This window comes from Clarias gariepinus, chromosome 3, assembly GCF_024256425.1.
Source record: "Clarias gariepinus isolate MV-2021 ecotype Netherlands chromosome 3, CGAR_prim_01v2, whole genome shotgun sequence".
Taxonomy (NCBI): domain Eukaryota; kingdom Metazoa; phylum Chordata; class Actinopteri; order Siluriformes; family Clariidae; genus Clarias; species Clarias gariepinus.
The window spans coordinates 2,508,099-2,629,994 of record NC_071102.1 but is presented as its reverse complement, the minus strand read 5'-3'; the positions used below and the strand labels follow the sequence as shown (position 1 = coordinate 2,629,994).

Here is a 121,896-nt window from a genome sequence, read left to right as displayed (position 1 = left end):
GAGAACGGGTCATTTCTCCAAGTTATTGCAAACTCCTGCCAAGGGTGGCACAACCAGTTACTAGGTTTAGGGGAAAATTACCAAAAGGCCAGGTCGGATTGGACAGCTTTTTTTCATTTAATAAATGAAATCATTATATAAAACCTGAATTTTGTATTTACTTGGGTGATCTTTGTGTAATATTGAAATAGTTTGATCTAAATTATTTAAGTGTGACAGTTATAAAAAAACTAAAACGCAAGAAGGGGGCACATACTTCTTACACCCATTTCAAAATTTAAATTTTCACATCAAAATGAGAGAAATTCGACTTTTTTTTTTACTTTGACTGTAATATCATTGCAGGCGAGTTCGAGCATTTCCAAGACTGGAGTTTTCACTGATGACTATAATGACATAGAGTTTTGTGTATAACAAAAAAATCATCCAGTGTTTTTTTTTTTTTATTGTTAAAGAGCTGGGTCAGAGGAGAAAGCAAGCTCAACTAACACTTCTTCATCTTTTCCCCAAATCTTTAGTTGTCCAAATCATGTGAGTCTGTGTCCACTATAGCCCCGTATTCTTGTTCTTGGATAGTACGAGTGTAATCTCCTGTTAGGCCATGTGCTCCATGGGTCAACATGTTGTGGGAAACTTTTCTGCACAGCACTGTTGTAAAGAATGATTATTTTAGTTACTATTAATACATAACTGTATTGTCAACTTGAAATCAGTCTGGCAATGTTTTCTGGCCCTTCAATTGGTTGCCATTTTTAGGAATACTGCTCTAACAAATTAATGAGTTAATCAATAAAAGAAAAACCTGACCTCACTGTTTGTATACTAGGTGATTATACAGTACGCACTTGATGAACAGCATATTTGATAAAGTTCATACTGATTTCCAATATCCAAATACTGATGAGATAAATGTCTTAATGCTTACACAGTTACAATCATCCTTTAATATTAATGATAAAAAAAAGAGTAAATTATGAACTTATTTAAATATGATATAGGGCAATTAGTTCAATGCTGTACATGTTTGCATCAACCACAAAGTTCATGAGAAATGGATTCTGGGCTCTGGGGGCAGAAACGACTTCACAGAGGTGTTCTCCACATTTAAAATTTAATACAATAGATGTGTCGTACAGTCCAATTATATAACCATGCATCTTTATCTTTTGATTAAATGATAATGATGATGACCAAAGTCACTCACAGCAATGCGAGCTTAGCCAATGCAATGCTAAAAAATTATTAGCTAGAAAAAGTTAGAATAGTGAGCTAGAGTTATGACTGGTTGAGGAAACTAACCAGTATGATATCTTAAAAAAATCTGTTCATTCAGATGTAGAAGGAGGATGAGGGCTGAGGCAAAAATATTTATATATTTTATAAAGGCTGTGAAAGATGCCATGTGATTGGGATCACACTATCAGTATAAAGGACAAACCAGTAGGCCGCTTATAATGCAGGCTTTACAGGACGCTTAAATGTATAAGTTCCACTGATCTTAAACGTTTAATGTGTTGTTTTGTTTCCAGGATCAAATGTACTGCGGATCTTCATTAGGGTATTCGGTAACATTCTGGGTGTCGAGACTGACATCATAAATCGGCTGAAAAGCCGTCTTCCTCTTCATGAAGTGTCTTCAGAGGAGGAGTGTGACGTTATCATTGCTTTTGTCCCTATTGTGTCTCGGGCTGGAACGGACATCGAGGCTGCTCTTAAAAGGATTCAGAGTAAAGATTGCGGTTCAATATTACTTTTTAATATATTAGTGACATTATTCAAATGGTGTATAATCCTGAACACATCCTGACTCAGGAGGAAGAAAAAACAAACACTCTCTTGATGTACCAAAGCTGCTGAGGGTCACCCCGCTCATTTGTTCTCTCTCTTTTGTCTCTTTCTTCCAGCGGGTCGTCCTGTGGTTCTCGTGGTTCTCCACCATACGTTTGACACAGACTACTTTGCACCTAATAGCAAATATTCTGTAAACAGAGAAGGTGTTCTTGCTGTCGACCTCCTTTTTTTTGAAGATATAGGAGTGCTCAGAAACGTGCGCAATGACGAGGCTCTGAAATTGATCACTGAGTATCTGATGTCTAAGACCACTTCAACTGATCTCCCGGTAGGTGTTAAACAGCTCACAAAGAAAACCACTTCTAATATTAGCCATTGTTTAGTTCACTTTTTTAACTATGATACAATAAGATCAGTTTCAAAGTAGATTAAACTAATTCACTTTTTTTGTCAACAGCATGATTCAACAAACAGGTCCAGACCATGTCCCTGGTGGTTCTGGTCTGTCATTGCAATCGTCTTGGTAATTTTTCTTGCTGCAATTACTTCCCTTTTTGTATTGCATTATTATCTTGGTAAACTGTAACTATGCAGCAACCTGCTCTGACCTTAAACCATATAAAATAACATACCAATGAAGAGTATAATTAAGGTCACATTACAATAAACAACAACAACAACAACAACAAAAAAGTAAAACTAAATGGAAAAGCTAAAGAGTTCATTAGTAACTTAGCATCAAATATTCTGTATGCAACTATTAGCTAACTAGCCAGTGTGATATACAGTAACTTTAAGTACCATAAACAGCCCAAATAAAAGAATTTGAAATAAAATAAGAAATTTGAACAGGTTACTTATCAGGCCTCATTATAAAAAGAAATTCTTCTCATCATAATTTCATCATCATCATCATAATTTAAACAAACTAAATGTTTAGCTTTCCATCTTTGAATTATTTAGTGCACATAAGCCCTCAATAAACATATTTGGCAACTTACAAGAGCTATTATCAGTATGTCAAGACAAAACAAATTTGATGAAAATAATTTTTGAAAAATCTTTAGCATTGTTTTACATTGCAAAACAAATCTGCAAAAAACATGAAATTAGACAGTCTGTGCAGACTTTTGATTGTATATATAAATTATCACTTAAAAAGTAGGGAGTTAACATAAAATGACATAAAAACAACAACAAAAAAACAATGGTGAAATATTTCAGTGGGTATGCTGTATGGGTTGAATATACATTTTGTTAAAAGACACGGTTAAAAGTGACGGAGAATTAATCAAACAATAAAAATTAATGAAACCTAATTAACCTAATAATAATTAACCTAAATAATTGTGTGGGTATATGTTTTTTCTCATATAATTTTTTTTTATGCACTTACTGTAAAGTGTTATTTGTGAATATGATTAATGAGATACATAACTTATATTTATGTATACTTTTGATTGGCTGTATGCATATCTGTGTTAACATTTTATGACATATCATGCTAGCAAAAGTTTCATGTTGTACAATAAAAAATGTCCTTTTTATTTACATTATTATGAGAAAAATAAAAAAATTACTTTCCATGGATGAATTTGCATGAAATGATTATTATTATCATTATTTATTTTTATGACAACATAAATGACCTTAGTGAAATATGTCCAGCTGGGGATTATAATGAACATACCATTAGTTTGAAGCCTAAACATTTTTTTCTCCACAAAACCGAGAACAGGTAAATCATGTTTATGTAGACGTCCTGAACAATGAGAGGTGTGATTGCGTTCCTATGCAAAGATCAAACACAAATACAGCTCTTTAGCACAACATTAAACTGTGTTCATCTAAAGGAAGTGCACTACTGTTGTTGCGTTTGCTCCGCTTGGCTCTGACACCATCAACTTGTTGCTTTTGCTGATGTGGAAATAAAAAGGAAACTTGACTGCTTGACGCTCCTCAGTCAGAAACACAGGAAAGCTGTTGAGCACTGAGTTGCTCGAGACTCATCTCCCTTCAAAATGGATCAAGGTTTGTGAATATATTTTTTTAAATGTTATAATAAACAACAACTTTTAGATCTTTGTTGCAAAAAAGCATTTCAGGATGTTTTCTTAACATGGAACATATCAAGGGTTAACAGTTAATATATAATTATATTTATTATATTAATGACCTTATCTACACAAGATTCACATGAGGTGGTTTAGGCTAAAAAGGAATTAACTCTTAAATATTATTGTGCACTATTATTACAGTAGTCTAAACCATTAGAAATAAATGAATAAATAAATAAAGACAAAAAACAAACAAACAAACAAATAAACAAAAAACTTCCTAACATATTTTCTAATATATTTCCATGCAGTCATGTATCAGTTACTCTTGTGGAATATGATCAGGAAATTAAGTTTTTACATTTTTATTAAACAAAGTAATAGAGTCACCTGATCTATTTAATTAACTAGACAGATTTTAATTTTTTTTCGACGTTAGACTCCTATTTTAGACAGAGTGTAATATTATCACATACTGTATAACTGATTATGATCACATAAAGTAGGTGATTAAGACTTTAAGGTGGATGTCTAAATGCAAATTCTTTTCACAAACAAAACTGACAACAGGTAAAACATGCTTCTTCAGGTTACACAGGTTGTGTGAGGTGTGCACGCTATCGACTCTACTGAACTCAACGTAGTTACGTTTTCTGACTGTCTATGACATAGATGTATAACAATCTGAATTTATACGTGAAAAGGTGAAAAATATAGAAATTGACTATAAGTGGAGTAAATGCAAATGTGTGCAGCTGTATGTGCAGTACAGTGCTGTGCAACATAAGCCTGTGGTAGGTTTCATGAAACAGCTAACATACACAATAACTATGCATAAATACTGTACTATACAGAAGTTTTAAAAGGAATTCTGAGGGTGTGGATGTTGTGCAAACAAATCCAAAGTCTAGTCCTAGGTGTTCTGGTTGCTGGAACAAGTTCCTCCTACAAGTTCTCTCTCTCTCTGTGCGTGCATTGTTTGGATACCATTTCTTGAAAAATGCATTTAGGATAGCCATGATTTTCAAATAAAAACGTACAGGATATACAGCTGTGACCAAAGGTATTGAGAATGACACAAAGGCTTACAAAGTCTGTTGTTTTAGCGCTTTTAGATCTTCTTGAAAGATGTTCCTTTGGTGTATTGAAGTGATGAGCGCTACCATGAGTCCTGTGTCGTTCTAACAGTATATGTAAGATTCAAGATTCAAAGAACTTTATTAATCCCAGAAGGAAGTTGCTTGCATCATGTGTGGTGTCGCTTCTCAGCCAAGGGACTGGGCAAACTCACAATTTTGACTAAGAACACAACTATGAATAAATGACGGTACAAAAACATCCTCCGAAAGCAACTTCTCCCAAACAACCAAGAACAGTTTGGTGATAAACAATGCCCTTTCCAGCATGATGGAGCACCTCACCCCATAAGGTAGAAGTCATATTTAAGTGGCTTGGGGAACAAAACAAAAAAAATTTGGGTCTATGGCCAGGAAACTCCCCAGACCTTCATCCCATTGAGAACTTGTGGTTGATCCTCAAGAGGTGGGTGGAGAAACAAAAACCCACAAATTCTGACAAACTCCAAGCATCAATTATGCAAGAATGGGCTGCGCCATCAGTCAGGGTTTGGCCCAGGAGTTGATTAACAGCATGCCAGAGAGAATTGCAAAAGGTCTTGAAAAAGAAGGATCAGTGCTGCAAATATCGACTCTTTACATAAACCTAATGCAATTGTCAATAAAGGTCATTATACATTGAGGCACAAAAGCAGCAGACTTTTTTTTAAACATTAATTAATGTTTAATTTACGTTATTCTTAAAACTTTTGGTCACGGCTGTATATTGGTGGAAATCTTAATATAGTGCAACTCACGATAGTCGTATTAGTAATGTATACAGTATATGTAAATAAATATCTAACAAGGCTATGAGCAATGAATAGCTTTGTTCATACACGTACCTTCAGCTGTGTTGTCGTAACATTATTCCTGGTGGTTATTATAGTTATTCTCTCAGAAACAATAAAAATTTTTTTGAAACAGGAATTCAGTGGTGACGTATTTGCTATTGTGTCTCAGGAACCTTCTGAACTTCCTAATTCTTTAAAACGCTGCACCCTTGATATTCTTAGACATCATGACTTTTAAACAAAATCACATGAATATTCAAGGCATGCAAAAAATATATATATTCCAAGAATGCAAAAGAAAAAAAAAAAACTCAGGGGTGTACGGGCCCAAAAAATTATATATAAAATGGGTTGTGGAAGCAAGGGAGTGGGATAGCACACTGGCAGGAAGCAATGTGGAACCTGATAAAAAAAAAAAAATCAGTTTCAGACTCGGTTCTTACTCGGTTTACTGAGCTGCTTTGCTTTTCATTTAGTGCTGCTAAACCACAAGCAGTCTGCATCATAGAAAAGATCCGTAAACATAAAAAGCAACGGACAAAAGCTCCTCAATAGTTGATATCTATCTAAACTACGGTTAGGAAAGTTGTCAGGTTCAAACCCCACAACCACACTTGGGCCCTTGAGCAAGACCCTTAACCTTCAACTGCCCAGGTTTATAAGTAGATAAGTGTAAGTCACTCTGGATAAGGGTGTGTGTTGTGAATGTTAATAGCCCTCAGAAAAAAGCCTGCTGTGCTATACTAGAAGTAGCACTATATTTTGATAATTCCTTCGCAAAGAAACAGATTTTTCTGAATATCTATCTGATTTATTGATACTTAACCATACTTTAAGGCATTTTAAGCACGATTGAATCTCATGCTGTTGATACCATAAACATGCAAGTCTTACATATATTAACAGAGACAAGATTTGACATTGGTTGAACAAATGGTAGGTAGCATTTTAAGCTTCTTTTGTTACTTCAGTAGCTCAGCTCGATAGTTGATACCGTTGCTACTCTGTGTAATGCCCAAGTGTAATTACAAGTAGTAATTGCCCAAGCAATTATAAATGGGCGTACTGCACACACACAGAATACAATAATATTAAAGGACACACCAAAACATTATAATTATGGGCTTGTTATAAAAAAAATTACATTGTTATTGGTGTGAAACACAAACCAAATGTGTAAGCATTCACACAGTATGCTAGCTTGTTCGCTAGATCGCTTCTAATCTTACTTAGGCAATCAAACCCATTTGTATTAGTAAGTAAAAGTAAAAGCAAAATGCTTGAGATACAGATACACAAAAAAACATTACTTCAATATAGTAACAGAGTAGTTGGACTTCATTACTTTCCACCTCTTTAAACCAGAGATCGCTGTCTGTGATTGCAAATGCTTTGTGTAACAGCTTTCACTTTTGAGCAAAAATACTAAAGTCAGGTGGATTAAAATTGCTATCATAAATAAATATATAAGTAACAATACAGTAAATATTGTGCAACATGGCTAGGCAGTGAGTATATGCAGGAACAACAGAATAGGTTAAGATATTATGTGGAAAGGGGGATGTATGCAAAAATATTGCAGGTAATGTCCATAAAAGTTGGCAGGATATGTGTGTGTGTGTGTGTGTAGATATAACTATATATCTGTGTATATTGAATATATGGACATAAAATAAAAAAAAGTAGCAGCGCAGTATTTTTGGGCAATGTACATAAAGATAAATTGTGTATATATTAAGAGAGTTTATACAGAATATGTGTAGTGGGGACAGGTGATGATATTAGACGTGTTTATATTATAACTGATTTAATAAAATGTGATGTGATTTATGTACCAGAGTAACTTTAGGTTAAGTTTTCAAACCATAGCTATCATTCAGTAAATGCTACACAAACACTTTGTAATTAACTTTGATCTTTTAGAACAAACATTCTCAATTCTGTACATAATTGACAGTATAGTGTGTTCCATGTGTACTTCAATGATTAAAACATGAAAAATACACTTTAATAAAAGCAATTTGTTAAAATACTTTGTGTTAGTGTTGTAAAATTCAGCAGTTAATATTAAAACGCTTTACTGTAGAGTTTACTTGGAGGCTTACACTTTTAAACTGAACTGAGAATTGAATTGCAACTGTGTGCTGCTTGTTTTCAGAATCAAAACCACTAGCGTTCCACCAGATATTATGCGGGCAAACTTTGAATTTCCATCAGGAGTTTCTAAAGCGTCTAAGGCGACGTCTACAGCTCACCGAAGCTAGTGCAGTAGATCACTGTGATTTCATCATTGCTTTTGTGCCTCTTGTGTCTCGAGCGGGAACGGACATCCAGGCTGCTCTTCAGAAGATCCCAAGTAAGGAGTGATCTTTTTATTTAAATATGACTGTATAATTACTGTATTTGTTTATACAGTTTGTATCTGTGCTATTTCTTTGCCTCTGTGACCCCATTTCTAAATGTTTCTGCTCAGTCATGTTTGTATAGTTGGTTAAAGTGAAATACAGTAAAAGTCAGTACATCATATTGCCTAGGTTGTGCTGAAAAAAGGATATCACTCTATACTGCGCAATCCTGAGCCCTGTATTTGTTTATTACAAAAAAAAAAAAACCAGCAAGACAAAAAATGGCTAAAATATCTGAGCTTAAACGGCTACAGTTACAAAATTTTATAAACCAAAGCAAACCCTGTTTCCCTTTTGCATGTATTTCAACTAAAGTAAATTCTAGCATGAATTTAACCCTTTATAGGACACTCATTGAAATACTTGGAAATGGAACATTCCAAAAATGTTTCTAAGCCTTTTTTTTTTTTTTACTTTGATGATTAAAAAAATCTTAGTTCAAGAAAATCAAGAAGTTACAAAATATGGTTCCTCCCCTGCCTGGGGTAATATTTCTTCCCAGAAGGTGTATGTATATGAAAATGTGTACATACTATACATATTATACTGTAGCCTCACCATTTAAACAGCAGGTGCCTTCGGTGACCCCTCCACCCATCCACAACAGGATTAAGTTATGAAAAAAAATTATTCTGCATTTGGTGCAGGAGCACATAGTAGCTTATCTGCAATATATATTTTCTTTTTTATTAAAATCATGCTTTGTTTGTGAGGTTTGTGCATCTTTAGGCAGACTGACTTGTCTGAATTTTCAGCAACAATTAAAAGATCACGGAAAGCAATTTTCTTTTAAGTAAAATATCTGTATTATCAATGTAGAAACTACAAAACTAAACTTGTAAACTAATTTGTAGAAAAAAAAGATAATAATCACCTTTAAACAATGAACCAACATTTTTCTTTTTTATAAACACATAAATGCTCTATTAGAGGTGGTTTTTAGATGCATCAATAATCTTCTGTTATTAACACAATGTAACCCTGTTTATCTCCCATTCTCCCAGCGGGTAAGCCAGTAGTTCTCGTCGCGCTCCACTTCACATTTGACGAGAATTACGTTGCTCCAGAGAGCCGTTGGAATGTAAACAGGGATGACGTGCTTGCTGTGGACGTGCTCTGTTACGAAGACAAGGGACTGCTCAGATGCCTTCGCAATGACCAGGCCCTGAAAACCGTCACTGACCATCTGATCTCTATTGGAGGTTCACCCAGTTTCGAGGTAGACAGGAACAACAGCATTTATTTACCAATGATCCATTACCCATCACCTTGTCATTCTTTTTTTCAACCAGAGCACAAGTCAGTATTCATGTTTAACTCTTGTGTGTCTCATTGTCTTTTCTTTCCAGCCTTTTGAAACACCCAGACCACAGAAATCATGGGGTTACCTGTCATTCATCATCTTAATCTTTTTTATTTTTCTTATAACAATAGCGATAGCTGTTGCTGCTTCCATTTACGTAAGGACATGGGAAAATCACATTGCATCTACAAAGCCGCCTTACACTACCAACATTACTGCAAACAATACATCTAATTGATTTCTGTACATTTGCGGGTAAATAAATTTAAAACTGTCTCCTATGGGACTAGTCTGAAATGTAATGTGCAATAATGAAATAATTTTATATATTAACAGACAACTTTCTTGTACACACTTCTTGTTCATTGTTGTTCTTAGCTTTATAGACATGGTTAAACGTAATGTAAGGGAGAGTGGGGACAACTGCAACACTTTTTATATTTCCTTCAGTTACTCACCATCATTTTGCAAATTCTTTATAATAATTATTTTTGGTTATTTTTATACCTTCCTCTTGCTTACCTCTTTGGTGACCTTAGACTAGCAGTTTTAGGTATTCTCCATCCATCTAGGACCCTCTGTAGTCCAACTATGGACCGTGGAGTCCAGTGGTGACCATTGTATTTATTCCCATTTGTATGACCATGGTAGGTCCTCTGGTCAACATTCTCACGCACATCCACACACTAAGCTAATCTGCATGTCTTTGGACTGTGGGAGGAAACCAGAAAACCCAGAGAAAACCCACTATGCACAGAAAGAACATGCAAACTCTATAAACACAGACCTGACGCAGGACTCGAACCCAGGACCTAGAGGTGCAAGGCGACAGTGCTAACCACTGAGCCACAGTGCCACCTTTACGTATTCTGCAAGGCTCTTTTTACGTTGTTCAGGGACGAGTCAGTCAGTCAGTCTAGCTTCTCTCTCTTTGTTGTGTGGCAAACTGCAAAAATCTCAGCCACTAGCCATACTGTCCTTCCATTATCCTATCTGTTTTTCATTTCCACTTTCATGGCAGAAGCCGTTATAGCTGCAAGGGCGGGGCCGACTCCATATTGAAGTATATGTGTATTTAAATACAAGGTCATTCCAGATACGGCCAAATACTTTTGTCCATGTAGTGTATATAAGATTGTAGCTGTATATAATGGCCTTATGATTTATGTTTTTGTCTTTAATCAGCAATATTTTATACACAAATGCTCAAATGAATTGTGCACTTTGGAACTGTATTCATGTAATCAAAATATTTAATAAAATGTATATAATATTGTCAGCATCTCTGCGTAAACAGGTAATTCTCAAAATACGAATGAGAAAATATTACTGGATTTTTCTTTTGTAGTAAGTCACATTGTTATTTGCATATCTGCTACTGGCTTAGAATACAAAAATACAGTTGGTAGTAATATAGACGTACAGAGCTTTTCTGGTGACATTCGTGTAAAAAAAATTTTCAATTTATTTTATATATACATAGAAATCCCATTAAATCTCTGCACATTTTGTGAGTAGTATTGTTTTCTAATAAAAATGAATAAAGTGTCGCCACCAGTTGCACAAGCACATGCACTGCCCTTCTCTTCATTCCTCTGTTCAGTAACACTGCCTCAGTTTGAAAAGAGTTAATCACATCCTGCCAGACTCACATCAACTAAGCACCTATAATGTATTTTTATTATTATTTCATCTTCTAAGTAACATTGCCCCAGTTGGAAAACATCACTGTCCCTCTCTCTCATATGTCAGAAATGATGAAATATCAATGTAATGGAGGTGGGTCACTTTGGTATGTGTCCTACTAACAGGGAACATGGATCAAAATGTAACAGGCACAAACATCTTATAAGCACTATGTTTGTTTACAAACAAGCACAAGCATGTTAGTAGGAGGAGACAACAGATGGTTTAAATGGGCTAAAATTTTGTGCTCACAATAGAAAAACACATAGTTTAATGAAAATCATGTATAATTCCTAACCTACAGTAGGGCAAGACAGCTTTGAGAGGATCACATACAGTAGTGGTAAAATGATGATGAACACATCTGCTCATCTTACATTCTTTGACCAGTAGGGGGGTTTGTGTACAAACTAAGCCTCAAGAAATGAACCCTTTTGTGAACTAATTAACTGGAAGCCTTCAGAGATTCATGAAGCTTCCTCTCGCCATCACTACCTACATGATCGCACGAGGCGCGCGCGGGTATCAGGGCCCTTAAATAAACATCCCGCCAGGTGCACCTCGTCCGCTCTGATTGGCCTTGCGGATCCGTTGCCTGGCAACCGCGTGTCTGTGTGACCACGCCTCTGCCCGTTCAGAACTCCGCGGGGTAGCAGCCTGTGGATCTGCCTGTTCAGAACTCCACAGAGTCCTGCTGCGCCTGCGTTCCATTCCGTAGTGCACTTCACAGGGTGCTCCCTACTCCCTGTTCCGTTTGGAGGAAATGTCGGTGGAGGGAAGTGTCCTCGACAGAACTCCACTATTCGGAACCCCCTGAGAAGTCGGGAGCACCTCGGGTACCTGTCGCTGCTGCTGTGGAAATGTCACACTACGGACATTAAACACTGAATATTTATTGAGACAAAAACTGATACCATTATAAACCATACTACTGAAACATGTATAACTTATAAATAATTTATTGATAATAATAATAATAATAATAATAATAATTGACTTATTATGTGCCCCCCGGCACACACAGCTTACTAGGCTATATAATACTAAAGATTTTTTGATTTAATTAAAATGTTAACTTTTGGGTCCTTTTATGATGCCATCCCCGGTAATAATAATGATAATAAATAAATATTCCCACCCTGGGTCTTTGTGCATGTTCTCTCCGTCCTTGGTGGGTGCCCATAACCATTAGTATAAATTAATAATTACCTTTATTATCTCAGTGGAACAGACAAAGTACAGAGAACAGTAGAGTGCCCCAGGTAAGTACAGTTAGATCTTATACTGTTATACTACAGTTTTTCGTTCCCACATGTTATTAAGTCGTGGTCACTAAATCCCGTTCCCACGCCTCAGTAAATCGTGGCCGCTGAATATTTTTCCCGAATGTCATCAGAGGGGCTCCGTACTATTAGTGCACAGCAACGCCATATTCCCCGAAAGAGTCGATTCCCTTTTAGACACTGAAAACTTGTGTTGAATAGAATACTGTGCAGAAGGAGTTGATGAGTCGTTTGTGAGTGAGTCGGCTCTTTGATTCGGATCTTTTTAGGAGAGCATTGGGAGCCGATTCTTGGAAAACAGAAGAGAAATAGCGGTTACAACAACCTTTGATGTTTGAATGATACATTATAAAGCGTTAGGATCATATTGTGATCACGCGCCCAGCACTACATTTTGATGTGAAATTCAAATGTAGCGGAATTAAGTGAGAATGAAGAGAGTAAACGGTCCTGCTGCGTCACGTGATTCGGAAAAGTGTAATATCGAAAGTGGACAAACTACAGGACAAATAACAAATCTGGACTGTACAGGTTGCTTTGGTCAAGATGCTGCAAGGTTTGTCAATCTGTTTGTTTGTTTTTTTCTATTCATTATAAAAGATCAAAGCTAAATACAGCGCAGTGCTTACTGCGACACACAGGGATCTGTTTATTAATAATCACCCCCTCACAGCTGTAACCTAATCTCTGTTTAAATATAAATCACATGTTACACACACTAATATCCTGCATGCATATGTTATGTAAATCATATTCTCTGTTGTGTGTATTATTATTATTATTATCATTAACGGGAAAAGAGTTTGTCGAAATAGTTAAAGGTGTAAAGCCAAAAATAATCTGCTTTAATGTAACCAGGAATGTTATGATTTCAGGTTGAAGCCCACTCTCTGCAGCAAATATTAACCACTTAATTGTTTTATTTGTAAGTTCACAAAATTGTGTTTGGCGAGACATTATATGAACATTAGTAGTCTTTACTGGATTGGTGGCTAAATATTAGAAAATTGAACAAAATGGCCCAGTTTAAGGCAAACTTTTAAATCCTCTGTCATGTCATCTTCTCGAAAAAAGGAAAAAAAAGTTGATGTTACGGCTTTTTTACACTTAGTTGTCCTTTTATCGTCAGCCAAATACACTCCCTGTTCGGAGAGTGAATCACAGATGAGAAGATGAAGTTTTGTTTTAAAACAACTCCAGCACGTTAAAATTCACTTACATTACTAAAAATATTAAGTTTGGCTTTTCTAATTAATATCTGTTGGTGCAGGTGTTTGTTTACATTGAGCAAGTAGTGCATTATTAGACTAATTTAAAAGTACATTATTAAATCCAGCAAATAACTGTTCATAACATTGCTTTAACATTTTCATTTCACTTACGGTGCAGATTAAACTTTAGTATCTAAGTACTGCAAAAGTTTCATTAAATTCTTTCAGCGGTCGATTTAAGATGCATCCACAGTTTGACGCATGAACAGTACACTGTGAAAACTTGCAGTTCACAATCTGCCTGATAACTGCTTATAACTTAAAACAGGTTTGACAAATTTTGGCAGAATGGACATACTGAATGGACATACTGATTTTTTTCTGAGACTCGTTTTGAGTCACCCAGTTTATGAAATGTTAAAAAGCTTTTAATATTAATATATAATTTAAGGATTAGATTATTCCTATAATTTCTTTTTTTTACCTGAGTAGCTTTATGCAGCACATTAGTACAGTCCATCTCAAAAAATTAGAATATTGTGTAAAAAGTGTTGTGAAAAAGTTGTAAGCTTCAATACTTGAAACAAAAGGCTTAAAAGATTTCACTTTACATGCAACAAATCTGAAATATATAATTTAAATTAGAATCCAAAAGAAAAATATAGTTGCAAGCAACAATGAGCGGGCACAAGCACCCTGCGTGCGCTATTGCCATCTGGGCATACCAGAAGGACAGAGGGCACAGTGGGCACATGCATTTAAAGGGGATATCCCAATACCATTATGACATAATTTTAGAAAAGGGGAAATTTTATGTTTCGACCTCCAAAAAGCCCCAGATGCTGGAAAAGAAGCACTACACTATGATGACTGTCTGCCAATTTTTAACCAGTTTTTGACCATGGCAAGACCCGCAAAAAGCCTAAAATTTTGGGAAAAAAAACCCCTTAGGATAGGGCTCTTCACACACTATGACGACATAGGGCTGACATCATAGTGCTTGGGCCCTAAATAACTTTTTTAACAATATACTAATTTCTTGTAATGCACTGTATATGAGGAAGAAGGAGTGAAAGTCATGTGCATCAAGTTTACCATTGCATTTCATGACCAATCCCAGCCCCAAGTAGATGATTTACATGAAATGTACAGATGGTGTAATAAAACATATCTTAAATAAAATAGATTCCTGATCAAATTCAAGTCTAGTTCTCTATTCTAACCCTCAGTTCCATCGGGTCTGCAATGCTCTGGGTTAAAAAATACAAGTCATTGTACGAGTAGTGACTGTTGTGTGAATGGTCATGAACTTTAGCTCACATTTGAAGACAGAAAGCATTTGAATCTGTTCAGACAACCAAGATAAGGTTACTTTCTTCATTTTCCTTCCTGCATGGAGTTTGCATGTTCTCCCGCAGTCCAAAGACATGTAGGTTAAGTTAATTGGCGTTCTCAAATTGCCTGTAGTGTGTGAATGAGTGTGTCAGTGTGTGAGTGTGTGCCCTGCGATGGATTGGCGCCCTGTCCAGGGCGTACCCCACCTCATGCCCTAAGACGCCTGGAATAGGCTCCAGGCCCCGCCGCGACCCTGAGTACAGGATTAAGCGGTAATAGCGATGAGTGAGTGAGTTCTCATGAGAGTAATTGTTCTTCATGGTAAAGAAGTTGCCAGCTGTCTGAGACACACCCAAGACATTTATTTTAAAAGGCATTTGTGTGTTTTATCAGGGAGGTGACAAGGTGTTAAATAAACAGTCAGTTCTTATTGGAATTACAGTAGCTGATAACAGCATGTGGCATTTTGCTGGTGGTTGTAATAGCGGGGGTGATAGTTGATATCCTGACCTTCATACAGTCAGGTGTGTGTGTGTGTGTGTGTGTGTGAGGATAAGGTTCAGCTAAATGAGGGGCTGAGTGTAAGCAAAAGTGAAATCGTGTATGTTAGCAGTCTGTAGGGAAGGTCAGATGGAAGTGAGCAGTGCAAACACCACAGCGATACTGAAAGGCTCGTAATCAGTCTGTCTCCAAGATGTTTCAAGGTTTGTTCATTTGACAGTTTTTTGTTTTCCAGGATCAAAAACACGTGTGTTTCTATTCAACGAAAGCGGTAAAACACACAAATGCCTTTTAAAATAAATGTCTTGGGTGTGTCCGCTGAACACACTTCCTGAAGGGAAAGGCGTTTTTTCAGCCGCTCCACAATCTCTTTTTGGGCATCTCGGAATTTACCGCTTTCGTTTGTTCGTTTGTTCATTTGCTTCTTTCATCCAGCACTCCAGATAAGCTTAATTCGTTATTTTTTAACTAATAGGAACCATATGTTCAGAATTATTTATAGATATGTAAAGTTGTATGCAATAATTCTTTATATCTTTGAATTTTTAACTTTTAATGTAAAGCCAAACAAAACTGGGCTGGATGTGGTTTGATGATGAATGATTTCAGTTCATCTGAAGTACAGTTTATCTTCATTCAGACCACAAAGCAAAACTACAAAAATGAAGAAATTCATAGACAGCATTTCAGCAACATTCACGTGCTGGACCAATGGACATTGCGGTGTTACTTACTGTAAACCCTCAGTTCATGATTTAGGATGAGAAATTCTATTTGTGGTAAAATCAACTGTGTGATCGCAAAAAAGTTTATAAAGGTCAAACTGAAAAGGAAGATTTTTTTTTATTATTAAGAACTGTCCGATGTGTTAGTATCCTGAGAAACTGTCAGCATTACAGAAGGTATGCGGTCGTGAAAGTCATGAATGAGCATGATTAAAAAAAAATTGGTGAAGTCAAAATATAGTAGAAATATGGAACTGTGTATATTAGTGCACGTAGAAGCATTTCCACACACACACACACACACACACAATGTGAGAGAAGTCACAGGATTGGGACTAAACAGCTGTGTGTTCATAAGAAAACCACTTGTTTTTAAGACTAATTAAAAAAAGGATCAGTTTGCTAGGAAGCACAAAGTCTTTGGAGCGATGGTAGAAGGTCATGTGGTCTAATGAGTCCACACTGACGCTATTTCAGAGCGATGGCGCGTCAGGATAAAGAAGTGACGCATCCAGTGTTATGATCTGCGGTTGTTCAGTTGCTCAGGTCCAGACTCAGCAACGACCTGAATGACCAGAGAATCACATCTATGGAGTTTTTAAAAATGTAATCTGAACTTGAAGAACTGAATTTGAAATGAATTGTTTAATTTAATAATAATAAATTATACCAGATTATTATAAAATTATTTACCACCTTGTACCTGAAATCAAGGCATGAAATGTAATTTTTATTCTGATATTTCTAATATTTCTGTAATGCATTGTATGAGCTGACAGTTTTTTGTTTTCCAGGATCAAAAACACGTGTGTTTCTATTCAACGAAAGCGGTAAATTCCCAGATGCCCAAAAGGACATTGTGGAGCGGCTGAAAAAACGCCTTTCCCTTCAGGAAGTGCGTTCAGCGGATGAGTGCGATGTCGTCATCTCCTTCGTTCCTATTGTGTCTCGGGCTGGAACAGACATCGAAGCTGCTCTTCAAAAAATCCCAAGTAGGAGATTTCCTTCAGTTAATTAAAACCATGTCCAAAATGATTAACTAGTGTTTTATAAATATAGCAGACAAAATAGAAAGCCACCCTACAGTATGTTTGTATATTCAGGTGACATTCTGTGATATTATCCAGTTCTGTAGTATTCAGTTTGTGACGTACTGTAGTTATAGTTATAGTTATATATTATTATGCAGTGTGAGAGTGAGCAGTCATGAAGGCAGTAAAACAATCGTACATGTGATTTGTGATTGCTTTCTGTGCTGATTTAAATAGCAAATATTGTTTCTATAAAAAGAGCATGAATTTTGGATAACTGCCACAAGAAATGTCATTTCTTTTTTAGTTGTAGTCATTTAACTTAATTTTTATTTTAAATCCTAAATATCACACATTTTGCATTCTGCATACTTCCAGATTCCTATTAATGTGTGAGACAAGTTAGTAATATTGATCTGATGGATTTGATTCAGAAACCTGTGGAATCCCTGCCTGCTGGAGTGCACGTTAAATAAAAAAGAGTAACCAAATACTAAGACATTCTGTAATTCATGTAAATACAGTAAGCTCCAAAATATACAGTACTGAAATGAAAAGACGAACAATATTACCTTGGTGTCATCTGTGAGTTTATTTCTCCTGAAAGAAGCTAACACACACACACACACACACACACACACACACACACACACACACACTATCAGAGTGCTGATTTACCACGGTATGTGTAATTTAAGTGTTGCAAGTGTGTGTGTATATGTGTGTGTGTGTGTGTGTGTGTGTGTGCAGCGCCTCACTGTAGACAGTGTTCTCATTATTCACACAGATTCTCAACCTTGATTTCCGGAACAAAGGTCACTGCTGCAGACTCCTGTAAGTGTAGACGATTATCTGCCGTAATGCAGGAACAGTTCTTGGCGGATCTTCACAGTTGAACACACTCTCCTTTAACGTTCCCCACAAGCAGGTATCAGGTGGTAGAAGATCGGGGGAATGAAACCAGGAAGGAATTGTTCTGCCACCTTTTTCAAACTTTTCCACAACCACTTCTGTATGAGCGGAAATAATAATATTGAAACTTTTTCCGCTGTCAAGAAAATCATTTCCAACAACAACTGCACAACAAAACTTCCTTTTCACTCCCGGGAACACGTGCAGCTGGAGCCACGCCCTGTCGACAAATGTACATGCGTGTCTGAGATGTGCGAGTTTCAGTACTGTATATTTTGGGGCATACCGTACTTTAAAGATTCTACTTTTTACCCAAATTATTGTAATTAATGTAATTTGCATTTGTGATTTTGGACTCCATGGTGTTTTTAAATACTTGCAGTAAAGCAACATCCAGAAGAAGTACAGTAGACTATTTACTATTTAGTATCAACTCCTGTCACTGTCTCCGTTTATCACCTGTAATAGAGTTTGATATATTGTAGAGAGATATATTGTATCAACACATTATTCTCCCTCTCTCTTTTTCTCTCTCTCCCTCTATTTCTCTCTCTTTCTTTCTCTCTCTCCCTCCCAGCAAATCACCCCGCTGTCCTCGTGGTGTTCCACCACACATTTGATGAGAACTACATCGCTCCACAGAGCCAAAGGTGTGTGACGAGAGATGATGTGTTTGCTGCAGACTTCCTCTGTTATGAAGATGTTGGACTGCTAAACGGCTTAACCAATGAGGAGGCCCTGAAATCCATCACTGATCATTTGATCTCTATTGCACCCAGTACCCCGGTAGGTATTGGAGCGGTAACACATATGATCGTTTCCAAGAATATTCAGTAACTGGGATAATGTTTTGGGACAGGGTTACAGTCGTGTCTCTGTTTCATTGTACTTTTCTTTTTCCTCCAACAGCTTATACCAGTTCATCCACGACCACAGAGACGTTTAAAGAAATGTGTGTGTGTGTCTGTTTTGATTGCTGTTTGTTTTGCGGTACTTATTTACCTTATTGTTTGGGCGAGTCAGTCACAAGGTGCCATTCCTACTACAGTGAGCCCTGTAACTACAGAAGGGCCCTACACCAATGTAACCACACTGGGGCCCAAAACCAATCTAACCATACAGGGGCCAACATCAATGTAACCACACAGGGGGCCAACACCAATGGAACACATAGGGGCTTAACAAGGGGGTTTGGACAGAAGTGACATTTCACCAACTTTACATGAGAGCCAAAAGAGAGAAATAAAGAAACAAACATAAAGATCATAGTTTCACATGATTTTATACAGTAATTTCAGTCTTTAATTAAAAAAAACTTTATAAACACATAGTTGTACTTAATGAACAATATTTTCCTAGTTATTAAGAAAATATATATTTCTCTTATATTATTATGTTACTAGATTAGATGTCAGAACTGCTCTCTTCAACACTTACTCGTTCTAATATGAGAATCATATTTTCTTTCTCTTTATTTTCTTTGCTTTCTCTGCCTTTTTGTTCTTGGGTTAACCGTTTCGTGTGCCCGCTCCTCTGCATTATCTGCGTCCTGTGCCTGCTTTATGGTTTGTCCTCGTCCTTTGACCTTGTGTAGTCTGTCTCTTGAGCCTGATCCACTGCAGTTTCTGTTTCCTGTCACTTATAATATGTATAATTAAATCCTCGCATTTTTAGTACATAATGCTTCTCATAATTTTCCAGGTAAAACAACTTTAGCACATCACTATAATAACAACCGTAGAAACCAGGTGGGAGAGTATCACTTAATGCTTCTTAGGTTTTCTCAAAACTAGTGTAACTGTGTGTTCTAACGGTTAATATTACCTCCAGTTACTGTAATTAATGTTTATAAAAGCTACAAGACTGTATCAGTATGTAAAGATTACATGATTATTTGTTTTTTGTTTATAGTGCAAAAAATAATGCTCTTTGTGTAAATGAAATTAATAAAATGAAATGAAAATCATTTTATGATTGTGTGTGTTCACAAGAATATTCTGGAAATACACAGTAGGAATAAATTCTTAAGTAAAATATCTTAATGAGTTTTTTTCATGCAGTAAAACTTGGACACCACACAAGACTAAACCATTTTTACACATTGCACATCTACACTTTTATGCATATTTGCACACACCCTGAAACTGACTTTATAGTGTAAGAAAGTTTTTGTGATACATGATTAGATATGTTACTGTACTCTGAGAGGGAATTTAAAATTAGGTTGTGCATTGTGTCAATATACAGTGGAACCTTGGAATACGAGCATAATTCATTCCGGAAGTGGGCTCGTATTCCAAAACACTCGTAGACCAAAGCGAATTTTCCCATAAGAAATAATGGAAACTCAAAGTATTCGTTCCACCGCCCCCAAAAATAAATACACGCAGGCTCTCTTTGTGTGTGTTTGTGTGTGTGTGAAGCTAAAGCAAGAGGAGAGGAGGAACCAGACCCCCCCCTCCCTCTTCTCGTCTAACATGGTAACTCCTCCTCTCTCTCATTTAAGTTTCACACACACACACACACACACACACACAAACACTACTTGACACAAACACACACACAGACCTTAACGGAAAGACTGTTTTATCTGAAAAATTAACTAAGAACATTGCTAAAACTCGCGTGAGCGCACACTAATGGAATCACTGCTGTAAAGTAAAAATATAAAACAAATGAACCTGCACTTTACCTTTGAAAAGAAATGTGACAGAGCAGTGTTTCATTAGAGAGAAAGAACGAGAGAGAGTGTCTGTATGACGGCGAGAGGAGGATGGGTGTGTGTGAGGGCAAAAGGAGGATGAATGTGTGTGTGAAGAAGCAGGGTGTCCAATGATGCGCGTGCACACACACATAATGACAGGCTGATACAGAGAAAAAAAATTAATCTTTAACCTCTCTAATAAGACTTGCTTTTGCTTTACACGCGTGCTGTACACACAGGCATACAAACACAAAATAAAATCTTTTACACACACACACGTGGTCACAGTGTTATAGTAAACAGTACACGCCTGCATGGATGTTGATTATACCAGTAAGAGACGAGCACTAAGACATTCACTCAGTTGTGATCACGTGAAACAAGAAGCGCATGCGTGATACATGATACTCGGTACTCGTAAACCAAAGACTTGCTCGTTTTTCAAGTCAAATTTGATTAAAAATCTTTGCTCGTCTTGTGGAACACATGCAAACCACATTACTCGCAATCCAACTGTATTTTTTTAAGACTTTAAATTCCATTTCAAATTCACTGCTTTATTTGAATTTATCTCCTCATGTAGAACCAGAAGATATGAGCACATCACACCTATCTTATCGTCACTGCATTGGCTCCCTGTGAAATTTCGCATTGATTTTAAAATACTACTTTTGACATATAAAGCATTAAATGGTCTCGCACCGCAGTATCTGAGCGAACTGCTAGTGTCTTACGAACCGCCACGCCTACTTCGATCAAAGGATGCAGGCTGCCTGTCAGTACCGCGTATTATGATAACTACAGCTGGGGGCAGAGCTTTTTCTTACAAAGCCCCCAAATTATGGAATAGTCTTCCAAATAGTGTTTGGGACTCAGACACAGTCTCAGTGTTTAAGTCCAGGCTAAAAACCTATTTATTTAGCCAAGCATTTTTATAAATTGATTTGCCCTAGATAAAGGAGCAGATCTGGGGGACTCATGGACGTAGAGTATTATACTCCAACCAGAAGCAGGACCAGGATGGGTCAGAGGGAGTCTGGATGAGTGGCAGCTCAGGAATGACATGTGTAGCCCGACAGAGAGAGGGAAAGAAAGAGAGATGAGGGGAGAGCAGAAAAGGAGAGATAATAGTTAGGTATGTTCGCAGTCACATAATGTATAATGTGAATGTTTATTAAGTGTAGAGTGCATTATATGACGAATAAAACAACAGCAACATGACGTTGTATAAAAAAAATCTATATTGGGATGTAACTATATGGCTGCTGAATTACACCATCGTGCTACTGATTCGTTTCTTATAATTGAAAGACATGGAGTGTTTAATTCCTTACATGTACAGTAGTGACATTTTTGTATTTCACTTTTATCAGGAGGGTAAATAAGGCATGTAGAAATCTGACCTCATGTACTGTACAGTACGATAAGGTGATGAGAATCTGTCCTTTCAGCTCATATTAAGAATTTAAAGACTGTATAAAATCTGTTGGAAGTTTACTTTCAGTTTGGTTTTCCTATAAGTGGATGATTTAACAGAGAGCTCTAAGAAAGTGAAAGCGAACATTTACAGCAGTGCAATAATGTTGTGTACATGTGGTGAACCGTGACAATAGGCGTGCATGCCAGACATATCAATATCATATTATCCTATCACATACCTATAATTAAATACTGGTTTCTTCAGTGCAGTCTTTATGTACCGTAATACGAATCTTTGCAAACCATTGTTTTGCAATCTTCATTTAATATCCTACAGAGATTAGAACTTATAGTTGATTTCCTTTTTGCTCTCTGATGTCGCTTGATTTTTCTGCAGCAATCATTTGTAATAAGACATTACATTCTACATATATTTCAGAATATAAAACTTAACTACAAATTGTAAAAATTGTAAAGTATAAAACTAATTAAACCCTCCCAGACATGCTGGTATAGAAAAATAAAATCTTTTAAAACTTTGACTGAACACAGGGTGAAAGTGAAAGTTCACGTAACCCCCCCATCTCTGTCTCTCTCTCTCTCTGCTTCAAACTGATCCTGAACAAAGCACAAAACAAACCTGGACTTCAACCTGACTTTTAAATGTCTCCTGATATGTATAACGAAGGTGTAAACTTGCGGTTTATGATCTGGCTGATGACTGCTCATAATTTCACTTTTACTAAACATTTTGATTTCATTTGGTGCAGGTCTAACAAAAGTTTGAGAAATTCTGGCAGGACGGACATACTGATAGACTAATTCTACTGATAGACAAATTTTTCTGAGACTGGTTTTGAGTCACCCAGTTTATGAAATGTAAAAGCTTTCTTTTATTTATATAAATTGTGAATGCTAAAGCAAATGCTATAGATACACAACAATAACCTGATCATTTTAGTTTAAATATTAATATTAAATTTAGGGATTCGAATATTTCTATATTTTTCTTTATTTTAATAAATAGTAGATTTATGCAGCAAATTAGATCTCAAAAAAATGTGAATATTGTGTAAAAGGTGAAAAATATAGTTGCAAATAACGATGAGTGGGCCCAAGCACCCTGCACCACCGCCATCCGGGCATACCAGAAAGACAGAGGGCACAGTTGGCACATGCATTTAAAGGGGATATTCCAATACCATTATGACATAATTTCAGAAAAGTGTGAATTTTATGTTTCGACCTCCAAAAACCCCCAGATGCTGGAAAAAAAAGCATCACACTATGATGTCACTGAATATGATGTCTACAGAAAGTTATTAACCACATTTCAGCAAATTAAAATTTTATTTGTCACATACACAGTCATACACAGTAGGATATGCAATGAAATGCTTGGAGCATTAGTTGAAGGCATCGTCACGGCTGACCCGACCCCAAGTTCCTTCAGGTGCATTTTTGCCAAGGGCACAAAATGACTGAATTCCTGTTGAGTTGAGCCCATGACATGCAATGTAAAAGTTGTTTAGCTCAATAGGCTCTAAATGTGTACTGCTCTAAACATGCAATGTTTTGAAAAATGTAATCTGAACTTAATGCAGAACTGAATTTTAATTTGATAAAAAAATTACACCTGATTCTTATAAAATTCTCCTCATTTACAATATTATTTCTAATATTACTCTAATGCATTGTATGAGCTCTATAGACAAGCTGACAGTAAAATTACAGCTGTGTCCCCTTTAGGTCTCCAGGATCAAAAACACAGTGTGTTCTTATCTAATGAAAGAAGAACATTGCAGTTGTTTGTTTCTTGTACCCACCCCTCTGCATTATCTGCGTCCTCTGCCTGCTTTATGGTTTGTCTGCGTCCTTTGACTTTGTGTATTCTGTCTATTGAGCGTGATCCACTGCTGTCACTCACTGTGAGTGGCTGTCTGTCTCTTCTCTGTCATCTCTCTCTCGAAACTAAACACTACCTAAATCTCTATGCCAAAATATACAATATGGTACTAGTCTACTAGCTAGCTTTAAGTCCTCGCTTTTTTAGTACATAATGTTTCCTATAATTTTCCAGGTAAAACAACTAAAAAACCAGTTAACCTTCAGTTACTCTAATGGTTATAAAGGTACAAAACTGTATCAGTATGTAAAGATTACATGATTTTTATTTTAATATAAAATTTAAAATATATATTTTTTTGTTTCTAATGCAAAAAACTAAAGTGTTAAAATGTAATTTGCTCTTTGTGTAAATGAATTTAATAAAATAAAATAAAAAAATATTTTATGACTGTGTGTGTTCACAACATATAGTCTGGAAATATAAGAATGAATTCTTGAGTAAAATTTCACAATGAGTTTTTTTTATCATGCAGTAATACTTAGTAAGAACACCACACAAGACTAAACTATTTTTACACATTGCACATTTATAGACTTTTATGAACATTTGCACACACCCTGAAATTAACTTAAGAATGGTTAGAAAGTTTCTGCGATACATGATTATAAATGTTACTGTACTTGAATACAATGTGAATTTATATCTAGGTTGTGCATTACATTTCAAATTATACTTATTAAGACATAAATTCCATTTTAAATTAAATGCTTTATTTATCCTAATTTATTTCCTCATGTAGCATTACATAGAATTAAGTTTATGATACGTATGAAAGCGTATGAAAAAAGTGCAGTATGATATTTTAAAATATTGTGGCAAATCTTTATTATATGAAGAATAAAACCACAGCAACATGACGTTTTAGGAAAAAATATATATATTGGGATGTAACAATAAGGCTGCTGAATTACACCATCGTGCTACTGATTCATTTCTTATAATTGAAAAACATGGAGTGTTTAATTCCTTACAGTAGTGACATTTTGGTATTTCACTGTTATCAGGAGGGTAATTAAGGCATGTAGTAATCTGTTATATACAAATGTAAACAAGTACAGTTTGCTATTTTAATATTCTGTACAGTAAAACATGAATTGTGGTGAATTGTAATTTATAACGTATAAAACTGAACAAACCCTTACACACATGCTGACACAGAAAAATAAACTCTTTTAAAACTTTGGGATTATAGCAGAACCTCCACTTCATCACATCAATTGGTGATTATTTGAAAAATTATTATTTTCCTACAACGCCATGAAACTTTTAACATTTTATTTATTTTACATCATACAGTATATTTTTATATTATTACAGGAGTTTCTTTTGCTTTTTTTCATAAATATGTGCCTGAACATGTAAAAAAAGTGAAAGTGAAAGTTTACATAACTGCCTTTCTCTCTCTCTCTCTCTCTCTCTCTCTACTGACTCAAACTGATCCTGACCAGAGACACGACAAACCTGGACTTTCACCTGACTTCAGAATGTCTCCTGGTAGGTATAACTCATGTATAATAATAATAATGTGCTGATTGCTTTGCTGTACTGTGGTTGTAACATCTGAAGCTTTGATCATCGGAGTCAGTGAAGGAAAAACAGCAGTAAATAAAAACATCATGTTTACATCCAGATTAATTCAGTGTTAAACACTTTACATCACATGTACAGTCCTGACTGCTATGTTTTCATGCAGTGTTTATGAATATGCATGTGTGTGTGTGTGTGTGTGTGTGTGCCATTACAGCAGGTTTGTTCTTTTGGTTTTGGTCGCCTGTGGGTGTCAGTTTGTGTCATTCTTTCTACTACCACTGGTGGCGCTGTTGCTTTAAAAAAAAGAAGAAGAAAAAAGGCCAAAATAATCCACTTTAAAACATAAATTCTTGAGTAAAATATCACAATGAATGAATTTTTTTCATGCAGTAATACTTAGGGGGAACACCACATATAAGAGCAAATAAACAATCCAGATAAAAAACTAAAAATAAATCTTATAATAGTCTTATTTTTAGTGTTGGGTGTAACGTGTTACAAAGTAACGGGTTAGAGTACTCGGATTACTTTTTTGATGTAACGAGTAATCTAACGCGTTAGGTCCGCCATTTAAGTACTCAGTTATTTAGTTACTTTCTAAAAAAAGGTAATTCGTTGTTCAGACAATTTATGTAATCTGTGAGCCAGACAGCAGTCATTCCCCATCTGTTAATTCAAAATTACAAATACCCGACATTATCCATAATATTCATTAGAATCATAATGCTAATATTTGCACACTAGGCAACATGTACTCCCCACCCTGGAGAAATATCCGTTGTTTCTATGGCTGTTACGTATGGGGTCGGATTGTCAGCTTGATGCTCAATTGTCAATTTGACCAATTTAGTATTGCCAGTTGAGGAAGTATTGAAAGGAAACCCAGCAAGCACAGGGAGAACATGCGAACTCCATGCACACAGACATGAGGCGGGAATTAAACCCCAACCCCGGAGGTGCAAGGCGACAGTGCTAACAATACTAATATACAGTATTGTAATATCGATATCATATCACCATGTCTCCCAGCCTTATAAAGAAACACTATAATTTTATATGTGTAAACCAGTGAGTATGGCATAATGAATAATTGCACTGTGATTGTTCTTGTGTGTCTGTTCTCTGATCCCCAGCATACAGAATCTTCTCCAAGGTTTTTGGGAACACCATGAACTCCCACGAGTTCTTCATGGATCGTCTGAAATCCAATGCAAATCTACTTGAAGTGTCCTCAGAGAATGATTGTGATGTCCTGATTAGTTTTGTCCCGATTGTGTCTCGAGCTGGAACAGACATTCAGGCTGCGCTTGAAAAGATTCCCAGTAAATATACACATCCATTTACATGTCATTACTTTTTTTATACTATTATTTTTTTTATTTTATCTGTCAGCACACATGTTCCAGAACAAATTAGTTGATTAGTCTACAGGACTGATGATTTCTGATTGATTTTAGGTATTGAAAAAAATAAAAACCAAAGCACCAAAAGTGCCAAGTGACGTTAAGTGCGTTTTTACCTCCTCAGATCAGTTAGTGAGTGAATATGAGCAGATTAATAGAAAATAATTGATGGCTGGTATAGTAACGTAATAAAAAATAATAGTCTATGGTTGTTTAAAGGGGTCAAGAGTTAATAATATAAAGTTGTACAAATTCTAACTCAGTTCACATCTAATTCAAAAAGCTGTGAAATAATAGTCTAATTCAGCCATGAAAAAAATATTTGCCCCTTTCTGTTTTTGCATATTTGTCAAGCTTAAATTATTCAGATCATCAAATGAATTTAAATTTTACACAAACATAACCTGAATAAATACAAAATGCTGTTTTTAAACAAGGTATTTATTTATTAAGGGTAAGGGTAATTTTTTTTGGAAATCTGAGTTAAATTTCATTTGCCACACCCACCCCTGATTACTGCCAGACCTGTTTAATCAAGAAATCAAATTAAATAAAATCTCCCTGACAGAGTAAAGCATGCTTAAAGATTTTAAAAAGCAACACGATTTAAAGAAATTCAAGAACAGATGAGAAACAAAGTCATTGACAAAGTCATGTATCAGAGTGGACAAGGTTTTTAAGTGGCCTAGTCAAAGTCCAGGTCAATTTCTTAACCAAGTCGCTCATGCTCATAAACCCTCCAGTGTAGCTGAATTACGAGGGTCAAGGATGGCGCAAGCAGGGACAATTACTTTTTCACATTGAGTGGGCCAGGCAGGTGTGGACAGCTTTTTCCCCTTAATAAATGAAATTATAATTTAAAGCTGTATTTTATATTTACTTAGATTATCTTTGTTTATTATTAAAATTTGTTTGGTGAGCTAATTGATTTAAGGTTGGCAAATATGGAAGAAAAATCAGCAAGAGGCATTGCATCTATCTCTAAAGCTACTGTACAGAGTAAAAAAACAACCTCCTTATCATCAGAGTTCCACCAATAATTATTTAGTTTTTATTATTGATAATAATAAGTTTGTTTAAATCTCAGCACTTCCATTAATAGGAACTTGAGCAAGGCCTTTAACTCTCAACTGTAACATTTTATAAAAATTTCAGATAAGGATGTCTGCACAATGCTATAATGATAAATCTAATCTAGACAGCAGGTGTAATACCAGCTAGAGCTGGTCACGATAGAATTATTATAAAGAGAGTTGTCATGATTGCAGTATATCAGGACAAAAACGCTCAAATCAGTACAAAACAACTCAGGTGTAAAAACATTCTTAATGAAACTTATACACAATATATATATATATATATATATATATATATATATATATATATATATATATATATATATATTGAATTATGAATTAATGCAATATGGAATTTATGAATTATGTTGTATTCTCTCTCTCTCTCTCTCTCTCTCTCTCTCAGCAGAACACTCATACAAGCACATCATTCTGGTGGTTCTTCATCACACATTTGATCCTGATTTCATCGCTCCAGACAGCAGATACTCTGTTAACAGAAATGATGTATTTGCTGTTGATTGTCTTTACTATGAAGACCAGGGACTGCTGAACTGCAAAAACAATGATGAAGCACTGGAGAGAGTGAGAACGCATCTCGGAGTAAAAACACAACAGAGTAAGGACTCTGACATCTTCTGCCCTCCGGTGAGTAATGACATGATAAATACTGTAGGATTGCACACACTTATTTGTAGATTTATAATTATAATTAACATATTTAAACGATATTGTGTCTTTCTGTATTTTGTAAACTAATTACTCTCTCTTCTCTTGCAGGTCGAGAAAAACCCAGAACGGACTTATTGGATATTAGCAGTGATAATCATCTTCCTAGTTTATTTGGTTCTACCAGAACACTACAGTTTCTTCACCTTCTTAATTTTTGAGATATTTCTGTTGATTATCATTTTAGTCCCCCAGACTCATTATTACAGCCAACGCCGTATATGGGCTGTTTGTATTTTTATTTTTATAAACGTTCTGTTATTCTTCAAGTTTCTTATTCAGACACCTGTAACTGAACAGCAGGATTAGCAGCAGCCAGAAAATCATATTTCAAGAAGGATTTAAATGTGTGTGAATGAACTATAATAACTCTATGAATTATGAAATTTGCTTCTTACTGATTGTGGTCATTTGATGCTAAATCAATAACACAGCTTTGCGTGATTCTATGGTATGAAAACTTTTTTATATAAGTATCTTTATTCAGTAATAAACTTAAGGGACAGGAAGCAAAAATGTGTTAATTGTGGTTTTGTTAGTAGGTAAAAAAGGTGTAAAGTTATTTCAGAACTTAGAGAAGAATTTTACATATATAAAATAAGATAAATAAGCAAAATTATTCTACATTATGGACATGCAATTAAAATGGGTAAAGGTTTGGTACAATTCCTGAAAAAAATACATCTGAACCAATAATGATTAGTTTATGTCTACAGTTTGTAAAGTGAGATGATGAGTAAGTGCAGGTCTTTGGAAAGCTTTGCGGTCACTTTGATCCTCAGAGAGAACATAAAGATAGAGCTCCATTTAAAACGCTGAAATAAGCAGTGCTTAAGAAACAAAAGTTCTATGAAAAAGGCAGAGTGTTGTACAGTCCTCTTTGGTCAGTTATCAATTAATACTGACAACCTTTAGGATAAATACTGGACTCCATATGAACTTAAACACCTGTTATACTGAACCTCCAGCCTCCTAACACACAGTATGACTGCAGATCAATCTCTGTTATCCGTTATCACCCAGATGAGGATGGAGTTTGCCCTCATCACCGTCGCCCTCAGCTTCCTCATCAGGGACAATATGATGATCATCATTTTTTTGATTCTGTAAAGCTGATTTCTGACAATGACCTGTTGTTAAAAGCACTATATAAATAAATCTGAATAGAATTAAATGATGTCTCAGTGAGGCTTTAGGTATCAGTGGATTTGAGCCAGACAAAGCTGGAGTTAGGATCATGTCTCATGAATTATAAACAGATTGGCCCAAATGATGGAACAAACCTATACTGAGTGTTTATATGAATAAAAGAAAGTTTTTCCCTGTACACTGGTCAGAACTCACTCTTTTAATGGTACCTTTACATTGGAGGACCAGAAACCAGTCTCAGAAAAACAGTCTGTTTGTTTATCTGTCTCTCCAGTAGATTTTGTCTTTGTGTTAATAAGTTAGACAGAGAGTTCTGCTGTACAGAAAGACAGACAGACATGTACGTGGGCTTTAACCTGAAATAATAATAATATTACTGATTTTTTTTTTAGCTTTAACTTTTTAGCTATTTCTAAAAACAGAATCGTAATACGAATTTTGTCTCATCACTCCCCGCTGTCAGTGATTATTTTCCTACAACACTGTGAGAAACATGATCTCGTTACAAAACAAATTTTTTTCTTATAAATACGTGACAACAAAGAACTGGTTAAGAGTGAAAGTGAAAGAGCATGAAACTGCCTTCCTGTCTCTCTGCTTCAAACTGATCCCCAGCCGAGCACCAGACAAACCTGGACTTTGACCTGACTTCAGAATGTCTCCTGGTATGTATAACTAATGTGTAAGTAATTAATTCTTCTGCACGGCTGATTGATTTGCTGTACTGTGGTTGTGTAACATGAAGCTTTGCTCCTCACCTCATTGGAGGCAATGAAGGAAAAACTGCAGCAATTAGAAACAGCATGTGTTTACTCATGATTAATTAGTGGTTACTTTCTGAAATACTTTAATTTGCAGTCCTGATTGCAAAATTTTGGCATAAACTTGATAATTATGCATGTGGGTCTGTGTCCTTACAGCAGGTTTCTTTTTCTTTCTTTTTTTTCTGGTTGCCTTTGGATTTCATTTTGTGTCATTGCTTTTACTACCACTGGTGGCGCTGTTGTTCTTTTTTTTTTTTCAATTCACTTTAACCATATGGCAACAGCAAATAAACTGATGCAAATCTTACATTTACGTTTTTTTTTCTTTGGAAGATCATCTAGTATATTTATTCTACCCTGTGCTAGAAATACAGAATCACTAACACCTGACATTATCCATGGTACTGTGTACCACAATACTAATATACAGTATTGTAATATCGATATCACATCACCATGTCTCCCAGCCTTATAAAGAAACACTGCATCTCTTTACATGTGTAAACCAGTGAGGATGGCATAATGAATAATTGCACTGTGATTGTTCTTGTGTGTCTGTTCTCTGATCCCCAGCATACAGAATCTTCTCCAAGGTGTTTGGGAACACCATGAACTCCCACAAGCTCTTCATGGATCGTCTAAAATCCGAAGTGAATCTGCGTGAAGTGTCCTCAGAGAATGATTGTGATGTCCTGATTAGTTTTGTCCCGATCGTGTCTCGAGCTGGAACGGACATTCAGGCTGCGCTTGAAAAGATTCCCAGTAAATATACACATCCATTCACACGTCATTACTTTTTTTATACTATTATTTTACTATTATCTAATCTGTCAGCACACATTTACCAGAACAAATTAGTTGATTAGTCTACAGGACTGATGATTTCTGATTGATTTTAGTATTGAAAAAAAAAAACCCAAATGTTTTTTGTTTTCAGAAAAGTGCCAAGTGACGTTAAGTGCGTTTTTACCTCCTCAGATCAGTTAGTGAGTGAATATGAGCAGATTAATAGAAAATAATTGATGGCTGGTATAGCAACGTAATAAGAAATAATAGTCTATGGTTGTTTAAAGGGGTCAGTAGTAAATAATCCAAAGTTGCACAAAATCTAACTCAGCTCACATCTAATTCAAAAAGCCGTGAAATAATAGTCCAATTCAGCCATGAAAAAAAAAAAATTTGGCCGGACTTAAATCTGAGTGAGAATTTTGAAACAGGTCGCTCATGCTCATAAACCCTCCAGTGTGGCGGAATTACGAGGGTCAAGGGTGGCACAAGCAGGGACAATTACTTTTTCACATTGGGTCAAGCAGGTTTGGACAGCTTTTTTTTTTTTTACCTTATAAATGAAATCATAAATTAAAAACTGTATATTGTATTAACGTAGATTATCGATGTTTATTATTGAAATTTGTTTGGTGATGTGAATCATTTAAGGTTGGCAAATATGCAAAAAAAAAAAAAAAAAATGAGCAGGGGCAAATACTTTTTGATGGCCTCTAAAGCTAATGTACAGGGTAGAAAAACAACCTCCTTATCATTAGAGTTTCACCAATAATTATTTACGTTTTATTATTGATAATAGAAAATCCATGTGGCAGTGATAGCTCAGTGTGTGAGACAGTCAATCGTCTTCTGTTTGGAAGAAGAATTAGTTTGTTTAAATCTCAGCATTTTCATTAATAGGAACTTGAGCGAGGCCTTTGACTCTCAACTATCAATTTTATATAAAATTCTAAAAAATGCTATAATCATGAATGTAATCTAGACAGCAGGTGTAATACCAGCTAGAGCTGGTCACGATAGAAATATTATAAAGAGAGTTGTCATGGTTGCAGTATATCAGGACAAAAACGCTCAAATCAGTACAAAACAACTCAGGTGTAAAAATATTCTTAATAAAATTTATACAGAATGTATATATTGAATTATGAATTAATGCAATATGGAATTTATGAATTATGTTGTATTCTTTCTTTCTCTCTCTCTCTCTCTCTCTCTCTCTCTCTCTCTCTCAGCAGAACACTCATACAAGCACATCATTCTGGTGGTTCTTCATCACACATTTGATCCTCATTACATCGCTCCAGAAAGCAGATACTCTGTTAACAGAAATGATGTATTTGCTGTTGATTGTCTTTACCATGAAGACCAGGGACTGCTGAACTGCAAAAACAATGATGAAGCACTGAAGAGAGTGAGAACGCGTCTCGGAGGAAAAACACAACAGAGTTCGGTCAACAGATTCCGCGATTTGGTAAATAATGATGAATACTGTAGGATTGCACACACTTATTTGTAGATTTATAATTATAATTAACATATTTAAACAATATTGTGTCTTTCTGTATTTTGATCAGCCAGTGTGTGATACAGGAAACAGGTCTACTGGTGTATAAACTAATTACTCTCTCTTCGCCCGCAGGTCGAAAAAAACCCAGAACAGACTTGTTGGATATTAGCAGTGATAATCATCTTCCTTGTTTATTTGGTTCTACCAGAAGATTACAGCTTCTTCACCTTCTTATTTTTTGAGATATTTCTGCTGATTATCACTTTAGTCCCCCAGACTCATTATTACAGCCAACGCCGTATATGGGCTGTATGTATTTTTATTCTTATAAACATTCTGTTATTCTTCAAGTTTCTCATTTAGACACCTGTAACTGAACAGCAGGATTAGCAGCAGTCAGAAAATCATATTTCAATAAGGATTTAAATGTGTGTAAATGAACTATAATAACTCTTGCCCAATTATTAATTGTGGTCATTTGATGCTAAATCAATAATACAGCTTTGTGTGATTCTATGGTATTCGGTTTCGAAAACTGACAATTAAGACAACAAAAATGTCTTAATTGTGATTTTGTTAAAAGTTAAAAAAGGTGGGAACTTATTTCAGAACTTAGAGAAGGATTAGCTTTGAAATTTCCATAATAAAATTTTTTTTTATTCTGTATAGCTGCTTTGTGATAATGATTACTGTTCAACGTTCAACAAAAATAAAACTTAATTAAATTAAAAATGAAATAAAAACTAAATGAATAAATTAATAAATAAAATAAATAAATAAAATTATTATAGATAAATTTATAAATAAACAAAATTATTCTACATTATGGATATGCAATTAAAACTGGTAAAGGTTCAGTACAATGCTTAAAAAAATAACATCTGAACCAATGATTAGTTTATGTCTACAGTGCGTAAAGTGAGATGATGAGTAAGTGCAGGTCTTTGGAAAGCTTTGCGGTCACTTTGATCCTCAGACAGAACATAAAGAGAGAGCTCCATTTAAAACGCTGAAATAAGCAGTGCTTAAGAAACAAAAGTTCTATGAAAAAGCCAGAGTGTTGTACAGTCCTCTTTGGTCAGTTATTAATTAACACTGACAACCTTTAGGATAAATACTGGACTCCATATAAACTTAAACACATCTCCTGTTATACTGAACCTCCAGCCTCCTAACACACAGTATGACTGCAGATCAATCTCTGTTATCCGTTATCACCCAGATGAGGATGGAGTTTGCCCTCATCACCGTCGCCCTCAGCTTCCTCCTCAGGGACAATATGATGATCATCATTTTTATGATTCTGTAAAGCTGATTTCTAACAATGACCTGTTGTTAAAAGCACTATATAAATAAATCTGAATAGAGTTAAATGATGTCTCAGTGAGGCTTTAGGTATGAGTGGATTTGAGCCAGACAAAGCTGGACCTGGGTTCATGTCTTATGAATTATAAACAGATCGTCCCAAATAATGGAACAAACCTAAACTGAGTGTTTATATGAATAAAAGAAAGTTTTTCCTTGTACACTGGTCAGAACTCACTTTTTTAATGGTACCTTTACATTGGAGGACCAGAAACCAATCTCAGAAAAACAGTCTGTTTGTTTATCTGTCTCTCAGATTTTGTCACAGCATCACTCAAAACTTGCTGTACAGAAATTAATGAAACCAATCCTTCTGTTTTTTCCTTAAAAGATGGACAACTTAGTGTAAACAAGCCGTAAAATACTTAACCTTACAGAATGTGATTTCTTTGTGTTAATAAGTTAGACATAGAGTTGACAGACAGACATGTATGTGGACTTCAACCTGAAATAATAATATCACTGTTTACATTAATGCTCATCACACACACACACACACACACACACACACACACACAAACACACACACACACACTAACGGAAACACTGTCTCTTGCAGGTTGTAAAAACCATTGATTTAATATTGGCATATTGGCGTCCTCCTTGTTTATCTCGTTCTCCCCGGAGGGTACAGCTCCTTCACCTTCATACTGTATTATCAGAGATATTTCTGCTGGTTATCATGTCAGTCACCCTGACTCATTACTGCTGTACAGCCCACACCTTAGATGGAATTTTAACATTTTAGTTCTTATAAACTTTGTGTTATTCTTTAAATTTCTTATTCAGACATCTAACTGAAGAGCAGAATGTGTAGGAGTAAGAATAGGATGAAAATGTAAAAGCTTGAAGTAGGATTTAAAACTGCATGAACTATAATGACCCTTAATGTTACTGATGTTGGTCAAATGATGCTAAATAATAATACTGCTTTGCTTGATATCGTGGAATGTGTGTGTGTGTGTGTGTGTGTGTGTTTGTGTTTATTTTATTATTAAATATAATTGATTTAGTTCATTAATGAACTAAAGTTATGGGGAATGAAAAAATGTGTTAATTTGTGCTTTTGTTAAAAGTAAAAAAAAATATTTAGAACTCAGAGGAAAATTAGAGTTGTGGTTAAATAAAAACAAACAAAAAAAAAATCTAATACATATTAAGTAGTTTTTAAGCCAAGTTTATAAAAATGTTATAAAATAAACAAAGTATTTTTTTATATTAAGGACATACAATTTAAATTATTAAAGGTTCAGTACAATTTCACACAAAATTAAATCTAAACCACTAATGAATAGTTTATGGTTACAGTTTGGAAGCTTTGAAGTCATTGAGATGATACGTTAGTTCGGGTCTTTGCTCTTTGTTCAGTCACCAAATCACACTGACAGCCTTTGGGATGAACGGCGTCTCAGTGCGGCTTTAAGTGTCGCTGGATTTAAACCAGACAAAACTGGAGCCAAGGTTAGGTATCATCAAATATTAACAGATCTGTTCGGAATCAGTGAAGAACCTTTACTCAGTATAAAAAATAAATAAATGTGCAGGGAACAGAGAAGGTCATCAGCGGTAAATATCACAAATCCAGCTTGCAAACAGGAGAGATAAGGAACTAGACCCAGGTTACAGGTAGATTAAAGATAAAAAAAAAAAAAAACTATTATCGTTTCATCATCTATAGCACTTTATCCTGTATACAGGGTCACGGGGGGGCTGAAGTCAATTAAATCCCTGACCCCGGAGGTGCAAGACGTCCAGTGTATAAATGATGTATTTTTTATTGGTAAGAAATAGTAGAAATGATAAACATTGGGGCGTGCTGTTAATTTTGGAAATGTCTCATTGTCTGTCTCTCAGCAAGGCAGCGCGAGCTGCAACCACACGAGCCGATCAAAACAGCCAGTTTAACTGGTTTACTTAAAACTAGTACAAACTGTGAAGGAGAAATCATTTCATCACCATTGTCTTACAGTGTGAAGTGTTCCTATGTGTTAAAGCATGCAAGACAGAAACAGTTTAACATACTGTAAACTCTAAATGAGAATTAGGACGCACACTAGATCATAATCCATAAATAATATATACAGCATTTAAAATTAGACCTCAATTGCAAGATCACACAAAAACAAGGCATGTGCTGTGGGCAAAACCCATGGAGAGGTGTGGAAAAACAGGAACATACTGTAGAAATCAGCAATGTCAAGAATGCAAACGCAAGATTTTTACAGACTGTAAATATTAGGTTAAAAATAGGTTTGTGGTTCTGTTTGGTTGTGGTTCTGTTTGGTTGTGGTTCTGTTTGGAGGAGACCGAGACTGATACCTCAGCTGGCCACAAAAATCCTCATAAACGATGCACTTCATACCGATGGCCTCCAGAGCTTAATGATGGTGACTGTTTAACAGATGGTGAATATAAACAACTTTTAATGCCGTGACTCGCTAAACTAGCTACTCGAGCTAACAGAAGCTGGCAATGAGCCAGAATCTGAGCACTTCGTTTGGGTGTGGTTTTACTTCTTCACGTCTCTGTGCATTCACCAGGAGTTTTTATAATGTGTTTTATATTTCCCAAAAATATGGGAAAAAAATTTGTTTCAAATACAAATATTTAAAATGCTTTCGCCAAAATATACAGTATCTCACTAAAGATATATAACATATGATATGATATTACAGAGCTGCTGGATGTTAGACACACGGCCCCTCCCCACCCTCCTCTTGAAGACGCCACACAGGTGCTCAATAGGGTTCAGGTCTGGAGACGGACTCGGCCGCTGACAAACACATGAACATGATGAATAGGTCATGTGACTCTGCGTGATTAAAGATGTACAGCTGTTATTACAGTACTTAGGGTGCACTTCATGTTTGTTGCCAAAACTTGTTATCCAAGTTTAATTTCTATAGTATTGTGCTTTAAGAAGATATGCTAAAAAGTTTGGTCAAATTAGATGGTGTACGTGTACATTTGATCAACCACAAGAAAAAAAATGCTGTGTTTTGCTGTTTTCAGAAATACTGTAATTTCACTTCCTGTTAAATACACAAGTATGTTGAAATATGTGTGTTAGTTCAAAACAGTACAGGAACGCAGAACAGGTCTTGTACTTTGGTCGACTTTTACCCAGTCGCTGTTCCACTGAAGCGCCGCACTCCACTTTTTTTTTGCATAACAAGCATATTCTTGTATACTGTATTTTACCATATTACCACATTTACAAATATAAAGTGAGCAAGTAAATAAAAAAAATAATCATCTTCAGGGTGAACACAGTATCTCCACAGCACAGCAGAGGTGGAGACTCATATCTATCTGTACACTGGTGTATTTATAAACATGTCATTTGCTTTCTGTTTCCTTTAATACACTTTATTTCCCAGTGCACGAGAGTGAAAGCAAAAGTATTCCTACGCTCATTATTCCTCCTGTTGTGCGCACACCATTTGCCTTCCACCAGTCTAGCTCCAGATTGTGTTATTTATCCGACTTCAAAATGACTCAAGGTACGTGTTCTTAATAAAATCTTCCTGCATTATATATATACAATTTTGTCTGATCCTGTTTAATTATTTACATCGTGATTAATAATCTAAACAAATCTTTAATTTTCTGATGCACTGTACTTCCAGGAATTGTTAGATATTTTGTTATGGTCCTTGGGAACACCATGGATTCCCACAAGACCTTTCTGGATCATCTCACCATTTCAACTAATTTTCGTGAAGTGTCTTTACTAAAGGATAGTGATGTCATTATTGCTTTTGTCCCGATTGTGTCTCGAGCTGGGACTGACATTTCGGCTGCAATGGAGAAGATTCCTGGTAAGTACAAACAGCTGTAAAATAATTACTGTAAATGATTTACTTATAATTATTGTTATTTTAGTAATAAATTCTAAATAATATAAAATGGCATGTTTGTTATCATTATTATTATTAAAAGAATTTCTCATATGGTTAACCAGAAGTGAGTGTGGTCTATAACGGAACTAATTAAAACTATGTCCAAGAAACAAACCCATTGTAAAAGACAGGGCTTCTGGAAATACAGGGTGGACCACAGAAAATCACGTCTCCAGCAATAGTTATGACAAGATGAGTTTATGTATGTACTGTTTTATTATAATGATTATAATTTTATCATCATTTATTTTAAATGGTTATGTTTATTGTTATAGGAGGCAGGCTATGTTTCCGTGTCCCACCCTGTATTTATAAATTAGGACTGAACAAAACTTTTGCATGAGTTATATTTTATTTAACTTTTATAAACATTTAACTCCAGGAAAACTTTCTATATTCTATTAATTGTGACTGAGTAATCAAGAAATACAGCTATGTCACAAACTGTTAGGTGTCGGACTGTGGGCATGGTGTTTAGGCATAGACGCAGAGGGGGATGATGGTGAAACAAAGTCTTTTAATTATAAACAAACAAGAACAAAGGAGGCTTAAACTTAAAACATACTATAAACAGAACTAATCAACGAATACATACACCGACTAGGGATTACACACTAATATACAATAAAGACAAGGGATACGAACCAAACACACTAAACAGCCTAGCGGACTAAACATAAGGGACTATACATACGAGGGGATGAACACACACAAGACAGACTTGGCTAGGCCTACTAGCTGTTATGCACATTAGCTGCTAAGCTAACTAGTAGCTAAACAGGCTCATAGCCAGAGACCCAAGGGGCGGACAGACTAGGTATGGAACAGACTAAGAACTCTAAAGGTTAGTGGCTAAGCAGGGGTTCGTTTCCCGTACAACGATGTAGCTCTTTGCTTAACCACCGTTGTACGATGCAACGTTGAAGAAAATAACTAACTAGTCACGACTGTTTCCCAACACCATAGTACCTGTGTCGCACTTTTTTCTCTTCGGCTCGCATTCAATGCGCTTTCGCAGTGACGTTACGTAGAAGTGGTGTAATAATGTGACGAACGCAACATTCATTATTTGTACAATAAAACATATATAGGCATACACAGTTTAAATGTGCTCTTTTCGAATAACAAAGTCTATAACTGTTAGTTATATTTCATTTGAACTCATTTTTATTTGGTATTGATACATAAGTACAATTGAAATAAAAAGAAATTATGGGTTTTGAAAATGCTGGGATTGTGTTGTGAACACCTGTTACCTATTTTGCTCAAGATCATTTACTATATAAATCCCTTTACATGAAGCCATGTTTTAATGAGAGTTGATGTGAAAAAATGACACGGAAACCACAATTTACTACGAAAAAGCTTGCAGTTCTTTTGGAGGAGGTGGGAAACAATCAAATCTTGCTTTTCTCCAAATTAAAAAACACAGTTACAAATTCTGACAAAAAAAAAACATGGAATGAAATGAAATGAAAAGAAACAAGTGGAGGGACTTTGCAAGTTTGACCAAACAAACAAGTCCAGTGGTGGCCTGAAACCCTCCAAAAGCTGCTATGTAATAGTTACTGCAATTCTCCACAATATTGCAGTCAAGAAAAATTTCCCACTTTTTAATGAGGAAGAGGGGGTCTTTCTGGTACTTCTGATGAGGATGATGATAATGATGATCCTTCGAACACATATCAAGTACATATATATACTGTATATCTGTATATATATATATAAAATATTTTTTTTTTTTAACCTATGAATAGTCCATATTCTACTTCTACTTCTGAGAGCACAACAAAGATACTCAGTTGAAAACTCACCTTTTCTTCGCACAAAGTCACCAAGGCTGTGTTCCAACCGGCATAAATAATGCTTTCGTAGGGCACTTCGAAGGGAGAATAATTGCGATGGTATCGCTGTTATATCGTTTCAAAGTGAATTTGTAATCAAAATAACCGAAAAATGAATAGCCTAATATCCGAGCACCAAAACATTAAGTTTTCCAAATCCCTCAAAGTGGTTGGGAATTTTTTTAGAAACCCAGCCGCGGCAGGAAACTATGCTTCTAACCACAGGTCGAAGGCTGTAGTTTCAACCATGTTAGTTTGCGACGCTGTTTGCGAATGTTCGTTTGAACTATGCTTTCGAGAAACACTGAATTGTTGAACTATGTTGGTAACGACGGAACTTGCGACCATAGTTGGCTAATGATGCTTTTGGGAAACGCACCCGTTTCCTGTATTTATACAGACTAAGAACTACACATGCAGAAGGTTACTCACACATGAGGGTAAACAAAAGGCTAATTCTCTTAGAGGCTAATCCTGCTAGGAGACACAGAGACAAAAGGCCAACTATAATTAAACAAACTAAAACCCACTTAACAGAACTCACATTAATGCTCGACCCAGTTTCCCAGAACAACCAGCTATTTATGAGCCACCTCGTTTGGGTGAGCACCCGCATCACCTGATCGAGGTGTGTAGGATTACAAATTTATAAAATGTTAAATCTAGCTTCCAACGTAATAGTATATAAACTGAACAAGTTATGTACATTGGGTTTTACATTTTAAGGTAAAGTTGGTGACATTCTAAGAAGATCAAGTCTTGTACCCCAGGTGTCAGAGACATTAACCTTTTGTCTTTATGTACTTCCTGACCACTGGGTAGGGTCCCAAAGTCAATGTGAATGCTAATCTCAAGGCCAGGCTATGCCTTTTGTCTCTATGAGAATGTAAAGGTTTGGGGGATACTGTCAGGCTGATTAGATTAGCACCTATGCATTTGAAAGCCACTGTTATGCTGATGAGATCAGGGCTGGGGAACTTCCGTTACCAGGCTGACTCCTGTAATAGACTATGCTTTGTTTAGATTGTCTCCACCTCTTTGTATCCCTCCCTCTTGTAAAGTATAAACTCTCCAGAGCTAAGTTGTTTTGGTCAGACTTCCTGCATCCTGCACAGCCAACCGAGCTATTGTTGGGGGACGTTGTTTTTTAAAGTAACTAATTACATTACAAAATTACTGTTTTTAAAAAGTAATCAGTTACATTACAGCGTTACTTTCTGATAAAAGTAACACACACACACACACACAATATAAAATGACCTGGCCTGGTGCACCCCTTTAAAGTGTCCTCTCTCTCTCTCTCTCTCTCTCTTTCAGAGGGGAAGCCTGTTGTTCTCGTGGTGCTCCACCACACTTTTGATCAGTATTACATCGCTCCAGACAGCAGACTCTGTGTAAAAAGGGAAGGAGTGTTTGCTGTAGATTGTCTCTATTATGAAGACCTGGGGTTACTGAGATGCCCGTGCAATGATGAAGCGATCAGAGCCGTGAGGGAGCACCTGAGACTCCAGGACTACTTTACTGATGACTTCAGAAATGTGGTGAGGAAAATACAGCCTTTATTTTTAATGTACATTTCTTTCCTTTTAGCTGATCAGGGCAAAGAAAGAGAAATAATACACCATAACAGCTTAACATACAACACATGGGTCGCATCCCACTGACCCGAAATTGGGTCAAACAGCACATCACACACTCAGACATGGCTGTTAAGCCGGTCAGATGTTCCTGGGCTTTTGCTTGTAATGAATAAAGCTATCTTTGTGTTGCTGTTATTAAATAAACAAAATAATAAAAACAAGCAAAGTTACACCACCCTTTCACTGACTGTCTATACTATAAGAGCATATCTCAAATATCTTTTTTTATAACACTTTACTCTTACAAAAAGTGGTATGTTAAGTGCACCATGGAAACAAAAGGTATAAAAAAATGTTGTTTCTCTGAAATATTTCTTTATATTTTATAATAGTTTATCTGTTTTTACGTGACTCAGACGATTTATACCAAAACATTCAAGTACACAAAATGAAAAAAATATATAAATAAAATAAAATAAAAAATGAGTGCTGAACTTATGAGTCACATTTTGTTTTTCTTTTTTTTTTGCAGGTGAATGGCAACAGTCACAGATGGATATTCCTTGTTGTGGGCGTTATTGTGGGTATTACTGGTGGTACTGGTTTGGGTATTACTGTGAGTCATTATCCAGATGTTGCAGGTCTGGGTGCTGTTGTAGGTATTCTTGTTGGGGCCGGTGTGGTAATCCCTAAGATTAATATCTGGGTAAAGTATGGAGATCGTCTGAACAATTACAGATGGACGTTGCTTGTTGTGGGTGACGTTCTGGGCATTATTGTGATGGTTATTGCTGTGAATACTGCTGCCAGTATTTGTACAGGTGTTTTTGTAGGACTTGGTGTAGGCGGTGTTGTGGTCATCATTATGTTTGTTATCTGGGATAAACATTACTCTTAAATTCATGGTTGATTTTTGTTTAACGTGTGTGTGTGTGTGAGTGAGACACTGAGAGAGAGGAAAACTTAAATAAAGATTATCACACTTTTCTTGCTTAATGCTGAAAATATTTATTTTAATAATTTAAAAAATGCTAAAAGTAAATATAATTATTTAATCATTATTATATAATATATATATTTGGAGAGAGGTGATACGTACTTCTACATTTCGATTGTGATTCGTATATTTTATTAATTTGTACATCTTAGTTTAATGAGTATAGCTCACAACTGTGTGTTTTACTGCCTGCAAAAAGTGTCTGCTTATGTAAATAAATAAAGAACCTGTCCAGGGGCCTGTTTCAGAAAGGAGGTTAAGTGAAAACTCAGAGTTTGGTAACCCTGAGATAAGAGAAAGTCTGAGTTTTCCGTTTCAAAAAGGCAGGTTTGTCAAACCCGAGAAAGCAGGGTAACTCAAGCCTGTTTCTGAAAGAGAGGTAACTATTACTCAGAGTCAGTTCCCATGGTAACTTACTCTGTGAACCTAACCTGGTCGGGAGCAGGTTTTATTCTCTGAACTCGGAGTTTCTGTCGGGTTCCTCCCCTTTTTTAAAGACGCAGCAGTATTTCGCCGTAGCCTTAGTCATTTATTGCCCACATTTCGGACACAAACCGAGAAGACAGTTAGGAGAATGGCTTGTCCTTTTTTGGAGGATCCCATAGATGAGGAGGCTGCCTTAATTCGAAGAGAATTACATTTACGTCGGGCAAGGATTTTGAGACCCAGAGTGGATTTTTTGTCTTTTTCCTGTACATTTTTGCTTGAACGTTACCGTTTTTCACCACCACAAAATAAATAAATAAATAAATGAAATAAACACAAGTCACAACACTTTATTTGGTCTTCTTTATTTCCTAAAAATTAAAAAAAAAAAAAAAAAAACTGGTAAATTTCTATATTCTTTATAAACTTTTATATAATCCACGAATCACAATACACCTTACCTGTAGCTTGTGTTTCAGGATCTCTATATCGGACTTTAGGATCTGTCAATCCAAGTATATCATTTCTTTATTGGGTTTTTTATTTGCTTAAGTAGATGCAGTCTATATAACTCCTTTACGGGTAACTGAAAATACAGTAGTTTAGGGTTACATCATGTTGTACATTGAATAAAACTCTGGAAATACACCAGAAATTAGGACACTTACAACTGCCAGGGGTTCTGATAAGACAGGAGGCTCCAAAACACAGATATTGCCATCAGAATCTATTGACACTAATTTAAAAATGAAAGATATATATAAGAAATATAAGAAAGATATATACAGGCACTTGTGTCCTGTGGAGTGACTGGCTCTGATGAACACCCTGCAGGAATTCCCTCAGCCACTGGCCTTCCAGTGTTCAAATTCAGGGCCATCTCCTCAGCATTTGTGAGTGGTGGTGGTGCAGGGAATCCCCCCCCTGTCTGGCGAGCCTCTGCCTTCTTTCTGTTGGCTGAAGAGACGTCAAATAAAACAAAAAAAGAGCACTGTATGAAAACAGCATTACACATGTATTGTCATGTACATACTAAATGTCATTTGTAAAGAAAAACTACATCCATCACATGCTCAAACCTTACCTGATTGAATTATGTTTTTATATTTCATTTTCAGCTGCTGCCATGTTCTTTTAATATCTACAGGATTGCACCTACATGACAATTACAATTAGATTCAATAACATTTAAAGTTTTACCTTTGATATAACTGCAAAAAAAAAAAAAAAAAATTAGCTTCAATTAACTGACCTTCAACAGGAACATGTACTATAACTAGAGTAATGGGATTATTACTTGTTCTAAAAATTATTTTTTAGTACTGCTAACATTCTAAAGGTTATATGTTGTATGCAGTCATATGCTATTCGTTTTTTCAAATTTGTTGTAGAAACTATGCAGTACCCTATTTTATGTAATTTAATGCAATTTTATCTGAAATTACTTTACAGTTATAGCCAGTTCCCAACATTTTCAAGTGAAAAGTCAATAAACGTCACACATTACTTATTATCTATTATACTGAATATTTAAATACTTTAAATGTAAACTTACGCATTAACTTGAGCAGCTATGTTTTCCCACGCTACCTGTCTCTGTTTCACCGATGCAGTGGTGTTTTTTTTTTTTTTTTTAAATATGTGCTCATATTTGCTGTAAGTTTGCATGAGCATATAAAGTTCAAGTTTTTTCTGCTGTTGCCATGGTGACTCGCAATATCTGCGCTCCATTGATAATGGCTTTTTATAGTCGCGGTGTACACGCTTAACTCTGAGTTAGTCCACTCTGAGTTGATTGACCTTACACAGATCAGCTGTTCTGAAACCGAAAACTCTGAGTTTTTAATCTCTGGGTCAATTAACTCAGAGTTCAAGTTTTAACTCCGAGTTGTTTGAACCTCCTTTCTGAAACAGGCCCCAGTAATGTGGTTTTAATTTATTAAAAATGTGTGTGATTGCACATTTCATGCATTGATTTATTTTACAGTTATTAATGCCATCACTACACTGTGTTCCAAATTATTATGCAAATTGGATGTAAGTGTCATAAACATTAAATGTTTAGTTTTAAAATTAAACCCATGGATGGTCTCGGGGCTCTTTGGATCACTAAAATGAATCTCAGACACCTGTGATAATTAGTTTGCCAGATGAGCCCAATTAAAGAAAAGGTACTAAAGGTTGTTCCATATTATCAAGCAGGCCAGAGGTTTCAAGCAATATGGGAAAGAAAAAGGATCTCTCTGCTGCCGAAAAGCGTCAAATAGTGCAATGGCTTGGACAAGGTATGAAAACATTAGATATTTCACAAAAACAGACAGGTTTGTGCATATGAAGGCAGAATAAGGAAGGTTTCTGCCAGACAAATTCATCGGATTAAGAGAGCAGCTGCTGAAATGCCATTACAAAGCAGCAAACAGGTAGCTGCTGGTGCCTCTGGAGTCCCGTAAACCTCGACTTGTAGGATCCTGCAGTTGTGCATAAACCTGTGCATAAACTATTCTCCCACCCCTAACCAATGCTCACAAGCAGAAACGGTTGCAGTGGGCCCAGGCATACATGAACACTAATTTTCAAACAGTCTTGTTTACTGATGAGTGTCGTGCAACCCTGGATGGTCCAGATGGATGTAGTAGTGGATGGTTGGTGGAAGGCCACCATGTCCCAACAAGGCTGCGGGGTCAACAATGAGGAGCCAGAGTTATGTTTTGGGCCAGAATGATGGGGAGAGAGCTGATAGGCCCCTGTAGGGTCCCTGAAGGTGTGAAAATGACCTCTGCAAAGTATATTGACTGACCACTTTCTTCCATTGTACAAAAAGAAGAACCGTGCCTTCAGTAACAAAATCATCTTCATGCATGACAATGCACTATCTCATGCTGCAAAGAATACCTCTGTGTCATTGGCTGCTTTGGGAATAAAAGATGAGAAACACATGGTGTGGCCACCATCCTCCCCTGACCTCATTGAGAACCTTTGGAGAATCCTCAAAAGATCTATGAGGGTGAGAGGCAGTTTGATTCAAAACAGCAGCTCTGGGTCTGGGAGGCTATTCTGACATCCCGCAAATAAATTCAAGCGGAAACTGTACAAAAACTCACAAGTTCAATGGATGCAAGAATTGTGAAGGTGATATCAAAGAAGAGGTCCTACAGTACTGTATTGTTGAAGGCAATCTCCATCCTTGATGTGCAGCAGGTGGTAGGCATTTCTGAGGTCCTATTTTGTGTACACTGTGACTCTTGGCAGGAGTTTAAATGCAGTAAACATGAGCGGAGCAGCCTAGTGGTTTCTGATGGTCATCTTGTTGAGGCTCCAGAAATCTATGCAAGGACGAAGGTTTTTTTTTTCCTTTCCACAAAAAAACAATAATTTTCTTTCTAAGGAAGCGGAAGGGCAAATGATTGCATGTATCCCTTCATGGTTTTGATCTTGGGTCCAGAGAGAGAGCCGACTCATCCCCCAGAGTGGACTGCTGCCTGGGAGCACGTCAGATGGAGCAGTGAGGAGCGAGGCTGGTTCATTTCTTCTTGTTAAACTTCTCTAAGTCATGATACATTAAAAGAAACTCAAAGTTTTAGATACTCAAGAGACCGAGGCGAAGGTGCTGAGAGTAAAGCCATACAGAACATTTACTTCTTAAAACATATATATTTTATATTATTTCAATCTGTGAAAAATAAATAGAAATATATATATTTAAAATAAAACATTAAGTGCATATGTGCATGAACAGGTAGGATGAATAAGTCTCTTCCACTGTTTAGTCCCAATTCCTTGAGGGAATAATCTGTTTTCCATCCATGGATCCATAGCAGCAGCTTTTCAGCAGCAAAGCTTCTTTCTCTCTCTCTCTCTCTCTCTCTCTCTCCAGTGAATTCGCTTTGCGTGCATGAGTTACAATTCACTGAACAGGAAAGATAAATTAGTTGGTTTTTCTGTTTAGTCCCAATCACTTGAATTCTCTTTGCATCGTGCGTGTGGAAAATGCTCTCACTTTCATTATAAAATATAGCCATGAGTTCCAGTGTTGTTTTTAATTATTTGCTTTCACAAAGCGTTTAAGTGATCTCACATCACGCTCATTTAGGATGTTGTTCCAATCATATTTCTTTAAAGATGATGATCCTACCCGTCATTCATTAAATGAGCAGCAGGGAGTGTCTTTTAATGCTAATAAATAAATAAACCTTGTTACTGTGTACATCTTTACTGTAACTTAATTAAAAATGCATAAGCAGATTTCATACATTTTGAAAATGTATTCATCATATTTCAAAACAGTTAACCCCTTTGTGTTCTTATATCATCTACCTCAACTTAAACGAGGCCTAAATAGTCCACCAGCCTGCGTTATAGACCACATTACTGTATATTAAACACCTGGGAACAATTACGGTATCTTACTCTCCATTGTTAATACAAGCTACAAGCTCCTCCTTTTAATATGAATAGAAATAAACAGAATAAATTGTAAATGGTTAGCTATGTACAGTACTTTTTAAAAAAATTTATTGTGACATTATGTTAAGGAATATTGTCAATTATAAAGTAAGTCTCCTACATATGAACATTTAAGTTACAAACTTTTAAAGATACCACTGTAACATGCATTAGCACATGTTCAATTGCAGAAGTTAGAGCACGGTCTGGCGTACATCTCAAGATGTCGGGAAACAAGCGCAAAACCAGTGGCGATGAAGCTGGTACTGCTAAGAAGCAGCAAGCAATAATGGAGGCAAAAAATGATTGAAAGAATGAAGCGAAGTAAAAAGATGTCAGATATTACTCGTTCTTTCAACAAGAATTGTTCAACCATTAACACAGATCTAAAGAACATGGACAAGATCATGGAACATGTTAGTTTTATACTGGGTATAACCAATCGTGTCAGTATTCTAGTACCTGGACAATGTTTCCTGAATACTAAACATATCACAGGCATGCTGTTATTCAGTACAACAGCACAACCTTGAGTCTGATTTATAATCAACAGATTATGAGCTAAACAGACCAATAGCTAAACATACTGGGATACCACAACATTAGGGACACAACAAACAATACTTACATAAAACTTAAAAAATACTAACACAACACTTTACGATACGGAATTAACTCCACACACACTGAAACACAGCGATCATACTTAAGACCTCTACACTACAGCCTTGGGACTTGCACACCGGTTACTGAGTAAAACAAAAACTAACAAAAAATACAAAACCAAAATGCCCACATAAGAGACAGTGAATACAAACAATGCTCGACCCAATTTCCCAGAATAAATAGCTATTTATAAGAGATATCAGCTACCTCGGTTCAGGTGAGCACCCGCATCACCTGCCCCAGGTGCCTTCTGGGAAACTGAGTCTACCAACCAAAACTACACAAACAAAACAGTGACCTCTAGTGGTGGCCCCTTAAACAATTGTTAGGGAGTCAAAGTGTTTTTTAAGATGAAATAACATAATATCAGATTTCATGTCTTGCTGAAAGCATTCCAAGAATGCAAATACTATACAAACTTTCGTCAGTTTTCAAATAAATGTAAAATACCTAAATATTTCTGTGTTCATTTAAAAATATATTTGTGGTTCTGTTTGCTTTGAAGAGCAGGAGATTACAGATGATAATTCAACTGGTCATAAAAAAACAAAAACAAATAAAAACCTCGTAAACAATGAGCTTTATACCGAAGGAATTAACAGATGATTAAAATAACATTTAACGACTCGCTAAACTAGTTTCTCTAGCTAACAAAAGGAACATATATTTCCCAAAAGGTATTGTAATCTAATATATTGTAATCTGACTTTGTAATCTGATATATATTAAATTACAATGATATAAACTGTATAAATACTGTACCTTTATATAAACTGTATACTGTATTGGTTCAAATCCCTATTATAATTACATATAGGTGGTTTATTTTCACAGATGTTATCTATATATGATTTATATTTAATCCTTGGTAAATACACCCCCACATGCAGAAATGTCAAAAAGGCCATGTCCAAAACAGTACAAAAATGCAATAACTTTCCGCTTTGAGACATTGACCATTGTTTAAAGAGCTACATAAATAAACTGAAATTGAACATTTTGCTTTCATGTTTCCCAGGAACACACCCTGCACACTAAAAGTGAAAGCAAAAGTATTCCTACGCTCATTATTCCACCCGTTGGGCACACATCATTTGCCTTCCACCAGTCTAGCTCCAAATTATGTAATTTATCCGACTTCAAAATGACTCAAGGTACGTGTTCTTAATAAAATCTTCCTGCATCATATTATATATAAATTTTGTCTGATCCTGTTAAATCATTTGCTGTGTGCATGAGACTTACATGTGTTCATCCACATTACATTAACTCATTATTTACATCGTGGTTAATGATTTAAAAAACTTTTTTTTCTGATGCACTGTACTTCCAGGAATTGTTAGATATTTTGTCATGGTCTTTGGGAACACCATGGATTCCCACAAGACATTTCTGAATCATCTCACAATTTCAACTAATCTTCGTGAAGTGTCTTTACTAAAGGATAGTGATGTCATTATTGCTTTTGTCCCGATTGTGTCTCGAGCTGGGACTGACATTTCAGCTGCAATGGAGAAGATTCCTGGTAAGTACAAACAGCTTTAAGAAATTTCTTATATGGATAACCAGAAGTATGTGTGGTCTATCCTGGAACATTGGATTTCTTTAATATTTTTCTTACAACTTTACCCAAGAAACTTTTATACAGATTGTAACAGTCAGGGCTTTGTGAAAATATTTATAAATTATGACAACAGAACATAACTTTTGCATATTTTATATTACATTAATTAACTTTTATGAATGTTTAACTTATATAAAAACTTTCTATTAATTGTGACTTTGTAATCAAGAAACTCAGCCTGTGGCACCGCTGAGGTGTTATCGAAGACCAGGATGCTTCAATAGCGGCCCTTAGCTCTTCTGCATTGTTCGGTCTCATGTCTCTCATCTTTCTCTTGTCAATGCCAAGGGTCATTCAGGTCAGGCGGGTTTGCTGGCCAATCAAGCACAGTAATCCCACGGTCATTAAACCAGGTTTTGGTGCCTTTGGCAGTCCTGCTGGAAAATGAAGTCAGCATCCCCATAAAGCTCAAAGGAAGCATAAAGTGTCCAAAATCTCCTGGTAGACGGCTGCGTTGATCCTGGACTTAATGAAGCACAGTGGACCAACACCAGCAGATGACATGGCTCCCCAAATCAACACAGACTGTGGAAACTTCACACTGGACTTCAAGCATTTTGCAGTGTGTGCCTCTCCATTCTTCCTCCAGACTCTTGGTCCTTGGTTTCCAAATGAGATGCAAAAGTTGCTCTCATCAGAAAAGAGGACTTTGGACCACTGAGCAACAGCCCAGAGGACTCATGTATCAACGCTGCGTACGCACAAAAACTTACGCCAGTTTTCACGCTCACGGTCGCATTTACTAACAGTGAAATTAACGTGAGAATGGGTGTTTTATTTTCATTGGCGACTCCTAGAGGCAATTTTGTAAAACTTGCACACTACAAAGTATCGCACCAACACATGTGAAAAACCTTGCTATTAATTTATAACTTGGGTTTTATAAATTTAAAAATGGGTTAATTGACGCAATATTTTTCTACCAATTATTTGATTTAGAACATATAAAAGCATTTGCAAATGTATACAACTCTTAGTCTATGGCAATGACAGTGTTGGCCTTATTAGAGGACATTGTCAGTGGCCGAATCCGAAGGAACGCGTTTTCAGGGATCACAGTGATTTTCTGGCCCACAATGATGACTGGCTTATTAGCCGTTTCAGATTTCCAAGAGCTATCCTCTTGGAGCTCTGTGCTGAGGTGGGTCCAAATTTGGAAAGAGAGACAGCGAGGAGCCACGCATTACCCGTTCCCTTACAGGTGCTGACAACGCTTGGTTTCCTGGCAACTGGTTCTTTCCAAAGGGAACTGGCAGACCGCTCGGGGTTAAGCCAGTCGTCTTTGAGCCGTGCAATGCCAGCTGTATGGGACGGGATCATCATATAAGGTTTCCATACCATGCAGTTGACCAGCCAAACATTAAAGCGCAATTTGCAGCGATCGCCGGTTTTCCTAATGTAATCGGAGCGATCGACTACACGCACACTGCTATAAAGGCGCCATCTGAAGACAAATTTGCATACGTGAATTGGAAACATTTCCAATTAATAAATGTGCAAATAATATGTGATGCTCAAATGTGGCTAACAAATATTGTGGCAAGGTGGCCTGGGTCAACCCATGATCACAAACAGCATGGTTGGGATGAGGCTCCAGGGTGGCAGGGTGCACGATGGGTGGCTTCTTGGTGAGTGATGTATTTAAAGAAGTTTTTTTTTATTTTGTTATTAATTCCGGAGGACTCACTTGCAAATAACAGTTTTTCTCCGGTCTTCCTCCGATAGGAGCACCTCCAATTCACATTCTGTGAAGTTTCTCTTCTTGCTTGTTTTTGCCATTGTTTTTTTGTTTGGTTTTGCCAAAGTGGAGTCAATAACATTTTTATACGGAGGAGGAGGCAGGGAGGGGTTTTGCGGTCACGTGGGATTTTGCGTACGCAGTGTTTCATACATCAGATTTTTTTTTACTGCGTACGCACATTTACAGCTTTGTCCCTATGCAATGTTTTAGTATGAATTCAATGCAAGTCTTTGTACATGAGGCCCCAGTTCTTTTTTTCTTTAGCCCAGGTAAGATGCCTCTGATGTTGTGTGTTGTTCAGGAGCAGCTTGACAAGAGGAATAGGACATTTGAAGCTCATGTCCAGGATCCGTCTGTGTATGGTGGCCCTTGATGCACCGACTCCAGCCTCAGTCCACTCCTAGTGAAAGTCCCCAACACTTTTGTAATGGCCTTTTCCTGACAATCCTCTCCAGGCTGTGGTCAACCCTACTGCTTGTGCACCTTTTTTCTTCCACACATTACCTTTTGAGGCTTTCCCTCCTTATGGAGGCTGTCAATCATGGTTTTCTACACAACTGTCAGGTCAGCAGTCTTCCCCATGATTGTTCTTCCTACTGAACCAGACTGAAAGACCATTTAAAGGCTCTGGAATGGTTTGCAGGTGTTATGGCTTAACTATCTGATTAGAGTGGGGCACTTTGAGCCTATATTGAAACTTTTCACAATATTCTAATTTTCTAGGAATGCGAATTTGGGGTTTTCATGAGCTGTAAGCCATAATCATCTCAATTATGACAAATCACAGTTTACTTACGGAACTATCTTACTATCTTGCTTTGCATGTAATGAGTCTATCTCATATATTAGTTTCACCTTTTATGTTGCATTACTGAAATTAATGAACTTTTGCATAATATTCAAATTTTTCTAGTTTCACCTAAAAAAAAAAAGGTCGTCTGTGGTTTCTAAATTGATTTGGGTGCATAGGAGGCCTGGATTGGTGTAAATATAATTTACAGTAGAAATGCCATAAAATCACCTGGTGCACTCCTCCTAAAGCTCTCTCTCTCTTTTTCTCTCTCTCTCAGAGGGGAAGCCTGTTGTTCTCGTGGTGCTCCACCACACTTTCGATCCATATTACGTCGCTCCAGACAGCAGACTCTGTGTAAAAAGGGAAGGAGTGTTTGTTGTAGATTGTCTCTATTATGAAGATCAGGGATTACTGAGATGTCTGCGCAATAATAAAGCGATCAGAGCCGTGAGGAAGCACTGGAGACTCCAAAACCAGTTCACTGATGACTTCAGAAGTGTGGTGAGGAAAATAAATTGGGTCACACACTCAGCCATTGCTGTTAAGTTGTTGAAAGGTTTCAGGGATTTTGCATGTGAAGAATGAAGCTATCTTTGTGGTGCTGTTAGTAAACAAAAAACAAACAAACAAACAAGCAAATAAAAATAAAATGTTTAACCGATTGACTTACTGTAAAAGCATAATTTATCCCCATATGTATATTTATTTTCAATTATATAATTTTTTTTATTTTTTATAAATTGACAACATTCATTTTAAAACAGGTAATAGTTTATATGACATTATATTAATACAGGCAGTCCCTAATTTATGAATTTATTGTTATACTTTATATACTTTTAGTATTTCCGTTAACAATGGAAACGGTCGTTATTTCTTGCCTATTTCTGAGGTTACAAATGTCCGCGGTTTGTTCATAAAAATTGACACTGCAGTGCACCAGATACCAATATTTACAATTATATACAATATTTTCAGTGTGAGTGAATGTATAGAAAAATCAGGTGTGTATGTGTGTATGTGTGGGCATATGGGAGAAATGAGTCGGCATCACCGGTTTTAGTGAACTAGTCCGGGAGCACGATGATAAAAAATGTCTGTCCTGTAAATCTGTCCTGATGGTGAATAACCTTAATTTCTGAAAATCCTCAACAGAACAGAGTTCTGGACAAAATGGCATCTGGGATTCCCCTTGCTATTTAAAGGCAACAGACAACATTGAGATTCATTTTCTTAGGCGCAGTTATGGTTTTTGTCAACATGATTGAGAAAAGAGGACATAGTCAGATGGCTCAGTATGCTTTACATTTTATTTTTGTGTGAAACGTGTATAGGACTCACTCACAGACTTAAGAAAAATTTATTTTTTTTGGGTGGGGGATTTTTCCCAGATTTTTTCCGTAATTTAGTCGTATCCAATTCCTCCCCATCACTAGGGAGACCATTCAGTACTATGACGACTTAGTAGGGAGGGCCGAAGACTATCACGCGTTTCCTCCAAACCACGTGACGCCAGCCATCAGCATCTTTTGAACTGCTCGGCCAGCCAGCGTAACACATTTGGAGGACAGCTCTATCTGCTCCCTCCACTTGCATGAGCTTACAGATGCCGCTGATTTACTGTAGTAATTAATGTGGAAACACTAGTGCCTCCCATCCCACCTCACGGAGGGAGCCCGGCCAATTAGTTTTTTCAAGGCCCTCGGCTGCGAGAGGTTACAGCACCACCAGGGAATCAAATCAGCAATCTCCGGATGATAGGACTTTACCACTGCGCCACTCAGGGTTCAACTTAAGAACAAATCTGACTTACAATAGGCTCCTGGAATGGAACTTGTTCGTAAGTTGGGGATCAATTGTATAATTGTAAATACTGATATTTAGTGCAGTGCAGTCTATTTTTTGTACAATACATGTGAGCTACTGAATGTTCGTAGAACCGCGGTCAGTACATACTGTATCCGTGGAAATTTCTAACTAGAATGTTTGTAAGTTGGTGACTGTCTTTATTATTCTTAAAGACAGTTTTATGTTCAGTGCAGTACGTGGGTCAAATTTTTTTCTTTTTCCTTTTTTGCAGACGATTGGCAACACTCCTTATTGGATGCTCCTTACTGTAAGTCATGCTCAAGGCGTTTGTGTGGGTGTTTTTGTAGGTGTTAATGTTGTGGTCATCATTATGTTTATTATCTGGGTTAAATATAGAGAGATACAGTAAGTTTTAAATTCATGGTTTAATTCATGATTTAATGCGTAGTGCGTGATGTTTCATCCTAAATCTTCTTACAGAAAGTTTAATGTTGAGTGCAGTACTTGGGTTGAATTTATTTATTTATTTTTCTTGTTGCAGGAGGTCGTCAACTTTTTCAGATGGATGTATCGTACTGTAAGTCATTCTCCAGTTGTTTGTGTGGGTGCTCTTGCAGGTATTCTTGTGGTAATCCCTAAAATTACTTTCTGGGTTAAGTACAGAGAGTGTCTGAACTATTACAGATGGATATTGCTTGTTGTGGGTGATGTTTGGGCATTGGGTGGGTACTGGGATAGGTATTGCTGTGAATAATGCTGCCAGTAATTGTATGGGTGTTCTTGTAGGTCGTGGTGGAGACTGTATTGTGGTCATCATTCATCATTCCATATGTATATTTATTTTCAATTATATAATTTTTTTTATTTTTTATAACTTGACAACATTCATTTTAAAACATGTAATAGTTTATATGACATTATATTAATACAGGCAGTCCCTAATTTACGAATTTATTGTTATACTTTATATACTTTTAGTATTTCCGTTAACAATGGAATGGACTTTTTCGTTATTTCTTGGCTATTTCTGAGGTTACAAATGTCCGCGGTTTGTTCATAAAAATTGACACTGCAGTGCACCAGATACCAATATTTACAATTATATACAATATTTTCAGTGTGAGTGAATATATAGAAAAATCAGGTGTGTATGTGTGTATGTGTGGGCATATGGGAGAAATGAGTCGGCATCACCGGTTTTAGTGAACTAGTCCGGGAGCACGATGATAAAAAAATGTCTGTCCTGTTAAGCTGTCCTGATGGTGAATAACCTTAATTTCAGAAAATCCTCAACAGAACAGAGTTTTGGACAAAATGGCATCTGGGATTCCCCTTGCTATTTAAAGGCAACAGACAACATTGAGATTCATTTTCTTAGGCGCAGTTATGGTTTTTGTCAACATGATTGAGAAAAGGGGCCATTGTCAGATGGCTCAGTATGCTTTACATTTTATTTTTGTGTGAAACATGTATAGGACTCACTCACAGACTTAAGAAAAAAAATTTTTTTGGGGGTGGGGGATTTTTCCCAGATTTTTTCCGTAATTTAGTCGTATCCAATTCCTCCCCATCACTAGGGAGACCATTCAGTACTATGACGATTCAGTAGGGAGGGCCGAAGACTATCACACGTTTCCTCCAAACCACGTGACGCCAGCCATCAGCATCTTTTGAACTGCTCGGCCAGCCGGCGTAACACATTTGGAGGACAGCTCTATCTGCTCCCTCCACTTGCATGAGCTTACAGATGCCGCTGATTTACTGTAGTAATTAATGTGGAAACACTAGTGTCTCCCATCTCACCTCACGGAGGGAGCTCGGCTAATTTTTTTTTTAAGGCCCTCGGCTGCGAGAGGTTACAGCACCACCAGGGAATCAAATCAGCAATCTCCGGATGATAGGACTTAACCACTGCGCCACTCAGGGTTCAACTTAAGAACAAATCTGACTTACAATAGGCTCCTGGAATGGAACTTGTTCGTAAGTTGGGGATCAATTGTATAATTGTAAATACTGATATTTAGTGCAGTGCAGTCTATTTTTTGTATAATACATGTGAGCTACTGAATGTTGGTAGAACCGCGGTCAGTACATATCTGCGGAAATTTGTAACTCGAATGTTTGTAAGTAGGTGACTGCGTTTATTATTCTGAAAGACAGTTTTATGTTCAATGCAGTACGTGGGTCAAATTTTTTTCTTTTTCCTTTTTTGCAGACGATTGGCAACACTCCTTATTGGATGCTCCTTACTGTAAGTCATGCTCAAGGTGTTTGTGTGGGTGTTTTTGTAGGTGTTAATGTTGTGGTCATCATTATGTTTATTATCTGGGTTAAATATAGAGAGATACAGTAAGTTTTTAATTCATGGTTTAATTCATGATTTAATGCGTAGTGCGTGATGTTTCATCCTAAATCTTCTTACAGAAAGTTTAATGTTGAGTGCAGTACTTGGGTTGAATTTATTTATTTATTTTTTTTGTTGCAGGAGGTCGTCAACTTTTTCAGATGGATGTATCGTACTGTAAGTCATTCTCCAGTTGTTTGTGTGGGTGCTCTTGCAGGTATTCTTGTGGTAATCCCTAAAACTACTTTCTGGGTTAAGTACAGAGAGTGTCTGAACTATTACAGATGGATATTGCTTGTTGTGGGTGATGTTTGGGCATTGGGTGGGTACTGGAATAGGTATTGCTGTAAAGAATGCTGCCAGTAATTGTATGGGTGTTCTTGTAGGTCGTGGTGGAGACTGTATTGTGGTCATCATTCCTGTATGTTTTATTTGGGTTAAATATTAGGTTTAAATTCACACTCAGTGTGTGATGTTTCATCTTAGATTTTCTGTCCTATGCATGTTCATGATATAGTGATCTATGGTGTGATGCAATACATTTCATATGCTTTAAATAATTACAGTGGATCCTTGGATCGCAAGCGTAATTCATTCAGTAAGCGTGATTGTTGATCAAATCACTTGTATATCAAAGCGAATTTCCTCCATAAGAAATAATAGAAACTCTGACGATTCATCCCCAAGCCAAAAATATTAATATAAAAAGCATTAATACAAAATATCAAAAGCTAATTAATCTGCACTTTACATTTGAAAAGAATCCTAACAGAGCAGTGTTTTTGTTAGTGTGTGTTTGTGCTGAAATGAGAAAGGGTGCTACTTTGTAGGACGGCTTTTACACACACACACACACACACACACTCTAACAGAGACACTGCCCTGTTGTGATCCTTTTCAAAGGTAAAGTACAGGTTAATTTGTATTATTTTTACTTTACACCAGTGATTTCATGCACTGAGACAGAGCACAGGAGATGATTACCCATAACACCGTAGAGCACGAGAAAGAAGAACTACTGGCTCAGTTGTGATCATGTGACGCTCGGCTGACAAAGCGCATGTGTCCTACTCGTATATAAAGATCTCACTAGTTTATTAAGTAAAAATATATTTTAAATTTTTATTGTCTTGCAAAACACTCACAGACTGAGTTACTCACAGTCGAAGGTTCCACTGTACTGTAAATATCCTAATAACTTAAACCTTGACCTTCCCTTTTTTTTTTGGGGAAACCCAATTGTGCTAAATAGAAAATTCAAATGCCAATACTGCCCACTGCCAACTTCTTGCCAATAATTTAAATTATTTTTTTTAATACAGAATGATAATAATTCCACATAGAATAATGTATGAGTAAATTTTTTTCATTTTTTTTTTCAGGAGGATGACAACATTTACAAATGGGTGTTCCTTGTTCTATTCGTTTTTGTGGGCATTATTGTGGCTGCTGTTGTGGGTGGTACTGTGAATGATTTATTAGGTATTTGTGTGGGTGTTCTTGTAGGTTCTCTTGTAGGTTGTTTTATTATAAGAAGAGTATTATAAAGGTTTAAGTACTAAGAGTGTCTTAAAAATTACAGATGGATATTACTTGTTGTGGGTGACGGTTTTAGGCAGTGGTGTGAAGCTGTAGGATTTGCTGTAAATAATGCTGCCAGTATTTGTATGGGTGTTCATGTAGGTCTTGGTGTAGACGGTCTTGTGGTCATCGGTATGTTTGTTATCTGGGTTAAATTTAGAGAGATAAGTCTTAAATTCATGGTTTAATTCATGTTTAAGTGCGTAGTGCGTGATGTTTTATCCTAGATCTTCTGTCATTTGTATGTCCGTGATGTTGTTATTTACAGTGTGATGTGATGCAATACATTTCACACACTTTGGATGAATAGATAAAATATGAATATTATATATATCCTTAGCTAAAGACTTAATATGTGTCTATATGTAAAATATTATATAGTAGTACTATATGACAGACTACAGTAGTGCAGTAGTTTAGTCTCTTTAGCTTGTGTGTGAGAGTGAGCGATAGTAAATGGAAAACTTAAAGACTGTTACACTTTCATTTGCTTAATGCTGAAAAAATATATTTAGATAATTTTCTAATTTTTTTTGCTAAAAGTAAATATGATAATTAAAACATAATATTCTTTTAATATTCTTTTAATCTAAAATTTTTTTTAATTTTCAATAATTTATGAGCACCCAAACAAATAAAAAGAATATACATATATTTTTGGTATATTTTGGCAAGTGGTGATACCTCTACATTTCCATTGCAATATGCATATTTATTTTTTATTCTACATCTTAGTGCAATCTGTATAGCTCACAAAGTGTATATGTAATTATAAATAAAATTATACTTTAAATACATAACAAATTCAAAGTACTTTGTATGTATTAATGTCTGTTAGAAATGTCTGCTCCCAATTCAAAAGTAGGCTCAAGACGCATCTCTTTAATCTGGCATACGCATAACTCATCCCATAACCTCATACTCCAGTACACCTATCCTGAATGGCAACTACGCTAATTCTCTCCATCTTTTCTGTATTTTTCTACTCATCCTGAGGCATCTAAAGATTGTGCCAGCTTCAGTAGACAAAGGCCAACCCTGCGAGGTTTCTAAGGCATCTTGACAAGGACCTGTTTCAGCTAGATTCTGCTTTATGATGGCTGGAGCTACACATCCTGCTCCTGTGCTTCCAGTGATCCTGACCCCATCTGCCCTCTGCACTTACTGCTGAACTGAATCTACACAACTTCTGTTATATTGAACTTTCACCTGCACAACACACTTGATGTTATTTCTATCTGTTATCACCCAGATGAGGATGGGTTCCCTGTTGAGTCTGGTTCCTCTCAAGGTTTCTTCCTATTGCCATCTCAGGGAGTTTTTCCTTGCCACTGTCGCCGTCACCCTTGGCTTGCTCATCAGAGACATTTCATTCATCATTCATTCATTTAATTATTATCTAGACACATTATTCTCACACATACACACTTCCAAATATTTTCTTTTCTTTTCTTTTCTAAAAAAAAAAAAAAAAAAAAAAATCTTTAATTTTTTTTTGTAAAGCTGCTTTGGGACAATGACCATTGTTAAAAGCGCTATATAAATAAAATTGAATTGAATTGAATCATGTAAATGAATAAACAACATATCCAGTAATGTTTTATTTAAATGTGTAACTGCACATTTCATGCATGAATTTCTTTTACAGTTATTATTGCTGATACTAAAACGGAACGCTCTTCTGCTCATTATGGTATATATGGGGTGGCTTTCTCTTTGGCGGACAGGACTCGAACTTAAGTCTAGGAGCACAAGAGACAAACGCAAGTTTGTGATTTGTACGATCTTCCTTATTGGAAGGAGTCTAGGAGGCCTTTTTAAAGGCTACGTGGATGCTGATTAGTGCAATTGCTGATGAGCCTCCAGCCTGGGTGAGTTCCGGTGGTCCACCAACTTGTTAGGTTTGCTGCACCCTACGCAGTGTGTGTAAGAAGCGCCTGCACCGAGGAGCCTGCTGCCACAATATATACTGTATATACAGTAAGTCCCCAACTTATGAACATTCAGGTTGCAAACTTTTACAAAAACAAACGGACCTTGCATTACGAACTTTCGTAGATTCGATCATGACACATGTGAAGTCTCCTATATCAATGTCAACAATAATATCTAAAAAGCATGGTGATGTGATACAGGAGATAGAGAAACTTCTTAGTGTGTTGATGCACAATCAGCATCAAGTCCCACTTATTTTAAGGTAACTTTAAAAGTAAAAATAGTTCATTTATAGTATTTTTGTGTGTGTTTTTGATTTTTTTATCCTTTACATTGCATTGTGTCAGAGGTGTAACTGACCAACAAACATTCTCTTGGAAATTAACTCACTCATACAGTAAGGACTTAGGATACAGATTTCTTTGTTTTTGTTTAGTGATTTATTTTCTACATTCTACTAAGGATTTTAAAACTATGAAATAACTGATATAGAATTAGAAAATTATGTAACAAAAACAACTATAGTAAGTTGTTATTTAAAGACACGAAGGTCAACTTTTCTGGAACAACTCATGCAAGAACAGTATTGTGTCGAGTGCGTTTGTAAAACCCACCATGATGATAAAACTGTCTCTCATGAAGACTTTTTCAGAAAATCAAGACCAAAACTTGCCTCTGCTGCAGAGGAGGAATTCATTTATAGTCAACATCCTCAGAAATCACCAATTAACAAACAGCACCCCAGATTAGAGCCGTTATGAAGCTTTACAGAACATAAGCAGCAGACACAGTGTACCTTGGATTACAAGCATAATTATTTATTTCCGGAAGCAGTCTTGTATTCCAAAACACTAGTAAATCAAAGCAAATCTTCTCATAAGAAATAATGGAAACTCAAATTATTTGTTCCACAACCCAAAAAAAGAAATACATAAAAATAATGAATACAAAATAGAAAGTAAAAATAAAAAAATTAACCTGCACTTAACCTTTAAAAAAAAGTGAAAAAATAAATCCTGACAGATCCAGACACACACACATATATATATATATATATATATATATATATATATATATATATATATATAATATTATTATATATTATATCTTTTTTGATTTTTTCAGATATAATTTTCATTCCAAATATACTGTACTGTATATGTTCTGTCCAAAATCATTTCTTTGCCAGGTGATGAAAAAAGGTTATGAATATGAACACACAGGTGCATCTCAATAAATTAATATATGATTGAAAATTTGAATTATTTTTAGTAATTCGATTTAAAAAGTAAATCTCATATACAATACATTTATTACACACAGACTGCTATATTTCATGTGTATATTTCTTTTAATTTTGATGTTTATGGCTTACAACTAATAAAAACCCAAAATTCAGTATCTCAGAAAATTAGGCTATTGTGAAAGATATCAATATTGGTGACACATGGTGTCACACTCTAATCAACACAGACGTATTCAGGACATGGGCTCTAACTGTCATATTCCCTGTGTCAAGCCTTTTTTAAACCAGAGACAACGTCAAATGTGTCTTACTCGGGCTAAGCACTGGACTGGACTGTTGCTCAGTGAGCCAAAGTCCTCTTTTTAGATGAAAGTAACTTTTGCAATTTTTTGCAAAAAGAAAGAGAGGAGAGGCACAGGTTCAAGGTCAGCACATCTGCCTACCAGGAAGTTTTAGATCACTTCATGCCTTCCTCTACTGACCAGCTTCATGGGGATGATGATTTTTTTTTCCAACAGGACTTGGCACCTGCACACACTGCCAAAAATACTAATACCTGGTTTAAGGACCATGGAACTCGCCCGATCTAAACCCTGAAGAGAATCTATGGAGTATTGTGAAGAGGAAAATACGAGACATCAAACCCAACATTGCAGAAAAGCTGAAGGTCGCTACCAGAGCAAACTGGCAGGAACAGACTCCACTGAGAGGTTTATGAAGAGGTGTAAACAGGTGCGGTGAGTTTGCCCTGATCATCTGCACATCTGCACAATATCATTGCGCAAATTGTGATCGGATTTTTGAGTTTGTGGTTTACTGCAAATTAGGTCACAGGTTATATAATTAGAAGTAGGGTGGAGCAACACTGATCACAAAGACAGGAGTGTTCACACTGAGTAACCAGAAATACAACTTTAAAATGAGCAGAAATGATTAGGAGATCTTAAACCAGAGTCACACACTTCTCTGCAGGTTTCGTTAAGTTATACTGTCTGTGATCATTTGCGGTCAGTGGGGGCTCAGTGGTAGGTTTCTTACCTAGCATGTGGAAGGCAAACACTTCCAAACCATTATAACCAAATTAATTAAAAGAAATAATAATAATTCTTGGGTTTGTCTCAGGGATTCTGCTTCATCTCAACACCCTGTCAGTGATTACTTTTCTCTAACAGCGTGAACCAGAGTGTTTACACCAAAGAAGCTTTTTACAGGAGTTTCTTTCTCTATAAATTAGTGAGTGAACAAAGCGTTTGAAGACAATGTGAAAGTGAAACTGTATGGAGCAGCCTATTTGTCTCTCTCTCTCTCTCTCTCTCTCTCTCTCTCTCTTTTTCTCTCCACCTGAACCCGATTCTCAACAAAGCACACGATAAACCTTGGCTTTTTAAAGCAGGCTTTACCCTGACTTCAGAATGCCTCCTGGTATGTATTTTTTATTATTTTATTTTTTTTACCAGTAAATACTTCTGCGTGGCTGCTGGATTCCTGTTGTTGTTTTTGTGTATCCTCTGTATTTCTCTGTGGTGCATCACTGGAGTCAGGCAGAGAGATTTTAATCTATGAGCTTAAATAGGAACAGCATGTTTGTAATCCTGAATAATTCATGGTTAAATGCGTATAAAGGGTAATTTACAGTCCTGACTGCTTAGTTTTTGATGTTTTGCAAACAATAATAAATGTGTAGATATTTGCTGTTACAGCAGGCTTCTTTCAGTCTGTGTGTAGTTTTAAAAATCCATTCATGTAATTCTTTTCCGACCACTGGAGGCCCTGTTGTTTGTTTGTTTGATGTTCTATAAAAGTTTAGAATGATTCACTTTCTAAATAACAGTAAAAGAATGCGTTAATATGGATGCAAAATAAATAAATAAATAAATAAATAATTTTTTAGCAGTACATTTATACCAGCCTCTGCTGGAGATATAAAATAACCAACACCTGACATTATACATAATATTTCATTTCATAACCTCTGTACACTTATTACAGTATGTACAGTACATGTGTTTTTGACTTTATAACCAGTAGGAATGATTGCACTGTTAGTGGTCTTGTGTGTTCAGTAATTATTTAGGCGTCTGTTTTCTGATCACCAGCACACAAAGTCTTCCTCATGGTTCTTGGGAACACCCTGGACCACCACAAGATGTTTATGGAAAATCTTAAATCCAAAGTAAATCTACATGAAGTGAACTTGGAGGATGATTGTGATTTCATTATTGCTTTTGTACCGATCGTGTCTCGAGCCGGGACAGACATTCAAGCTGCTGTTGAAAAAATTTCCAGTAAGTATATTATTATTATTATTATTATTATTATTATTATTGATTGATTGATTGATTGTTTTTTTTATGCAAACATGATTATAGTGTTGGAAATTGGTGGCTGAAATGGATTCTCTGCATTTACATTATTTTCCATGGAAAACCAAAACAAATCTCACAGCAAAAATGCAAAAATTATTACTATTTAATTATTTACTATTTACTATAATAAATACTATTATTATTGATGGTTTTTATATTCAAAAATATAAAAAATATAATATAATATATAAAATATATTTAAATGTTAAATTCACACAAAATAAACTGTTATTAAGCACAGTCTACATTTGTGATTGTTTTACATTTTTATGTTAATCTTACACTATGTACTAGAAACACAAGAAAAATACAGTGACCGAGTAAGCAAGCTATTTTCAAATTTTATTCCTAAAATCAATCAACTCTTATTTATTAGATGGATAACAAAAATAACCATCCACTGTGTAAAATCTACTTACTGTAGTTTCTGGACACACTGTTATTATAACCTACTATAAAGCTGGGACGCTCTCTGTGTTGCTGCAATTCAAATGTAGGGTCCTTTAAGCAGCATTTTATATATTATTAACTTTCAGTTGATCTAAACCTTTCAGCAGCTCTCGACATGTTGAGAGATACTCACTTGTTCTACGAGTACCACTGTACTGAACATTAACCAAAGTACAATGGAACCTCGGATTACGAGCATAATTTGTTATGGAAGCGGGCTCGTATTCCAAAACACTCGTAAATTAAAGCACATTCTCCTATAAGAAATAATGGAAATTCTAATTATTCATTCCACAGTCCAAAAAATAAATACATTGAAATACATGTGAGAACCGGCGGTGTCAAATTATGCGCGCACACACATAACACACACTCTGCAGCGCAAGAGAAAAAAACACACACACACACACACACACACACACACAATGTTGATTATACCAGTAAGAGACGAGCATTAAGACCCAGCAGGGGAGATGAATACCCGCAGCGCAAGAGAGAAAAAAATTTGGCTCAGTTGTGATGACGCGACGCTCTGTGTCAAAACAAGAAGCGCATGCGTTATACATGATACTCGGAGCTCGTAAACCACGACAATGGTCGTATTTTAAGTAAAAATTTATTACAAATCTTTGCTCGTCTTCCAAAACACTCGTAAACCGCGTTACTCGTAAACCGAGGTTCCACTGTATCATCCTCAAAAAGTGTAATTAATTAGCTCAGTGTTCTCTCTCTCTCTCTCTCTCTCTCTCTCTCTCTCTTTGTTTTTCAGATAATAAGCCCGTCATTCTCGTGGTGCTCCACCACACATTTGATCCAAATTACCTCCCTCCAGATAGCAAACTCTGTGTAAAGAGGAACAGCAGAGTGTTTGCTGTAGATTGTCTTTTCCATGAAGATAAGGGGTTATTGATATCCCAGCGCAATAGCATTGCAATCATAGATGTGAAGAAATCTATTTCTGCAATGCAGATCAGAGAGGAACAGTACGAGGTAGAGTTTAGATTGTTAACAACTTTGAAATTTTGATCTTTTATATACCTTCTGTAATATGATATATTTACTCAGCAAACTTTCTCACAAATTTTCTCACTCATACGTCCTACAGGTTGGGCCTGATCAGGACGATGAGAATCAACCACTGGTAAGGGTCATCATAACACATTTACATCCAACAGATCTCCAATCTCAGGAAAAGCTTTTTCACATTTATGGGTTCCTTATTTATTATTTTATTATTCATTTTTATCTTATTTAACAGTAATTCTCAAACAAAAAAGATTTTTTTCACTTAAACAGCACAATTAAATGTACTGTTAAGCCTTGCAACTTCATACAGCAAACTCTGTATACCAACCTTAAAGAGGTTTAACAGAGGTCTAACTTTGAAAAGGTTTAACAATTCAGTGCTTCTGACACCATCCAGTATATTATACGTCTGTAATGTTCATAATTTATGCAGATATTTTAAAAATTCACTCCACAAACTCTCCACAACTCATTCACAGATACAACAGAGGAGATCCGGTCATGAAGTCGAGAGACAAGACCTGGTATGGATATTAATAACACATTTACAGTACATACTGTATATCAGAGTCCAGAGTTTCCCTGAGCTTAATGGACTTAAGAGAAAAAATGTGCAGTTAAAACAGACAATGAATTATATATAATTTGATGAATCAAATTCTGTAACGTCAGGCAAAGATTCACAAACATCCCTCGATAAATAGTCACACACTAAAATCCAACAATGCTATCGACTGTTTTCCTTGTAATCACAGATTTTTTTGCACATAGTGGAAATTGTATTTAGAATGCAGGCAGGTATAGCAAAGAGTTAAGCAAAATCATAATAATAAAAAAAGATTATAGTCAAGCAATCAGTAAACAACAGGAATTGAGCAAGACTATAATTAAACCTAAAAGAGGATCAATACCACCAACATATCTTAGAGATTTTGGTCCATATGTACATGATATCACCATGATGTGCACCGCAACCCAAAGGTGCTCTATTGGATTGATATGAGGTGGGTTTATTTTTGTCACACATTATTTTAGCCATCAGAAGATGGGTGCACTGTAGTCATAAAACGATGGACATGTTCAGCAACGATATTTAGGTGCCAAGAAAATCTCCCCAGGCTCTACTGATAACTTCAGAAACAATTTTCATTTAACAATCCAAAAACCTTCTGGCTTTAAGAAACACTTAAAAAATGAAAAGAAAAAAAAAACTGTAGGTAATTGCAACTGTATTTGCAGATCAAACAGAGGGGGAAAATATGGAATTACTCACTTCTGAGGAAAATATAATAAAATCAATATGTACTTTGTATACATTTATAAAAAATACACCTGCATCAGATTACATCTGTTAATACGTCTACAGTTAAAAAGCAGTGCTTACACAACTTGCTGAGCTGTTACACAAAACTGATTAACATAAATCACAGCTCCAAAACAGGCGATGCAGTTAAAACAAAGGAGAGGAATATAAAACTCCTTTAAGAAGGTAAATCGTAAGATGTTGGCTGTTTCCAGTCAGTTGTGTCTAAAATCTGGACCAAATACAAATATAATGGGAAGGTTGGAAAAGAAAAGTGCACTGATAGAGCAAGGAAGACTTCAAAGTGGCAAGACAGGAAACTTGAAGCAATATGCATTAAAAACTAAAAATGCACAACAAAACAAACTGGAGTCGATGTCTGTGACCAAAGTGTAAGACATGCCCTAAAGGAAGGGGGATTTTCATACAGAAAAAACAAAACAAGAAAATCACCTTTAACACCTAAACAGAAAAACAAGATTACAGTGGGCTAAAGGAAAGCAATCATGGACTGTGGATGACTGGATGAAAGAGATATTCAGTGATGAATGACAATCTGCATTGTGCAGGGTGATGATGCTAGAACTTTTGTTTGGTGCCGTTCCAATGAAATGTATAAAGATAAATGCCTGAATAAAACATGCAAATTTCCACTATCATTGATTTTACATTTAGGCATTATCCAAAGCGACTTCCTTTTTTTTTTTATTCTCATTACACATCTGAGCAGTTGAGGGTTAAGGGCCTTGCTCAAGGGCCCAACAGTGGCAACTTGGTGGTTGTAGGGTTTGAACCTGGGATCTTCTGAACCGTAGTCCAATGCCTTAACCACTGAGCTTAACCCTGACCCCTGATTGAGGTATGGTGTTGCATGTCAGATGGATGTACGGGGGAGATGACGGGTATTACATCTACAATGAATGCACAAATTTATATTGAGATTTTGAACACTTTTCCTATTCCATTAGTTGAAAGGATGTTGAAAAGGACGTGAAAACTTTCCTCCAAGAAAGACATACTGTATAATGTCAACAGCATGGCCTGCAAATAATATTCCATAATATTTTCCTTAAAATAGAGTAATTTCATCTTTTTTTCTGCAAAAAACAGTTGCAATTGAAAGTGTTTTTAAAGCCAAAAGGTTGGAATGTTACATGAAAATAGTTTTGTTAAGTGTCTGTGATTAGTTGTTTTTTTTCACAATTAAACAATTAAATGAAGGTTTTCCAAGAGTGGTGATTTCATACTTTTTGCCAGGGGATGTACACTGATTTAAAATGATCACTTCACTGCTGTACAGTATGTTGTGGGTGTGGTGTGTTTTTATAGAACTAATTATTTTTACAGAGAAAAATTTAATGCGAGTCATGTTCTGCCTTTTCTTGTTATTGCAGGTGGATCGCAAATGTTTCTTGAAGAAAGTTCTTTTGGGGTTAATTGTTTTGTGTATAATTGTGAGTGTTGCGGTGGGTATTATGGTGGATGATCTTGACGGTACCCCTATGGGTATTTATGCAGGCGCTGGTGTGGGTGCCATTTTGCTCACAATTGTTATGATTGTTGTCTTGGTTAAATATAAACAAGCAGGAAAAAAGCTGTACTTGTCACACACCTCTCACTGAATTTCCCTTAATTAATAATTAAAATCCCGAATGTAATAGGGCTACAAGGTTACAGTCCTGCTATCCAGGTATTTTTTTTTCTGAGAACTCTGTTCCAATATTTTTGGATTGTAATGATGTAATGATATCTAATCATATAATAGGAATATTTCATTTATTTCTGGATCTCAATGTTATGTTTAATGTTTACCCAATAGATATTTTATAAAATAGATGGGATGTACAGTAGTATAGCATCACTTATGGCTGGCCAGTGTGTAGTAAAAAGTGTGTGTAAAAAGTGTGTATGTGTAAAAAGACAGCCAATCCTAGAACATTTTCATCCTGGTTTCATTATCACAAAGTTCAGTAACATTTATCTTATATAGACTCCCAAATATATTTTGAATACGTCTCATCCTTTTCTCCATCGTCTGCATTAATGATTGGTGAACAAAGTACAATGAGCATTTAATTAATTTTAAATATGCATGCTATTAATTATGAGGATCATTTTGTTACTGCGATCACTAGCAAAGGAAAAATGACCAATGAGCCGCAGTTTTATTTATTTATTTCTTCATTTTCCCCAAGGTCTCATTGTTAAAAAACAAACAAAAAAAAAAAAACACACACACACAACAAAATCAAACCTGAATTTTCTTCTAAATACTTTTTCCAAAGGACCCTCTCCTCCATCATGTCCCTTTGGACAACATAAAAAATGTTTATATTTAAAATGTGAAAGCTAACAACAACAATAAAGGAAACACGTTAATATCAGAACAAATAGAAAGTAAATTTAACTTAAGAAGGAATAAAATATCTGTGCAAGACAAAATACACAATATAAGAAACATATATGAAAAATATGAGAAAAATTTGAAAAACCTAGCTGTATAATATAGAAAATATAGGATTTATGGAACTTTGTGTGGGAATAAAGTTAAATACAAATAGAAATGTCCAGGGGGTGTCCAAATATGTCTAAAAGTGTCATATTTAATATATAAAATGACTATTTGTGACTATTAAATCTGAAAAGGTCAGTTAACTTAGAAGAATCATTTTTAGTATTATTATTATTATTTTTTAATCTCTAACTTAATTTGCATGAGTTTACGGAAGTGTATTCTCGTCCATAAATATGAAATGTTTGCATAGTACACGTGGTGTGTTTTTTCTTTTCTAAGCTACTGTTGTACTTGTACTGTTAATTATTTTTTGCCATTCGGCTTCTCTTTGCCACCATGTTAAATTTGAAATGAAACATTCAGATGTGAACAAAGTCAAGCCTTAATTTAAGGGGTTCGACAAAAGTGTGGCATCAACCATTCAGGAATTATGGGCTCAAAAATAATGGCACCAACCTAACATAAAACATAATTATAAACATAAAGATTGACTTTAATACTTCTCCTCCTCCAGGTTTTGTGCTGTTGCAGAGTTTGCCAGTTAATTCCTTCCTTTTAAGAATGTTATAAATTGTAGTATTGACCACTCCTTTTGTTTTTGTTATCTCTTTGATGTTTTTTTTTAGGCTTTTTTTATGGGCCTCCTTTACTTGCACACACACCTCTTTGGACCTCATAGTGAGAGTTTGAGTGAACAGATACCAAATGCAAATGTTACACTCAGAACCTTCTGGCCTTTTATCTGCTTGATTAGACATGGAGTACTGAAGGAACCGACCACACTTGGCTTGTGTAACTGTAACTGTCAGCCATATTTACCAATGATTATAAGTCGCTAAAATGAGGTGTGTGAATGGCAAAAGGGAATTTTTTTTTATATAAAAAATGGATATAACTGTAAACATACTGTATAAAGCATGTTACTTTGTGTGTGTGTGTGTGTGTGTGTAAGACCCTGTTTCCTGTATATTAACATATGAAAAGGTTGTTATGTAAATAATAATAAAACATAACAAAAAACACACAATAACATGATGGCTTTTTATTTAAGTACAGTAGATATGCAAAGTTGCACAAATGCACAGTTTAATGTTTCAACACACTGGAAAAACGTCCATATAAACATTTCTTTCTTTTGTATTTTTCTAATTGGTGATGTAAAACTTCTCGTTGCGACGTCCCTGTAACTACCAAACTATTTGTTTAATCGGCTTCTTCTGGCGAAAAAACAGTGGAGAAATAATTCTATGGTACTTCTAGTAACCCAGTGAACCAGGGTAAGGATATATCTAATGATGAAAACTTCAAAGCACTCATGTCACTTCAGGTCACGCTGGATAAAAGAGTCTGCCAAATGCCTGAGGGGCAAAATGTTGCGCTTTGTCCATATATTGTGTAAATAAGTCACTTTGAAATCTATGTAAGAATTATTAATATATTTTAATTGGCAACATTGTATCCAGATAGCATGCTAGCCAGCTAAATAAAAACATTTCCATACCCAACCTTAATCAGTAAAGTATTTTATGTTTACTGTATATACACAGAGCGTACAGTTCAAACCTCATCCTGACCTGAGACATTTTTACATGTCTGATCATAACTCTGGTGTACTGAGGAGACTTTCTACCTTGATGGTGTCCAAGCACTATTGAGACACTATGATAAGTGCATTAGTGTATCAGGAGATTATATAGAGAAATGAAGGGAGTTTTTACTCTCAGAGCTGTTCTGTTATTCTGCGCAATTAAAAGTCCCTGTTTGACTTGAAGGGTCCTGATATTTTTGTGCTATGTATGCTTGTTTCTCTAGTTAAGTTTGTAAATTTAAAAAAATTCAGACATCAAAAACAAAACATTGACACAACAAAAAAGAGTGTCTCACTTTTACCAGTATCCTCTAAAAAGATGGTCAATAAAGAGTTAAAGACTCTTGTGTTTAATATTTTTTCTTTTTCATTTAAATTGTATGAAAGAAAAGCTAAGCTTTATGAAATCTTGTGATTGGATTGTTTTTGTTGTTATATACAGTATGGCATTGTGATTACAGTAAAACAGTAAAAGAAGACATGAGATTTATAAAACTTCAGATATGCTGTTCTAAAATAATAATAATAATAATAATAATAATAATAATAATAATTATTATTATTTTTTTTTTAAACAGGAAATCCAATTCACTGCCTCACTCTATCAGCGATTTTTTTTTCTATAACAACATGAAATAGAGTGACTACACAACAGGACTTGTTTTATGACATTCAACACTGTGACAAAGTGAATGTGAAAGTGTGTGCAGCAGCCTTGTTATCTTTCTGCATCAAACCGACCTTCAACAGACCACGCAGCAGTCCTGGGCTTAACCCTGACTTCAGAATGTCTCATGGTATGTTTTCTTAACTAATCAATATTTCTGCATGGCTGATTGGATTTCTATTGTTGTTCTTGTGTAGTTTTTGTCATGCATTACTGAAGTCAGTAAAAGAACTGCAATAATCTATAAGCTTTCATAGGAACAGCATGTTTTTGGTCTTTATTAATTTATTGTTAAATGCTTATAACGGTTCATTTAACATCATGACTGCTAAGTTTTTGGTGCTATCTGAACAGTTCTGCAGACCAGATGCATGCTGTTACAGCAGAGCTCTCTCTCTCTTTCTTTTCTTTTTTTTTTGCCTTTGTGTATATTTAATGCAGTTTAGTCATTTTTTTTATGTCCACTGGAGGTGCTATTGCTTGTTTGTTTGATATTCTACAAAAGTTAAAAATTATTCACCTTCATGTGGTAACAGCAAATAATCTAATAATGTTTATGAATAAAAATAATACATAAGCACACTTTTAACAGCCTCTGCTAACAATTTTATTTTATTAAAGTTTTATTTCTCCACTGTGGTGTAGTGCTTAGCACTGTCGCCTTGCACCTCCAGGGTCCGGGTTCGATTCCCATCCAGGTTCGATTCCCGAGTGCATAGAGTTTGCATGTTCTCCCCGGGCTTGGTGGGTTTCCTCCGGGTACTCTGGTTTTCTCCCACAGTCCGAAGACCTGCAGGTTAGGCTAACTGGCGTTCCCAAATTGCCCCTAGTGTGTGAATGAGTGTCTGAGCTTGTGTATGTGTGTGTGCCCTGCAATGGATTGACACTCTGTCCAGGGTGTACCCCACCAGAGTGTGCCCTGAGATTGGCTCCAGGCCCCCGCCACCCTGAATACAGAATAGAGCGGTATAGACGCTGAGTGAGTGAGTGATATTGAAATGATGTCATATCTCCCACCCTTAAACTAAATTGCTGCATCTCTTTCTGACCACTGCAATATGTTTTTGTTTTTGACTTTATGAACCATTTCACATGGCTGTAGGAATGATTGCACTGCTAGTGGTCTTAGTGTTTAGTATGTACTTATTTATGTGTCTGTTCTCTGATCTCCAGTATACAAAGTCTTCATCATGGTTCTTGGGAACATCATGGACTCCCACAAGGTCTTTATGGATCAGCTTAAATTACAAGTGAAGCTGTGTGAAGCAAACAGGGAGGATGATTATGATTACATCATTGCTTTTGTACCGATCGTGTCTCGAGCTGGAACAGACATTCAAGCTGCTGTTGAAAGAATTCCCAGTAAATACATATTATTATTATTATTATTATTATTATTATGTTCCATTCACAAAATTTAACTTGAACATGAAAAAAAACTTTACAAAAATAAAAAAAATTATAATAAAGTTTTTTTTTCTTATCAGATCTTATACATACAATATACAGTACCAGTCAAAAGTTTGGACACACCTTCTAATTTAATGTAATTTGTTTTGTGATGTATTTTCTATATTCTAAAACAATGCAGGAGATTTTAAATCCAGAAAATAACACATATGGAATTATGGAATTAAATAATAACAACAACAACAGTCAATTGATATTTTAAAACACAAAGGTCCGCTGTTCTGGAATATCTAATTACACACTCTTTACTCTCATACACATCTACTGACTGAACAATTAATTTTCAAAAAGTGTTGTTTATTAAAAGTGTTCCTTTCTCTCTCTCTCTCTCTCTCTCTCAGATAATAAGCCCGTCATTCTCGTGGTGCTCCACCACACATTTGATCCAGATTACATCGCTCCAGACAGCAGACTCTGTGTAAAGAGCGACAGAGTGTTTGCTGTAGATTGTCTTTTCCATGAAGATCGGGGGTTACTGAAATGCCAGCGCAATAACGATGCAATCAGTGGTGTGAAGGAGCAGCTGATCAGAGAGGAACATTCTGAGGTAGGGTCTATACTGTTAACAGCTCTGTAATATCAATAATGCTCAGAGACCTTCCTTAATGTGAAACATGTATTTACTCCACAAACTGTTTTCTCATTCATATGTACTACAGGATTCGACCAATCAGGAACCTAAGCACCAACTACTGGTAAGGTTCATCATAACGTGTTCACATGCATGAGATCTCCAATCTTAAAAAAAGCGTTTTTACATTTGCGTACATTAGTATGTATTATGCATTTTTATCATCTTAATTATTATTACATAAATCTTAAACAGCAATTTCTTCTTTCACTTAGACAACACAATTAAATGTACTGTTAAGCCTGGAAAATGTATACAGCAAACTGCGTGAATCAACCTTCACAGCTTTCTAAAAAAAAAAAAAAACATTTTTAATTGTCCCCAGCAAACAGCGTACGTTAGCAACTAGAAATCACTTTTTTCAATCCTGTTGTCATGTTAAGAAAAGCACAGGTCGCTTAATCTGTCTTTAAATCCCAATCTGTTCATAGACCTACCTTTGTTCATACTTTGTGTGGCCGACTGCCGGTATGAATATTTGTTACACATTTAAACTACATCATTTTAATTAGGGGTGTGGTTGTAGTAAGTAGCCATGTTTTTATGCCACATTTTACTTAAGAAGTTGTAGTTTAATTTCCAGCTGTGTTGTTTATTTAAAATTGTGCTTTTAAAAAGGTGTTTTTCAGTATAGTATAAGTGCTCAGTATAACCAATATAAAAAAATATTGTAATATAATGTAAACATGAAATCCTATACAAAAACTGTCTAAATTATTTTTGCTATGGTTTAAATGACATTTTTGAAAATTCTATGTTAACATGCAAAAATATCTTACACAAGGTGGGGTCAGAAAGTTTTGAGTCTAGTTTTGTAATGTGCAGCACAAAGGTGCACACACAGTCACAGGGAGAGCCGACCTTCATAAGTCAGCGTGCCAAAAGACATCGGAAGCTCTGCAGCTCGTACTATTCTGAACACTTGAATTGCTATTTCATCGTGGACAGAAAGATTAGAACAGAGAGTGAATGTTAAATTCTGCATGAAGTTGAGAGTAGTTTGACATAATTTGGCAAGTTTATGGGTTGTTCGAGGTGTTTTGAGTGGCACGAACCTCTCCACGAGAGGAAGAAGATCACTGAAAGAGGACGAGAGATCAGGAACAGTACGGAACAGATCATGTCGTACGGATGGTCCAGACGATCCTCATGTGGGATTTAAACAAGTGCCGTGTTGCCGCCGAGTTAGTCCCCAGGTTGCTGATCCAGGAGAAGAAGGAACATTGTGTCAAAGTACTCCGTCAGGGTGCCGTGGATGATCCGTCCTTCATGTCGAGGATCATTACCGGTGAAGAAACTTGGGCGTGCGGGTACGACCCTAAGTCTTCACAATGGAAGAACATGTCATCTCCACGACCAAAAAATAATAAATAATAATTATAGAAATAATCAATTTACTGTATGTTGCATGCACAGTGTGTGTTTTTATATAGAAAGTAAATATTTCTACAGACAATCATTCATGTAAGTCATATTGTGTTTTTCATTTTTTTGCAGGTGGATGACAGCCAGTCCAGATGCATAGTGTTACCTGGTGATTTTATGAGGGGTGCTGTGGGTGGTGCTGTGGGTGGTGGTGTGGGTGGGGGTGTGGGTGGTGGTGTGGGGGGTCTTGTGGTGTATGTAGTGTTTTACGTTTTAGCTCGACATGCTGGTCGTCCTGGGGGAGGTGATTTAGGTGGTACTGTGGGTGGTGTAGTGGGTTATACTGTGCGTAGTGCTATGTGGGGTGCTGTGTGTGGTGCTGTGTGGGGTGCTGTGTGTCGTGCAAGTGGTGTTTTACCCAGACATGTGAGTGGTGCGAGAGGTCTCCCTCTTAGTATTGTTTTGGGTGGTTCTTTGGGTTTGGGTGTTTGTATTGGCATGAGGATTGGTAAATGATTACTAAATAATATAATCAATTTAATTTGATTAAAACAAACAAAAAAAGTTTGCATCAAATTCCCAAGTGTTTTGGATGAATATTTCTTTATGTCCTCCAGCTGAAGTCTGCATAAGCTTTACACTCTGCATATGTCGTGTTTACGGAAAGAAAAAAACATATTTGTACATGTCATTTTTTTAAAAGCAACATTAAAAAAAAAGGACAAAACATTTGTTTGTGTCACTCTGGATTGAAATGTCAATGTGAAATGCCTGGCCATGTGTGTGTGTGTGTGTGTGTGTGTGTACGTGTGTACGTGTATGGGTTGGGGGGGGGGGGGGGGTTGTTTAAGTGTTTCAGCATAGACATGAAATCAAATCTTTGGACGGTGGGAGGAAACCGGAGTACCCGGAGGAAACCCACTAACCCATCATCTGTAAGCATCGGGTTATGCCCGAACCTGAACAGCAACCCAGAGCCTCAACTGCCTGAGTCACGACTGCCGGCTCCAAATTCCTTGAGTGTAGATGAAATAAAGAGACAACTGGGATCAATTGCTGTAAAATGATAATCGGTGAGAATGATGTAGAGTATAAAATAAAAGAGTAATAAATGTCAGGTTTCAGTATTTTTGTTTCATAGTTTTTTAACATGAATAGTATTAGATTTAATTCAACGTCAAAACATCGTCTGGTATGCATACAGGATAAAATGCAGACATCTCAGTGACATGTTGTCACTCTCAGAAACATTTGGCTGATGTAAACCTACGGTATATATTTTGGGTCAGTGTTGATCAGACGTATGGATGATTTTGTCCAAACGTTGTCTGTTGGCCATTTTTGATTTAATGTCAACGTCACTGCAGTAGGAGCAGGACCCGGCACATGAGGAGGTACAGTATGTACGTGTGCTGTCTGAGAGGTGCATTAAATTAAATATTTTGTAATAATGTACAGGACAGAAAAATCTCCATAAAATTATTGACGTCTTGACGATTAATGATTAGTTTACAGGTACAGTTTAGAACCTTTGAAGTCAGTGAGATGATAAGTGAGTGCAGGTCTTAGGTCCTCAGAGAGAACATACAGATAGAGCTGCATTTAAATGCTGAAGTAAGCACACAGTCCTGTTTGATCAGTTATCAAATAACGCTGGTGACATTGAAGATAAGTGTGGTCTCAAAGTGTGGCTTTATGCCAGTAGATAAACTGGAGCCAAGTTCAGGTTTATCAAATATTAATAGAACTTTCCAGATCAGGGAATAAACCTGTACTGAGTGTAGAAAATACATGTGCAGAGAACAGAAGAGACAGGGAATAAGCACTAGGCTGTAGGGACATGCTGTTCATTTCGGGGATGTCTCAACAGATGAGCAAATCATGAAATCATTAAACTAGACTGTATCAGAAATCATTTTCTCATCATTGTCTTACAATCTGAAGTGTTGCAGTATCACATGTGATAACGCATGCAAGACAGAAAGAGTTTAACAACACTGAGTCATTTTATTAGGGGTTACTGTTTATTAGGATTATAATCCATAATCACATCAACAATCAGTGTTTACAGAAAATTAAGAAATCAGCATTTAGAATTAGACTAAAAATTGCAATATAGTACAATAACAATGAGTGTGGTCAGGGCGAAGCTCATGGAGGAACGCTGAAAAACTGGAAAACATGATTGTTAGGGACAAACTGCATCTGTGTTAAGATTAAAACCACAAATGTACACCATGATCTGATCATGTGATGACACAGGAAAAACAAAACCAGATATTCAGAGTAGATATTATTAGCTAAGTCTACTCTGTAGGCGACATGGTGGCGTAGTGGTTAGTGTGTGACCTGTGACCTCGCACCTCCAGGGTTGAGGGTTAAATTCCCGCCTCTCGTCTGAGTTTGCATGTTCTCCCCGCGCTTATTGGGTATATATATATATATATAACGTACAGTATTTTATCCTTAAAGTTTGAGTGTCTACTTTGTCTTTGTATTTATTAGGCAATTTGATGCTATATTCCTTAACGAAGCATTAAGGAAAATGTTTTCAATAAATGTGTATCGTGATTGGGTTTTATTTGGTTACTTAACAAGTTTTTTTCCCCCAAGTTAATTAACATGAGGTTGTAGATGATTAATTATCATATAAACTGTAAAGTTGTTCAAAGAAAAACCTTTTTTTATAAATCACCAGAGGAGAAGACATCCAAGATGTGACTCAGTGTTTTACTGTTTTCAGTAGTATTGAGAAGTATTTACTTCATGTTATATACACCTGTATGTAGACTGAATGTGTTGTAGAGTAAACACACTCTACACACTTTGCAGGCAGCGGTGGAGGTACAAAGGTATATTTACTGTATAGATGCTTCGTTTGCTTTCCGAGCACTAAAAATGAAAGTGAAAATACCTGAAAATTCTTACCCTAATTATCCCACCCGTGGAGTTCATGTCATTTGCCTTCCACCAGATTCACTAAAGATCGAGTAATTTTTCTGACTTCAAAATGGCTCAAGGTAGGTGTTCTTAAAAAAAAGTCTTCCTGCATGATATTATGTAAAATAATTTGATCCTGTTTAATCATTTGCTCTGTGCAAGAAACTTGCATTTGTTCAGCCACGTTACAGGAACTTTTTATTAACATATTGATTCATAATGTAAAAACCTTCTTTATTTTTTCTCATGTGCAGTTCTTCCAGCAATCATCAAATATTTTGTCATGGTCCTTGGAAACACCATGAATTCCCACAAGACTTTCCTGGAAAATCTCACAATTTCCACAAATCTTCGTGAAGTTTCTTTATTGAAAGACAGTAATGTCATTATTGCTTTTGTCCCGATTGTGTCTCGGGCTGGGACTGACATTTCAGCTGTAATGGAGAAGATTCCTGGTAAGTACAAACAGCGGTAAGAAATCTGTTTATAATTATTGTTATTTTGATAAGAAATGCATAATGGAATAACGTGAGAAGGCAAATTATTATTATTATTATTATTATTATTATTATTATTACTAGGGAGTGGCCATGGTCTTGTATATGCATGAACTATATAAAACAGTGATGCAATATATGCAGTATATTTCTGTTTTTGTAAAGAAATATCGTTTCATTGTACAATGTAGGGAAAGTAAAATAATAATAATAATAATAATAATAACAATAATAATAATAATAATAATAATAATAATAATAATAATAATAATAATAATAATAATAAGAGCCAATTTCTTGTTACATTTAAATTTTTGGCATTTGTGGCATTGGCCCCTATCCAGACTGACTTAAAATAAACAGTCTCCATCAAAAACAGTCTCATGATAGTTCACTAACTCCAGGTCTAAGAGTTGCATTAGTATTACTGTAAAAAAAAGTCGCAGCTGACTTGTGCATTCCTTTATTAAAAATATATCTCCCTTGGCCAAACAAGGGTTAAATTGCCTTAAACGTACAGGATCCACCACTGGGGTCAGACTTTTACACTTTAGTCTTATACACAAATGCCATATTAGTGCCACTTACAATTAACTTATGATTAACAGCGGTTAAAGTCACCTTTTATAATCCTCAAAACATGTCATTTATTAACTCAGTGTTCTCTCTCTCTCTCTCTCTCTCTCTCTCTTTCTCAGAGGGGAAGCCTGTTGTTCTCGTGGTGCTCCACCACACTTTCGATCCGTATTACATCGCTCCAGACAGCAGACTCTGTGTAAAAAGGGAAAGCGTGTTTGCTGTAGATTGTCTTTATTATGAAGATCAGGGGTTTCTGAGATGTCTGCGCAATGATGAAGCGATCAAAGCCGTGAAGAAGCACCTGAGACTCCAAGAACAGGTTAGTGTGACTTTAAATATTATATAGCCTTATATATACAGTATATACACACACACACACACACACACATATATACACAGTGAGGTCAATAAGTATTTGATCACCCTGTAATTTTGCAAGTTCTCTTAATTAGAAATCATGGAGGGTCTACAGTTTTCAGCATAGGTGCATTCCCACTGTGAGAGACAGAATCTAAAAAGAAAAATCCGGAAATCACATTGTATGATTTTTTTAACAATTTATTTGTGAATTACTGTGTCAAATAAGTATTTGATCACCTGCTTATCAGCCAGATTTCTGACCCTCAAAGACCAGTTATTTTGCTTTTAAATAGTCCACCTACACTCTGCTCATGATTCTAAATTAGTAGCACCTGTTTGAGGTCGTTAGCTGTCATGATACAGAGGAGTCATGGGAGAAAGTCCTGTGGTCAGATAAGGGCCAAAGTAGAACTTTTTGGTCTTAACCCCATTCGCCGTGTTTGGAGGAAGAAGAACAATGAGTATCATCCCAATAATACCATACCTACAGTGAAGCATGGGGCTGGAAGCATCATGCTCTGGGGGTGTTTTTCTGCACAGGGGACAGGATGACTGCACTGCATTAAGGAGAGGATGAACGAGGCCATGTATTGTGACATATTGGGCAAAAACCTCCTTACCTCAGTCAGAGCATTAAAGATGGGTCGTGGCTGGGCCTTCCAAAAGGACAATGACCCAAAGTGTGAAATGCACCTATGCTGAAAATTGTAGACCCTCCATGATTTCTAATTAAGAGAACTCGCAAAATCACAGGGTGATCAAATACTTAGTGACCTTACTGTATGTATAAGGCTATATTATATCTAAAGTACATTACAAGTCCTTGTGAATGAGCTGTTATAATGGAAACAATAATATATTAGAAGAAGCACATTAATATACAGCTAGGTCTTACTGAGAACCCCTGAACTGTGTACAGCTCTGCTGTTTTGATACTGAGATAATGTGCTATTTACAGTATAGTACAGTAGGTATTCATCTAAATCTTTCCAAATAAGGACTCACAGCGCACATTCTCACAGCTCTCAGTACAATGCAGACTGTTATGTGCTGTACATATAACACAAAGACGCTACTGATGAGTTCTGGTCAGAAGCTACACCAGTTAATAATGTTCTTTATCTTTTCCTTCTTTTTTCAGGCAAATCACGTCTCTTACAACTGGAACACGGTTGCGTTTTTTGCTGTATGTATTGTTGCTGCTGTTGTTGTGTTTGTTTATATCATTGGTCAAGTGGATATCATCAGTATTATTGTGGGTATTGCTGTTGTGGTTGGTGGTGTGGTCATCATCGTGATTGTCATCGATCGTTCAGCCGGCCGCACCAGCGCTCACAAGCCTGCGGATAAGAAGCAGTGGCGCGAAACCACCACTTCCTGTTCATCTGTATGACATTAACTTGGGTTAAATAGAAAAGATGTTGTAATTGCCACAATCCTCTTATTTTTATTCTTAATTAAGTATTTGATTTTTAATCATAATAAATAAAAATATGCTTTATGTTCAGGAAAAAATCGAGTCAGCATATCAATCTATTATAATATAGTGATTTTATCTTATATTTTAATCTTATAAGACTTCAGCAAGATATTAGTTTCCCTCTCTCTTATTCATTTACCTACATCTATCATTTGGTGCTTTGTGTAAACAAAGTATGTGAGTATACAAAAGTATGTGAGTATGAATTAAAAATACAAATTTTATTGCATGTTCTTTTTACATAGATTTTTGGGTGTATATGTATTCTGCAAAATAATTTATTTTAAAGCCATTGTAATATGATGCAATATTCCTTTATTACGTAGCAAATATAAGTAAACACATTTTCAATAAATATGTTTTAAAATTGAGTTTTACTGGTTATTATTGGACTTTATTTTTACTTAGTCTTATTTTTTAAGATAATTAGTATTAGAATTTAGATTATTTATTATTATGTTAACTATGTAGTTATTTAAAGATAATAAATTGTATGAATCATAGAATAAATCTTCCAATCTTCCAAAAAAGTGTTTTTCTTTTTTCAGAAAATATTCGCTCCTTGTTATATACACTCTCAGTCTTGGAGAAAAAACATTTTAAATGCTCTAAATCTGTAAATTATAAACTACATTTTTTTTTTATTAAATTGTCTCATTTTAAATTTAGAGTCTGGATTGTTTTGCCTAATAGTTTCGATTTTATTTTATTATTTATTTTTATTGAAAACAAAAAGATTTATTAGATTTTTCATGAAGTCCTCACTGCTTCGTATTATTGGTGTGCATGAGTCTGTGATTGTCGTATTCCTAGTTAATTTCACTACTGTACTAAATAATCTAGGATTCTTTTTTTTTTTTTTTACAAATCTAGGATTATTTTTTATTTTCTTAAGCGTAAAAAAAATGCTTTGGACTAAAAGGAGCACTAAGAACCTTTTATACAGTAGCTCAGGATGCTCTACTTCAAAGCAGATCACTAAATGAATCACTACCAATTTATTTTGACACCAGTTTTGTTTTAAGGTGTGTGTGTGTGTGTGTGCGTGTGTGCATGTGTGTGATAATTATATAGAGTTTTTTCATCTCAATTCATATTGTTCTTTCAAGTGGAGCTGAATAGTCTAAAATATAACAGAATGTTGACTTTAAGCCTTCAGTCACCTGATCGAGTTCTGTGGGACAAGATGGTGATCCAATCCTGAGAAAGCTCTTTGCACTAGCAGATCTTGCTGCTAACTCATTAATCATGTATTCATATTTAAACCTTACTTACCTAAAAGATTAAGTATAAATTTAAAATACCAATTTTATTGTATATATTTTATCATAGATTTTTGGGGTGTATATATATTAAGCAAAAGCATTTATTTTGAAGCCATTGTAATATTCCTTTATTACATAGCAAATATAAATATTAAACACATTTTTTATTAAGATATATTGAAATTGAATTTTGCTGGTTAGTACTGGACTTTATTTATTTTTAATTAGTTTTATTTTCTAAGCTAATTAACATTAGGACTTATTTTATTAATTATCATGTTACCTGTGTAGTTATTCAAAGATAATAAATTTTTATAAATCACAAAAAAATATCAAATTTTCTTAGTTTTTTTCTTTTTTACATAAAATATTTGCAACTTGTTATAGACACCCATATGTAGAAATATGTGTGAAAACACACATCTCTGAGTAGTGAGGAAATATGTCTTAGGCTATGTTCAAAGCAATACAGGAATGCAGAATGACTTTGATCATAAGGGTTGACCTTTACCCTGTCACTGTTTCACTGAACCACTGCGCTCCACATTTTTGCATGCATAAAGTACCTCATTTAGAATTTACCATATTAAATATAAAATAAAACTACAAAAAAGAAAATTATCTTCATAGTGGTAACAATAACAACAGTACACTGCGCATTCCACCATTGATTTTATGCCTTTGTCTATTCATGTTTGTATTGTGCACACTCTGCAGGAGATGGAGCCTCATAAACATCTGTTCAAAGGTTAAATTATAGTCACTTTATTTGCTTTCTGTTTCCCAGAATTGCAGTCTGCACCATTGGAGTGAAAGTAAAAGTCGCAAAAAAAATTGTGATTTTTACACCATATGCCTTCCACCAGATTCACTAAAGATCGTGTGACTTCAAAATGACTCCAGGTACGTGTTTTTAATAAAATCTTCCTGCATGATATTATGTAAGATTGTTTGATCCTGTTTAATCACATTACATTAACCTTTTGTTTATATATTCATTCATAATGTAAAAAACGTCTTTATTTTTTCTTATGTGCAGTTCTTCCAGCAATTATCAAATATTTTGTCATGGTCCTTGGGAACACCATGAGTTCCCACAAGACCTTTCTGGATCATCTCTCAATTTCAACTAAACTTTGCGAAGTGTTTTTAGTTAAAGACAGCGATGTCATTATTGCTTTTGTCCCGATTGTGTCTCGGGCTGGGACTGACATTTCAGCTGCAATGGAAAAGATCCCTAGTAAGTACAAACAGTTGGAAGGAACTACTGTAAATTCTTTATTTATCATTATTTTTATTTGAGTAATAAGTTCATAATGGAATAATATGTAAGGTTTACTACAGTACATTAGACATTATAAACCCATTGTAAAAGCCAGGGCTTCAGTAAGTATTTATAAATAATGACAACAGAACCTAACGTTCGGCTATTTTATAAATAACATTTACAAAGATTTAATTTCTGGAAACTCATTTATTACAAAATAGACAACAACAATATCCATCTACTGTATTTGACTACTATAAAGCTGGAACTCAGACACAAAATGGGTTTCTTTAAGCAGCCTTTCATTTATGACTGTAGTCTTTTATTATTATTATTATTATTATTGTTGTTGTTGTTGTTGTTGTTTGTCTTTCGGCTGTTCCCTTTCAGGGGTCGCCACAGCAAATCATCTGCCTCCATCTAACCCTATCCTCTGCATCTTCTTCTCTCACACCAACTAACTTCATGTCCTCTCTCACTGCATCCATAAATCTCCTCTTTGGTCTTCCTCTAGACCTCCTGCCTGGCAGTTCCAACCTCAGCATCCTTCTACCGATATATTCACAATCTCTCCTCTGAACATGTCCAAACCACCTCAATCTGGCCTCTCTGACTTTATCTCTAAAACATCTAACATGGGTTGTCCCTTTGATAAACTCATTCTTGATCCTATCCATCCTTGTCACTTCCAAAGAGAACCTCAACATCTTCAGCTCTGCTACCTCCAACTCTGCCTCCTGTCTTTTCTTCAGTGCCACTGTCTCTAAGCCGTAGAGCATCGCTGGTCTCACCACTGTCCTGTACACCTTTCCTTTCATTCTCGCTGATACGCTTTTATCGCACAACACACCTGATTTTTTTCTCCACCCAGTCCAACTTGCCTGTACCCGCCTCTTCACCACCTCCATGTAGCCTCACCGTTTCACCTGGGTCCCTCTCTTTCACACACATGTATTCTATCTTACTCTGGCTAACCTTCATTATTATTATTATTATTATTATTATTATTATTATTATTATTATTATGATGATGATGATGATGATTATTATTATTATTATTACCATTGTTGTTTAAGTCCCATCAGAGAGATCATGCATTACCCACGGGAAAGAGAAATTATTTATTTTGGAGCTCGGTAAAGCAGTGTGTAAGTCAGGCTAAAACCGTTATCCTCTAGACAGGTTTACAGAACTTCTTCGGAGTCTCAGTCAAAACCATCCTCACGTTAGTTTATTAACTCAGGCTTTAATACCGAGTTTAGACGTACACTCTTTACTTTCATACAGTATATACGTACCTGTCCTATTAACACCACTGTACTTATACATATGTTGTATAATTTACACACATCCCACCCATTATGATAGGAATTTAAACATTTTTCTCCCCCCCCCCCCCTCTCTCAGTGGGTAATCCTGTTGTTCTCGTGGTGCTCCATCACACATTCGATCCGTATTACATGGCTCCAGACAGCAAACTCTGTGTAAAAAGGGACAGAGTGTTTGTTGTTGATTGTCTCTATTATGAAGATCAGGGGTTTCTAAGATGCCCGCGCAATGATGAAGCGATCAGAGCCGTGAGGGAGCACCTGAGAATCGAGGATCAGGTTACTATACACGTCAAACCTGTGGTAAGGAGAATACAGCTATTGTTTTTACTATATATATTTTTTACTGTATATTACTTTCTAATTTGCTGGCCAGGGTGAAGTGAGGAGAATACAGATTTACTGCTACCACACTTTAAGAGATTGTTTTCCTGAAAGAGCATGTCCTCCAAATTATCTGTTCCTCTTATACTACGGCAATACAGACATGCACATCAACTATATTGGAAAGCAATTTCCTAAAGGTTTATGGTTGAGGAAATCAGTAGGTCAGGCTTAAACTCAAGAGAGCATTTATTTCAGAATGCATTACTAAATTCAGAGTAAATTTAGGAGGAAATATGGTGTATCTGATCGATACGGTACAGTATGTCCAGGAACATGAGGCACAGTGTCGGAATGTGTCTGTTCACGCCCAGCATTGCTTGTAAGGCTAGCTCATTTTATTCATTATAGCGAGAGTTATTACAGAATACTAGGGGCCTCTTTCAAGTGAATCACCCTGTATTTTCAAAGAGACCAGTTTGTGTGAGTGAAATTTTGTCTTTTTTTTTTGTTGCAGGAGGATAGCGACAATTGCAACTGGATCTGGCCTGTTATAGGTTGTACTGGGGGTATTATTTTGGGTGTTGGTGCGAGTATTCCTCTGAGTCATGTTGCAGGTGCTATCGTGGGTGTTGTTGTAGGTATTATTGCAGGCGGTACCCTGATCATTATTACATTTGTTGTGTGGGTTAAATACAGATAGTGTTGTGTCTTAAATCAACAATGGTTTAATTTATGATTAATTGCATGGTGCATGATGTTTCACCCTAAAGCTATTGTCATGTGCATGTCTGCAATATAAGCATTTACAATATAATGCACTAGATTTCAAGTGCTTTGGATAAATAGATACAAGATAAATGAATATCCTCCAGCTAAAGCATTAATGTGTATTTATACAGTATGTAAAATATATTATATCAAAGACTATAGTAGCAGTTTAATCTCTTTAGCTTGGGTTTGTGTGTGTACAGTACATTATGTGTGTCAGTAAGAAAGAAAGTGAAAAACTTAAAGATGTAATTATAATTTAAATATATAAAGAATTCTGTCGTGTGTTTGTGTGTGTGTTGTGAATTAGCCTGTGTGTAAAAAGTGTCTAAAACTCATCCAGTAATGTAATACTGTTTATTAGATTTTAAAGAGTAAACACATTTGCTTCCAAATTCCTCTGATCTCTCAGTTTATACTGTACATTTAAAACCTGTATGTAGAATATTCATATTTCTGTGAACCTGCGTTGTGACAATATGCAACAAGCAACATGCCAAATAATGGCATGTTAACGAAGTGACCCTATACAGAGCGTCTGAACATGTCATGTGGGACTGTTGAGGGTTTTAAAAACCATTGAGGGGGTCACTAGGCTGAACATTATGACCTGTTATTCATTGTAACCAGTTGGGGTGTTGAATGCAGCCTTCCTCTCATCTCTATCATCAATGTGTACCAGGAATTAGGCCTTCCTGAGGTCCAATTTTGTGTACTGTGACTCTTTGCATGAGTGGAGCAGTGTTTTGGTTTATGATAGTTATCCTCTTGAGGCTCTGGTAGTCTATGCAAGGAACTATACAGTGTCATGAGGGGTTTGGAGCCTATCCTAGGAGACTTAGAGCATGAGGTGGGGTACACACACACACACACACACACACACACACACACACACACACACACTTATTCACACACTACTGACAGTGAGCCTATGTCTTTGGACTGTGGGAGGAAACCGGAGAACCCAGAGGAAACCCACCAAGCATGGGGAGAACATGTACACAGGCAACCCAGTTATAGTAAACAGTACACGCGTGCACGGATGTTGATTATACCAGTAAGAGACGAGCACTAAGACCCAGCAGGGGAGACGATTACCCACAATTCCGTACTCGGTACTCGTAAACCAAGACTTGTTCATTTTTCAAGTCAAAATGCATTAAAAATCTTTGCTTGTCCTGTGGAACACTCGCAAACCGCATTACTCGCAATCCGAGGTTTCACTGTATAAAGATCTGAATCAATAACTATGCAACACCCCAAAAATAAAATTGCATAATAAAATTATTGTGTGTTCTGAATAATGAATCTTCGTTAAATATTTTGTATTCAATGTAAATATTTTTCCTTAACTGAGTCATGACTTTTCACTTCAGATCAGAAAGCGTGAATAAAACAAATGATACAACTTGATGCCAGTTCAGGGCTTTTCAAATATAAACGACTAGTTACTGACAGTTTAATCCAAGGCAGGAAGGAGGAAGTCGCCTGTTCCTGTGAGATAGTGAGAGAGGCTGTATGTGAAAACAACAAAACCTTCACTTGACCTTAAGAGGAGAAAAGAAAAAGTAACAAAATAAACTATTCTATTCAAACATATTTCCTTTTTTTCTTTCAGATAATAGATATCCTCTTATTCTTATACTGTATATATTTCCTCTTTTCTTTTTACATAAAATCTCTTCTCATTTCATATACTGTATATATTTCCTTTTTTTCTTTTTTCTTTGAAAATATAATATATTTGAAAAGAAAATGAGATGAAAAATGTATATATATACACACGACACAGAGTGTTTACACAACAGAAGCATCTTACAGTTGTTGTGTTTGTTCCTATAAATAAGAGACTGAACGCAGAGCTGTGTGTGACAGAGTGAAAGTGAAAGAACAGCCCAACTGTCTCTCTCCGTCTGTCTCTGTCTCTCTCCATCTGTCTCTGTCTCTCTCCGTCTCCCCAACAGGACACACAACAAACACGAGCTTCACCCTGACCTCAGAATGACTCCTGGTATTTATTCCTAACTAATAAATTCTCACTTATTAATACTTCTGCATGGCTGATGCATTTCTATTGCTGTTCTTGTGTAGCTTCTGAGTTTTTGTACTAAAAGAAAGTAAAATAGTACCAAAGAAACCTACTGATCTCTAAACTTAAACAGACACAGCTCAATGTTAATCCTGAATAATTCATTGTTAAAGGCTTATAAATGTTAATTTATAATCCTGAGCGCTTAGTTTATGATGCTATGCAAACACTTATGCATATATATCGTGCTGTTACAAGAGGTTTCTTTTTTTTATATCAGTGTGTTGTTTTTTACTCTTTTTAGTGTAATATTGTTTGAATATCGTGCGACCACTAGAGGCGCTGTTGTTGGTTTGTTGTTCTACTAACACATGAAACTACCTGAAAATAATGACTGAAACATAATATTATTATATTAACAATATAATTTTTTTGTTATAAACATTAAATCATTTATGGTAATATATAATTATGGTAATTAGAAATGTAAAAATAAAAAATATTTATTTATTGTAATTGACCTTTGGTGTCACACATGCAGTACCGTATCTTTACAGCTCACAAGACATTATTACAGCTGTGACGTTGTTTTGATCAGCTTATGCAATGCTACAACATTTATTTCCATCCAGAGTGGCATTAACTTTTTTTCAAGATGTTGTTTTAAAGATGAAACATTTCTGCAAAAACCATTTACTATTTACAGATTATGATTTGTTTTCTCATTAAAGTTCAAATTTTATTTTTCACATACAGTCATAAACAGTATGATATGCAGTGAAATGCTTATACGACCGCTGATACAAATGAGAATATAAACTATATATATATATATATATATATATATATATATATACATACATACTATATGTATTACATAATATAACAGAAATTTATATTTTTTTACAAATATACAGTAGAAATACAGAAAATAATTGTGTAATGTGTAATGTTCACATCACACAGGACCAGTCATGGTCCAGTCACATCAACACTGTGGTGAAAACCCCAGCAGCGTCTCCACCACCTCAGACACTTGAGAGACTTTAGACTGCCCTCCAAGGTTCTTTTACTCCTGCACCATAGAGAACATCCTGACGGGTAACATCACAACCTGGTTCAGAAACAGCACTGTGCAGGACCTAGCTTTCCCTACTGTACACTCCTGCTAACACATCAAAGACAGGATGTAACGCACTACTCACTACACAATGTACATTGTTAACATGCCTCACACTTCCTGGCACTTTGCATACTTTTCTGCTTATGTTCACATTGCTCATTTTCCACACAAATAAGGGCTAACTGCACTCAACTATAATTGAACTAATTGCAAAATTTTCACTGTGTATCATACTGTGTACTGTATGTGCCAAATACATTTTTAATTGTATTGTATTATACAGGGAGAAGTGGAGACTCCTAACATTCTGTATAAAGGTGTATTTAATTTTCTTTCCGAGCATTAAGAGTAAAAGCAAAAATACCAGAAATTCTTACCCTTATCTTTCCAACCTGCGGTGTTCACGTCTTTTGTGCACATTTCATTAAACCTTTATTTATGAGTGACGTTTAAGTCAAACTGGGACATTTGATTGTACAAAATAACAGAACACAGTTCTACGAGGAAAAACTCCTTTATTTCTCTATTTAATCCCCTGCTACACTAATGCACTTATCCCAGTGTCTCACTAGTGCATCGTTATTGCAAGGGGGCGACAAGTTATCTGACGATTTTCAACGATCAGGCGTTTCTGTAAAAGTTGAACATGTGCATTTTACACGTGCAGATGTTATGGCCACCTTCAAGAGCATCTCTCGGTTATGACCTGGTGTGCCTGTGTAGCAGATTTAAAGAAATGTCAAATTCTGCTGAAATGAGTTTACTCTGCCACTTAGTGGTAGAAGATTCATTTGCAGCAAGTATAAAAATTAGGCCTGGACGGTTTGTCTTATGTTATGTCTGAGAATGCTTGTGGGGTAACTGACTGTAAAAAGCTGGTAAGGGTGTATATAAACGTTGGGTTAGCCTTATGTTGCTTAATAATAGCTCAATTACTATTACTAAATGAACATTTTTGCCCATTTGCTGTTGTTGTACATCACAATATTTTACCTATTTGGCAGGAGAACGGTTTAGTGTTGTTTTGTTCCAGTGTAATGAGATATGTATATTTGTATTTTCTTCTTGTTTGTTAAAAAAAATGAAAAAAAGGGCACTTGAACAACTGCAGGTCGGCTCTGAGTCATTCATGGACGTACAGTACGGGGTTCTTTAAAACGTTTGCACCATTCAGGTGTTTTTACTGCGGCTAAGAGTCTCATCACCGTACTGAGCTTGTAGTCTTCTGTAAATCTCAATCGCTTTTTATGCCTTCATTCACAAAAATTCAGAGAAATTTAGTTTTACTTGAACGTTCCTTATGAAAAGGTTAATGGTTAATAGTCTAAAACCTTATTTATTATTACAGGAATTATCAGATTTTCTGTCATGGTCCTTGGGAACACCATGAATTCCCACAAGACCTTTCTGGATTATCTCATGATTTCACAAAAACTTTATGAAGTGTTTTCATTGGATGACAGTGATGTCATCATTGCTTTTGTCCCGATTGTGTCTCGAGCTGGAACTGACATTTCAGCTGCGATGGAGAAGATTCCAGGTAAGTGCAAACAGTTTTAAGAAATAACTGTAAATTCTTTATTTATAAATAAGGAATAGAATAATTAGGGATTATGGAATAATGACTGGTAAATCATTGTTTCTTATTATTATTATTATTATTAATACAGTGGGGAAAATAATTATTTGATCCCCTGAGGATTTTGTAAGTTTTTCCACTTACAAAGAAATCAAAGGTATATCATTTTTAAGTTTTAATTTTAAAGCATAGATACAAAATATCTATCAAAAATCCAGAAAAAAAACACACTTTACTGTACATGTATGCTGTAAATGTTATAAATTGAATTGCATTTCAGTAAGTAGAATAAGTATTTCATCCCCTAGAAACCAGCAATAATTCTGGCTCCCACAGACTGATAATGTGGTACATAGATTAATGGTTTTAAGATTAAGATTAAGAAGGTGCTCCTAACAACAACTTGTTATGTGTTAAAGCCACCTGTCCACAGAACCTCTATCATCCATACAGACCTCACCACCATGGGCAAGACCAAAGAGATGTCAAAGGACATTAGGGACAAAATTGTAGACCTGCACAAGGGTGGATTAGGTTACAAGACCATCAGCTAGAAGCTTGGTGAGAAGGAAACAACTGTTGGAGTGATTATTTAAAGATGGAAGAAGTAAAAAAAAAAAAAAAGCCCATCAAAACTGAGGGATCAGCCCAGAACTACACAAGGCAGTTGGGACGCAGTCACCAAACAAATCATTGGTAACAGAATACACTGCCATGGATTGAAATCCTTCGGCACTGCAAGGTCCAACTTCTTAAGAAGGCACGTGAACAGGCCAGTCTGAAGTTTGCCAATAAACAGGGAAGGACTGGACAAAAGTGCTGTGGCCACATGAGTCCAAAATTGAGCTCTTCAGTATCAATTCGAGAACAATGCTGACTATGACGCTAAAAACACTATCCCTACAGTCAAACCACGGGAGTGGAAGCATCATGCTTTGGTGCTCTTTCTCCGCCTAAGCGTGAAGGCCGACTTTGCCGCATTGAGGGTCCAATGGACGGGTCCATGTATTGTAAAATGGTGGATGAGAACCTCCTGAAGATGGGTCATGTAAGTCTTCCAGCTTGACAATGTCCCAAAACATACCAACAAAGAAGTGTCTCAAGAAGAAGCACAATAAGGTCATAGAGTGGCTTAGCCAGGATCCAGACCGTAATCCTATAAAGATTTCATGGAGGGACCTGAAACTTTGAGTTGCCAAGTGACAAGCAAAGAACCTGAAGGATTTAGAGAAGACCTGTAAAGAAGAGTGAACCAACAAAGGTTTCTCCACAAAGTACTAAGTCACTTAGAGATCAAATACTTATTTTCCTCATTGAAATGCAACTCATTTTTAAAAAAAATTTTGGTTGATATTCTGTCTCTAAAATAAACCTATGATAAAAATGATGAACCCTTCATTTCTCTGTGTTGTAAGTGGCCAAACTTACAAAATCTACAGTGGATCAAATAATTCTTTTCCCACTGTACTATATTATCAGGGATTAGTGTCTCAGTGGTAGTTTTTTTTCTGCCCTAACCGGGTTCAAACCCCAGTCACTAGATGCAGTAGCAGTCCCATGGGAGGGTTCCGTCAGGAAGGGCAAAAGTCCTTTAAGTCCTGGGTGGTCTACTGTGGTGACCCCTCGACAGGAACATCCAAAAGATTAAAAAATGTATTGATACATGTTGAGGTTAGTACAGTATTAAAAACAGGACAATAACATTAGGTATAGAATATTGTGTTATAGAATATTTAATAGTAACAAATGAATCAAACGAATACCTTGAGTATTTATCTTCTTGGAATTTATAAGCGAACATCAGTCGGTATACGGTAAGCATCTTCACTATTGTACTTTGATATGTAACATGGCTCTGATCAGTTTCTGATGGGAAAAGTGTGTTATTTACTGTATTAGCTCAGTGTCATCTCTCTCTCTCTCTCTCTCTCTCTCTCTCTCTCTCTCTCTCTCTCTCTCTCTCAGAGGGTAAGCCTGTTGTTCTCGTGGTGCTCCACCACACTTTCGATCCGTATTACATCGCTCCAGACAGCAGACTCTGTGTAAACAGGGCCAAAGTGTTTGCTGTAGATTGTGTCTATTATGAAGACCTGGGGTTACTGAGATGCAAATGCAATGATAAAGCGATCAAAGCCGTAAAGGAGCACCTCAAAATCGAGGGTCAGGTTACTGATGACTTCATCTGTGTTTTGGTAAGAAAAATAAAGTCTTTTTATATGTTTTTTTTTTTTTTTACAATGTATTCAAATTCATAAGTAGGAAAAATAGTGTAGCTTAACAGTCATCACAGCAACTCTTCACTTCTGGTCAGAAACTACACTTGTAGTTAAATAATCACGTCACGCTGTTTTGCATGTTATTTTTCTTATGTTTTTCTTTTTTTTTTTTGCAGATGAATCGTTACAGATGGATATTACTTGTTTTTTTTGTTATGATAATTGTTGTAAGTATTTGCAAGGGTGCCCAGGTGGGTGCTATTGTGGGCATTGCTCTAGGTTCTGCTCTGCTCATCGGTGTGATTGTCATTGTTCGTCTGGGTGTTACCACCAATGACTATTCGTGTGTGTGATTGTAATTTGGGTAAAATACAAAACACATAGTAATTTCCTCAATCCTCCTATTTAAGTTCTTTCAATTATTTATTTAATTTATGTTTTAAAGCTGATTCGTAACATTTTGACGGGCAAAACATGCTATTCACTGTGTGCATGTATAGGGATAAAGAACACAAACCATGTCAGTGTTACATTTGCTGTGTGTGGGCTTTAAACGGGTGAACTGCTTGAAAGTCTATTAATAAAGAAAACACAGAAGATCCACACCAACAGGAGCAGAAGAGACAGAACAGGAGCTAAGGGAAACAGCATAACACAGGAACATTCAGTCAAACCACAACACCTTACTTAAGAACAGAACAGACTAACAGTGTAACAACCAAACAGATGCAAGACACCGGTCAACTAAACACACGACTATTTAGAATGAAACTAAGCCACCTCGGTTCAGGCGAGCGCTCCCATCACCTGACCGAGGTGCATTCTGGGAAATTGAGTTCAATTAACAGAACACACAAAAGGACACAAAAAGGAGTCTCTGGTTGCATGGCGCCCTCTAGGGGTGTTCCCTGACAATCAGCATCTAGATTATAATACTATAGTGATTTTATGTGACTAACTTATTAGCTTAATCTTCTCTTTCTCATTAGTCTACATCTGTCTTACAGAAAGAGACTGAGAACTTTCTGCCTATTAAAACATAGAAAAAACAAAACAAAATTAACTATAATGCAAAATCATGACCCTATACTGAAGTAATTTCCCCCTGGGGTTAATAAAGTTCTTTGAATCTTGAATCTATACTATTTAAATTTGAATTTGATATTATGCTGTGACATTGTAACATCTGAACTTGACATCGATGCTTTCTGAAGGTAACAGTTTCATAAACAGTAAAGTTTATGAAAATGATTAACAATGAATTGATTTCCTGTGAATAAAAATCTCCAACAATGTTCAGATTATCTCGTTTGCATCATTTGTGCAATAAAGTCTTTTAATAAGCTCTCATCACATGAACTGATTTTAGCTGGCTAATATATAGGCAGCTGTACCACAAAGTCTAGCAGTAAGCTGACATTGGCTCAAAAGAACAAGGTGTTGTACTCCCTACATAGCCTGCTAGCTATGTAGGGAGTACAACACCACCTTTGTGACCTACCTGCAGTCACAAAGACTGTGGATTACTGGGTTACTGATCGGAAGGTCGGGGGTTCGATCCCCAGCTCCACCAGGTTGCCAATGTTGGGCCTTTGAGCAAGGCCCTTAACCCTAACTGCTCCAGGGGCGCTGTATCATGGCTGACCCTGGCTTATGACCCCAGTTACACTGGGATATGCGAAGAAGGAATTTCACTGTGCTGTAATGTATATGTGACAAATAAAGGCTTAACCTAACTAAACAATATTGACAATCTGACAGGCTGTGGTACAGATTATATCAACTTCTGTGTGGACACAGTCGTTCCCAAAAAAACATTCACTGCTTCCCCAACAATAAACCTTGGGTAACCAAAGACATCAAAGCTACACTAAACAAGAGAGCTTTCAGAAGCGGTGACAAAGAACAGCTGGGACTGGTGCAGAAGGAGCTTAAGGACAAGATTACACAGGGAAAAGTGTCCTACAGAAGGAAGCTGGAAAGCAAACTTCAGGAGAACAATTTCAGGGAGGTGTGGAATGGAATGTGGCCTGAGACATAGGAGAGGTGTTGGGATGGATGGAGATGTTGAATGTGCAAACAACCTAAATTTGCCCTTCAATAGATTTGAGTGCCCTGCGTCTCCTGTCCCCACTCTCAGCTCTTACCACCTATTCCCATTCACCTCCCAGCTCCCCTGCTTCCTCTGCTTGTCTCTCTCAGTCCCTCTCAGCAGATGACATCAGAAGAGAACTGTGCAGATTTAATTCCAGTAAAGCTGCTGGCCCTGATGGTGTCAGTCCCAGAGCCCATAAGTGCTGTGCTGCCCAGTTGTCTGAAGTTCTACATCAGATCTTTAACATGAGTCTCAAACTGCAGAGGGTCTCGTCACTATGGAAGACATCCTGCCTTGTTCCTGTCCCCAAAAAAACCAACCTGTCGACCCCCAGTGACTACAGGCCAGTGGCTATGACTTCACACATCATGAAGACGCTGGAGAGACTCATCCTGAAACACCTGCGTCTGCTGGTTGAGCCTTGGTTGGACCCCCTACAGTTTGCATATCGACCCCGTATCTGTGTGACGACCCACTGGTAGCTTAGATTACGGACTATTTAACAGATCCTTCTAGTCTCTTTATTCATGGTGCATTGTTACTGAACCACTTGCAATAATAGTTATATTATTGTATTTTATTGTTTTTTTATTTGATCTATTTTGCACTATTCTACTGTTATTATTAAGCTGTACTTATTGTATACTGTTTTATTATTATTATTATTATTATTATTATTATTATTATTAATAACAATAATAATAATAATAATAATATTCACTGTACCTTTTCCCCCCTTGTTCTTGGCTGCATTGAGCAGGTTTGCGACAAAAGAATTTCCCTTGGGATAAATAAAGTTTCTCTTATTTTATTTTATTTTATCCTATATTATCTTATCTTATCTTATCTTATCTTATCTTATCTTATCTTATCTCATCTCATCTCATCTCAACACCCTGTCAGTGATTATTTGTCTATAACAGCACGACACAAAAGAAGCTTCTTACAGAAGTTGCTTCTGTTTCCCTTTAAATAAGTGACTGAACTTGGATCTGTGTGTGTGACAAAGTGAAAGTGAAAGTGCTTGGAGCAGCCTGTCTCTCTCTGTCTCTGTCTCTCTCTCTGTCTCTGTCTGTTTCTGTCTCTCTGTCTGTAACTGATCCCCAGCAGAGCACACGACAAACCTGGGCTTTAGCCTGACTCCAGAATGATTGCTGGTATGTATTCTTCACTAATCAATAATTCTGCATGGCTGATCACTTTCTCCTGTTGTCCTTGTTTACCTTCTGTATGTGTCTGTGGTTCCTCACTGAGGTCAGTCAAAGAAACGTTAATCTATAAACTTAAATAGAAACTGTCTGTGTTAAATTCTGAACAATTCATTGTTAAATGCTTATAAGGGTTAATTTACAGTCCTCATCGCTTAGTTTCTGATCTTATGTGAATAATTATACATGTAGATGTGCTGTTACAGCTAGTTTCCTTTTCTCTTTGTGTGGTTTCATAAAGACATTTGGTGTAGTTTTTTTTACGACCACTAGAGGCGCTGGTGTTTATTTGTTGTAAAAAAAAAAGTCTAAAATTATTCACTTTGATGTGTCAAATTATCAGAAAAAAATTATCCATAATATTGTGCATCTTTGCTAATATATAGTTTTTATGATATTACAACAACATTGGTGGCTTAGTGGTTAGCACCGTCGCCTCTCACCACCAGGTCTTGGGTTTGATTCCCGCCTCGGGATCTTTGTGCATGGAATTTGCATGTTCTCCTCCTGCTTAATAGGTTTTCTCCAGGTACTCCTGTTTCCTCCCACAGTCTAAAGACATGCACATTAGGTTAATTGACATTCCCAATTTGCCCGCAGTGTGTGAATGTGTTCTAACCCATTCATAAAAATGGGAAAATAAATACCATGGTCACCATTGGTCTCCAGAGAGTACACAGGTTTCTGGATGGATGGATATCCTAAAATAAAGTGTTGAAAGGCAGCCATGTATTATGTAAAACATATCACTTTATATTTTTTACAGAAATAAATAAAAAAAAATTTCACTGTGCTGTAAAGTACATGTGACAAATAAATCAGTCTTCATTTTGAGTTTATAAACTATTTGTAGGAATGATTGCACTGCTAGTGGTCTTGTGTGTATATTTATGTGTCTTTTCTCTGATCTCCAGTACACATCCTCGTTCTTGGGAACACCATGAACTCCCACAGGCTTTTTATGGATCGTCTTAAAACTAAAGTGAAGTTACGTGAAGTGAGCTCGGTAAATGAATGTGATTACATCATTGCTTTTGTACCGATCGTCTCTCGAGCTGGAACAGACATTCAAGCTGCTGTTGAAAAAATCCCCAGTAAGTATATCTTATTATTATTATTATTATTATTATTATTATTAATAATAATAATAATAATAATAATAATAATAATAATAAAGCTATACTGCTAAAGTTCCTGAATGAGAAAACCTTCTACCTTCTAAGCACTGGAATAAGTGGATTAATGTAGCAGGAGATTACATAGAGAAATAAAATAAGTTTTTACTTTCATAACTATGTTCTGTTAATCTGCACAATTAAAAGTTCAGATTTAAAGTCTCGAACATATACAGTGGGTAAATACACGTAATGGATTTTTTTATCCAGCGGTATTCACTCAGTGCTCAACTTTTAACATAAAAGATATTGTATAACACCAACATGTCAAACAACAAATAGAAAAAAACAAATGGACACTGATTTGTAAAAGAATTATCTCCTCCTAAAAAGACAAAACAGACATGACGTGGCACACAATGCCATCTGACCTTAAACTGTGATCAGCTGCGGTCGTTGTGATTAGAGCATCTCAGTCCCTGGTAGACCAACTGAAGCACAGTTGTGCACAGGCTTAGGTCAGGAAATGGATACTAAAAATGTCAGAGGCCTTATCACTGCCTAGAGCACAGTGAAGTCTGTTAATAAAAAGTGGAAGGTATTTTGTACAACACAGACAATCTGTGGATCGGGTTGATGCTCCAAACTGGATGAAGGAGCTGGGAGGAAACTGGTCAGAGAGACTATCTAGAGGCCTACAGCAACTCTGAAGCAGTTGCAAGAATTCATGACAAATTGCGAAACTTGTGTGCCAGTGACAACAATATCACAAGTTCTTTACATTTGTGGCTTGTATGAGCGGGTTGCAGGAAAGAAGCAACTCCTCAAGAAAGGTCATGACTGAGCTTTGCAAAAATACAGGTAATCAGATTCTATGGCAACGACACCAAACAATATGTTTGGCGGAAATCCAATACAGCTCACCATCCAAATAACGCCATTTCCACAGTACAAGCATGGAGGTGAAAAATACCATCAAATCATTGGAGGAAAATCTGCTGCCCTCTGCCTAAAGGTTGTCAATGGGAAGAAGGTTTATGTTCCAACACGACAATGACCCAAAGCACACGGCAAAGCCGACCACACAGTGGTTAAAGGAGAACGAGTTTAATGTCCTAGTGGCCTAGTCAGACCCAGACCTGGTGACTGCAGTCCAAAAACACAACTTGAGCAGTTTTACAAAGGAATATAATATAGCGAATATAGCTAAGTCTAGATGAGCAAAGCTTTGTGTGACATTGAGAAGGTGATGAGCTTCACCTGATGGAGTTTACAATTCATTTTTAGAAGGGGCAATCGTTTTCCAAATTAGTGTCCACAGTGGAAGGGGTGGGGGGTGGGGGGGGGTATTCGGATTTTTCTATTTGTTTCTGACATGTTGGTGTTATATCTTTCACTTAAATTTTAAAAGTGGCACTGAGTTAAAACAGCTGGATCAAATCATCAACCAACATGCATACTGTAACACACAACCTGAGACACTGCAGACCAGACAGTGTGATCAGAAACGAAGCCACAGTCAGACTGATGGCAAAAGAAACAAGGGAATAAAACAGAATGTCTGCCTCATACCTGTAAGTTTTTATCCATCATAGTGACTGCCCTATATGACAGAAAACAAAACAAAAACTGAGTCTCTCTCAATTTTAGGCTCCAAAGCAACAAAATATGATTTTAAAGGTGGTGATTCTTTTCCATACTTCTCTTATGAACATCTCTCTCTCTCTCTCTTAGCATGTAAGCCTGTCGTTCTCGTGGTCCTCCACCACACATTCGATGCCTGTTCCACCCCTCCGGACAGCAGACTCTGCATAAACAGGGACAGAATGTTCGCTGTAGATTGTCTCTTTTATGAAGACCAAGGACTGCTGAAATGTCAACGCAATGACAAAGCACTCACAGAGATGAAGGAGCACCTGGATAGAAAGGAACATTCTGAGGTGAAGGCTACAGTATATTGTTAACAACTCATAACCCATAAAGACATCCATTAATGTAACTTGTGTTTACCAACTATTCTCCCAATTACAGGTGACCCAAGAGGTGGACCCGTGCAGACCAGTGGTAAGGGTCATCACAACATCACCATCATATCAACACATTACATAACCATCTTAGTGGTGATGAGTGAAAGTAGCTCATCTTCAACCTGAAAATATGTTTTTCTGGTCTTAAGCAGTCTCTATATGACAGATAAAAACTTCTTGTACAGGTATAAGGCAGACATGGGCTTTTCTTCACTTGTTTCTTTTGCCATCAGTCTGACTGTGGCTGAAAAAAACTGTCATAGAAATACCAGAATCCAGTTACAAGTTGGAGTCGGGACCCCCAGGTCCGTCTGCTTCACAAACAGCTTTCTCAGGCAGAACTTTAGTCCAGGAAGAGCATCCTTACAGATGTTCTGCCATAGTCCAGGTGTTGTAATGTATAATGCCATGGCTACCTCGTCATCCATCGAGCTATTGCTTTATTGAAAAGAGAAAAATGTGCACAAATAAAAGATGCACAATGTCCCTTACTTAATAAAAAGTTTGCTATAACAAATTAACCTGCAAAAAAAACCAGACAGATAAGTGTTTCCATTTATGCGTGCAGGTGCTGTGTGTGTGTGTGTGTGTTTCTCTCTCTTGCGCTGCAGAATGTGTGCGTTATATGTGTATGTGCGCAACATTTTACACCGTGCCGGTTCATACACTCTCTCTCTCGCCTTTAGTGTATGTGTGTGCTACACAGGCGCTGTCCACACGCGCTTACAAACACAAAATTAAATATGTTTTACACACACACACGTGCACAGATGTTGATTATACCAGGAGGAGACGAGCACTAAAACCCAGCAGGGGAGACCAATACCCACAATTCCGCTGCGCAAGAGAGAAAAACCGTTAACTCAGTTGTTAAAACGTGACGCTTGGCATCAAAACAAGTAGCGCATGTGTAAACCAAGACTTGCTTGTTTTTCAAGTAAACTTTTTTTTTTTAAACCTTTGCTCGTCTTGCGGAACACTCGCAAACCATGTTACTCACAATCCGAGGTTTCACTGTATATAGAAAGTCAATATTTAAACAGAGAATCATTGATGTGAGTCACATTTCTTTTTTCTTTTTTACAGGTGGATGACAGCTATTCTATACAGAATTCTTCCAAGGAAAATATATATCGAATTGTTTCGGGTGTTTCTTTAGTTGCTCTTGTGGGTGGTGTATATTTATACGTATGTGTGCAGGGATATAAGAATGGGCATTTACATGGGTTTATGGTTGGGTATGATGTTGGGTATTTGAGTAGTTATTAGTTTGGGAACTGGGTTGTGCATTAGGGTAGGTATTGGACTATATGTTTGGGTGAGTTTTGAAAGGGGTGATGTTGTGTGAGTGTGTGGTATTCTGGGTTGTATGCTGGACATTCTTTTAGCTATTTGTTTGCTTATTGGTGTTGGTCATGGTTTGCTATGATTATGAATGACTTAATTTGTAATAAAATAAAAATTGAGAATGCATGATGTTTCATCCTAGAACTTGTGTCAGATGCATGTCTATAATATAATAATTTACAGAGCAATGCATTCAATTTAAAATTTGTTGGATAAACACATTTCCACAATCTCCAACTAAAGACTGCATGTGCTTCACATTATGTTTATGGATATAAATCATATTTAAACATAGATTAAATGATTATATAGTACATGATACACTATAGTAACAGATTAGTTTTATCAATCGTTTGTTGGTTAATAACAAATTAAATAACAGCCGTGTTTCCTCTCCGAACCTCACTGAGTGTCAGTTCAGACTGACAACATAAATGTCAACATTTGTGTGTGTGTGTGTGTGTGTGTGTGTTTAATTCACTCAACCCAGACATGACAGGTTGAAATAAGGACGACAGTGTAAGAGCGAGAGAGAGAGAAAGAGAGAGAGAGAGATATCACACTTTTTAAAGAAAAGTAGACATAAAACTTGTCACATGTTACATTGAACATCAAATGCAAGCAAATCCTAGAACTGAAACGCAAGATTTAATCGTGGTTAACTTTATGTTATATACAGTAGATCCCATCACATGATGATGTACAGCAGTGGCATTTCAACTGTTCTTTTAGAAACTATAGACAACATATAATGTCACACTATATGTACTGTACATGTATAAATGTAGTACCCTGTGCGCGTGCACGTCTTTCTTATGTATTAATGTGGTAATAAACTAGCTTAAAAGTTAACTTTGTTACTTTTGGACCTAATGACCTCGCTCCTCGCTCACTGAAACTAAGAAGTTCACTGGCATGTGGCAGGAAGGTGTGGGGGAGGGGGGGAATTTGTCGGGGGGGGGGGGGGGGGGGGTGCATGGCACAGCTGGTGTTGAAATATGTCTGAAGACCTTGGACAGCTGTGTCACCTTCTTCCATCCTACCGAGGACTGGTTATTACTGTATGCCCTGGATTATGGCTTGCATCCACAGTACATAACGCTACCGGATTGCAAAAGCCACGACGGCCCACATGCACATTCTCATTTTATATTTACCTCTAAATGTACCCTTTTACTAAAATGAAAAACACTTTTTAACGTAAAACCTCCACTTGTGTCTTTGTGTCTGTGGTTCTCCCCAGAATCAAGATTTTACAATTATTATTTTGATTGTCTTTACGGATGCTACGATTAAATTTGTTGCTTTAAGATTACATTTTTAAAAAGTGTCTAACATTGCTATAACTATCATCCGTGACCTTGGAAAGGAGTCTGAGTCAGTAGCGTTACACAGTAATACGACCAGGATGTTTACTGTATGAACATATTTTTACAGCCTACAGCACAATTCTACACATAAACAATTCACTATAGACTCCTGCTGATGTCAGCGTGATGTCTCTCACTAAGCAGGTATGTGCAAAAGTTATTTTCAGTTATGTATATGTGTGTAGATGTAGAATAGGGGCAGTGGTATCTCAGAGGGGTAATGACCTGTGCAGTGGTATCTCAGAAGGGTAATGACCTGTGCAGTGGTAGCTCAGAGGGGTAATGACCTGTGCAGTGGTAGCTCAGAGGGGTAATGACCTGTGCAGTGGTAGCTCAGAGGGGTAATGACCTGAGATACTGATCGGACGTTTGCGACAGGTTGCCACTGTTGGACCTTTCTACCCTCCTTGAGTCTTGAAAATGAAGCGAGTTCTTCATTAGCTGAGTAAGGTCAAAAAGGAGCTCCTTATCTCACAATGAGAAAAGTTTTAAAAGCAACACATTACTGCCATCTGCTGGTCAAAAACGGTATATGGCATGAACTTTAATATATGTATACTGTATGTAGACTTTAATACTTTTAATATAAAAATATTTATTAATACAATGTATTGATATAGGTGAATATTTTTTTACATCAATAGCTTCAACAATTCTTAATGAAGTCATTTGTCATAAAGAAAATGGAAGTGGAGTACAGATTTAATATGCAACTTTCATGGGTTAAAAACACACACACAAAGCTTTATTTTATTTCATTAAAGATGGCATCATCATCATCTATCTAAGTCTCTGTCAATACTGTTGTAACAGACATACCACATTTTTAGAGTTAAATTGAATCGAAATGAAATACTTGACTCCCTTTTTGTGTTTATACACCTAAAGAAATGCAGGACCAACCTGGTGGACGAGCGGTTAGTGATTATTGTGGGACTGAAGAATCTATGAAAACTGTCACAATGTTCAAAGCTCTAATTATTTACAACTGAGGGAAATTAAAGACATTAAAGTCTCTTGATTATAAATTCGTTGTTTGTAGAGAAGTGAAGAATTTTTATGATTACATCATCAAGTGGCACGGTGATCCATGGTGCCATAACACATTCCAGGCATTCATCTTTTAGATAAAAAAGTTAACTTAAGTTAAATGAGCATGCCCTTTAACGGCAGGAATGATCTTTTCAGGGAAAAAAATATTTAGCATAAGTTAGCTACTTTTTTATCTATATTTTAGGCAAGCTATATAAGTTTGGTAAATCTATATAAATTAGGAATATTAAATTCTACATTCTAATTTGGCGCACCATGTTCACAGATAACAGAGTGTTGCAATCACAGACATTTTTAAGGAAATAATTTTGGCTCTGCTCTTAAAAGTCACAACCCTAACAGTGCACATACAGTGCTGTGAAAAAGTATGTGCTCCTTTCTGATTATTATTATTATTATTATTATTATTATTATTATTATTGTTGTTGTTGTTGTTGAATCAAAACAATTCTGCGAAGAAGAGTTGGCAAAAATTCCTCCACAGCCATGAGAAAGACTCATTACCTGTTATGACTTGAACACTGACACAAACAGTTATTAGTGTTAGGGGGCAATTACTTTTTCACATAAGGCCAGGCAGGTTTGGACAGCGTTTTACCCTTAATGTATGAAATATATGAAATTTACAAAATACAGGTTATATTTGTGTAATTTGGTAAATTGATAACACCATTTAGCCTAATCTCCATGACTTTGGACTGTGGGAGGAAACCGGAGTACCCAGCAGAAACCCACCAAGCACAGGAAGAACATGTAAACTCCATGCACACAGAGGCGAGAATCGAACCTGGCTGGGAATTGAACCCGGACCCTGGAGGTGCAAGGCCACTGTGAAGCTTTTTTTTTTTTTTAAATACATAAATAATACTGAAATCCAAGAGAAGTTTTTACATCAGTCAGTCTTGCTTTCTTGCCTAGCAACAACCCAGCAGTTATTGGGATCAAACCCCAAACCTTGACCTGCAATCCAGACCATCAGCTTCCTGAGTCAGGACTGCCGCATCCCAAGTCCATGACAAGACAAAAGAAGAACAGTAAGACAGTAAGTAAACAGAGGAACACTAAACAGTAACTTAAACATTTTTTTGTGACAGCCTTCAAGAGGGAGAAAAAAGCGATAAACACAATCCTTTAAACAGTCACTTAAATTAGGAAGCAAATCCTAAGTCACTTCAGCACTGTCTCTTTTAGCCAGACTAATGACTATTTGTTTGGATTTGACTGCTTTGTGAGCAGTGTGTACTGTAAGGCAAGGCAAGGCAAGTTTATTTGTATAGCATTTACATTTACATTTAGTCCAAGTAGTGGAGAAACAGATGCGTCTTGAGTCGTCGTTTAAAAATAGCCAGGGGTATCCCAGGTTCAAACCCCACAACCACCAAGTTGCCACTGTTGGGCCCTTGAGCAAGGCCCTTAACCCTCAACTGCTCAGATGTGTAATGAGATAAAAATGTAAGTCGCTCTGGTTAAGAGCGTCTGCCAAATGCCTAAATGTAAATGTAAATGTAAAATAGTCAAAGTCTCTGCTGTATGGACATCTAGAGGAAGTTCATTCCACCACCCTGGTTCCAGAACAGAAAAGAGCCTGGATGAATGCCGCCCTCGATCCCTGAGAGATGGTGGGATGAGCGAGCAGTGCTGGAGGATCGGAGGGAACGTGGTGCAGTGCGTGGTGTGATTAGAGCAGAGAGGTAAGTGGGTGCTGGGCCATTTTTAGCTTTGTAGGCAAGCATCAGCGTTTTGAATTTGATGCGGGCAGCTACAGGAAGCCAGTGCAGGGAGCAGAGGAGTGAGGGTGGTGTGGGACAACTTGGAAAGGTTAAAAAAAAAACAGACGTGCTGCTGCATTCTGGATCAGTTGCAGAGGACAAATCGTGGACAGAGGCAGGCCTGCCAGGAGTGAGTTGCAGTAGTCCAGTCTTGAAATAACAGGGGACTGAACAAGCACCTGAGTAGCCTGTGAAGAAAGAAATGGGCGAATTCTTCTGATATTGTAAAGAAGAAATCGACAAGAGTGATTAAGGTTAGTAATGTGTGGGGAAAATGTCAGATGATTGCGGTGGCTGAAGGAGTGATTTGGTTGTTGTCCAGGGATATCACAAGGTCTTGACATGGGGATAAGTCACAAGAAATGAACAACAGTTTGGTTTTACTCAGATTGAGCTTCAGCTGATGAGCAGCCATCCAGTATGAGAGGTCTGCCAGACATGTTGAGATCCGGGTGGAAACCTGAGTGTCAGAGGGAGGAAAGGAGAGAGTAAGTTGGGTGTCATCTGCATAACAACGGTATGAAATTCATGCGATGACATGACCTTACCAAGAGACCGGGTATAGAGGGAGAACAGGAGAGGACCAAGTACTGAGCCCTGCGGGACAACAGTAGAGAGTCTACGTGGGGCAGATGTAGATCCCCGCCATGTTACCTCATATGACCTATCTTTTAGGTAAGAAGCAAACCATTGTCGTGTTGTTACACAAATTCTAAGGTTTGTAAGAATAGATAACAGAATCGTGTGGTTCACCGTGTCAAATGCAGCTGACAGGTCCAGGAGGATGAGGACAGATGAAAGTTTAGCAGATCTAGCAGCATGGAGCTTCTAAGTGACTGACAGAACGTCAGTCTCTGTGGAATGTGCCACTTTGAATCCAGATTGTTTGAGATCATTTAGGTTGTTCTGTGAGAGATAAAGAGACATTTGGTTATAAACAGTTTTTTCAAGAATTTTGGAAATAAAAGAGAGAAGTGATACCGGGCAATAGTTGTTAACTTCTGATGGGTCCAGGCAAGGATTCTTGAGGATGGGAATAACCCTTGCCTTTTTAAAAGCAGCAGGAACATGACCAGATGATATGGAATGGTTGATGATGGTTGTGGTGAAGGGAAGGAGGTCTCGTGAGATGGCCTGGAGCATTGTGGAAGGGATTGGGTGTAATGAACAGGTGGTGGGGTTTTATGACGAGATGATCTGCTGAATCTTATCAGATGACAGGTTGGAGAATTCTGCTAAGGGAGGGAAGGGAAGTTCCTGAGGTTCTGCCGTAGGAGTTTGTTTGGGAGCGAAGGACAGGCGGATTGCTGCAATCTTTCCATCGTAGAATGTGGCAAAATCGTCAGCAGTCAGAGTCAGCGTTTTAGGAGACTGAAACCGCTATTTTTTTAAACCGGGTCCCAAAGTGGATAAATCTGAAAACGACACCCTTGCGTCTTCGTGTGTACGGCCAATCCGTATATTTTGTGAAACGATGATGTCATCACATCACGTGTCGGCTGCGTCACACGTAACAGCAACGACAATAATGGCGGACTACATGATTGTGTTTGTGTTGCTACAAATCCTACTAGCTTTATTACAGCAAAATCTACTGCTTCTATGCAACTGTTATGAGCAACAAGCGATAATGGACAACACCATCTTGGTTCGTATACAGCGCGCAAGGTTATGCGCATGCTCAAAGTCTTCTTCTCCGTGTATAGTGTATCTCTATGGCAGAATTACAGCGCCCCATACTGGTCTGACATATATTACACCGTTTTCAGTGGTTTCGTGTGTACGCAGATATTTCTTGAGACGACGCCGTGTTCACGAACAAAAATGATCGGATAGGGAACGCACCGCCTTCGTGTGGACGGAGTCTGAAACTACTCTTGATTAATTACCCGAGAACAAATTGCTTTAGACCCACTTCAATCCTTCTGCAATCAACACTACAAACAGCAAAAACTAGTATACAGTATGAACCAATCGTGTTTCAAAAACAATACAAAAGTTAAAAACCTACCTTACCAGTGGAGAAGGACCCAAATTTCATAGCACATTTCATACGCAATGGTAATTTCAAGTGCTTTACATAAAAGAAAAGAAAATAATCATTAAATGAATTAGAAAAGAATAGCAATAAAAGAAAAGAACTTTAAAATTTGATTTAAAGTAAAAATAAAAACAGTTTGCAATAAAACTTTAAACTAATTAAAATTTAATTAAAAATAAAAATAGAAAAAAAATTAAAATAAATAATTTTTTTTTTTAAATAAAAATAATACAGTTTAAAATATTAGGTGAACATAAAATAATGCAGCACTGCTCATACAAAAGAATAAAATTAATAAAAGACTTCTCACAAAAATAACTGCTGGCTGGTCGATTGAAGCCAAAGACTAAAGTCTTTAACATGGCCTGAAGCATGGTTCGCATGAAACACGTACGCATGGTTTAAAGTATGTAAGACCGGTTAGGCGAGTTGTTGTGTTCATGTATCGCCAGAAAGAATCCTTAAGTGCAACACGCGCAAGCTGCAGTCTCAGTGTTGCTGCAAGAAACAACACGTGAAAGCCGGGCTCTTCTTTGTTCTGGACATTAACTTTCTTTTGCAAAAGGTTAGAATTGAGAGGTTCTTTTAGGCGACATTCTGTCTGACATTGAAGTTTTTTTTCCCAAATAAGAATCAAAGGGGGAAGTGAGACCAACTGGAAAGTGAAAGTGGAAAAAATTAGGAAGCTATGCTTTGATATATATATATATTTATATATATATATATTTATATATATATATATTTATTTATTTATTTATTTATTTATTAAACTGTAGCTTTAGTTTATTGTCCAAACATTGCCTGGTGGGCATTTAAGTTTATGATTACAGAATAAAAACATTGAAGTTATTAATAAGAATAAAAATAAGTAGTTGTTTGGTAAGCACTGTGATCAGACTGGTGCTCAAAGAGATTATAGAAATAAAGCTGCATTTAAAATGTTGAAATGAGCCATGCTTAATAAAACAAAACTGTGAAGGAAAAGAACGACTGTTGCACGGCCATTTGCTCGGTTACCAAACGCTGGCGACCTTCAAGATCAGGTCGTCTCAAAATACGGCTTTATGTGGAAGTGGATTTGAGCCAGACGAAACTGGATCCAAGTTCAGAGCTGATTAAATATTAACAGGATTTTTTCTCCAAATGTGCAGGAGCACCAAGGCCACACATGAGCAAATCATGACACTAAAACAGCCAGTTTTACTGGTTCATTTTTTTCCGACTAGAGCTAGTACTGAAACAGAAAGCATTTTCTCATCAGTGTCTTGCAGTTTAAAGTGTCACGTGTGATAAAGCATGCAAGACAAAGAGTTTAACACAAACACAAAGTGATTTTATTAGGAATTACACTGTATTATAATCCATAATTACATCAATCATCAGCTGACAAAATGTAATTATAAATGAAAAAACAAATAAACAGCATTTAAAATTAGATGAAGAATTTCAATGTTATTACGCAATAACAAGGAGTGTGTTCAGGCCAAAACTCATGGAGGAATGCTGCAAAACAGGAAACCATGAATGTTTGCTCATAACAATTATTCATCCATTCCAAGGCCGGAAATCACAAATGTCCACACCCAGATTAAACACCGCCACCACACAATACAATTTATATGTGCGCTTGATCATGGGATAATAAAACAAAACCAGATTTTAAGAGTAAGTGCGTAGTATTTACATAGAAATCATCAGAGACATTTACACTGTTTGCAGAAAATATTAAAAGTTATTTACTGCATTTACATAAGAAAATACTTAAATGAATGATTACTAAAGTGTCTTTCAGATAATGCTGAACCGACAACTTTACCAAAAATAAAAAGGTCATTAGAAAGATATCACAAACGTGCAAGATCAGAGATCACTTAAACATTTTTACTGTTCAAAAACAGCAGGAATAAGAACGATGTTTTACAGTGAAAAGAAGAGCACACACACACACACACACACACACACACACACACACACAATCACAGGATTTAGACAGAAGACCAGTGTACCTGCTATAAGATAACCCTGTGTTAGAGAGGCTAATAAAAAATGTTTATTAAGGATCATAAAGATTAGACTTATAAGGAATGAAAAAAGGTCATGTGACCTGATAAGTCCAGCCTGAGCCTATTCCAGAGTGATGGGCGTGTCAGGGTGAGAAGGGAAGCACATGAAGCGATGCTCCCATCATGCATAGCGTCCACTGTACAAGCCTCTGGAGACAGTGTTATGATCTGGGGTTGATCAGTTACTCAGGTCTAGACTTAATTTATTTCTCCGTGGAGGGAATAAACCTCGTGACCTACAGAACCAAAATCTCTAAACTAGAAACCAGTGTCTCCAAACTAGCGACGCCGGTGTTATACCCACAGGGAACTTACAGTAACCATGTCACGTTTGTGCACTGAACTCTACTGTACAGCATTGAAAAAAAAAAACACACTTTCCCTACACAAACATACATAGTTTAATTAAAAGATATTTAGAATGATCTAAAATGACAAAAATTATATATTTTTTTCAAATTGCTCTTCTGTCTGAATGAAGAGATACGTAAAGAAAGTAGACGTTACAAAACACACTCAGCAACACACTCATCCCGGTCATCTGGGATTTAAATGGTGAACCTGCAAATCAACATGTAGAGGTGTGTACCTCATGTTCAGACGACCGACAGGTGGGTAGTGTATGTACAGGATGTGTGACTGATTTACTTAAGAAGAAGAAGAAGAAATTAAAACGGCTGAGCTGTACAATAAACATATTTTAGTGCGTGTGTGTTTCCTATACTTTTTTACTATTATGATTAAATGTATGCACCAAAAATCTGTTGCCATTATGACCCTATTTTTTTTTTTTTGTCATTAAATAAAAAAGGTCACGACCTGGACGACCCGGACCACGTCTGGACCTGGACAACGTCTTCATTCTGTTCAAAGATCTGTTGAGAACAGACTATTAATCAAGTGTTATTATCCAAACCTTACTCACTTAGGAATGCATAGGCTGTATTTTATTATAAACTCTATTCTCCGTTTATTCATCACAAGCATTTATTTCCCAAAGGACATCTGATGCAATATTTATTTACAAAGCAGCCAATATAAATATTTAAAAACAAAAAATATTGGAATTAAGTTTTATTGGTTCAATAAAGAAACTTTTCCCCAACTAATTAATTAATTATTTAATTATCATGTTAACTTTATAGTTATTCTTAGATATAAATTTTATGAATCACTTGCAGAGTCTCCCAGAATATAAACAAGTTTTTCCATTTTTATAAAATGTCGAATCCGTGTCCACATCAATTACACACGTGTAAAAACACACACTTCTGATTAGGAGAAGTGACTTCAGTCATGTTCAGCGCAGTACAGGAGTGCTGAGCGAGTCTAGTGCCGAGTTGACCTTTACTCTGGCGCTGTTCCACTACACTCCACTATATGAAAATCGACAAATAAAAAAAGAAAGCACGCCCCTTCATGGTGATATCAGTAGACCACATTCTATGGTCAGTTTTTATACCGTAATCATTTCATGTTCATACTGTTCACACTTTGGAGGAAGAGGTGGAGAATCATAACAATGGTGTTTTTTTTGGACGCTTCATTTGCTTTCTGTTTCCTAGAAATGCTTTATGAGCCCTGAGAGTGAAAGCAAAAGGACCAGAATATTCTAACCCTCGTTATTCCAGCCTGTTATTTGCAGCTCATTCGTCCTTCAATAGATTCACACCAGATCCTGTAACTGTTCCTGAGATCCGACTTCAAAATGACTCACGGTACGTCTTCTTAATAAACTCTACCTGCACGTTATTATGTGTTTGTGCAGATATATTACATTAACTCTTCATTTACACAGTAATTAATAATCTAAAAACTTCTTTACTTTTTTTGATGTAACAGTTTTTCCAGCAATTATTAGATATTTCGTCATGATCATTGGGAACACCATGGATTCCCACAAAACCTTTCTGGATAATCTCAAAACTCATAAACTTCTTAAAGTGTCTTCACCAGAAGACAGTGATGTCATTATTGCTTTTGTCCCGATTGTGTCTCGAGCTGGGACCGACATTTCAGCTGCAATGGAGAAGATTCCTGGTAAGTACAAAGGCTGTAGGAAATTACTGTAAATTATTTATTAATAATTATTGGTATTTGAGTAATAAATGCCAATATGACAGGTATTCTTCCTCTTCTTCTTCTTCTTATTATTATTATTATTATACTCTAAAAACTGCTGGGTTAAAAAACAAACCAACTTTAACTTAACCTGCTGAGTTGGACTATTGGACAGAACAAGCGCTGGGTTGTTTTGACCCAAATGCTGGATTTAACCATTTAACCCAGAATTTTAAGTATTTTATGTTACCCAATCGTGAGTAAAATTTGCATCTCTTTGTTGGGTTTAATGTTGGAGTGCTGGATTATTTTATTTGACCCAACAAGTGGGTAAAATTAACACTCCTACTGGGTTGACACTTTTCATTAAATTTTTTTGTTTTGTTTTTAAAACGTCCCAAAATGTACACAATTTCACACAACATACTGTAAATAGATTGTCACTGAATAAGAAAAGGGAAATAAGAAAAATGCCAGGCAGAACCATATAATCCCAAGGTGACAATTTGTTAAATATAAAATAAATGTAACAAACACTTTCTGTAAAACAATAAAAACAAGAGGCCCCTGTAAATATGCGTTCATTTGCATTTTTTTTGCATTTAAAGTGCCCCAATTATGCTATTTTAAAGGTTGCTAATATTGCTTAATGAGTCTTTTAAAACAGGTTTACATGTATGCAAGGTCGAAAAAAAAACATTTGGTTTTCTCTAAAAGCAGATTTAATTTTACCCCATTAATTTTTTTTTCCAATTTTCTCCCCAATATTAGTCGTGGCCAATTCCTCCCAGTCACTAGGGGGCTCCACATTAAGGCTACTACTACCACTCAGTCGGGAGGGCCAAAGACTATGCCGTGTTTCCTCCGAACCGCGTGACGTCAGCCGACCGCATCTTTTCGAACTGTTCGCTCACGCACCGATGGGGGCGGAGTAACACACTTGAAGGAAAGCGCTAGCCGCTCTTTCCTCGTGCGCGAGCTCACTGACGCCCCTGATTGGCTGTAGAGCCGAGATTATTGTAGGAGCGCAAGTACGTCTCATCCCTCCCCTCTGAGAGAGCTCGGCCAATCAGCTCTCTCTGTGCCTCCGGCTGTGAGAGGAAAACAGCATCACCCAGGGTTACTTCGCGAGTGTTAGTGTTCAGTTTTGGTGAATGTTGAAGAATAAACAGTTAAAAAGGATTTTGTGTGCTCTCGTTTTTTTTTTTGTTTTTATATTACAAAGTGTTTATGCAAACCCGGCATGAATGCTCGGTCACATTAACAAGAGTGTGGTAACGTTAATTGTAAGATAGTGGGCAAGTTGTTCGTGACGTAGAACAATTACAAGTTTTCAATACAAATCTTATAATGCTCACATGACATCAAACATTCCCCATTTTAATATTTTAACTAGTTATTTATTTAACTATTACTATTTAATTTCTTTCGAAATAGCATTAAAAAACAAAAACAATATGGAACACAGAGTACAGGATGCATCTCACAGTCACGATATACTGTATTATACCATAATCATATTATACCAAAGATTGCCTGTTAAAAATACACACAGTAAAATGAATCCGCTGTTTTAACCACTACAGAAACATCACAGCCAGCAGTTGGTTTTCAGAAGTTCTTTCCAAGGTGTGGCAGCGTTGGGCGGCTACATGAACAACAGTGTGTTTAAAGATAACCAGAAATAGGGTGGTCTATCCTGGAACATGGTGGGTTTTTTTTTTTTCCATGTGTGTGACAGTCAAGTCATTCCACCTCATCTCTATTGGGTTGAGGTCTGGGCTTGGACTCGGCTGCTCCAAAAGGGGGATTTTGTTTTTCTGTTGTGGACTTGCTCCAGTGTTTTGTCCTGTTGCATCACCCAACTTCTACAGTGTTTTAAATGATGTTCAGACACTCTCACATTATCCTGAAGAATTTTTAATATGCTTGAGAATTCATCTTCCCCTCTGTGACTACAAGCTGGTCACGCCCTGATGCATCAAAACAGCCCAAATCATAATGTTTCCTCCAGCATACTCTATAGTTGAGATGATGTTTTCATGATGATATCCATGCACTTTTTACACCAAATGTTGTGCTTGTGTTCTTTCCAAATTGTTCAGTCTTCGATTTATCAGTGCACAAAACATTTGGCTAATAACGCTGTGGAGTGTCATTGTGCTCTTTCACAAACTTCAGGCGTGCAGCAATGTTCTTTTGGGTAAGCACCCTACAGTAATTGTAATGGACACCCTAATTGTTCACTGTTTTACGTACTGTATTGTGGACTAATGAACACATGATGTTAGCCAGTCTCAATGATGCCTTCAAATTTTTGGCTGTATTTCAGTGTTGTTTCTTTACCCTCTACATCTTGACTGGCCCGCTTTTTGGTAGAGTAGCCACAGTCCCAAAGTGTCTCCATGTGTCTAACTGTAGACTGGTGGATTTCTAAAGTCTTTGACATCACTTTGTAACTCTTTCTAGCCCTATGTAAATTAACAATACTTGGTCATACTGTAGATCCTCTGAAAGCTCTTTCTGGCGAGGCAGGGCTCACATTAGTGTGTTCTCCATGAGTGGAGCAAACTTAAAAAGTTTGAGTGTTTTTTAATCAGTCAAAGTCGATCTAGTCCACACCTCCAATCTAATTTTCCTAACAAGACTCCAGGTATGCTAACACCTGACTCCAATTAGCTTTTTTAATGTCATTAACTCAAGAAGTCACATTTTCTATCACTAGCACTATGAGCTTCTCAATTAAAATACGAAAGATTAAAATTTGTTTGTATTATTATTTTAGGCGCATTATATTTTTCATTACACTTGACCCAGATAAAAATCATATTAATGCAGAAGACCATGTCGTTCCAAAAGGTTCGCATACTTGTCCTTGCCACTGTATTTACATGACTATTCAGAGTTTAATCTTCCTAAAACTTACACTCTTTACCCTCATACACACCTGTCATATTAGCACCCCTGTACATACAGTATATATAATTTACAGTAGAAAACAAAAAAAATCCTCTGGTGTAATCCTTAAAGGTGTGCACATCAGTGTTTTCTCTCTCTCTCTCTCTCTCTCTCTTAGAGGGGAAGCCTGTTGTTCTCGTGGTGCTCCATCACACTTTCGATCAGTATTACATCGCTCCAGACAGCAGACTCTGTGTAAAAAGGGAAGGAGTGTTTGTTGTAGACTGTCTCTTTTATGAAGATCAGGGGTTACTGAAATGCCAACGCAATGATGAAGCGATCAGAGCCGTGAAGGAGCACCTGACTGGAGAGAAACATCCTGAGGTAGAGTCTATATTGTTATCTCTGTAATGTTAACAACACATTGGGTAGTGTGACGTGTATTGATCCCACAAACTCTCTCTTTTACATGTACTGTACGAATTGGCCAATCAGAACGGCGAGCAGAAACCACTGGTAAGAATCATCAACACATTTACGTACATCAGATCTTTGAACATACAGTGGAACCTCGGATTACGAGTAACGCGGTTTGCGAGTGTTCCACAAGACAAGCAAATATTTTAAATAAATTTTGACTTGAAAAACAAACAAGTCTTGGTTTATGAGCACCGAGTATCATGTATCACGCATGCGCTTTTTGTTTTGACGCTGAGCGTCACATGATCACAACTGAGCCAATGGTTTTTCTCTCTCTTGCGCTGAGGAATTGTGGGTAATCATCTCCCCTGCTGGGTCTTAATGGTATGATCAACATCCGTGCACGCGTGCACTGTTTACTATAACATCGTGACCACATGTGTGTCTGTAAAACATATTTTATTTTGTACTGATGTTTCAGTCTCTGTTGGTGAACTATTGAGTGAAGGAAATTCATCTTGTGGTTTCTGGAAAACCGATTAAAAAAAAAGATGTTTCTCTTTAAACGCAGAGGATTCTAGCAATTTATTTATTTGCTGTTTTATATATATATATATATATATATATATATAGGGCTCAGGATTGTGCAGTATAGAGTGACACTCTTTTTTCAGCACAAAATAGAATATTATTAACAACATTTATTTTATTTTTTTTAAAACAACTATACAAACTTGACTTGGTATCTCACTCCATGATGAGGGTTTAAAAAAAACTTTCCCAGCTGGAGTGTAAAGAGTGCACAGTTTCGGACTCTCGCTGTCTACAGTATGTGTACTTGCCAAACCCCACTGTTAGCATCCAATTAAGTGAATGATGACAAGGCTTACTGTCTACCTTTTCTCTGTCGAACAAGTCAGATTTTCTTTAAAGCTTGGACTATGCAGTGTCTTCAACTGGTTTATTTCTCAATCTTGTGCTTGTGACACAATACAATATTAGCAACTAATAACAGCAGTTTTAATCATTCTACGGTGTTAATAATTTATGCAGAAATGTTTAAGGTGACAAATGCATTGACTCCACAAACTTATTCTCTCATTCACAGGTACAGAGGGGAACTCATCAGGAAGAACAACCCCTACAACTGGTACGGTTATTTATAACACCACACATTCTAACATGCCTAATGTGACACCTTTAACATTGGAAGAAAAATAAAGCCTTATGGTTTGGGCTCGATCAGTGTTAATCAGTGTTGATCAGTGTTGCCAACTTGGTGGCTTTCTCACTAAATTTAGCGACTTCCAAACCCTTTGGGCGACTTTTTTTGTCAAATACGACTAGTGACAAATGGCGACTTTTTTTGGTGTTTTTGGACTTTTTCAGTTACTTACACACCTCATCTACTGTGTGTGTGTGTTTGTGTGTGGGTTCGTGTGTATGTGTCTCTCTCTCTTTCTCTCTCTCTCTATGCCAAATTTTCAAAAATCAATCATTTACAGTTCTAAACATATTTACGCAGTCATTTACTCACTTTTTAACGTTCCCATGACTTCACTCCTTTCTACTACAGTGTCCATTACAATTGCAAGCAAATTGATAATTATGCGAGTTATACGATGACATCATTTTGCAACTTCTTGCGACTTTTAGGACAGCCAAAAACTACTTTTCTTACTGAGCAGATGGCAACACTGGGCTTGATTTAAGAAATTTGCCTGAGCTTAATAGACAAGAAAGAGAAAATGCAATTAAAGCAGACGATGAATTAAAAAATAAATTGATTCATTAATTTGTGTAACTTCAGTCAAAGATTCAGAAACAGCACATTTAAATTGCTGTTGAAGTGACAAATCATAGTAGGCACAAATAAAACAAACATGCACACTGTCCTTAATCAAAAGTTTGCAAGTTTTTCCAAAATGCTTACGATTAATACTCATACCAGCCAAATGGTTAAACAAGATAATAAAAAAAAACAGGTAATAGTTAAGCAATTAGCAAACAACATCAACTGGACAAGACTATAATCAAACCAAAAACAAGATCAATACCAAAGGTATGTGAAATACACAAAAATACACAAAATGTTTGGTAATGACGGGTACAGGAAACTAAATACGCCCAGCAGAGCTGGCGACTGACAGTTACTGTAGCAACAGGAGGTGAAAGTAGTTAAATTCTTACTGGTCCTATAATGTATAACCAAATGATAAGAATAAACCATTAACAATCCTGTAAGTTCCAAAAAAAATTATTTATATGAAATATCAGCTCTGTTAACTTCCAAGTAAAATCCCAAATAGTGGTAAATGATAATCTAGTGCTCTAGGGTGTACAATCCATTATCTCACACTTCAAGTAGTGCCCTTGATCAGGGATTAGAAAAATTTTATTTCAAACAAAAATTAAATTTTCAAACTAAAAACTAGTTAGCTTTGTAGCCCTAAATGAAAGAACCGGTCAGTTCAGATGTGTGTCGGAAAACAAATTAGTAGTACAGTAATTATTTAGGAGTCTAGGTGTGGTTTTTTTTGTTGTTTTTTTTTTACATAAACTTACATTATTGGATAAGTAAACATTCCAGTGCTGTTACTGTCTATTATCAGCACTCGTAGAATGTCTCTCATCTAAATCAGATTGTTCGGTCAAACTAACTGTTGATTAATAATCCACGGAAGTGAGAGTCCTTATGTGGAGTGTGTGTAATTTAGTCCAGGTGTGAGCACTCAGACCGATAGCTGGGTGTTGTACTGTAGTCCTCACCAACCCTGACTATAGGTTGATTAGTACTCTGGAACGAAACTGATTCTGGCACTGATGTGACATCGTGTAACAGACGCGACAATACAGTGTTACAAACTAGCACAGTGTTTCAACAACACTTTTTTATTATTATTATTTTTTTATTAAAACAATAAAACACGACTGTGGATAAAAGACACCCTGACACACTGCGTGCACACTGTGTTAGTTTTATGACAGTTGGCATCCAGTATGTTGCGTTACTGCCACCTTCTGGTCTTGATCTTCTTCATGTTCCTTTCAGTTTAAATCATCTTTAATCTTTCTTGTCCTTTTCCTTATTTCTTATAAAATACTTTTTATACCTTTCCAAATTCCCATTGCTTTCGCCTATTGTCAATACAGTACACTATTTTTTTCCCCAAACCATTAATTTCATTATTGTTATGATAAAAAAATTCTTTTAAAGGGAAATTCTTGCAAAATTCCAAACAATAAAACTTCCTAGAATAAAAAGAAAGGTACTCATGTTAGAGGGCTGTAAGAGAGTGAATGTGGTCTGGGGATCCTTATTTAAGAAATTTTAGTTTGATCAAATGGTTTAAACACACTACTGAAAACTTCTGATCAGAAACTATAGGTTTAAAATGATCACTTCACTGTATGTTTCATGTGTAGTGTGTGTTGATAGAAGTTTTATTATTATTATTATTATTATTATTATTCAAATATAAAGTCAAATTCTACATTTAAAAAATATTTTTTCTTGTTTTTGCAGGCGGATCGTGAACATTACTTTAGGAAATTTGTTGTTGTGTGTCTTGTCTGTTTTGTTCTGATTATTATTGCGAGTATTGCTGTGGGGATTCCAGTGGGTGTTGTTAAAAACACTGCTGCAGGTACTGGTGCAGGGTTCGGTGTGGCTGCTGTTGTGACCATTCCTGTGATCATTTTCTTGGTTAAATATCACAAAGCACAAAAACAATTGTACTTGCCACAATCCTCTTGTTAAAACTGCCTTGATTAATGATGAAGTTCATGTTAAAAAAAATAATAATAATAATGCATGAAGTTTTATTTCACACCTTGAGCCAGATGTGTATCGCTAATATAATGATTTACACCTAAAGACTGCGTTAGTGTTACACAGTGTGTTTGTAGTTTTATAAAGATTATGAAGAATATAGCATATATAAATAAAAATATCACGTGTGTGTGTGTGTGTGTGTGTGTGTGTGTGTCTCAGCACTGATGTGAATTGAAATATGACATGACAGGTTTGGAAGAAAAGAAGGAGAGAGAGACAAAAAAAACTATATATAGTGTCGTGTTACTTTTTTCATGCCGACGTCTTTTATTAATGCTGCATGTTTAAATTAACAATTTAGTTGTTAAGATGAACAAGGTATTTATAAGGCTTATTTAAAAAAAAAAATCGTTCAGGGCTGCATTACTTTTTTATTTATTTATTTTTTACTATAGAATCTCCAGATGGTTTGGAAATGGTTTTGTATCTATTTCCAGATTGATGTGTGGCAACAATTGTTTCTCTAAGACCACTGCTTGTGTCTTTTAATATTGCATTAACACCCCGCTGAATGCTTAAGATCAGCAAACTTGGCACCTGACTGCAACTTAACCTCTTAAATCCTTTAGAGTCAGGGGGTACTTAATATTGCTCACATTTCCTGTTTGGCTTAATTTTTGCTAAATACATAATGGAAATGTGAAAAAAAAGTTATAAGCTGTTGTGTATCTGATCCTATATTTGCCTAATACTAAGTCCTGCTATGATCAAATGTTTTTTATTATGTTTTTACACTCAAAAAAAGTTTCTCTTTTAAAATCTGATGTGATTCTAAAGTAGGATAAGATTTCAGCTTCATCTATTGGTTCAATTGTCCCTGTCTTTTAAAAGCCAATCCTAAAGCATGATGCTGGAACTTTTTAAAGTATTTCAATCTTTTTTGCTTCTTTTTTCTTTTAAATTATTCTAAATTAACAATTTAGTTTCTTTAATTTTTTTAATCAAAGGAGTATTGCCCCCTTTTTTTGTCCTGTTTAAACAGCTGCACAAACTGATTATTTTATGTTGTTAATTATTTTTAAAAAATCAAAAAATGTTAAATCTATACTTAAACAATAAAATAACACAATTACAGCTGAAAATGTGTCGTGTTCTTAGAAGGATTTTTTCTCTCTCACTTAATCTGCATGTGTTTTTGGAAATTTATTTTGTCCACCAATACGAAATTTTACAATTTTGCATAATACAAGCAAACTCTATAGGGCTTTTTTTTTTTTTTTTTGCTAATGTACAAATATTAATTTGTATACAGTAAATCACAATGTTTAAAATTACAATGTGCATCAAGTAGCTCACTGTTAAACCTTCTGAATGTATGTAAATATATACATTTTTGAAGAACTGTGTTTATTAATGTATGTAAAATTAAAAGAGACTTTATTCCTCCAAAACTGATCAAAGTTAAAACAGTGATTTGCATAAAAACAATGTACCATAGGTTCTATTTTCCCTTAAAGGTCAGTAAGACACATGGATACCTCCTGATTTATAGATTTATATTTATATCATAACCACTAGCAAAGAGGAAATGTTTTCATATCTTTTTTTGGGAAATGTGTCAAATGCAAACAAAAAAAAAAGCCTATGGTAACAAGAGTTTATTTCTCAATATGTGAATGCAGGTCCAATACCAATTGTTTGGAAGGCTTTAACGGTGTACGTCCAGTGCTTTGGCTATTCAATGTTCAGAGCACAGACCTGAAAATCCAACACCTCTTACCATCTACATGCTTCTTGCTTGACCAGAAAATGACAAAAACAAAAAGAATGTTTAGTAAAAAGGCCAGAGTTTAGTAACATGGCCAGCTCTGCCCTGCACACCAAAGGAGGTTGGCAGGATTTTTTTTAATATATATATAATTTTACTTCCACCTTTTGAGCTTTATTTTATAAAAGAGCACCTCCTCACTCATTCTCTGCCTCACAGTGTCTGTGTTCTGGTTCTGTAACACAGTGACTTCACGAAACCATGACTAAGCTGATATTCCATTATATGACCTCTAGAGGGAGGTCCAGTGCCTTTTCAGCAAACTCACATCCCAAACAGTGTAGTATCGTATCTCTAGACTTTTGAAAGCACAGAAAGAATACATGCTCTCCACACTCACCCTTGACCAGGAAAAAAAATAGACTGTCAAAGAACACACTCTTATACCGCACGTCCAGCAAAAAAAACTGCACCCTACCAGGCCCCACTTGTGACCCTGAGGCATGAGCATATGCCCACCAAACTTGAACCAGCAATGTTTACACCTGTCCTGGAGCTTAGGGCAGGGATGATGACAACAACCTGGTGCCCACTATATAGGTCCAAACAGGAGGAGCTCCAGTTTTGGTCCTCATTGACCCTGGGAGCACCATAACATTAGCTCACCCCTCGGTCATCCCAGCGAATATGTAACCGTGTGGACCTCTCCTGATCATGTGTGTGCATAGACATGTGCATCCATCATGCATTTCAACATTGACCCAAATGTCAGGAAACAGCACCAAAGGGTCCGTCTCCCACCCTGCTCATCCCCTTACCCATTATCGACAGTCTGTTTAATGGACCTGGGACCATATTTGGAAAAACGTTGGAAAAGTGAAATGGTGAAATCAGCAGCAGTTGTGTGAAAGCTTTATGCACACTTACAAAGATTGTAGATGTAACTCGGCAGCATGACCTTATTTAAATCAGAATGTTCCAATCACAACTGTTTAAAGCCCCTATAGAGCTGTGTAGGATGTGCTGTGTCATAATCTGATCAAAATGATTTCGAAAAGAAAGTGAAACTGGAGAGAGGATGAAAGCATTTTGCTTGTGATTTTTTTAAATGTAATAAGAATACAGTTGTACGGTTCCACTTTCCACGAAGACAGTCCTGTCCTTGGCTGATGCTGACAGCTGTTTCTCTGAGAACTCGTGACTGCAGTCGCGCAAGAGTTCAGGACTAGAATTTCCTACAGTCTACCTGAGCATCCAATAACGAACTGGACTCTATATTAACTTAAAGACATTTATTATATTGAACTGCCTGCCACCTTACACACAGTATGAATGCAGGTCAATCCCTGTTATCCGTTATCACCCAGATGAGGATGGGTTCCCTGTTGAGTCTGGGTTCTCTCAAGGTTTCTTCCTATTGCCATCTCAGGAAGGTTTTCCTTGCCACCGTTACTCTCAGCTTGCTCATCAGGGATAAACTGATCATTCTGATTCATACACATTTTTGACATTTCATACAAACTTCCATAATTTGTTTTGATTGTGTAAAATCAACAACATTCGCAACATTGACAATTGTTAAAAGCGCTATACAAATAAAATTGAATTTAAGACACCTCCAGAACTCTCCTACATTTTGGTTGAGATGGAATTGATTTCCTATCCTAAGAATTGTAATAAATATCTCTTAATATTACTCCTGAAAATAGGAACAAATTGGAACACTTAGGAGAGATTTCCTACTCTGAGATGCTTATTAAATACAGGCCCTGGTCAACGATGAAGATGGGCACAATTGGTACCAGATACTGCTCATGGCCTTTTCACCATCAGAGAGACGCCTCGAGCCTCCATCAGCCTTTTGGTGTTTCTGCTGTTTGGGAGGAGGCCATGGGGTCTGCTTTATGTAGCAAATAAGGCTTAGGTCTCTTCTAAGAGGAAAAGTTTAAAAACAAACCTTAGGAGAAGCTGTTAAGGAAATGTTGCCTTAAGGAAAAGAACACGAGTCACACGGCCAGAGTACATAAAAAGTTTTGATGTAATTAGATTTAGTTCTTAGATTAAAAGTTCCTGGGTACGCTGGTTTTCTTTAGAAACATTTTATGGTTGCATATTAAACACATTTACAGTATTTGGCATATACTCTTGTCCAAAGTGACTTGCAATTTTTTTTTATCTCATTAAACATCTGAGCTGACGGTTAAAGGCCTTGCCTAAGTGGCCAGTTGGTACTAGTGCTGGGGTTTAAACCTGGGACTTTCCAATCAGTAGGTCAACACCTTAACCACTGAGCTTTACCCAGTCCCCCTCAATAAAAGAACTACCT

The 121,896-nt window shown here is 36.4% G+C and overlaps 10 protein-coding genes and 2 long non-coding RNA genes across 21 annotated transcripts; 11 read left to right on the top strand and 1 right to left on the bottom strand.

Annotated features, from left to right (window-relative positions):
- Positions 1-3,731: 3,731 nt before the first annotated feature.
- Positions 3,732-10,906, top strand: LOC128519280 (uncharacterized). Its single transcript, XM_053492954.1, has 4 exons — positions 3,732-3,822; positions 7,916-8,113; positions 9,167-9,381; positions 9,512-10,906. Exons 1-4 carry the CDS (start codon positions 3,813-3,815, stop codon positions 9,701-9,703), a joined length of 615 nt encoding a protein of 204 aa, XP_053348929.1. The 5' UTR covers positions 3,732-3,812; the 3' UTR covers positions 9,704-10,906.
- A 1,777-nt stretch (positions 10,907-12,683) lies between these two features.
- Positions 12,684-20,085, top strand: LOC128518582 (uncharacterized). Of its 2 annotated transcripts, none has more exons than XM_053491737.1 (4): positions 12,684-12,990; positions 17,001-17,198; positions 18,727-18,935; positions 19,059-20,084. In XM_053491737.1, the coding sequence occupies exons 1-4, from the start codon at positions 12,981-12,983 to the stop codon at positions 19,287-19,289; spliced, it is 648 nt and encodes a 215-aa protein (XP_053347712.1). In that variant the 5' UTR covers positions 12,684-12,980; the 3' UTR covers positions 19,290-20,084. The 2 variants fall into 2 exon arrangements, with proteins under 2 accessions (XP_053347712.1, XP_053347713.1); XM_053491738.1 differs by lacking the exon at positions 12,684-12,990 and adding an exon at positions 15,595-15,684 and having other exon boundaries at positions 19,059-20,085.
- A 5,489-nt stretch (positions 20,086-25,574) lies between these two features.
- Positions 25,575-29,363, top strand: LOC128518578 (uncharacterized). 2 transcript variants are annotated; one of them, XM_053491729.1, is made up of 4 exons: positions 25,575-25,675; positions 26,845-27,033; positions 28,600-28,838; positions 28,971-29,363. In XM_053491729.1, the coding sequence occupies exons 1-4, from the start codon at positions 25,666-25,668 to the stop codon at positions 29,226-29,228; spliced, it is 696 nt and encodes a 231-aa protein (XP_053347704.1). In that variant the 5' UTR covers positions 25,575-25,665; the 3' UTR covers positions 29,229-29,363. The 2 variants fall into 2 exon arrangements, with proteins under 2 accessions (XP_053347704.1, XP_053347703.1); XM_053491728.1 differs by having other exon boundaries at positions 28,597-28,838.
- Positions 29,364-30,625: 1,262 nt separating this feature from the next.
- LOC128518579 (uncharacterized) lies at positions 30,626-33,560 on the top strand. Of its 2 annotated transcripts, none has more exons than XM_053491731.1 (4): positions 30,626-30,733; positions 31,406-31,594; positions 32,854-33,089; positions 33,258-33,560. In XM_053491731.1, exons 1-4 carry the CDS (start codon positions 30,724-30,726, stop codon positions 33,486-33,488), a joined length of 666 nt encoding a protein of 221 aa, XP_053347706.1. In that variant the 5' UTR covers positions 30,626-30,723; the 3' UTR covers positions 33,489-33,560. The 2 variants fall into 2 exon arrangements, with proteins under 2 accessions (XP_053347706.1, XP_053347705.1); XM_053491730.1 differs by having other exon boundaries at positions 32,851-33,089; positions 33,258-33,559.
- A 4,209-nt stretch (positions 33,561-37,769) lies between these two features.
- Positions 37,770-43,048, top strand: LOC128518574 (uncharacterized). The gene is made up of 4 exons (XM_053491720.1): positions 37,770-37,993; positions 38,120-38,311; positions 41,554-41,777; positions 42,349-43,048. The coding sequence occupies exons 1-4, from the start codon at positions 37,984-37,986 to the stop codon at positions 42,712-42,714; spliced, it is 792 nt and encodes a 263-aa protein (XP_053347695.1). The 5' UTR covers positions 37,770-37,983; the 3' UTR covers positions 42,715-43,048.
- A 6,368-nt stretch (positions 43,049-49,416) lies between these two features.
- LOC128518580 (uncharacterized) lies at positions 49,417-80,991 on the top strand. 3 transcript variants are annotated; one of them, XM_053491734.1, is made up of 4 exons: positions 49,417-49,502; positions 49,682-49,873; positions 78,938-79,137; positions 80,320-80,991. In XM_053491734.1, the coding sequence occupies exons 1-4, from the start codon at positions 49,493-49,495 to the stop codon at positions 80,569-80,571; spliced, it is 654 nt and encodes a 217-aa protein (XP_053347709.1). In that variant the 5' UTR covers positions 49,417-49,492; the 3' UTR covers positions 80,572-80,991. The 3 variants fall into 3 exon arrangements, with proteins under 3 accessions (XP_053347709.1, XP_053347708.1, XP_053347707.1); XM_053491733.1 differs by lacking the exons at positions 49,417-49,502; positions 49,682-49,873 and adding exons at positions 75,717-75,875; positions 77,997-78,197; XM_053491732.1 differs by lacking the exons at positions 49,417-49,502; positions 49,682-49,873 and adding exons at positions 75,718-77,822; positions 77,997-78,197.
- On the top strand, positions 56,465-58,484 carry LOC128518586 (uncharacterized). The gene is made up of 3 exons (XR_008357757.1): positions 56,465-56,566; positions 56,801-56,836; positions 58,042-58,484. It is a non-coding gene; the product is annotated as an uncharacterized LOC128518586 (long non-coding RNA).
- Positions 62,204-68,623, top strand: LOC128518575 (uncharacterized). Its single transcript, XM_053491721.1, has 6 exons — positions 62,204-62,843; positions 63,518-63,706; positions 65,007-65,227; positions 65,343-65,378; positions 65,743-65,787; positions 67,961-68,623. Exons 1-6 carry the CDS (start codon positions 62,834-62,836, stop codon positions 68,186-68,188), a joined length of 729 nt encoding a protein of 242 aa, XP_053347696.1. The 5' UTR covers positions 62,204-62,833; the 3' UTR covers positions 68,189-68,623.
- A 1,652-nt stretch (positions 80,992-82,643) lies between the features above and the next one.
- LOC128518583 (uncharacterized) lies at positions 82,644-86,180 on the top strand. Its single transcript, XM_053491739.1, has 4 exons — positions 82,644-82,826; positions 82,963-83,163; positions 84,598-84,821; positions 85,360-86,180. Exons 1-4 carry the CDS (start codon positions 82,817-82,819, stop codon positions 85,543-85,545), a joined length of 621 nt encoding a protein of 206 aa, XP_053347714.1. The 5' UTR covers positions 82,644-82,816; the 3' UTR covers positions 85,546-86,180.
- A 1,317-nt stretch (positions 86,181-87,497) lies between these two features.
- On the top strand, positions 87,498-118,500 carry LOC128518577 (uncharacterized). 5 transcript variants are annotated; one of them, XM_053491725.1, is made up of 7 exons: positions 87,498-87,624; positions 88,609-88,743; positions 90,114-90,305; positions 113,786-113,991; positions 114,103-114,123; positions 115,136-115,177; positions 117,554-118,500. In XM_053491725.1, the coding sequence occupies exons 3-7, from the start codon at positions 90,134-90,136 to the stop codon at positions 117,785-117,787; spliced, it is 675 nt and encodes a 224-aa protein (XP_053347700.1). In that variant the 5' UTR covers positions 87,498-87,624; positions 88,609-88,743; positions 90,114-90,133; the 3' UTR covers positions 117,788-118,500. The 5 variants fall into 5 exon arrangements, with proteins under 5 accessions (XP_053347700.1, XP_053347698.1, XP_053347702.1 ...); XM_053491723.1 differs by lacking the exon at positions 88,609-88,743 and having other exon boundaries at positions 87,516-87,624; XM_053491724.1 differs by lacking the exons at positions 87,498-87,624; positions 88,609-88,743; positions 90,114-90,305 and adding exons at positions 110,118-110,366; positions 110,500-110,688.
- On the top strand, positions 95,677-100,764 carry LOC128518584 (uncharacterized). Its single transcript, XM_053491740.1, has 5 exons — positions 95,677-95,812; positions 96,778-96,957; positions 98,713-98,918; positions 99,010-99,042; positions 100,092-100,764. Exons 1-5 carry the CDS (start codon positions 95,803-95,805, stop codon positions 100,272-100,274), a joined length of 612 nt encoding a protein of 203 aa, XP_053347715.1. The 5' UTR covers positions 95,677-95,802; the 3' UTR covers positions 100,275-100,764.
- LOC128518587 (uncharacterized) lies at positions 104,819-106,734 on the bottom strand. The gene is made up of 3 exons (XR_008357758.1): positions 105,298-106,734; positions 105,093-105,212; positions 104,819-105,004 (listed from the first exon to the last, which is right to left on the bottom strand). It is a non-coding gene; the product is annotated as an uncharacterized LOC128518587 (long non-coding RNA).
- Positions 118,501-121,896: the final 3,396 nt, after the last annotated feature.

What these genes read in the sequence shown, in the direction of transcription:
- LOC128518580 (XM_053491733.1), top strand. An exon ending in TGTAATGGAGAAGATTCCTG is followed by an intron (nt 78,198 to 78,937) that starts GTAAGTACAAAC and finishes TCTCTTTCTCAG; the next exon opens with AGGGGAAGCCTGTTGTTCTC. An exon ending in ACCTGAGACTCCAAGAACAG is followed by an intron (nt 79,138 to 80,319) that starts GTTAGTGTGACT and finishes TTCTTTTTTCAG; the next exon opens with GCAAATCACGTCTCTTACAA.
- LOC128518578 (XM_053491728.1), top strand. An exon ending in TGCGCTTGAAAAGATTCCCA is followed by an intron (nt 27,034 to 28,596) that starts GTAAATATACAC and finishes TCTCTCTCTCAG; the next exon opens with CAGAACACTCATACAAGCAC. An exon ending in CTGACATCTTCTGCCCTCCG is followed by an intron (nt 28,839 to 28,970) that starts GTGAGTAATGAC and finishes CTTCTCTTGCAG; the next exon opens with GTCGAGAAAAACCCAGAACG.
- LOC128518583 (XM_053491739.1), top strand. An exon ending in TGCAATGGAAAAGATCCCTA is followed by an intron (nt 83,164 to 84,597) that starts GTAAGTACAAAC and finishes CCCCTCTCTCAG; the next exon opens with TGGGTAATCCTGTTGTTCTC. An exon ending in CTATACACGTCAAACCTGTG is followed by an intron (nt 84,822 to 85,359) that starts GTAAGGAGAATA and finishes TTTTTGTTGCAG; the next exon opens with GAGGATAGCGACAATTGCAA.
- LOC128518582 (XM_053491738.1), top strand. An exon ending in TGCTCTTCAAAAAATCCCAA is followed by an intron (nt 17,199 to 18,726) that starts GTAGGAGATTTC and finishes TCTCCCTCCCAG; the next exon opens with CAAATCACCCCGCTGTCCTC. An exon ending in CTATTGCACCCAGTACCCCG is followed by an intron (nt 18,936 to 19,058) that starts GTAGGTATTGGA and finishes TTCCTCCAACAG; the next exon opens with CTTATACCAGTTCATCCACG.
- LOC128518584 (XM_053491740.1), top strand. An exon ending in TGCTGTTGAAAAAATCCCCA is followed by an intron (nt 96,958 to 98,712) that starts GTAAGTATATCT and finishes TCTCTCTCTTAG; the next exon opens with CATGTAAGCCTGTCGTTCTC. An exon ending in ATAGAAAGGAACATTCTGAG is followed by an intron (nt 98,919 to 99,009) that starts GTGAAGGCTACA and finishes TCCCAATTACAG; the next exon opens with GTGACCCAAGAGGTGGACCC.
- LOC128518575 (XM_053491721.1), top strand. An exon ending in TGCTGTTGAAAAAATTTCCA is followed by an intron (nt 63,707 to 65,006) that starts GTAAGTATATTA and finishes TTTGTTTTTCAG; the next exon opens with ATAATAAGCCCGTCATTCTC. An exon ending in TCAGAGAGGAACAGTACGAG is followed by an intron (nt 65,228 to 65,342) that starts GTAGAGTTTAGA and finishes TACGTCCTACAG; the next exon opens with GTTGGGCCTGATCAGGACGA.
- LOC128519280 (XM_053492954.1), top strand. An exon ending in TGCTCTTCAGAAGATCCCAA is followed by an intron (nt 8,114 to 9,166) that starts GTAAGGAGTGAT and finishes CCATTCTCCCAG; the next exon opens with CGGGTAAGCCAGTAGTTCTC. An exon ending in GAGGTTCACCCAGTTTCGAG is followed by an intron (nt 9,382 to 9,511) that starts GTAGACAGGAAC and finishes TTTTCTTTCCAG; the next exon opens with CCTTTTGAAACACCCAGACC.
- LOC128518579 (XM_053491730.1), top strand. An exon ending in TGCGCTTGAAAAGATTCCCA is followed by an intron (nt 31,595 to 32,850) that starts GTAAATATACAC and finishes TCTCTCTCTCAG; the next exon opens with CAGAACACTCATACAAGCAC. An exon ending in TCAACAGATTCCGCGATTTG is followed by an intron (nt 33,090 to 33,257) that starts GTAAATAATGAT and finishes CTTCGCCCGCAG; the next exon opens with GTCGAAAAAAACCCAGAACA.
- LOC128518577 (XM_053491722.1), top strand. An exon ending in CTGGAGAGAAACATCCTGAG is followed by an intron (nt 113,992 to 114,102) that starts GTAGAGTCTATA and finishes TTGGCCAATCAG; the next exon opens with AACGGCGAGCAGAAACCACT. An exon ending in AAGAACAACCCCTACAACTG is followed by an intron (nt 115,178 to 117,553) that starts GTACGGTTATTT and finishes TTGTTTTTGCAG; the next exon opens with GCGGATCGTGAACATTACTT.
- LOC128518574 (XM_053491720.1), top strand. An exon ending in TGCAATGGAGAAGATTCCTG is followed by an intron (nt 38,312 to 41,553) that starts GTAAGTACAAAC and finishes TCTCTCTTTCAG; the next exon opens with AGGGGAAGCCTGTTGTTCTC. An exon ending in CTGATGACTTCAGAAATGTG is followed by an intron (nt 41,778 to 42,348) that starts GTGAGGAAAATA and finishes TTTTTTTTGCAG; the next exon opens with GTGAATGGCAACAGTCACAG.